The sequence below is a fragment of the Pempheris klunzingeri genome, chromosome 9, assembly GCF_042242105.1.
Source record: "Pempheris klunzingeri isolate RE-2024b chromosome 9, fPemKlu1.hap1, whole genome shotgun sequence".
Taxonomy (NCBI): Eukaryota; Metazoa; Chordata; class Actinopteri; order Acropomatiformes; family Pempheridae; genus Pempheris; species Pempheris klunzingeri.
In genome coordinates this window covers 3,733,299-3,877,477 of record NC_092020.1, presented here as the reverse complement: position 1 = coordinate 3,877,477, position 144,179 = coordinate 3,733,299, and the positions used below count along the sequence as shown (strand labels likewise).

The 144,179-nt window shown below is 43.1% G+C and overlaps 7 protein-coding genes across 7 annotated transcripts; 5 read left to right on the top strand and 2 right to left on the bottom strand.

Annotated features, from left to right (window-relative positions):
- Positions 1-33,628: 33,628 nt before the first annotated feature.
- Positions 33,629-35,580, top strand: LOC139207093 (protein Wnt-8a-like). The gene is made up of 6 exons (XM_070836727.1): positions 33,629-33,699; positions 33,822-33,855; positions 33,978-34,116; positions 34,483-34,608; positions 34,713-34,855; positions 35,014-35,580. Exons 1-6 carry the CDS (start codon positions 33,629-33,631, stop codon positions 35,578-35,580), a joined length of 1,080 nt encoding a protein of 359 aa, XP_070692828.1.
- Positions 35,581-36,192: 612 nt separating this feature from the next.
- Positions 36,193-38,027, top strand: LOC139207137 (protein Wnt-8a-like). Its single transcript, XM_070836772.1, has 6 exons — positions 36,193-36,254; positions 36,341-36,374; positions 36,478-36,607; positions 36,990-37,115; positions 37,240-37,382; positions 37,470-38,027. Exons 1-6 carry the CDS (start codon positions 36,193-36,195, stop codon positions 38,025-38,027), a joined length of 1,053 nt encoding a protein of 350 aa, XP_070692873.1.
- Positions 38,028-40,395: 2,368 nt separating this feature from the next.
- Positions 40,396-43,718, top strand: lcp2b (lymphocyte cytosolic protein 2b). Its single transcript, XM_070837325.1, has 13 exons — positions 40,396-40,518; positions 40,785-40,847; positions 40,967-41,013; positions 41,262-41,321; positions 41,413-41,441; positions 41,535-41,575; positions 41,730-41,886; positions 42,220-42,306; positions 42,415-42,499; positions 42,588-42,666; positions 42,874-42,948; positions 43,074-43,223; positions 43,411-43,718. The coding sequence occupies exons 1-13, from the start codon at positions 40,441-40,443 to the stop codon at positions 43,534-43,536; spliced, it is 1,077 nt and encodes a 358-aa protein (XP_070693426.1). The 5' UTR covers positions 40,396-40,440; the 3' UTR covers positions 43,537-43,718.
- A 3,461-nt stretch (positions 43,719-47,179) lies between these two features.
- On the top strand, positions 47,180-49,048 carry foxi3b (forkhead box I3b). The gene is made up of 2 exons (XM_070837198.1): positions 47,180-47,780; positions 47,996-49,048. The coding sequence occupies exons 1-2, from the start codon at positions 47,180-47,182 to the stop codon at positions 48,571-48,573; spliced, it is 1,179 nt and encodes a 392-aa protein (XP_070693299.1). The 3' UTR covers positions 48,574-49,048.
- A 19,509-nt stretch (positions 49,049-68,557) lies between these two features.
- gabrp (gamma-aminobutyric acid type A receptor subunit pi) lies at positions 68,558-72,147 on the top strand. Its single transcript, XM_070837324.1, has 9 exons — positions 68,558-68,610; positions 68,730-68,878; positions 69,039-69,106; positions 69,195-69,412; positions 70,181-70,263; positions 70,472-70,609; positions 70,693-70,845; positions 71,545-71,738; positions 71,815-72,147. The coding sequence occupies exons 1-9, from the start codon at positions 68,558-68,560 to the stop codon at positions 72,145-72,147; spliced, it is 1,389 nt and encodes a 462-aa protein (XP_070693425.1).
- A 528-nt stretch (positions 72,148-72,675) lies between these two features.
- Positions 72,676-86,303, bottom strand: afap1l1a (actin filament associated protein 1-like 1a). The gene is made up of 19 exons (XM_070836634.1): positions 86,270-86,303; positions 82,623-82,748; positions 82,261-82,344; positions 82,032-82,111; positions 81,497-81,635; positions 81,228-81,323; positions 80,906-81,120; positions 80,622-80,801; positions 80,379-80,462; positions 79,728-79,803; positions 79,452-79,568; positions 79,160-79,371; positions 78,427-78,572; positions 78,232-78,304; positions 77,605-77,713; positions 75,396-75,563; positions 74,258-74,433; positions 74,056-74,178; positions 72,676-73,619 (listed from the first exon to the last, which is right to left on the bottom strand). The coding sequence occupies exons 1-19, from the start codon at positions 86,298-86,300 to the stop codon at positions 73,593-73,595; spliced, it is 2,262 nt and encodes a 753-aa protein (XP_070692735.1). The 5' UTR covers positions 86,301-86,303; the 3' UTR covers positions 72,676-73,592.
- Positions 86,304-100,484: 14,181 nt separating this feature from the next.
- Positions 100,485-140,140, bottom strand: ablim3 (actin binding LIM protein family, member 3). Its single transcript, XM_070836582.1, has 24 exons — positions 140,065-140,140; positions 132,568-132,705; positions 121,973-122,156; positions 118,096-118,211; positions 115,703-115,829; positions 115,408-115,501; positions 112,420-112,507; positions 112,234-112,292; positions 112,054-112,125; positions 109,977-110,138; positions 108,992-109,021; positions 108,713-108,839; positions 107,891-107,908; positions 107,348-107,443; positions 106,942-106,992; positions 104,427-104,543; positions 104,138-104,208; positions 103,733-103,901; positions 102,506-102,535; positions 102,166-102,221; positions 101,862-101,928; positions 101,750-101,760; positions 101,538-101,618; positions 100,485-101,119 (listed from the first exon to the last, which is right to left on the bottom strand). Exons 1-24 carry the CDS (start codon positions 140,075-140,077, stop codon positions 101,006-101,008), a joined length of 2,091 nt encoding a protein of 696 aa, XP_070692683.1. The 5' UTR covers positions 140,078-140,140; the 3' UTR covers positions 100,485-101,005.
- Positions 140,141-144,179: the final 4,039 nt, after the last annotated feature.

Here is a 144,179-nt window from a genome sequence, read left to right as displayed (position 1 = left end):
CAATGAAATCACTATCTGAGCTGGCGCTAGTGTCCATGAATCAATTATCATCATTGCTACTCCATAGGTTGTTAAATAACACATTTAGGCTGCTTTTAGAGTCTCTGGATCAGTATGATGGTTCCTTGGAGACACACTGGGGAAAGGGACCAGTAATTAGTCCACGTTCCTTTGGACATACTATCACAGCCAGCTTTAGACTTTCATCTGTCTTGCCAAATCGTACTGTTGTTTAAAAAGCATATACACAGTGGCATGCAAGGGGTCAAATGTTGTGTTATTAAATTACATCCAATGCAAGAATAGAAGAAAAATATTTTGTTTTTGAGATTAGTGACGGAACTGTTGTTTTTTCAAACTGGAATTAATAGTGTGTCTAATTTCCATGATGTCTAATTTGATAGTGTCTCCTGTTTTCATTCCATTATTCGGACTAAAAAAGATGCATGGCCATTCACCGTTTTTAGCACATAATCAGTAATGTGTAATTAGTGTAATCAATATTAGAGAAATAAATCCTCCCCATGTGGTGCCTGTGGGCTCCCTGAGCACTAACAAGGTTAGAAAAACAACATAATGCTTAACTATTTCCACACTGCATGCATGGAAAATAACATTCTCAGATGCACTGAAGTTGAAAAGACTCCAGTGTTAATCCTCTTTATTTTTCATCAAGTCAACTGTCTGTGTCTTAATCATTTGTGCACAATTTGCACTCCGCTATCGTGCGCGCTTTCATCTTATCCTAAATAGGACAAAAGCTTGTTATATTTAAAAGCGGTTGTCATTACTCTGTGCTTCCTGTCACCGCTGATGCCACAGTGGGAGTGATCTGAGTTGAGCATTGTCTGATCTGGCGTAGGCTGGCTTCCATCTGTCAGTAATAGCGAGTGATCAGAGAAAGAATTTCAAGTCTCTTCCTCGCCTCTCACATCTAGTGCAAAGTCACTGGCAATTTGATTCTAAACATCTCAGCACAAATTGTTTGTTCGGTCGTGGTTATACCGTCTGCATTCCTGCTTTTAAGACGCCGCACTAATTTGGTTGGTATTAAAGAAGATGTTTCCTCTCTGCGTGTTCGACTTGTCTTGTACCTTGTTTGCCTCTGTTGTTGCTATTTAAGAGGACTTATAAGAGGCTGTGCTGAGTGAAGTGCTGAGGCCGTGTGGAGGAATGCCCTTTGGGGTAGCACCTATGGTAAACATCAGGAATCTCTTGTTACTTCCCTCATAATTTAATGTTAGTGGTTTCTAAGAAACAATTAACTGATACCTTAAATCCAAAGTGAAAACAAAATCACAAATTGCATGCAAAAGAAGACAGAAGAACGGTGTTAACTGGAGTGCGGCAAATGAGAATTGGACAGATACCATAGCTCAGCAGGCTTCATTAAAGTGTGGAATGTGCTTAGCGGATACATACCCCCAAAATCTCACCTCCAATCAGTCATACGCTGACTGACAACTGCAGATGTAAGCGTCTCCCGCTCGTGTTCCTTATGTAACCAGAAGTGTTGCCTTTACCGGTGCTCTGGCAGCTAAGAGCTGCTGAGGCAATCTGAGCAAGGGCACGTTATGGCCTTATCTGACAGCACGGGCCAGAGACACCTTCCAAACATGAAACCAACTGATTGCAACAACTCTTTATCTCCCACAGCCCCACACTCGCAGAGATGCACCCCCCCCACCCCTCCCAAGGGGCAGAGAACAAACCAATGCCTGACAACAAATGTTCACAGAGTTAGATTCTGATACATTTGATGCTCTGGCCTCTGGAGAAAGTAAAAGCATTTCTTCTCGACATAAATTTCAGATATGTCTATATGGGAGGTTGACACTTAATTGTAAGATGAAAGTGAGTGCAGTGGGTAACGATATAAAATGTGCACACAGACAAATGAACACTGGAGGGCAAACCGAAATCACTGCAGTCATCGCAGCCCTGTGTAGCTCTACAAATGCTCATACTAGGGATGTCCTGAAAGAGTTCACAGTCCTTGAACATAACTCCTATTTACCTAAATGTTGATTAAATATGTATCTGACACATTGAAGTAGCTTACGCAACGTGTTGCAATCCACTAGAAAGACGACGCATTGCTCTGTTGGTGTTGTTGGAACTACAACAAACCCTTAGGCTGTGTCCCAAATACACAATACACACTGATCCTATACAGTATGTATGACAAACTAATTGCCACAGTATACTGTTTTTGCAGTTTGTATAGAAAAATATCAACATGCTCAGCAGGACTTATGTGGACAGCAGTAGAATAAACTAAGGATCACATTTTGTTTGGACGTCTGGACCATCATGCTGCTAGTTCGTCTTTCACTCAGCCGGATGGATAGCCAGGCTAACTCGCTTCCATTCAGACAGCATGAACTAGTTAGTCTGGCTTGCTAGCATTATCCAGCACTGATTCGCAGCAGATGTTTCTTTTTCGTGGTATTTCAGCACCTCATAAGTCATCCGCAGCCACGGCACTCTGTCATGAGCTCGTCCTGCATTAAAGAAGTGAGAGGGGGGTCTAGTTAGCATTAGCATTTCTCTTAAATAGGTCCAGTTGTGATGATGTTAAGTGCCCTGATACCCACAGTGCTTGCTTGCTACCCTGTGATTCCAGTTATTGCAGTAGTATGAAGTCACGTAGTAATGCAGACTCAAATCACAGATGGGAAAAAACATTGTCCAACAACGTTAGAGCCCCAGCTGGTCAGCTGCTTGTGTGGAAGTTGGAATTTAAGTGATATTACACAAATGTTTATTGTCCACCTACACAGATATGACAACAACTGCCAGTTCTGAAGAAAAATTCCAGTATAGGGAGTGCGATCACTGCAGTAGAATAAATAAAACCTTTTCTTTTTGGCAATTAGAATTTTGACCAATAAGTATACACATAAGTCAACACAAGCACCAAGGATATATATGATTTGTTGGCAAAAATTAATTTTAGCTAACTCTCCCTCACACAGCAGCTCAAACAACTCAGCTCATTCCCACACATGGAGCACCTACCACACCTCACACCTTGTTGATGAAATTTACACTCGCCTAGGAGAGAAATGAGAAGGAGGTGGATATTTGCGCAGGTACGTGTGCCTTAAAACTGACTAGCTTTCACTTTGTGTTTATTTTCAAATGCGCATGTATTCAGTACAAACTCTACCCACACTTGCAGACCCATTCACACCCTAAACATAAATGGACTGCACACACAACACATAGTAAAAGCATAAAAATAAAGCCAATTTTAAAACTATACGACAGTGTTGTGACAGAGCTAAAACTGGGCTTCGGGTGAATGTGATGACATGAGAGCAGCATGCAAAGGCGTCTGGACAAAAAACCCAAATTGTGATATCGATCATTATATTTCATCAGTGGCTGGCTGTGTTTGTGTAACCCCAGAGGCAAATGCAAGCAAGGAGGCAGCAGTGGAAAAAAAAAAAAAAACTTTCACAAATGGCCGAGAATGAAGGAAGAAAAAATAGCTTCCAGGATGTTGCTGACAGAGCAGACATAATTCATTAATACGTATTGTATCCTCTCTCTACTCTCAGTTTCTTTTTCCTGTCGTGTGTGTGTGTTACTCAGACCACTGTGAAGCATGGAGGAGGGGGTATGTGCAAAGAAACAAACAAACAAAAAAAAGATGGAGGCCAGGCTGCTTTATTTGGGTTTCTGTCTGTGTAATAGCTAAAAATGCTCTTTGGCTGCCTAATGGAAGAAAAAAAATAATAATTCTGAGAACTCTTTGTTCAGTTTGGTTTCATGATCAAGGCTGAAACTTTGTGCAGCCGCTTTTAAAATGCTCTTTTGAAGCAGCCATGGAATAAGGACCTAATTCCATGTCTACTTTACACTTCTATGTAAGTGTGCAGAAGAAAGCTAATAAAGTGTGGATTGTGAATGAAAAAAAACTTTTTAAGCTTTTATTGTTAAAAAGCAGTGACTCCCAGTCTGAGGTACCTGTACCTTGGGGAGTGCAGGTATACTTATCTAATTTGAAAAAATAAATTATGATTGGATTTAAAAAACATATATCCACATATTGAGTATTGTAACTCTGAAAACCACATTTCAGAAGTGGAGCGCTTTGGTTTAAATGTGTTGCTTGTATGTATTATATGTATTATATGTATTTATCTTGTATGTATTATACTATGTTGTGTTGGTGTCTCCAGACAGCGAGTTAAAGTGAGGGTCAAAGTGTTCTCTGAGAGAGAGTGAAATAGAGAGAGATAGTAAAAGCACAAGTTATGAATAAATGGTGAAAAGCCATTTAACATAGCTATTGTTAAAATGTTTGGTGTAACGAAAAGTAATAGCTAAATGCTTGAATTTAAGGTGTACTTCAGTTTGGGGGACAGTGCTGGGGGGGTACTTCAGACAGTGAACCTACTGTTATGATATAGGCATATATTTGTAAGCAACCTTGACATAAAAACTCAGTGTGATGCCGTGCTTCTAATGTAATGTCAAAAACTACTGCGTCGACTGCTTTGCTGTCTTTCAACGTCTTGAAAAAGATGACTTTCTACGTCAGAGAGGGGGCCTCATTTGCATACAGCCTATCACAGCACATTACTTTTAAGATTGACATGCCAGTCAAAAACTCTGACCGACATGACGCTCCAAAGTGACAGATGTGGCACCGTGTCAGCACTGCCGCGCTGCCAAGGATGCGGAGACAGAATTGCTGCACGAAGGACCAAATGACAATCTATCCAAAAAGCTTTGGTTATTATTTTTGTGGAGAGGGCTTGTGTCCACCACATACAGTAGGTGTGTTGTTGTCAAAAAATGCAGCAGTTTCGGTTTTATCGACTCAGTCATACACCCTCCATTTCTTTTTATTCCCCATTCATTGATTTGGGATGCACAAAAACTTTATTAGCCACAGACGCTCAAGCTTGCACTTTCTCTACTCTCTGCTCCACCACCAATCTCTGTGTTGGTTCCTCCACTGCTCTATAGCTCTCTTTCACTTTTCCATCACTCCATCTCACTCCCCGCTTCCCCTCCCTCTATCTGTATGAAGCTGTTCCAGTGTGTGATCAAAGCACAGTGCGCTGGAGTTCTTTCCTCCTGTCAGAAGCAAAGAGACGGGGGAAACAAAGGCCCCACAGTAGTCTGCCACAAATAACCTCCTCACAGCACAACACGCGCGCACACACACAAACACGAACATACACACTCAGCCTATGGCAGTGGTAAAAATGAGTGAGTGAGGCAGATCTGTTTTAGAGCAGCAAGTGTATGCTGCCACTTGTTGGGTCTCTATAGTGATCCCCAGCATAAAAGGATGCAGCTTCTAATTATCTCCTATTCACACCAAGCCGACACAACACATAGAGAATGACTTGACTGATAAGGGAGTCGGCTGCCTGCTTTGTGGTGCAGAACGAGAATTCAAAATGTGTCACAGCCTAAATAATAGCACGAGCTGCAAAAAGCCAAAATCAGAATGCAAGGATGCGCGTCTGTGCTCAGGCTGGAAAGCGTGAAGTCAGCGGAGGGAAAAAACAAACAATTATCATTGTCCTTGGCTATTTTTCACAAGGGGCACTGTCATTGACCATTTTTTTTTCTGTGTTGTGCGGTTTTCTAGATGGCCATTCAATGAATTCAGGGAGAGTGAATTATATTCCACTTTTCACTGGAGGCTGGTCCCATAGGGTCTGGTGATGAGGTCTTTGAAGCAGCCACAGTGCAAATCTATTGTGGACTTAATGCAAATATTCCAGGAATTTCTTTGGCACTTTGTTGTTCTGAACCCATTTTCGGTCCCTCACTCGCATCCATCTGCACTCTAGTTGCCCTCCATGAAACGCTCGAAACTCCCCTTCACACTTCAAACTGCCTGTAACCTGCATTATGCAATGTTTTTACATTATTCTGCTGCCAAATTCAGTCTTTCAGATGAGATGGCTCCAAATCCAAATGAAACCAGCAGGTCCAAAACCCTCTGACTGATGTTAGATCTGAACAGAGATGAGGGAATGGGCCACACTTTGGTATTACTTGTTCCAATATGGCCTCCAGCAGCAACAGGGCTTGATGAGGCCTGTCTGTTATTCTGTGTGGATGGTTATAGATGTGGGGGCCAGAAATGAGGGTTGGTTTATCACTGCTGCAATTCTTCGCTAGGGTTGTGCAGGCATTCAACTATAAGATGTAACTACAGTTCACAGGGGTGTGAGCCAAGCACACAGAAGCAAAGACATCCTGAACTAGAAATGTACTAATACTTTTTTCTCGCCCATAGTGGTACGTTGTCAGGGATTGCGGCACTGTGACTCCGTGGTTACCACGAAGTCCCTGCCCGATGTCTGGTAGGCAGCGGGGAAACTGTGTGGCTCATTATCCTCCATTAGGGTTTTTGGCTGAATCAGTGTGGAGGCAGCTCGGGGCCGTATAATGAGTGTGGCTGAAATCACAGAGGACAGGCTGAAGCTAACAGCCTCACAGAGCAGGTGCCGCTCGAACACAAACCACACCATTCTCTGCATCTCTGCCAGGACTGCACCATCACACGCAAAAATGTATGCTGCACAGTTACGTGGGAATACACATATGCATATATATGGACATTCATGCGTATCTCTGCACCCACAAACCCCTGCACAGACAAAGAAATGTAGTATTATGTCTGCAAATAAATCAATGTAGTCGTTGGAGGAAGAAGAAAAGCAAACAGAACTCCATCTGACAGTAATGACCAGGGCCAGACTCGATGTTATAATGAGGCTGATGCTACCTGACATATCCTGTGAGGACTGTCTTTTTGTGCTTTTCTCTTTTCCTTGAGAAAAACAGGCACCACAGAGATCCCACTTACCCCCACTAAACACTTGTGTCACAAAATGAACTTATCACAAAGCTCTCTCTGCTATACGAAGGACACCAGTTCATCCGTCTTGATTTTTTGTCTCTTACTCTTTTCTTTCTGCTACACAGGCAGAGGCTGCACTGAAGAACGGGGCACTCTGGTATTGTCCGTGCCAATTAGGTGATATTGATGTGCTTTTCGTGCCTCCAGTTTATTTTTATGCTGCTCAGAATTGAATGCAAAAGCAGTTTTTTCTCTCTGTCCCTCTCATTATGTTTATCTCATTCTGCTCACACAAATGGGCTTTTGTCTTGGCACCAAATGTACATTTTGCCAGAATGACAGCGGCTTAGAGTTCTATCACACATTATCACACCTTCAGCACTGGAGATTTAGCTCCATTAACCTTCTCAGATTTTTAAATGTTATCAGTAAATTGTTTCCATGCTGTGGATTAATCTCTGGTTTTGTTCATAATTGGTTTTTATCTCGCCCATATCTGTTTGAACAGCCATTTGGAAGCATCTATGGATATGGTTTGTACAATGGTTGCTTATTTGAATGAAACACTGCAGTTGCAGTGTTTGGATTGTAAAAATAATTAACTGCAGAGCATGAAATTGACCGTCCACTAAACTTCTTCCCAAATGATGATGAAGCTGTATGCATGTCGCTGTATTAAGTGTTTGAGTGTCTTCTCCTTCCTTTTCTCTCCAAAAACTAAAGATAGGAGCAAAAGCGTGTTTCCCTGCTGTCACCTAAGCTGCACAGTGCAAAAACTTGTCTGGCTATCAAGCTTACCACCTATAGTAGTAACCCAACCCAGCACTGGGGTTGCATTTCATATTGCATTGTTCTCTGGGGTTACAGGTTACATTGGCACATCCATAGTATAGTATTTCTCCACTGGGTACCTGGGTGCTAATGTATTAGAGTAAAATTCATTATCCAAGATAGCAAAACATCCACAAAACACATCCTACACTCAAACACTTGCTGGGTTAAAAATAACTGACTTTAGCCCCACAGTTGGGTAACAATGAAACAGAACATGTGCTGACATTGTTTGGCCCAAGTGCTGGGTTTCACCATTTAACCCAACATAGAGAGTGAAATTAAGTAATTTATTTCTCTGCCATTGCTGCTGTCTCTCTTCTCTGAGCTCCACTGTGCTGGGAGGCCTTGGGGATGGGCCCATTAAAGGAGAGGTGAAGTTCAATTAAAGGGGATTGTCAAACCATGTCTGCAACCTAGGTTACAGTAGGTATATTAACCTACCATAAAATCCTGCCCACTGTGTGATGTGTGAACCTCTGGCCACCAGATGGATCCAGAAAGTTCAGGATAATGAATGAAACAGCAGCTGTGTGAAAGTAACCCCACCAGCTGTTAAGCTGCAAATGAACCCCATAAAACCTCTTTGACCCAGCTTGAGCAAACCCACAGTGTGCTTAAACAGAGAACTCAGCATTTTTTTTTTTAGTGTAAAAGCCTTTTCTCCTGTAGTATTAAAAGTGAGACATTATGTTTGAAAACGTGAACAAGTATGTAAGCTAAACAGGGTTATGTTACAATGAACAAGCAGTCTGATCTTGCATTTATCCCCATCATTCTTAAAACAGGATTAACTAGATCTACACTACCATACAAGAACAATACTGTTCCCTTAATTCCTTGTGTTCTTCGCAGATCATCAAGTGATTGTTTGGGACATGTAGCTTTATCGTCAGTATTTTAGCATAATTTATTGTACTACATGTAGCCATCATGCGCATATTTAAAACCCCAGAGGAAGAATTTGAAAAACTGAAACAAGTCAGTTGGAAACATGAAAATGTTGGCCAGAGACTGACTCGGGAGGCTAGCGTCAGCTTATTTCACCAGCTAGCTGTAGCTGCCGGCGACCACATGGCCAAAAATAAGGAGCCTGCTTTTGCCTCCCACTGCCTGAAATCAAAGCCCAATTGTTGTAAAAGTGACTAATTTCAGTTGGTGAATCTGTCACCATTATCATTGTAAATCAGTGATTCTCAAAGTGCAGCCCAGCGGCCACAAACATTTTGTGCAGCCACTGAGTGCGACAGTAAATGCATCCATTGCATTGAATCATCTTCAGTCCATTTCAGTGCTTTCACTTTCAACAGCCTGCTTTATGACACTACTTGTCTACTGTAGTAACAATTTCATAATCATTGTGACTCATCACTACTAATAATATTTGCAATAATTGTGTGTTATTGTGATATATGGTGAGCTCGTATAGCTGCCAAAAGTGAAAAACTCTCTCTCTGCTGCTGGGGCAGCTTTCCGGCATCTTAATGTTTAATGAATAAATGGCTGGTTTTGGAATTATTTTGTTTTATGTGTGCATTTTTTTCTCTGTGGCCCTCAATCATACACTGGCTCCCTAAATTAGCTCTCAGTCATTAAAATGTAAATGTACAGAGTGGGAACGGAAAAGCTTAATGTTGTAACAGTAATTAAGGGGCGTGGGGCTAAGCAAACAGTCAACTGTTTATTTTCTTGCCATAACATAATTGATTTTCTTTTAGTCGTAACATTTTCTATTAAGGTTTCAGGACTGAGCGCCTCACTGCCGTGAGCACCTGCCGTAAGGCAAATATGTACAGTTCACATGATACACAGAAAATTTCATGACAGTGGACACTACAACCCCTTGGCGACTGCAGCCACCACAGCTCCTTCACTGTAGCAGAAAACCGATCATCCATTGCGATACCTCCCTCTTTGTGTTGGCTGCAGGCTTACAGACTGAGGCAGAGAATGAGGCGCTCGGTGGAGGAGCTTAGGCTGAGATCTGTTCACTAGCTCAGCCATCTAAGTGCTACAGATGACCCACAATATGCTAGAGTGCCCACAGGGGAAATAAAGCTTCCAGACATGAGACTCCATCACCATTGCGCTCAAGTGAGGGAAATGGAGGGGCAGAGAGCGTTTAACCATGCTTGCTTCACTGGCCTCCCGTGTCTTGTTAAAAGCCAATGGCCACTTATGACAGAAGGGATAGCCGGGATGATGAAATGTAATGGGCCAAGAGGAAAGGGGCTCGGCTGAAGAGGTCGGAGAAGTGAGGGGGTAGAAGATACGAGAGCAGATGGGATATTTGAATTGTCTTAATAGAAAGACGGGGAAATTTATGCTGTGCCCACACGTAGCTTGTGTGTGTGTGAAAAGTGCTGCCTCAAGGGCTTTGCTGTGAGAATGAAAAAAAGGAGACATCCTGCTTGTTTCAGTCGTAACAATAACACTCCGTGTGAGACTGCTGTACAATATTTGATGCACGGCTTAGATTGCTGCACACACTAGATTTCTTTCAAAGACATTTACTCTCTACAAAAAACTATTTCTGCACCGACACCTTCTTCATGTTTGCTCTGTGAGTCGCTCTGCCGACAACATGAAACTCTAGGAGGCAAGACAAAGAAAATGTTCTTGTGGTCAGATTCAAATCACAGTCATTTGGATAGACAATAATATCTGTATTTAATATTAACTTTGCCTTAAGTGTTATTGCAAATATATTGTTGATAAATCTTTAGACTGGAAAGAGCAAGGCTAGCTGTTTTCCCCTGGTTCCTGTCTTTATGCTAAGCTAAGCTAGTTTTGCTCCCATCTACAGTTCAATACGCAGAAATGACACTTTCAATTCTGTCATCTCACTCTTGGAAAATAACTATTTCCTAAAATGCTGACTGAATTTTATATCACTGGGCACTAATTTGTAAGAAATTATGGTAACAAAATAAACATTAGGGTTTTCATGGTTTGGTGACGCTTTGCAACTTATATCTATATGATTGCACCTAATCCTTCACCTGTTAAGTGTTGGACAAACATTGGTGACTATGTGCATTTTGTTGTGTGTGCTCACTGTAGGCAGAACTGGTTCCCATTGAGTTCCAAATAGGCTCCATTCAGTCATATTGTCAGAATACACATGTTAGCAGGGTGCTGTTGGTCTTCACCCTGCAGTGAGAAGGTCAGCGCCTCGCTGTTTAAGCTCCTCTGGAACCAGCCCTGCCCTCATCAACATGTTTGATAGCCACTAGTTGTGACAGGAGGATTTGCCAATTCTGTCATGCTGGCCAATGAAATTCAAATTACAGTGTGCTCTCTAACGGAATCCAGAAAAAAATACAAAAAAATACACTCCAGTCTCAACTAGGTAGGAAATAAGCAAATACCAATTTGTACGTGCTGTGGAAGGAGAAATAAAGAGAAACAAAAATCAAGCATGAACCAAATTATATATGATTTAACATGATAACTATGTGTCCTCATTCATCCCCCACTCTGACCACTGTTCCGGCATCAAGAAGAAAATTACATTTGTGAAATGGGAGATGTCTTCCGGCGAATACATTTTGCAGCCAGTCTTTGGCCTTAGCTGTGTTAGCCTTCCAGGGAGAGATGAGACAGCCTTATCACTGCATTTATTCAGTGTAATGCTTGCAGGATATGTCCAGGATTAGGACTAAAAAAAAAGCCTCCATCTCCCCTGTGACTTATTTCAGAGACAGAATTCTGTAAGTAGAGCTAAATTTAAGATATGAGTCTTGAAGTTAATGCGCGTCTGATGAGATGTTCATTATTGTGAGAACAACAACAATCAGGCAAAGGACTTCTTTGTCACAGTCGATTAATTCTTGCAGTCTGCTGTAAATTATCATAGAAATCTAAGCTCTGTTCACTAAGTACATTTGAATTCAACACCAAAATATATTCAGGGTGGCTGTTCCATAGGAGCTGCACTATCAAATGTAACACTAGATGTTCACATTGTTCAGGAGAAGTACAGGAGAAAGTAATTTTTCAATAAAAAAAGTTGCAAATTATAACAGAACATATACCAATAAATAAGGTTAGAAATGTATAACAAGTATTTGTTTTCAATAAACCTAAGTTACATGTCCATCATCAACAACCAGAGTGGAATTAAATCAAAAATAAAGTATATTCAGTGTCTGATTCAGTGTCACACAAATATCAAATGTGCTTTTCAACTAAATTAAATGTGTTTAGATGTGAACTGTCTCTGTGCACATCTGTTTAGGACTATGAATATGATTATGCTGCACCCTGAACTGGTCACCAGTCAATCACAGGGCCAACATAGAGACAGACAATCAGTCACTCTCACTCCTACGGGCAATTTAGAGTCACCAATTAACATACATGTCTTTGCACTGTGGGAGGAAGCCGGCGTATCTGGAGAAAATGCAACATGCAAAGACCTAAGGTTCAAACCTGGATTTGAACCTGGAACCTTCTTGCTGTGGGGCAACAGTGCTAACCACCGCACCACTATGGTGCCCCTCATCATAGTCAGTAACGATAAATCTAATGAAAGATCATTTTACAGTAGACATCAGCTGTTGTGTCTCTGCTGTATCGTGCAGAGCATTAACATTCCTTTATGATATCACATATATTTGCGAATGCCTCTAGTACTGCCATCTCCTACAGTACTGTTACTCCTCATGGGAATTTCTGTCATCTTCCGTTTGATGAGACAGCTGAGGGACTCATAATCTGTGTTCAGCTGTCAAAATGATTTATCCAACCAGCTGAAAACAGATGGACTGTGTGTGTCTGTCATGTGTGATTTCCAGGTACGTGTGTGCGAAATGGAGCCTGTAAGTGTATGTCAGTGCCAAAAGAGCAGCACAGGAAGAAAAAAAAAAACAGAGAGAGAGAGAGAGACTGGAGCTGGTGAGCGTGCTCATCCAAAATATTTTCACTTCACATGAGCATGATTGTAATTTCAAGCCTCTCAGGGAGTCATCATGTGGCGCATTGACTGGGAGAAGATAACCGTCCGAGGCGAACATACGTATCCCTGTTCTATTCTATCTACCCTTCCAGCCCACTGCTCCTACAGTGTTTATGCATGCGTGTGTGTGTGTGTGTGTGTGTTGTGTATGCATGTTCGGCATGAACAAAACAGAGGCAAACATGAAAAGAAGAGCTTATTGCTGTGAAAGTTTTATGCATTGCACATAATGGCGCGGTGTCATATCTCTCCCCCCTAGTGGATACCTGCTGTCACATCTTCAGCGAGTGTACGCGGTAGATATCTGCCGTCCCTACAGCAGAGCCAGCTAAGCCAGGTGCCCTTGCTCCCAAAGATAAACCCCTAAAGCTTGAATGGCAGGTTGAGCACTTTGAGACTACACACACACACACACACACACACACACATACATAGTCTCTTTGTAACTCTTTGACATTCTTCTCTCACATTATCTATTTATCAATCTCTGACTTCCTTTTGATAATCAAACAAAGATGTATGCCAACAGGAACGTCAAAGTTTTCTCCAAACTATCAAACTTTTTTTTTCTTTTTTTTTTTTTTTTTTAGCAGGACAGCAACGATGTGAGATTGTCCCTTGGTCTCTGCGGGGCACAGTGAAATGGATGAAGCAGTGCTTAGAGCTAAGAAAACACACAGCAGATAGAGTGCTGTGGGAGATAGCTGAGTAATAGCAAAGAAGAGATAGCCAGGTCTCCTGTGCGTTATCAGGGGAGAGTTTAAATTGGGTTAAAAGGACGTGAGACTCTGGATGAATTTTAAATCATCATTAATCAGGATTATGTGTTGCTATTCTTTCTGCTATTTTACATGGGTGCAAATTAATGTTAACATTTTACAAAATGGGTCATATGCTGCATAGTATATTGCACATCCACCTTACATTATGCTCTGTACGGGGTAAGAGAGAGCAAAGAAGGTGTGGCATCGCAAATACCAACAAGGCTACAGATATTTTGTTGAATTATACCCCGTGATGCACTTTGGTGGTGTCAACACCAAATGTTTGCTTTAACACCAATAGTAGCCTGAGTTAGAAAATAAACATTTGGCTCCCAGATGTAGAAAACAGAAGCAAACAGCAGTTGGTTGATGAGATCAGGACAGAGCCCCATAGGAGTCAAAGCAAACTCCCAACAACTCTTACGTCACGCAGGAGTGACAGAACTACTGAACAAAGTGGCACATGATCTGTATGGATCGTCACATGATCACAGTACGCCTTGCTGCACTGTTGCCAGCAGTATCCAGAGGGGAGTAAATAAATAAAAAATCACATGATAATACTCCGCTGACATCTGTACCCTAGTGGTTTCACAACAATTCACACATCCATTCATGTGAATTTGATGACTCTGTTACAGGAGTCCCATGTGATAGCAACGACTCATGTATAATCAACGGGCAAATCACCCACATAGTTTAAATGATCATCCACCAGTCAGACGTTAGTTCTTGATTGACACATCTTGTTGAGGCCTTATTGAGTGACATTCATATTGATCGATTCTGCACCTCGCGATTTATGCCCCCTTAGTGCCCATGAGGAGTGTGCCCCCTATAGCAGAGGTGTATGGGCATATAATGTCTGACTTTCATGAAGGAGACTGGAGTTTGCATCCAGTAACAGAAAAACAGCTTCACATTGAATGTAAATTAATCAGGTGGTTTCTCAAAACGGTCTGATATCATTATTCTTGCCGGCTGATAACACTGTGTGATTAGTTAAGTTATACATTTAAATGTAAAAACTCAAGCAGTCCTTCGTTGGCCCTTGAGCAACTCCATTTGGGCAGTATACACCTTTTTACTGAGAAGCTACACTCATTACCATGTCACCTTGGGCCAGTTAGGGGGCGTTCAGGCAGAAAAATGGTGCTAAAAAAATACAATGGGCTGCATTAGTGTTGATGTGTTGCTGAAGCCACTGGTAGGAACATAATATACAGTCCAGGAAGTCCAGTTTGAGTAACAAATCAATGACTTTTACAGCTGATCAGATGCCGGGACACTGCACAGCAGTTTATAGTGACATGAGCTTCGCCTTAACTCAGGGTACAGCTCCAACACCAGTGTCCTGTTTTTCACAAATTTGAAGTCTTAAAGCACTGAATTTTATTATGATATTGACAAAGAAACTGTATCTAATACGTTTTAATCTTATAGTCTCAAAGTAACTCTCCATTCACATTGTTTAATAATCTACCAGCAGTGCATGTTTGTATGGTCATCACAGTGGCCATTTGTTGCAGGCTTATGGTTGTTTGCACTGCCAAAGTTAAGCCAAGTGTGTTGTCTTTGCATAACAACCCTGCGTAGCTATTGTCAGGCTGACCATGGTCTTAGTGTGAATAATGATTAAGGTCTCTCTTGTCCCATTATTAACCTGTCAAACATCATGCGAATCCATTCACAACCTTTTGAGATGCTGACACAAACTGGTAGGATGGGATGAGATTAGCATTATCATGGTGCTCAATGCTGAAGGACTGCTAAGAAAAGAAAACATCCTAAAATTTGGTTCTGATACCTTAAGATCCTGTCAGCGAGCCAGCGTGGCAGAGGAGACAAGAGGGTGTACGAGACCTGCGGGGAAGGAGAGGTGACCCATGCTGTGGGTCAAGCATGGACTCACACCCCGTAGCACTGGCTAGAGAAAACACAACTAATCTGATCAGAGTAGGTCAGGTCAAATATATGCGTGCACTCACATTCACAGGCAAGTACACTCCAACAGTCACACACACACACACACACACACACACACACACACAAACACAAGCCCACACAGAGCTTACTCATAGCTTTGGCAAAGGTGCACAGGCTGCTCACAGCATTGGCAAAATGACATATTCAAAGGCGTGAAAGAGAGGGAGAGTACGGGGGGGGGGTTGTCAACGGATCATTTGGAAACATCTGGGTCCACACTCACTATCTCCCTCCCTCTAATTAACTTCCCCTGCATTCTCACTTTTCCTCTCCATCCTGTCCTTTCCTCTCACAGTTGTCCACCAACAAATCTCTCCTCTGCTCTCCATCACTTCACCATCCTCCTCCACTCTTCTTCTTCTCTTTCAATGTACCAAGGGGCCCATATTTCTCCGGGTTTGGGACTGATGGAACCGGCGCAAGTGCAGAAGCATAAACATGAAAAAAAAAAAGGGGGGGGGGGCAACAGGAAGACACAAATATACACACATGGTTTGATGTAAGGTTGGTTTCTAATGCCATCGTCATGGTAACGCTCCCTCGTTCCTTTGCTCGCACAAACGAACAGAGCGCCTATCCCAGGAATCTGTGTGGATTCTTATGTAACTGCACAACCCCACGCACGTACACAGAGACAGACTGAAAGACAGACAGATAGATGTGAGTGAGTCAGTGCTAGACCACATAGTGAGAGCATCTGTCATTAACGTTATACCTTTCACTGTGACAAGAACAGTATGTACCGTTGTGTTACTTCAGCCTCATTATAAGACACACTCACAGCAAACACCCACACACACAAACACACGCGCACATCAGAGGCTTCTTTGGAGCTTTGCTACAGAGCGAGAGGTGGAAATAGCTGTTTAACTAGTTATGGCAACACCACTGGCTCATGTATCAGCATACTAATTACTCGTTTTCCTCCCTGGGGGCGCTGTACATGGAAATGGTGTTGGGTAAGTGGAGAGAGAAGGGCTGGAGAAACGAGAATGGGGTCAGTAGAGGCATCACTATAGATATAATGAAGTGACTGGTAATTTCTCATGGCAGAGCAACATGAGAGGGGAATATGGAGGAACAAAAGGGGAGATAACGACGTGCGCTGGCCTATTTATATGCAGTGTATGGGTTTCAGTGTGAAGGAATGAGCAAAGTGCAAGTGTGAAGGCGCATGAGTACGTGGCATCCTGTATCAGACTGGCGGGGAAGGGGAAGGCGGTGGAGCATTCCAGGATGCTGCTCTCCACCTCCTTGGCCACTTGTTTACCTTATGGATGGAGTATTTGCCGTTTTTTTTTTGTTTTTTTTATCAGCCTTGGTGCTGCAATGATGCGCTTGTATGTGTGGCTGGGTGATACACTGCTCTCACTGGTGCTTAATATAGCAGGTGTGGTGTATGAATTCAAAGAGAATGCCACATGGGTGAAAAGGCTCAGAGGGGTTTGATTAAAGCCGCATGTTAATGGGGTAGGTGAGTTTCCAGCAGGTTGATCCACAGGGTCAAAGTCGGTTGCTCTTTATCAGCCTTTACTTTAAAAGTTAATAAGTCTGCTTGCTTCTTTTTACACCTAATGGAAATGGGTGGTAACTCGCTTTCACGTTCGGATTTAGCAGCCCGCGGATTCTCCACAAAGGGGAGCTGTTCGGTCATTGTTAGACAACTTCTGCTCACCTGCGGAAAAGGACAGTAACAGCAGCAGTTATAGTTGTTCATTAAGGGTTAAAGGCAAGGTTCCTCCTCAGAAATGTAATGAAGTGAATGAAAGAATGCAAACACACTTCCTGTGGGGAATACAATTAAAGCACAACATGGGTGGATCACACACGCCACATCTGTTTAGCAGTAGTGACATCAACAAGAGAAACTGAAAAATCAATCAAAGGCTACACCGACTCTCATTATCCGTTTGCATCTAATAAATCCAGCAGTATACAGTATAGACGTCAATGTCATTCGACTACGGGCATGTAGTGCAACACCTGCTGATTTCTTTCTGTGAAACTGAAACAATTCAATATGTGGCTGTCAAACCTAAACTATTAGGTTTTGAAGAATTTATAAGAAATTATAGTCAGTTTCCCTTTCTAATGCCTGCAGATGATCAAAACTATAGCTCCTGGTACTTTCCTTGCTTATAGATCATCAACATGAAAATCCATCTGCAGTTCCAAACTCCTGCTGTTACCTTTTCTGCCTCTATGTAGCGTTGAATATTTCTGGTATTTCAGCTCTGTGATGTTATTGGCCGGACCTTGTCTGCTCTGTATCAATGAAACTGTGTCCCTGTCACTGTCAACACTCCTCCCTCCATTTGCCTCTTTTCTCTTCTTGTTTGTGTGACAGCCAGCCTCAATTAAATTATCTGAAACTCGTACAACATGAAGAGCAGAATATGTACACAGCATAAGACAGGCTAACACAGATAAGCACATTTTAATACACAGGCTACCGAGCATGCATGCACACATCCACAGCTCTTGCTTAGGGAGACTTACACTGTTAAATACACTTACAGCTGAAATAACAGCAAACATAAGAAAGTAAAGCAATGTTTTATTGCATATTTAAACCTGGGGCTTTTAGGGCTGTCACTTTGTATTCAAAACTTGAAACACAACCGAGGGAAATACATAATTGTAGTTTTATCTAGACATTGTGTAAATGGTGAAAACATTAATTTGAGCAGCAGCTCCATTTATGATACTTGGTGAGGCTGTCTCATCCTGCTAACAGGATCTGACCTGACAAGCAGTGCAGCAGTGCAGCTTTCTTTCAAGTTGCCACAAGGCGCTAAGGTGAGGTGAGGAGGTACGGTAATCAGTGGCCAGTGGCTCACTCACAACTGGCTCCTCGAAATTGTCACGTTTGTGAAAGCTTCCTGGAGGAGGAGCAGAGCGCCAATCACCTCGTCTACTCCAAGACAGAGTATGTCTGTTTGTGGCACAGCCTGTGGTGCATGAAATCTGACTGTCAGGGTCTGCTGACGCACCTGCCTGCAGACACGCATTGACGCATTCACACACACACACACACACACACTCTTAGACAAACATGCACTGAAGCTGGTAATTGGGCTCATGAAGCCAAAGGACAAGAACAGCAAAATCTCACCTCCTGTCTTTGTGCTGTGTGTAAGTGTGTGAGTGGTTTTCTGCGTCGCAGTTCAAATGCCCTGGCATACTCTCGCCCTCCTAAAACCAGGCAATTTCCTGTGAGGCCAGCCGAGTGTGACAGCAGCAGGTGCCTAATGGGCAAGGCTTAGGAAACAGGGCATTACCAAAATCCAGCAAACTCAATTGTATTAATCCGTGGGATTAGAAGCTTTAATTCTCAACAGTTTAAAAAGTCTTATTTGTTTCCTGAAAACGGGTGCAGCACATGTGGTGAATATTTAACTACTTAAAGTGCGGCAGACTTGTTTTAGTTGGAAAAAGGTTCTTTAAACTTCAGTCTTTGGCCATGATGGCACATTTGGACTTAAGATATCTAAAAGAGGAGTTGTGCTGGAGAAAAACTGCAACCTTGAGCCCCGGGATCAGCTCAGAGAATCTCTTCTGTGTGATTTCCACATGTGCCTTCAAATCTCTGGTTTACCTGTCAGTTTCATGATGGGTTCTCGCTAATTAACCCCACAATCAATCTCTTGCTAATACTAAAGGTCCATTATCTTAACCCCACTCTGCACATTGCCCCTAAGACCACAGAAAACTGTCAGCTTTAATCTCCTCCCTGCCGCCATCCTCCTGTCTCTCTTACACACACACACATATGCGCACACATAGCTTTCAAATAAGGGATTTAGATTACAGTGAACAGTGCTAGCTTCGTGATGATGAAGTGTGTGTACTCGGAGGGTGAGCCTTATTGGAATTCATATGATGTTTGTTGACTCCCTTCATATAAACAGGTGGCTGTGTGGAGATAACGTACAGCATATTGTGGCGACGATGCTGCACCCGCACATGCACACACACACACACACTCACACACTTCTGGTGCCGCGTCAGTGTGTGTGTTTTATAAATCCTAAAGCAGTCAGAGGGACATTTATTAATCTCTCTATTTCAGAAGAGCAGCGCCGAAGCCTTTCAGGTGCATGAGCAGGGATTCCTGAACAGATGTCACCTCGTATCCACCCAGTGTGAAGCTTCAACAACAAAACAAAACCTGCTTTGCTTTGTTGCCATTGCCGCACAATGGTTCTTAATAAAACGGCCCACCTTTTTGTTGTATGGCTGTATGGCTCAGGTTCCCCAATTTAGGTGACTCCTGTGGTCACATGACTAGTTTGGATGTGCCTGACAGAGGGGATGAATACTTTTCTGAAAGATGAATACATTTTTTTGAAATGCGGGGCAAAAGATGAGCGGTGGAACTGTGTGTATGCGGTGTGTGTTTTTGGATTTGTGAGGTTTCAAATCTGAGGCACATGCAAGCACAGGCGCACACCTTTCTTCAACTCTTTATTGTCAAGGCAACAGGAACCCTCTCATCATGAACTGAGCATCGGAACAAAAATGGAAGCACAGAGTTTATCTGTGGTTCCTCTTGCTAAGAGTGTGTGTGTGTGTGTGTGTGTGTGTGTGTGTGTGTGTGTCCCTGCGTCTTTCTGTGAGAGCGCTTCTTTGTTTGATCCTAACAAAAGATGATTTTTTTTTTTTTTTGCTTTCTTCTTATAACACTACATCCACGTGCTGACCTTGCCACTTCACATCCAGTGTCGAGACAACCTCTGTATTGATCTCTCATTTCAGAGGCTCGGAGACTCAGGCTGACAGAGCTGACAACGCCATTACAGTTCATCATGGCTAAATCAAATAGACTTCAGGCTGTGCCAGAATGACTTAGGGCGCTTGTTAAGGGTGCTTTAAATAACACTATTTTTTCTGTCCCATGTGCTATGATTTAGTGCTGCAGTGTATGTACGACTGTTGCAACATTTCATTTCCTCTATAGTAGATGGGCTGTTGCTACCTTGTTGTATTTATCTAAGTCCACTATAAGCTGTGCCAGAGACTGAGGCGAGCAGTTTCTTGGTCACCATTAGATGTATTGATGGTAAGTTAACAAATAGTCCTCATTCGAATGCCGCTATGACTCACTCAGGCAGACAGCTTTTATTTGAATGTTTCAGTGAACCATTAATAGCCCTCCTACTGTATGAGCTCACAAATGGCTACATCACTGAATATTGGCAGAGGAGATCAAAATACATCTTCTGTTTGATTCTGGAGAAAAAATAAATGAAACACGTTGTGTGATGCTTCAGTTTCTTTAAGAATAACTTTGCTAAATAATGTACACTTCGCTCTCTGTTGTGTACCATTACTTTTTACGAGTTCCCCCATTAGCTTCAAACATTTTTAGCTGAGCAACTGACTTCAGAGCGCAGGCTGAGTCCGCGTCATCAAAACTGTCGGTCTAAAAAAAATAACGAGGAATCTGACAGAGTTGGAAGAACAATCCATACTGGTTGCATTTATCTTTTGGGGGGGGGATTTGTGAGACTTGTGCTCAGAGACTTGAGAAGAGACCCTTTTAAGACGAAGTTGTTGTGAGACTGTGATCAGCTCTATCAAGATGATAACATTTTCCTTAAGAGAAACATGGTAATGATGGTAGCAGTTGGTGATTTACTTGTGCACTGATTGTTTTTCAGTGAGTGCTACAAAACGCTCAAATAAAATCCTAACAAACCAGTCCTACTTTAGCATTTATAAGCATGAGCTGTGGTACCACCCTGGCAGAATAGTACAAATATTAATAAAACATTATTAAAGGACTGCAAATGCACTCACATTCATTCCAACAGCAGGCCTGTGTCACTTTCATTTAAAAACACTTTGCTGAGCATTTGGGTACATTTTTTTTCAAAAGTCTGATGCAGCCTTTAGCCAAAAGTAAGTTTTTAAACAATCATATACATGGCATTAAACATGTGATGAAGGACTTATGAGGTGAGTATAATATAACCTTTCAGTTGTTCAACCAAATATTCCAGTGTATTTGAGCAGAAACTGCAGACAGTATTATTAAAGGTGAGTTGCAGAATTAAAAGGGAGTGATGGTGGCCACTTTCCTCCTGGCTAGCTCTGCCAAGAACACCATCAAAGTCACAACAGTGTTGCCACATGCTAAAAACAGAATCTTTTTGTTATGTATTGTCATATACTATCAATTATTTGAAAAGAAGGCAGTGGACTCCTGCACATGCAACAAGTGCACGTGTCTGAACAACTGTGGCTACAAACACACCACCAAACCTCTATCCTTACCCAAAGACGGGAGACAGGGAGGCAAATTTGAGATATTAAAAAAAGAGAGTTCTTTCTGTGGACTAGTTGGCTGACAGCTGGAGAGCTGCCACTCAGCCCGACTTCTTCTCTGCCTTCCTCCTCCATTAACGTGCTTATTACTAAACAATGCAGATGTTCACAGCTCATATGTCAGCCCTTTTGATTGCCTGTGTTTTTGTGTTATTAGCAGACGTTCAATTGGTGTAATTTCAGCTCCCTCTTCTGTTCATTTGCATGTCTTAGTACTCTGGTGTTTATTATGCATTTGGCAGACCTGCAGACGGCATGAAAACTGGATAGACACCATCATTTCTGCCAACATGACTACACCAGATGGGATCCTATAGCATTATATAGAGGGCCTGCATAGAGAGTTCTGTAGGAATGCATTAATACATAAATAAAGAATGGCAAATAAACCCAAGACACAGCCCCCCTAAAATCTTCTCCTGTCGGCTAGGCATGAGATTTAAAATAAAAATCTAGTATCTGCTTCCAGAGCAACACTCTGCACACTCCCTCACAAACAGGATGCTTATCTGGAAAACTAGAAAAATCAAAAACAGATTCAACACAAACTGAACTGTTATCTGAATCCAGAATTGTGAGTAGAAACTGACAGAGCAGGATCAATAGCAGAGATAGATCTTGAACAAATACAGAGAGAAGCAGTGATTGTGCAACAGGAGAGGTTGAAACTGAGATGCAATATGTGTCCAACACAGAGCCGAAACTAGGGCGGAAAGGATTAGTCGATTAATCAATTAGCTGATCAACAGAAAAGTAATCTACGACTATGTTGATAAGCTATCAATCATTCATGTATTTTTTTATTTTTTTTTACGCTGAAATGCAAAATATTCCTTGTTCCAATTGTGAGGATTTGCTGCTTTTCTCTGAATATCCTCAGGTCCCCATGTTCAGTGAACAAAAACAAGACGTTTGAAGACGTCTGCTTGTTACTTAGGAACATGTGAACAATTAAATGATTAAATCGAGAAAATAATTGGCAGATTATTTAATAATGAGCATAATCACTTGTTGCAGCCCTAGAAGACATTTAACAACAACTTACAATTAATAGTCTTGATTTACCGGTGTGCATCTGTAATGAGGGCTGGTACTGTGTACAAAATGGCGATGCCAGTAGCAACACCAATAGAGAACTTCATTAGATACCTTCTCTCCATGCTTGATAAGGTGCTTATCCTGTTGCTCCCACTTTTTCCTGAGATAATCCTTCGGCATTTCATGCACTTACTTCATACTTTTGAACATTCTGGTGGCATCTAAACTGCCAATTCTGACACATGCACTGCAATCGACTTCATCACCACAGACTGTATGGGTTGTAGCTGCCGCAGTAGTGGGCCAATCACACGTCCCATTAAGTCAAACAACCCTTGCGCCGATTGGCTGTCAGCAAAACTTCTAGAAATAGTAATTTTTCTCTAGATCTGTGTACCAAAAAGCTCGAATGCAGGTATCGTTTGACTGGAGAAACAGTGCTACTGCCTGGTTCTGGGTAATTTCGGTCGATACATTTAAAAAAGGTATTGAGCACCAATATTACCAAGAATAATGTTGTTTTAATTTAGTGTGTTATATTCCTTTAATGCCATTTCTTTTAATATACAGTTTTATTTAATAATGTATTCAGTATTCCCTCTGTAATGAACACAATAGACAATCTGTTTTGTGTTAACTCCTCTTACTGTCTGAACTGAATATTAATTGACTTGGACCACAACGTTCTTTAGAACTATTCGCACTGGGAGGTGAACTAAGAAGCACTGTACACTCTTAGTTTAAGGAAGATCTGTTGTTTGCAACTGAGACCGATTTTGCAAATGCATCCATCTATTCTCACGACTCTGCTTTGTTAATGTGTGGGCAAGAAATCTATACAGGGGTTATGAAGCTGCGTTTCTGCCACATTATTTTGAAAGTAATTGTTATTTCAATTGCCAGTGATGAACAATTTTGCAACACGCTCAACTTTGTATTCCTCGAGGTAAGAGATCATTCCGTCTAAACACGTCCAGCTTTACGTTTTAACAAACAATTACATTTGCTTGGGTTTTCATTTATTTCTTAATGTAATTTACAGATGCGTGGATTTAAAGGATAGATGATTTGCTAAATCCATTCAAGCTTTCATTTGAGTGTGTTGCATTTATCCCTGAGAGAAAGCAGAGGAAACACAAGGGGGGGGGGGGGGGGGGGGGGGGTGTTGAAAGCGAGAAGATGCATGGAGGATTTTTACTTTGATGTGTTAAGCTTTGAAAACAAAGCTTAAGCTCATCCTAAACATATACATATATATTTCAGGAAGAATGATGTCTCACACACACACACAAACAGCCCCAAACACCATGAACACACACAGACAATGATGGGCGTCAAATTCAGAGATTGCCATTACCCCCTGATACCTGATAAGGTGCATCACAAACGTGTTTTGTGTTTATAGCAGCGCTCTAATCTTCCATCCATCTCTTCCTCTCTCTAGGTTCCTCACCCCTCATCTCTGTCTCCATCTCCTCCCTTTCTGCTGTATTCCTCCTTCTCTTTTCATCTCTGTCACTGTCCTCCAGCTGGCTAGGTTAGATAACTCCTCCACACCGAGATACTCTCAGCTCATTGGCCGGGTGATTGAACACATGGCACCAATCAAACGCAGCATCATTAGTCGTGGAGATCATGAGCTCCGACAACGAGTTTATCTGGTCTTACAAAACTGCACTGTCCCAACCCTTTCCTACGCGTCCCACAACTCTCCCGAAACACACTCCATTCTGGCGCATCTGTACAATAGCTCCATTTTGTCGAACACCTAATTCCTCTTTGAACGTGGAGTAATCAGATTTGTTTGAGAGATAACTCAGCACTCTTACAACGACTGGCGCAGCAACAAGATTATTTCTGTAACACCTCTGCATACCCGAGTTCCTTCATTCCGCTGGTTTAAGGCTGATAAAAGTGCCTTGGCAGGATCTAATTTGTGTGAATGTGGTTGGTAATTACATTTCATTTCATTCGTTTCAAACACTTAAACTCACCTTCTATCAACTGGGATGATAAAAAAAAAAACAACTTAACCTGTGTGCGAGTGTGCGTGCAAGCATCTGTGCCAATTCCTGTTCACATTTAAAGCTTCTTATGAGTACAGCCACCACTGTGTATGGGGGCAGGGGGGGGGGGGGTCATTGTAATCTATCCAATAGTTGCTGGGACACTGCACAAAAATAACACAAATCGTGCCATATAGATGAAAAGTCAGGGGATCACCACAGTCATCAGGCCTCTGGGTAAATATTGGTACATACTTTTATTGCAATCCAAACGGAAAGGTGTTCAGCCTGGACCAGAGTGGTAGTCTAACCACCAAGACTCTAGCATGGCTAAAAATATAATGCAGAGTGTGAGGAGTGCAACAGTAAAACAATGAGAATAGGATGTTCACTGTATAATAAAACCTAAGTGACCCGTCTCTATGCCAGACTGCCTCCGTACAGTAAATATTGATGACACACGGTGTCGACTCTCATTGCATAACCCTTATGTTAACTTACTTGCTCCCTTTTTTGCATTGAGGAATTCAGTCCGTCTCCCCTGAAGTGTTACCATAACTCATTCCAACTACTCAACCACAGAGCTGCATTACATGATGCACCCTGACTTCCTGTTTATTCATGATGGTCAGTTTTACTTTAACTTTCACTGTTATTGAATTGACAATGTCTTGTACCTCCTTTTCTGCTTGTTTGAGACATAACCTATTGTCTCTCAGTGTAACCACTGAGCTAACTGGCTTAAAACTTTTCTCGCTATTAACTCACAAGTGTGGAATACGTTTGTTTTTTCTCCTACAAGCTGTTATGTTGTTGTGCTGAGGGACGAGAGCACCCTGGTGGTACCTCATAGGCTGTTCATCTCAGGCCCTGACAAAAATTAAAATAGCCCTGTGCTGCCATCCTGTGCCCACCTTATGTGGGTGTGATTGTTTACTGTGCACTAACAAAGTCTTATATATAAAGAATATTGTTATCATAAAGTAATATTTTATAATAAATATGTAATAACTAGAATAATTATCTACTTATCTATCTATACAGTACTGCCATCTTCTGGCTGCCATCATGCACAACCTCAAAGTGTGTTCATGGCTTCCACCATCACTCATCCAGACGTTGACACACAGCACAGAGACAGACTTGATCCCGGAAAAGGTTTACTGCTCTATTACCGTCTACAAACAGGCAGCGTCAGACTCCTCTGACTGCTCTGACAGGCCATTTGGCTTCTAAGTCTGACCTTTGTCCGCTTGCATCTCGTCTCCATGCTTCAAATATGATAACATTTCAAACAGAAAGGTTAATAGGGGGGCTCGGGCAAATTCAGAGAAGGTCAAAGACTCAACACCATATAGAAACAAACAACTCAATAGAAACATTAGTCTGAAAGGCTGAATCAGTGAGTGATTTGAAGAGCACTGAAATATAATTAGCTCACATAGTTAAGTCTGAATTATCAGGTGATGTTTAGCAATCAGCAAGCTTTGTGTCAGGTTACAACAAGGCTGAATGTTACCATTCATTTTGCTGGGTCCAGACAATGGCTCTTAATGAGAAATGAAGCAGTTCCACTCTTCAGCCAGCAGGAGGTGCTGCAGCCTGCTCACAGAGTGCTCAGAGGCATTCATGACCTCACTGTAATCCAGTAAAGCCCAAAGTCATCCAGTAATATGATGTCACACATTAACACAGTGCTAACCACAGCCTAGCGTGCACCGGATTGCTTGGCTCACTGCATCATTTCAAGGGTTGAGGTCATTGGCACTCCACTGTTGGGAGGTGAGCTGCCCGCTCTGAGATAAGCGTCCTCACCGGCAGCGTCAGGAGACTCCAGCTGTACTGCTGGGAAAGATTAAAGAGGACAGACCAGCAGGTTTCATGATGTCAGCAAAGGGCCATGAGCTCTACACAGTGTGGCTTTATTAGAGCCTGATGTAATCAAGGGCTGCTAGATCAGCCGCAAAATAAGGGATGTTGCAAATAATGTTCAAACCATGAACACGGCCGTGTAAAGAAGAGCTCTGATGTAGAGACCATAAGTGGCAAAAAAAAGTTTGAAAATAAGTTGTAACTTGGTAGTGAGAGAAACATAATGAACATGTATATAAGATATAATATAATGTATGAATATCTAGTCAGCTGATTAGTTTCTTGATTCATTAATCATTTAGTCCATAAAATGTAATTGAATCTCAATGTCCTCACAACATTTTAAAAATATACAGATTATACTACCATAAGAATGAGATAACCAGAAAAGGAAGGCATTTGAGAGGTCACTTTTACACCCTACATACATAATTCATAGATTATCAAAATAGTTGCTAATCTTCTGCTGATCGAGTGTGTGGGTTCAGTCATATATAGTCTGCTGCTTTATGTTTTTTTTCTGTTTTGTGCTGTTGCGAATGTATTTTCATGTTGAGCTGGGTGCATGTCCACTGCAGACTAGCTTGGGCTATAAATGCTTTGAATGTGGCACTGGTCCATGCTATGTGCTTGTCCCTTTAAAATAAACATTACACATATAAATAGGGTTTTCTACAGTGCTTTGACGTGGTGCACTGAATGGGTATGAGCTCTCATGCTCACTTGATTTCTATTAATAGCCTCATCATAACTTTGACACAGTTTCCACATGTAATGACTATTATAGAAGTATAGAACAACGGTCACAGGATATGTAAATTCTCATTCACCGTTGTGATTAGCCACAAGTGTTTGGTTTTTTGTTGTTTTGGGTGCATGTTCTTGTTGAGTGTTGTGTATTTGTGTAAAGGCCCATCTGGGGACGAGCACTGCTTAGGCTAAAAATGCCGCATATCACATTCATATGGCAAGTGCCCACACCATATACTTGCCCCTATACAAATAAAGATCTGCGAATGAAAATATCTCCCTATGATCAGTCATTTGAATGACTGTGCAATTTTATAAATATCCACAGCTTCCACATATTCTAAGTATGCATATGAACTGGCACCAAAGTGAAGTATAGTCGCAGTACATATAAATCCTCATATAGACCACAGTGAGTATATCCTTCACTTTCCGCCATCTCATGCAGGTTGTCCCTGAGCTACTCAGCAAAAACACTGTATAATACAATCTATAATACACACAAGGTAATACCTAAATAATTCATAATCATAGTAAATCTCACACGAGCTTAACAGCACAGCTGTTCCTTATCAGTGGATGGTTTCCTCCAGTCTTTTCCCCTGAGAGCATTAATATTGATGACAGAGAGGAAGGCTGACCAAGCTCTATGTCATTCTCTCTCTCCCCTCTCTCTCTGCCTCTCTCTCTCTCCCCCACCCTCCCTCTTATACCCACACCCTGGATGTAGGCAGGCGTGCACACACAGGCAGAGTCACTCAGCTTCCGCATCACTCTCCCCTCTCCATCTCTGCGTCTCTATCCCTGCCTGCTCTCTCCGCTGGTGGATTTTAGCCCACTGCCGCGTGGAACACCGGTAAGAATCCAATAGCCTGTCCCTCAGCGTGTGCTTCATGTCTCTGTGCCTGTGTGTCTCTCTCTGCTTCTGTTTTACCAGTGTCAAACAAAGGATTGGGGTGTGGCTGGATGAGCGCAGGCTGGCTGCTGATGGCTGCTCTGAAATGATGTAAAAGAGGGATGTTGAGGATGATGGTGGCCGTGGTGGTGATAAGGAGACAATGGAGGAAATGTTTCATTAATTAAGCTGATGAATTGAAAAAGGTGACATTATGACAGCTGCTGTTTATATCAGGACTTGGCAGGGCTGGATATAGACACCATTTGTAACTGAGGGTAAATCAAGAAATGGCTCAGTGTGCCTCGTTTCAAGCAACTGGGATATATCAAATTCTGGCCGTGTGCCCAGCATGTCTATTTCTACGTCAAACTGATTCTATTAGGCCCCATTCAAATTCAGACAAGTGAGGATAATTTTACAGTAGCTTGGTTTGCAAATGACTGGCTGCAGGCTAGCAGGCTTGTCAGATTTCCACAGCGGTCTCTAACAGAGGAGTGGTTCAAACAGGCGTGACTGGGCCAGACTGGGTAAGACAGATTAGTCAGACCTGAGGCTAGGTCGGGAATTCGACTGCAGTGGAGCCTGTGGAGCATTGCTGAGATCCATGAGGCTGCAGGGGTGGATGCAGAGAGAAAGAGAGAGAGAGAGAGAGAGAGAGCGCGAGGGAGAGGATCTGGAGGGAGAGAACAAAGACTTCAGCCTCAGAGAGGGAAAAGAAGAGACAAAGGAATAGACAGCTGTGTGAATATAGACACATGTTAGCTACATAGGCATTTTGAGAGGAAGAATACCAAGTCAGAGCATGTGTGGGAGGCAGCCACCACTCACAGGCATGCATGTGGACGTGTCTGGGCTGCACATGTCGTAGCCACTCCCTTTATGTGCAGTCACTTAGGAGGATTATTTCAAATGTCAGACAAAGACATCAAGATTTTTGACAGCTCTTGTGATGATTTGTCAAACACTGCTCTCTCGCTATAGGATCTGTGTTACACATTATATATTCATATGGTGCATTATGTTGTGCTGCATTTTCAATATGATGGCTGACAGGAAAGGTCAGGCCTCCTTGTGATCAGGTGTTCTCCTCATCTTTCACAGCCAAAATGTCTGACAAACCCGACATGACTGAGATTGCCCGTTTCGACAAGACAAAGCTGAAGAAGACGGAGACAAAAGAGAAAAACCCTCTGCCCACCAAAGAGAGTGAGTGTCCCTTGTGTCTGCTATGTGTTTCTGAGCAGCGCCGAAGCCTTCATCATCATGCTACAATTTTCCTGTCGGTCGCTATTCATCACATCCAGCTCTGTCAAAAGGCTACATGCTCAGTGGGCAAAGCGGCAAAAGCACAAACTGCTGCAGCATCAGCACATCATTGATATACAGCGAATCAAAAAAAAAAAAGCAGCACCCGCCTCACGTCTTCTCTGAACGCAGGCCTGCTGACCTAAACTGTCATCTTCTCTTCTTTTCCAGCCATCGAGCAAGAGAGGAAAGGCGATGCCACGCCTTGACTTCAGAGCACACGAAGAAACCAAGCTGAGATGCCACAGCAAAAAGCACTTTCGTTTGATTATCACAGTATTTCAATCCCTTGCTTTGTCTTCAGAAAAGGGTGCTCTTGAGCTCCCAGGGGTGCCATAGGGTTATATGGCATCCTCACATGGGAGCTCTCTTACCACTCGGGTGGAAAAACTTTAGCCTGGGTGCCTGTCTTGCGCTGTTAGCCTATAGCTAACATGTCTCCAATATTGCCAAACTGGGGAGTGGTGTAGTGATGTAGCACAGAGAGATAGGCAGGCATCCAGGCTAGGGGGATGTGGGGGAGGGGAGGGGGTGTCTACAGACATGGGAGCAATCGGAGTCTAATCATGTGGGATGTTTTCTTAATAAACTTTTTACTTTTCTTTATGAAATAAATATGAAGACATGGGAACCCGTGTATATTGCTGTCTCCTTTATGGCTAATACACATACTCATGAGGCATGGACTGATCATGTGTGGCCATGGAATAAAACACACAGTAAAACACTGTTTCTTCCAGTTTGCTTGTATCTGGCCTGTACAGATTATTAAGTACTACCTTATACAACTATTTAATTCAGGCCGCATATATGACCGCAGACTCAAAGCCAGAGATTTGATGTAAATGACCATCATCACATTTGAAAAACGCTTCTGGTTTTACCAGATGTTCAGTGCTAAAACAGGAGCCATATTTTAGTGCTGTTTACTGAAGGAGTCATTTAGGAACATGGGATGGCGACATACAATGTTAACAACAACAACACTTATAATAACAAGAACGAAGTACTTCAAGTGGCTAATATGAAACACATAATTATATCCATATTTTGCAAAAAACTAAACCACATTAATAAATTAACAGCAAAACTGGGAAATGGATGAATAAATTATTCAATCCTAACTCGTTTTTATGAGCAGTTGTTTCCTCTGTTTTTAATTGACTAACATGGCAGGAAATCTGCTAAGGTTTCCTGCTAGCTTGGTTTTTCAGTTTTTACTTGACAGCAGAGCTTAAACGCCAATTGATTAATGGAGAAAATGAACTGGAAACAATTCTGATAAAAGAGTGTGAGTGTTTGCTATTTGTCATTGGCCTCTGACAGTAAATTGAAAAGCTTTAGGGTTCAGACTTTTATTTGGTCCTCTGGGAAACTGTGATGGGTCTTTTTTTTCCAACATTTAAAATCACCAACCAATTAACTGTCAAATTAATAATGTAAAAAATAATTGGCAGATTAACGAATAAAAGAGATCATTCGTTGTTATCATTCAGTGGCTGCTCACTATTCTATGGAGCAGGACACAGAGACAGGGCTGTGGGCTTCTCTGTTGCTGCTGCAGCTAACAGGAGCTAGCATGCTAGCTGGCAGCAGCTAAGCCTGCCAGAAGATGGAGGAATGTGATTGGCCGAGAGGCCGAGGGGGGGCGGGGATTGGCCACAACAGCACTGTCATGAAAAGCAATTACTTATTAAGCAAATATTACACAAAAGCAACACTGCAAAAATACCACAATGAAGTAAAAAGGATGATAAAAGTTGCCTACATTGAACACAACTAAGAATAAAATCCAAGGAGAAATGCTGGAATGACACTTCAAACAATTACATTTCAAAATAATTATTTGACTTTTAATTTAGTGGATTATTTCACAGTTTTTATTGAACTTTTCTACGCTAATGATAAGATAACTTCTTTATGTAGCCTATTATTTATTTCTTACAGGTTTATGTTGAGTCCCATAACAGCAGCTAACCACCCTGGTCATTCACTGATGCGCCTGGCTGGCGTCACCAGTCCTGCCACCCTTCCTCGGCCTGTCAAGCCTGTCACCTCCTGAGCCTTTATTGCTCCGTTTCTCTCACCTTGCACCGCCATAAATCAGCCGCCAGCGCTCCGTGGACGGCCTAATGTGTCTGAAATGTCTGTTAGAACTGTTTAATCAACGCGCATTTTTCCCCTGGTGTTATTTTAGGCCGAGTGTAATTCAAAAGGTCCGGACCCTGCCGCCTCCTCTGCTGCAAACTGCTCGGGTTGAGCTGGAATACACATTATCCAAACTGAAAAATAAAATCCATAATGAAGTGAGGAGCACTTGAATTATTAATACTATTTGTCAGTCTGTGTTTGAATTATTTAATAACAAATATGTATAAAATTATATATTTGACAGGTGGGAACAGTTGTGATTAATTAATAATAATAATAATAATTATAGTAATCATATCACTTTAAATAACACTTAACGCATGTGATTTGTCCTCGATAGAGTTTCGATGTTCATGAGTCTTAGAGCAGTGATGCTGAAACACGCCCAGCCTGATCTACTGCCACTGTTTGCAGGTTATTAACCCATTAAAATCGCTAAAGGAGCATTTCTGAAACATCCCAGATTGATTTGAATCGCTCTGTATTATTAGCCGGCCGGGTGTTGAGGGGCTGTATAGGTTTCAGTCATATTGCAGAATGAATGTGGGAGATATCTAATTAGTGGGGATTATCCTCACCTACACCTCTGCACTATTGTGTGGAGGGCCCCGCCCGGCCGCCCGCCCATTGTCCTCCGAGCTGAGTGAATTGTTGTTTTAAGGGATTCTGAGTGGCTTAAAGGGGATTTGACAAGTGTAAGCGATTTAATTTTAGAAAACTGTAATGTTAATCGCTAACTTGGTAACTTCTCTCGCATCAGATCACCGTGAGAGTATGAACGGACAGAAACTGCCAGGATGACTGCTGATGATCATGATCATGATCATGGTGGATAAATCAATGAAGACGATCAGCAGAAGTGAATGTGATGGGACCGAGTGCTGGATAATCCCAGATTTCTACGCTGAATGATCAATACGATTTTTTAGACCACGGAACAAAACTGTTGACCATACATACAACATTAGAACTTACAGTGTAATAAAACATTAAAGCTCTTATTTGTTTACACTCTTGTAAATTCCAGACTGTTTTCACACCAAGATGTTTCCCAGGGAAACATCTATTATCCCATTATCACTACGATGCCAATGTCGCCGATGTGTGAGGCAGTATTTACATGACTATATACCATCAGCCCTGAAAGGCTTTATGGCTTTGTAGTCACTGTCTTTCCCACTGGGACGCTGGTGCCATTTCCCAAATGTTTCCAGCTTACACATGAAGCTGACGGCGGCATTCAGCCTACTGTATTTCTGTCGTGCAGTCCCCCACTTTCAGAATTAGAAACCCTATTTATGGTGAAACCAAGCTGTGCTGTGTTGTTAATGTTACGTTTGTGGCCTACATCACTAGAATATTCCTATATTGATATAACAGGGGCCAATAAATGTCAAGCCGTGACCTTACAGAGCATACTGATGTTCACTAACTTATTTCTGTGCATCATTTCAATATTCCCAACTTTACTTATATCTTTAAAAGTCTGGTGAAATATGATTAATACTTGCTTTGTCCTATTTGTAATATTCATACGGGATCATGTATTGATTAAATTCGCTGGATATGCGTTAATTCGTGGGATGAGTGTCCATGGATAAAGCCTGGGAACGACAGGTGAATGGGTGAATGAAGGGCTGTTTAACAGCATCAGGTCTTTGAAGTGCACTTATGCACCGACGGCTCCTATTTGTCTGTAGGACGCGGCAATCGATGTCGTCGTTGGCGCATTTTCACAGTGAAACGTTACCTGCAGGACAAATCTGTCAATCAAAGGGCCACGGGCGCATAAATATCATGAGCGTGGAGTCGGCCCACAGCTTCACTCGCCTTCCTCCCTCTTGGTGCTCACATCTGGGATTGAACAAACAGGCCCGAGTTGGGAATACGACCACTATGGGACCACTGAATCTTTTCGCAGCCATGGTTCTGTCCATGTGCTGTCATGTTCACTTAGCTTTTGCTTGGTATGTCGTTTAGTTTTGGAGGAATTCGTTTAAATTTAACGGATGTAATGTGTAATGTGTGTTTGCTTGTGGTATAGTGACATGTGATTAACGTGGCTGTCTTTTTTTTTTTCTCTCTATAGGACGGTGAATAATTTCCTCATGACTGGACCTAAGGTAAATACATTTTTTATCCTTTATTATTATTTTATTAAAGTCAAATATGTTTGCAGATTGTGTAATGATTGAATACATTTAATTGCAATAGCGACTAACATTGCACTTTTTTCCCTCCCAAGGCTTTTCTGACCTATGCCAGCAGTGTGCAACTGGGCGCACAGAGTGGCATCCAGGAGTGCAAACACCAGTTTGCTTGGGAGAGGTGGAACTGCCCAGAGAACACGCTCCAACTATCCACACACAACGGCCTTCGAAGTGGTAAGACATTTGCATCCATATATTTGTATATATTGTGTTGTATTTCTGCCTTGCATGCAGCACTGGAGAGGTGTGGTCCAAGCAGCTGTCAACTTTGCTGAAGCGCAAAGCCCATCGCAGACAGGGTGATTATGCGCTCTAGCCTACATTTAGAAGGGGCACGAACATTAACTTCAATTCCTTGCTGGAGCCGCATTGATAAACACTCAATATATCCAGCATCGTTGTCGCATTAATTTCCAAAGTGCCTTTACGCGCAGTTTACGCGCCTTTTACGCACGGTGTTCGGGAGTTTTTGTGGTGCCAAATTGATTCGCGAAGCATAACAGTGCGTTTAACATTTACTTTATTTGTCGTTTATTGTAGCTACAAGGGAAACATCTTTTGTCCACGCCATCAGCGCAGCCGGAGTGATGTACACGCTCACCAAGAACTGCAGCATGGGAGACTTTGACAACTGCGGCTGCGATGACTCCAGAATTGGACAGACAGGTAAATTTCTATTCAATGAGTGGTTTCTTTACTATCAGGCTAACTTAGGTGGGACGGACCCTGTTTTTATAACTGAATAACAACGTATATTTTTGAATGTCCAGGTGGCAGAGGATGGATTTGGGGAGGCTGCAGCGATAATGTGGCGTTTGGAGAGAAGATCTCCAAACAGTTTGTGGACGCGCTCGAAGGTGGACATGACTCGCGGGCTGCGGTCAACCTGCACAACAACGAGGCGGGCAGACTGGTGAGATATGATTTTACTAGTACTGGAGTTAGCTACCACTTTTTATGGGCTATGTCATCAATATTCAGACATGTATTTCAGTGGCATTTCCGCATCCAAGTAGCACGAAGTTGTGCATGTTTGACTGCTACCAACTAACACTCTCACTCTGTTGGCAGGCAATCAAAGCCACCATGCGGAGAGCCTGTAAGTGCCATGGAGTGTCTGGGAGCTGCAGCATCCAAACCTGCTGGATGCAGCTGGCTGACTTCAGAGAGGTGGGCAACTACCTAAAGATTAAGCACGAAAATGCGAAGAAGCTGGAGATGGACAAGAAGCCCGTGAGGGCTGGGAACAGCGCAGACAACAGAGGAGCCATCGCGCACACTTTTCGGGGCATCGCCCGGACGGAGCTCATTTACCTGGAGGACTCCCCGGATTACTGCGTCAAGAACCAGAGCCTGGACTATCAGGGCACAGAGGGGCGGGAGTGTCTGAAGGGCGGCAAGAACTTGTCCCAGTGGGAGAGGAAGAGCTGCCGCAGGCTGTGCTATGAATGCGGCCTCAGAGTGGTGGAGAAGCGCATCGAGGTCGTGAGCAGCTGCAACTGCAAATTCCACTGGTGCTGCACGGTGAAGTGTGACAAATGCACGCAGGTAGTTACTAAATATTACTGTGCGCGTAAAGACGGTGGGAGAAAACCACATAATAAAACGAAGCGCAGGCACCGTGCGCGCCGGCACTGATCGCCATTTGTTGCCTTCAGTTAGTATCCTCATCACTTTTCATTAGATCCATCATTAAGGACATCAATAAGCATCAGTCTGTGTTACAAGAACTTTATTTTTTATTCCTAACCATCACATCGCTTGAAGCCTTTTAATGCACTTTATCTTATTGATTTGATTCTGTATATAAATCAGTGTTTTGGGGGACCAAACTCTCCACGCATCCTTACTAGTGTGAAGGGGGTGATTGGTGTTCTATGTTGGTTTGTCTGAGAATTTGTCTAATATTTTATATGTATTTTTAATTGAAAATGTTACCTAATAAATATTTTTCTACAATATGCATGACTCAGTCTGATTTGTCAGTGGAGAAATTCTGATTATGTTATTTGTATATTGGTGCCCTGGTGTCAAACAGCCTTGGGGAAGAAAATAAACTGTCGCCTAATGCCATCCTTTGAAGTGCGCATATAGGCGTTTCCTGAAGCCGTCAACCAATCAGCTCTGTCGGACCCTGGAGACAAAGGACAAGAGTTCCATTTGTTCCTCATTCAAATAAAAGAGAAAGTTGCAGCGCACAGGGACAAAATAAGTAGATCTCCACTTTGAGGGCTGACGGTAGAGATGAAAATGGTGCATGTATTGTTTTGTCTCCTGCCTCTTTTATGCAAAATGAGTCCGGGACACGCCTGGTAAGAGACTATTTGCCTGTATATTTTATATCTGTGTTGACTCCACTTATCTTGACCTTATTAATTATCCTCTATCTTCTTCCCAGGGTGGCCAGTAACTTTCTCATGACGGGACCCAAGGTAAATAGAAAACAGTTGTCTTACTGGGATCACCCTCACAAGTTACTTGATAACGTTACAAAATGTGAATAAGGCCAAAACATTGACATCGCCTCTCCTGCAGGCCTATCTCACCTACGCACGAAGCGTGCAGGTGGGCGCACAGAGTGGCACTGAGGAGTGCAAACACCAGTTTGCGTGGGACAGATGGAACTGCCCCGACAGCGCAACCCAGCTCAAGGGACTAAGACGGGGTAGGTGGAGACGTTTGTGCATAAAACGAGCAAAGAATATAATCCTGTTTCTGCACAAATATAAAAAAGGCATCATGCACAGGAATTACAATTCTAAAATTGCGCACAGCATATGGATGTAGGCCCATCAGTTACATGTGTTGCATTAGTTTTCTTCATGCCTGCACAGAACCCCATTAGATTTTTGTGTAATTACAAAATGGCACAGCTGCATAAATATCTTCACTCACGAGTATTTAAAAAAAAAAAAAAAAAGTTTCTCCAGACGACGAGCTCGTTAATATTCACGGATTACTTTCAGTCATGAATATTTAATGAATGTTTGAAACATCTTTGCCCGGTATGACATAAATCGTGATTGCCAATTTCTTCTCATTGGCAGCCACCAGAGAGACGTCTTTCGTGCACGCCATCAGTGCAGCGGGCGTCATGTACACTCTGACCAGGAACTGTAGTCTGGGAGACCTGGACAACTGCGGCTGTGATGTCTCCAAGAACGGGAAAATTGGTGAGCATTCCACCAACAAAGACATATTACTCAGAATATCGTCTTATATTTAACTTATATTTGATCGATAAGCATTTAAAAGTTATGGTATTTGATCTGATTTTAAGTGATACTTTGTGTGCAGGCGGTCGCGGCTGGTTGTGGGGTGGCTGTAGTGACAACGTGGATTTCGGGGAGAGGATTTCCAAACAGTATGTGGACGCGCAGGAGACGGGCCAGGACTCCAGGGCTGCTGTCAACCTGCACAACAACGCGGCCGGCCGGCTGGTGAGTTAAACCCCCTCACACCGCCAGCGTTTAGCTCACATGAACAGTTTTAAGTGGCAGTGATTAACTTTCCTCGGTTTCCAACAGGCTGTGAAGGCAACAATGAAGCGCATCTGTAGATGCCACGGCATGTCTGAGAGCTGCAGTGTCCAGACCTGCTGGACACAGCTGTCAGAGTTCAGAGAAATCGGAAACTACTTGAAGATCAAGCACAGCCAAGCCCAAAAACTGGACATCGATAAAAAGCGCATGCGGGCTGGCAACAGCGCGGACAACCGAGGTGCCATCGTGGACGCGTTCGGCAGCGTCGCCCAGACGGAGCTCATCTACCTGGAGGACTCCCCGGACTACTGCAAGAGGAACACCAGCTTGGGGCTGTACGGCACCGAGGGCAGGGAGTGCGTGCAGCACGGGGAGGGTTTAACCCAGTGGGAGAGGCGCAGCTGCCGCAGGTTGTGTCATGAATGCGGCCTGAAGGTGGAGGAGAGGCGCACGGAGGTGGTGAGCAGCTGCAACTGCAAATTCCACTGGTGCTGCACGGTGAACTGCGACGACTGCTCCCAGGTTATAGTAAAACACGTGTGCGCCAGGAGGGAAGGTGCTGATGGGCACGGCTTTAGGCGCAGACACCGTGGACCCAAATGAGGAGAACAGACCTCATGTGGATCTGTGACCAATAGGTGACAGTTGGGTCTGTTTAAAAGGGGGCCGGTATGAGGATTTAAATGTCCATTTGCACTTTTCATGTCTCCTTGTACAAATATTTGAGTGTATATTTATGAATATTATGTTTTGCTTAAATAAAATAAGTTTAAAAAATAAATAAAGACTTCTGAGTGCCACGTTTCAGCTCTGCCAATAACTAGTAAACACTTGATCATTTTCCTTAATAAATCCCAGGCTCGTTGGGTTTTATGACAGGGCACACAAGCGTCTATTAGAATAAGAATGGAGTGAATACACTTAACAGCGGATTACATGGATAACACGGTGCACTTCGCACCTAACCAAGGTGTTGATCCAGCGCTGATCCACCATCACTTTGATGTCAAAGTGTATTGATTTCATTCAAAGAGCAGCGAGGCTTTGAAAGACAAATTAGGGAAGTATTTCCACCGCTAGCAGTGAGATATTTTGGCCTGATAATCCGGGCCACCACTGCGCATCCTCGCCTTTGTCACATCCCACCGCAATGCAAATGCGCCACAATACATCAAAGCGTGACGCGCTGGCAGAGACATTTTTTCCCAAACTTGGAGTTGCTCTCGCTCAGCCACGCGGGATCCAGATCTCACACAGCAAATCCAAAGACAGTCACAGATACGCGTGACTCACATTCCTCCTCGGATGCAAGTTAATTTCTAAACTTGTAATTTGCAAGTAATTAGGTCTGTGTGGAGCAGCGTCTCCGCCCACTGGCCTATCTGTGTCTTAGGAGCCATTCATTTGCCTCCCTCTTGCCTCTACCCCCTGTATCTCCAGAAATCTTCCTCGCAGCAGGAGGTGTCATAAATCTGCCACCGTCTCGGCTAAATGACTGATGGCATGGGTATCACCTTCATAAGGGGGTCCACGCCTGGGGGAGAGTGGGTGGCAGTCTAACTGAAAGGGGGCTGATTACAAGGCTGCTTCGCTGTCTTTACAGAGCAGTTGCTATGGAAGCAGTGAATAACAGGATAAGTGAGAAATTACAGCATGGATTATCATCACATTATGCAGCAGAGATCAGCCGGCGTCATCTTACATCCCCAAGAACTCTGAAAAACCGCTTTAGAAATACTTCAACGCTCTGTCACACAACACACAGCTCTGTTCAAATGAATGGCACAAAGGTAAATGTGCTTCTCTGGTGCAGGACAAGACAGTCAGAAAAAGCACCACCACTAAACACAGAGCACCAGTATTCTCTCAAACCAAAACGCTCCCTTACATCCTTCCCATTTGTCTGTTTGCTTCTGGGGATGTCCTGCATTTCCCATGCCGCCCTGCTGTGTGTTAATGAAGGCTTTGCCCCACTGGAGGCCCTCACCGATCTGCCCCTTATCTCTGCTCTCCACTGAGGACAGTATTGCTTCCATATGATGCTTCTGCTTGGTCGTGCTCTTTTAATTCCTTCCTTTCCCATCTGCTGAGAAACCCTCTTTTTGTGGAATTTCTAGGGAGAGTTTCAGTTATTTATCCTGCAACCCCCCCCCTCACCTCCTGAAATTTAACATTTAGGATTTCATAAAAACAACCAGAAATTTCTAAACATTACCATACATCGATTGTCACATCTCCTACTTTATAATTACACTGAATTGCATGCCTCCTCCTCTGTGGCAGCGTCAAGTCTTTCGTGGGGGGTATGTTTCCCAATCAGGACAGAGGAGGGAAACAAAGGAGGGGGGAATCTCCCACGAGGACCCCCCAGGGGGGCTCATGTATTCACTCAGACATGCCTGGGGGTCTTAGGGGGGATCTGAGCCTGATTGATCACCTCTTCCCTCTGATGCCCTCCTCTCTCACCTGGGTGTGAGACACGGGACGGGCTACGGCTTCAACAATGTCAGGAATTAGAATGAAAAGCATGTTTGAGCTCAAACTGCAACGCGAGTCCGTGCGTGTAAATTGAAAAGATGTTTTAAGTGTACTGTATATCCACGATGGTACAACCTTACATTCAAAATTGAAAAAGAAATCTGCATTGCACATTCATTGCTGTTCAGCCAAAAATCAGACACACAAGTTCAGAACAAACTGAAATGATAGCTATCGTACGCAGCTACATGACTGTGGTAGCATAGTGCAGGGGTGTGTGACAGGAAACGGCCTCTATGTTTAGAGATCGATGTACTCTGCAGCGCAAGCATGTGCTAATATTATATGTCTCACTGAAACTTTCCATTTCAGTCTTTTACACAATACAAAATGGCACACCACAAAGTATTTAAAGGGCACAGAGGTCATTATGGACTTTCACTTTATAAGGCGCAAGGACAAGAGCAACAGTTGTGCGAGCCCGCTGCACAACCGTTGGGTCATGCTTCAGTGGATGCGACACTGAGACGAGACGAGCATGAGTTTAAACAATGTTCCTTCTAAAGCGGAGGTGACGGGATGGAGTCCCCAAAGTCTGGCCGACTACATGAGCAGGGTGAGTATCAAAAGAGCGGCTCGAGGTCGATGTAAGACGAGAATGTATCTTCTGTAGCAGTCAAGTAGTGTAGTTTCTTTTTTGTGGCACGTTAAAAAGCATTATCTGTACTTCAACTAATAAAAAATATACAATATAATACATATTGGTCAATTGTGAATTAAAGGTTTACTCAGTTAGAATATATATAGAATACAGAATTAGATGCAGTATACTTCACAACAAAAAAAAACTCTACGAGCCTTCAATTGCCTTCATCTTCTCAGCTTAAGTTATCAGGCTGCGACAAAGTAGTGATGAAGGGCAACATAACCGGAGCAGGATTCATAGTAAGTATGTTTACACCTCCAGAAGCCTTTACACTTGATTACTGCTCTGAAATACTATAAATATTGCAATTGATTCTCTATCATTTTTTTTATTAACCTTTAAAATCAACATTATCCAGCAAATGACTGAGCGTGACCTTCAGCTGTTCCCCTGCCTTTATGTCCCGTGAGTACGACTGAAAATATATTCATTCCACTGACATTAAACAGTTTTCCAACCAAAAATATTGATGAACAATCCATCAGTCGATGTCTGTTACAGCATAAATGGTTCATTGTGGTCATGTATGATAAGTCACAAGGTTATATCTAATTCTCTAACATCATATAATCACACAAAAGTTGTGCCGTATAGTCCTACAATACTGAAAATATGGATGATATTTTGCTTATGTCTTGGTCTTGTATCTTTAGAATAATAACTAAGATCCAAAGTGACATCAACAAGAGTGGGCAGAAGCAGGTTTTTGATAAGTAAGAAAAGTTTTCTTTTGCTTTCGTTTTGCAGCTCTTACTTTGTGTAACTGTAAGTGAACAACAACGCGTATGTTTAATTTTTTGGCAGATTTAAGGCACAAAAGTATCCAAAACAAGGTAAAGAACACTTCAGTTCAACTATGTCACTGATATCATAAAGATATCATATCATAAAAATAATGTTGTATTTTACCCTGTATTTCTCTACAGTAATTGTACAGGAGGAGGAACACTGGGATTCAGATGAGTATGTAAGTTAGTTTGTTTTTGTAAATTTGGTAGCTTATAATGATACAAACTTCAAGCCCAAAGAAAATGGTTGAACTAAGTAAGGTGCAATGTAAACTGAAAACTACATTATGATCATCGTTGTTGTCGTCGTCATATGGGTGGCTGTGTGGTCAGGACAATAACAGCGATGAGAACTGTGAAGGTCCATACCAGGAAGAAACAGAAGACGGCTACATCTCTGCTCTGACTGAGCCACAAACGGCTGAGCAGCAAGACACTGGCGAGCCCTGCAAGGAGATCTACAGGAAGCCACCTCGACACCAGCATAGAGGTAACAAAGCAACCCAGACAGCAGTGCTGTGAGCAGAGAAGTGCAATCACACGTGAAAATGTGTCTCCGGCTTTTCATTTTATCTGCCTTGAACGTAGAACTAATGCTCATGTTTTCTTTTGGGCCTAACTTCAAATAAATGATGTATTAATGTGAGTAGATCCTGTTCAATATCCAGCCCCTCATCCACCAAAAGTGAACCACAACCCCAAGAGACCTTTCAAAGCACCAGGTGACTGCACATATAGTGGCTCCACAACCACCTGACTGATTGATGATGATGATGATGCTGATGATCTAAACCTTCTGTAAAACGTGTTTCCCCCTTCTCAGCACCAGCTAGCCAACCCACTCTGCATATCGACAGGAGCAACAAGCCTGGACAACCTGTTCCAACGCAGAGAGACATAACAAAATCAAGTAGGCCTACCTGCTGATTATTATGTAGCATTTGTGAGAGCTCAGTGGCAAAATGTTGTAATCGTGTCACCAACACGTCTATTTCATACTATCCATCATGTCCACAAGAGGGCGGTGCTGTCAAAGCTCCCGGCTCATCCGCTTGTAAGATCCCTACAGTAAGAACCCACAAGCCCACTGATGTGTCCAACAGGTAGGCGGTTAATGAGTCTAGTAAGCCCCTCAACTCTGGATAATGCAATAAAAAAATTATTTATTCCATTTCATCTCTCCCCTCCCAGAGGAGAGAAACGAAGTCCAGCTCCTCCAGTGGCCACACAGCTTACTAAGGTCAACAATTCAACATCAGGAACAAGAAAGGTGAAAGTCAAAAGTGTAATGGCGAGTAATGACTGCCACACACAGTTTATGCCTGTTCTGTGCAATTAGACACTTCTGAGTACCTTCAAAAGGTAAACAGCAGATGGCGATGTTGTAAAAAAAAAAAAAAAAAACATTTCTGTCTTTGCAAAAGAGAAATGAGATAGAGTCCTTACAATGACTGTTTTATTATTATGGTGCGCCCAGGATTTGGATCCCAGCTGGTATGGAGGAAACATTACCAGACATCAAGCTGAAGTTGTTCTCAGAGAGGTGAATGAGGTCAGGCACTGCTATTCACAGAGTATCTCATCTTCCTGGAGGCACAGACACGCGCAGCTGAAATTTCACAGGATTATATTTGCAGTATCATGTTAAACTGACTGTGTGTGTGTGTGTGTATTAAGGATGGGGCATTTGTGGTGAGGGACAGCACAAAAGGCTCAGATGAACACCCCTACACCCTGATGCTGCTGAAAGAAGGCAAGGTTTACAACATTAAGATCTGTAACCAAGGCAACTCCTACTTCCTCGGCACTGGCTTCAACACCACCAAGGTAAACTGAAAATGCTGATACCATTATCGACGATGTTAAAGTGAGAGTAAAAAGTCCATTTGTTCACTCAAAGTAAACTGAAACGTTCACATCTTGTGGCACGCCTCGGGCGGTGTCTGACGCTGACTGGTGCTGCGCTGCATCATTAGGTCCCTGTCATCTTTTCTTGTGTGCTGCTGTGCTGCAGAGTTTCCCTGGGGTGAAGGAGATGATTACCCATCACGCGCACACCCCGCTGCTGCTCATTGATGCCACAGACCACAGCTCTAAAGCGCAGAGCCAGTGCTGCCTGCTGTACCCTGTGGGACTCTGACCAGCACCGACACCAAGCTTAATGTGGGTGTTTGCCTCCATCTATGTGTTTCTTAATGCTAATTTGCACATACATGCATGAATGTGGCTAGCTGAGATGCCTTTTAGGAACAGCCAAACACGTCATAATTGTCACAATCACAAAGGTCATTGTTATGTAGTTCCTCTAACTGGTGGCGTCACTTGCATTTTTAAACGCATAATGAGAGGAAAAAATTGACATTTACATGGCTCATGGTTTGTATATTGTATTAAACTATGTTTTCCAGACACACAAAATTACCTCTGTTCTTCACGGCTCAGTCTCAGCCTGAGTGGAGGGCTGCGGTTTCGGTGCCTCGCGGACTTTCAGAAGCGCCAACTTGTCAGGGTGGCCAACACAAACGATCAGATCGCATTGCCTCAGCTGGCTTCGCACTGCAGGCAGAAAACAAATCCTTTGTTTCGCAACTGCCTCAGGTCAACACAGTCGTAACATGTCCAAAAGTCACACTGCAGAATAAATAAGGTTCCACACCAAAGAGTATAGTGCTTACCAGGAAAAACTCTATAGTCTTGTTTTGTTATTATTAAGCAGTGCTTGTAGTTACTGTTTAACAGACTCAAATATACATTACTCATACAGAACTTCATTGTCAGTAAATTAGCTCATTTTCACCAGATTTTGAAAGTTCATTCACAGCTTTCACACACCAGAGTCATCACACATACTAAATAGATTTTTGAATGTGGTGTGGTGTATGGACATTATTGTGCCACAGTGCAATGTGCAACAAAAACAGAGAAGCTACTCAGAGCTGGAAAAATTAGACCAATTGTAGGACAGGGGAACTTTAAGACCAATCCTTTTATTGCAAGTCTCATCTCTGTGAGTTCAGTGTACATTAGGTGGAGCAACATCATACTCTTCTGCACTGAAAGTATTGTTTTGTTCCTTTTTGAGAGGTTAATTTCTTGTATATTACATTCCAAAACAATACACTACAAAAAGGGACACAGGATCAAGTGACCTTAATGATAAACTTAACATTGAGTATCACAAATCATTCTACTTGCAATGTTTAATATAAAATGAACCACAGATGTTTTCTTTTCTAGACGTTGAATTATTGAAGTAAGCAGTTATAACCGAGTAAGACAACACAGTAAGGAGTTCACTTTGACTGCCTCTTTGACCACAGCTGTCCCCCCTAGCAGAAAAAGGAGTTGCAACATCGTACCTCACATCAAACGGCCCAATGGACAACCGTGTGTGTGTGTGTGTGTGAAATCCTTCAGTTACTCCTATCTGCCCATCGGCAGAGTGCAATCTGACAGACCTCATGTAGCATCATGTAACTCAGCACCACTGGCATCTACAAGCAACGCTACGGTGCGCAGCAGTTGGTGTACAATAATCCACTTCTGGAGGTGGAAAGGGATAAACAGTGATACATACGTGCCAGGTGATTCATGCAGTTAGACAAAGAGTCCAGCCCTTTCAGTATGCTTCCCAGATCAATGCAGGCAGTTGATGTAGCTTGTCCTGTGCTCTTGTTTGCGTTTTCCATCTGGAAAAGAAAAAAAGTCTACCTCAAATATATACCATACAAAAGAATCTTACAAACTTGAAATGCTATTCTCACTGCTGGTGTAACTTTACAACTATAAGTTAAACATACAATGACTTGATGTCTGTACAAAAAAACAACAGAAGACATTCTCATTTTAATCCTTTTATTATTCTGTTAAACTAAGAGACACAATTGACAGATCAGAACCCTACAGCACAATCACGTCATGCTAAAACAATCCTTTAAATTACTGGCCAAAAAACCCTGCTTTAATGCAGCAAGAGCAGACCTGCTACAACATATCAAACACAGTAAGAATTTGAACACAGTGCAATTATAGTACATTTCAATCCTGCATTAACAACCACTCCTCCTTCTTCCCAGTGCAGTACTCTTCTGAACTCAAAACTCTGATAACTACATCACATGTGAGCAGGTGTTGTGGAAGCGACATCAGGACATCTGGCCGTCTCTGGCTCCTTATCTCGATCTCCACACACAGCAGCAGCTCTGCATCTCTGATAAGCTTCTTGCAGTTTCTGCATAGAGGCCCCCATCTTCGGGCTGGTCTGCAGTGCAACCATGTCGTAAACCATCCAAGTCAGCTGCACTACAGGTGCGCAGAGGACAGGAGGAGGAAACTGCAGCTAGTTATAAGACATCTATGTTAGTTAGCTAAGACACACTGTAACATTAAATGAAGCGAGTCTAAAACAAGAGGAACAGGTTCAAGTTACACACCTGATATGTTTTCAACGTTTTCAATCATTCTCTCCAAATCTTTGATCAGCTCCAAAAAGTCGTCGTTTTTGCTCTGAACCTCTGGGAGCGAACAGGAATCGGCCATCTGAATTACAAACCGGCATATGGCTTTATCAGCTTTTATCAGCTGTCTGATTAAGAGACTTATCTGCAGAAACACGGACTAACGCCAGACGGCTCCTGCCCCGACAAGTTAATGCTATGCTAGTTGGTTAGCTTAACATGCTAACGCTAGCAAGTTCACCCTAGAAAAGTTAGCATGGCAACGTTAGCTAGATTCCTCTAAAATTAAGATTAGTTACGTTTGCCAAGAGGAAGAACGGTATCTACAAATACTAGCTGGGATTTTAGTCCGCAGTTTATGTGGTTATGAGGTAATATTTAACTTAAAATGAGGAAAACTTACGGTAGAAAGCTTTTCTTTTTTTTGACAGCGGCTCAGTTTGACGCAGTTCTCGCGCTAATTTTGAAAAGCGACGTGCTGGGCGTTCTCGCTTTAAAAAGAGATGACGTAACTTCCGACGATCTCAGGAATAATTCATTTTTATTAATAAATTAATTTTAATACATAATTTTATGGTAATAACCTGCTGCTCTCCCCAAGAGAAAGAATTTAGAAATAATTTAAAACATTGCTACAAATATATACTTTGCGGTATTGGTTGAAGCTTGCTACATATGCAAGCAAAAAGGCTAAATATTACCAAAATGCTATATATATGGTGTCACTAAATTGCCTCTATTGTTGCTGAATAGGAGAAGGTGGTTTACCTCTAAGCTGTCTATATGAAAGCAGGTGTAGCAAAAGTTCTAATCTAAATAGGCCAAACAGTATTATTTCAGTCTGTTTAAATTTGCAATATAATCATCAAAAATTACAGATGGCTGAACTCAGTTAATGTTGGAGTAACAGCCAGGGTGGAAAAATATTTAATTGAGAGTGAACAAACCCCCTGGAGGAACTGAACTCGCTGACAGCAGGAAAAAAACAGAGAAAGCAGGAACCGACTACTCACCTGAGAAAACAACCAATGAAAGCAGACAGGGGGCGTTTCCAGGGAAACAGATAAAGCAGGCATGACAGGTGACATTTTGACATAAACCAAGGGCAAACAGGCAAGAAAAGGGTGTAGAAGAGTAGCCTACAACTTGGAAGCACAGAGACCATCATTTGAATCTGTTCACATTCAAATTTCTGCTAAAGCCTTAACAAGGGAAGGACTTTTGTGGTCTTCAACATCGCTGCAAAGAGATTTTTACTGAGAAAAGAAGGACAAACAAAGGCAAAGGGTTAAGAAGAGACAGTGAGAGGTGAGAAGAAATTTGGCAATGTCTTCTTTTGAGGCCCAGGGCCAGTCTCCTCCTCGGTGTGGCCCTCAGTTCCCCAGCCTCGGCCAGGAGCCCCCAGAGCTCAGCATGTACAGTGACTGTTACTACCCTCCTCCTTCGCTGCCGAGCCCTCAACGCACCACGCCGACCTCCTACGACCTGAGCGACTACACCACATCCTCTCCAAACCCCTACCTCTGGTTCAACGGCTCCAGCATCAACACACCGCCATACCTGCCTACCACCGGCCCGCCTGGCAACCCTGGCCCCCCCTTTGTTCCTCAGCACTACGGCATGCAGAGGCCTTACCTGGGCCCTGCTGGAGCCGGGGGCCCAGGAGGGGAGCTGAGCTGGTTCTCTCTCCCCTCACAAGAAGACCTGATGAAGCTGGTCAGGCCTCCGTACTCCTACTCGGCTCTCATCGCCATGGCTATCCATGGAGCGCCGGACAGGAGGCTGACCTTGAGTCAGATTTACCAGTACGTCGCTGACAATTTCCCTTTCTACAATAAGAGCAAAGCAGGCTGGCAAAATTCAATCAGACACAACCTGTCGCTCAACGACTGCTTCAAAAAAGTACCAAGAGATGAGGATGATCCAGGTAATATTTTAAAATCAAAATGTCTTTTTTTGTGTGCTTTTTGGTTCAGTTTCGAGTATTTGTGTCCAACAATGAAAGATTTATATGCTAAATTCACTTCATTTCCTTTGACAGTTTGCTTTTATTGCTTTTAAGTGTGTAGCATGTTGTAAAAGCTATTTTCCCATTTTCATATCTGAATTGAACCTCACCAACTCTACATTCTTTCATCACAGGCAAGGGCAACTACTGGACACTTGACCCAAACTGTGAAAAGATGTTTGACAACGGGAACTTCCGCCGCAAAAGGAAGAGGAAGTCCGATTCCCTCTCCAGTGGTGATGGCGGCTCAGGGGCACCAGAGTCAGGTGACAGTGAGAGGGGCAGCCCCAAACACTCTGGCAACCCTGGCCTTAACATCTCTCCCACGCCGGACAGGATCCCTTCCCCTTCGTCGTCAGGCCCCGCGCCTTGTCTCAGCAGCTTCTTATCTGAGATGTCTGGAGTGAGCGCTGTAGCAGCTAATGAGGTGGGAGGTGATGGGTTGAGCAGGCCGCTGCAGATCAACCTTCCATTAGATGGGCCTCATAGATCCACGCAACCTGGAAGCTTTGGCAGCTACTCCCCCAACTCGAGTGGTGCAGAGTGGGTTCCACAAGTCCCAGCTCCCCCTGTGCTCTCCTCCTCACCCACCCACTCCTCCCTAGGCTACACCAGCCCCATCCTCAGCCAGTACAGTGGGTCCGGTGGGCATTTCTACCCCACTCTGGGCTCGACGGGAATCATTTACCAACGTGAGGGCACAGAGGTTTAATGAGACACGAAGGGGGAAAAGTTTGGTTTCAAAAAAAGACTCTCGACGGGATATTTTACCTGTCTGGTCACTTTTGCTTTAGAGAGGTTCTGTTGTGAAAGACACAGAAAGACACACAGCATGTTTGCGCTGACTGAGACACTTGAGATCACTAGCGTGTGACGGCAGAGTAAAAAGGCTTTGATTCCCATAGGAACAGCTGAGTCAGCTGCAAAGGGCTACGAGTGTCACTCCCTGAAACCGCAGCCGGCCTCGCTATCAGATCCTCAGTCAGCTTTTATTCCGTCTAAAGCTAGTCTCTATCAGATCTGACTCATTATTAGCAGATCCTAGATCTGATCTGCTGACATCAGGTCATTCCACACTGCTGTCTGTGGTACTTTGATGGTTTCACCCCCACAACGCTCAGACAGCACATTTAGCAGAGTAGTTAAATTACACCACTGACCATATAGTGTGTGCAGTCACTGCTCTAAAACAATCATGTCATGTTTTTTTGGTAGTAATAAAACTAAGCAATCTGATGAACTTACAGTCTTGAGTTGAACTTTGTAAATATGTCAATGTGTTATGTAATGTCATACATTTATGTTGCCGGTTTGTTGCTACAAGTGTTATCGTACAAAATTTATTTTCAGTGTATGATATATGCTGTTGTATGTTGTGTTTTTGATATAATAAAAGGTTTCAGAGTTCTAAATTTGCATTTTCCACTTTATTTTTGTGAATAATAATCAATGATCATTACTGGGGAGCAGTTGGTTGTATGATTTCTCTCAACCACCTCACCCCCTTCCTAAAAAAAGCAATAAAGCAAGACAATAAGCACTTACTGACAGAAAACAGTCCTGTCAGAAAAGCGATGACCAGCAGTGTAGAACCTGCATGTCGGCGTAACCTGATCTTTGTGTGATGGATAGTTAACTGTTTCTTCTAACAGGTGAAAATCCACATTCCCATGCTGTCCCTCTTTGCTACACTAAACACTGAAATCCAGCTCTGTCACACCATTTATGAACATATACTGCTGACTGGATGCGAGCAGCTTTAATTGTGCAGAGGGACCAACTGTCAAATGCTGTAAAGATGCTGAAGTGTGAGTTAAGTGCTGAATAAACAGAGTCACTCAGCACAGTTCATGACACGTTGACTCAATTTTGGCCCTCCGAGTAGAACGGCAGGATGGATTTCAATACTATTATCACAAGCTGTTCAACGTCGTAGGCAGCTGAGAGTCTTCAACAGCTAAACAACAATATTCTATCCCAGCGGTGGATGTGTGTTTATTCACAGTTAGAGGCTTTATTGTCAGATGCACAAAGAAAGTTAAAGGGGAGAAAATACATACAGAAATATGTAATAAACATAGAGGAGGCAATTATAATGTCCTATAAAAATAAAGGTAATATAAATATAAAGATTATAAAACTGCACAGTACGAGTGGAACAATAATGTCAAAATAAAGCAGATGCATCATAGTAACAAGCATCTGAACAGTAGTTTCTAATGACATTGGTGATATGTTGCTGTCTGTTCTATCTTTAAAAGGGCTTCATAGCACCCTTGTCAACCACACACTTTCACAAACTAAGCTAAGCTGAGGAACCTGTTGAAGAACCATATAAGGGTTTAACAGATTTTGTATGCAGTGGTGCTATAAAGCACCTCAACCATTCCAAAGAACTGCTTACTAACCGCTGAAGAGCCAATATCTTGATACAGCAGTTGTAATTCATACAGTAATATAATATTATAGATTATACCTCATATTTAAATACTTGGAACACATTATTATGAGTCCATGAGTCCTTTGTCAAATGTGGACTTTAGTTAATTATAAACTCCAGTTATTAAATAGGGATTTTCAACATTGGTTTATCGAATAAACAAAGTTGGTTAACTGTGGTTAATCTAATTTCAATTGGTATAATTCTGTTCTTCACTCATCCTGCACATATGTTATTTACATAAATATAAACTGTTTGATCGGGGTCACCCTAAGGCCTTTATTTACCCTGAAACACAGGCAGCATGACAGTCATTTACACTAAACACAAGGAGACAGAAAGAAAGAAAGAAAGACAGAAAGACAGAACGAACATAGGCTTCAAACCCAGATCCAGGGGAATTTAACATCTTGGCACAATCGCCAAAATGTGTTAGTGGTTGGAGGTTAACCTGTCAAAATTTGCATAACTGATTCCAAAACAAGTGATGAGGATGCGTTTGGATCATAAAGTCCTGCTTTATTAGTTGTGTCAGACTTGCAAGCATATCTGATTTAACTGTGTGAAATGTCCTGCCTCACACTGTGCCATAAAGAACACGTTCATTTTTCCAGACTGTGCCAAATTCATATGCAAATGAATAATCTTCTCCTGCAGATATTACAGAGAAGATCAGGAGCTTTTGTTTAAAAAAAAAAACGGCTGAGGAGGAAGAAGCAGGGGATAAGCAGAGGAGAGGTGAGACAAAGGAGAAGTACAGTAAATATGAGGAGTATCGTCGTCCCAACATGTTGCACTTCCATCCTATATCGCCTTGGTACTTTGAACAGTTTGTGCAACCAGTTAGTCTGTTTTTTTCCCCCCATATCTTGTTCAGGCTTTGCGCTGACAGGTAATAGATGTGGCATCAAGAACAGGGGTGGCCTTGTGGCTTGTCGATCCACCGTGAGCCCTTTGTGAGTGGATCTGCCAACAGAAACAATATAGGGCTTTACTCTTGGAGACTTCATTAACAGCAGACATCACCTTCAGCTGTCTTATGTCGACAGTTTCAAAACCGATGCAAATGTGCAGCTGTTAATCACGCAGTGGATGGGGATGACAGGGTCAGAGGAGCTTTCCAGATAAGAAACGGTGAAACCTGAGGGATTTACAATACCGACTCCCTGACACAGAAGTCAGGTTCCTTTTATTGAAACACTGCACTCATTTTGGAACTTCCCTTCACTGTCTGTTTCTTGTATTTGTGCTCAATATATCTTTATTTGGACGTTTACCACACCCACAGATCACACACTTGTCTAACTTGGTGTAACATCCAACTATTATGCTTTTTTCCTCCTGGCAGTTCCTCTCATCTGCTTTTATCTTTTCCTCAGTAGAGAACAACACTCGAAACCTCTACAAAAACTCAGTCATCTCCTTTCTCATCTGTTATATATTGGAGCTCATGCTGTTATACGTGTATTTTGGAACACACTAGTTTCGCTATGGTTCAGGGATACCTAGCACTGCATCCATCAATCACGTGTCGCTGTAGCTATAGACCTTCCTTGCCTTAGGCAGTAGAATTATTGCTCAACAGAGTGATACGATTAAAATCTATAAATCCTCATCCACCTGCTGCCTGGCTCGTGGCACACACACCTGTCGAACTAACGGAACGCACCTACACACTCATGTTGTTTCTGTGTGTGAGCGTGTGTGAGCGTGTGTGTGCGAGTTTGTGCAGTGCAGGGCCTCAAAGTGTGAGGTGTTTATAATATAAACTCAGACAGAGAACGATTATACCAGAGCTGCTATGCTTTGTGTTTGTGAGGACTGTCCTGATTATGGGGGTGTAAAAACACACACACACACACACCTCACTGCGTAGTGGATAAAGAGTCAGCCAGTAAATCTGATTTATTCCTTCTTAAGTCAGGACATACATGACTTCACTTTGGATAACTGCTACCTGAACGGAAAGCCACTGTCCTGGTGTTGTATCTTCTCTGATGCTGATGATGTGCATAAATAACACTCCTTAGATGCACCCACCAGATACCACACTGGTACCAGATCAACCCAAAACAGGTACACACACATACACACACACACACACACACACACACACACCGTCTGTATTTACTAAAACAGTCATGTCCTATCAAGGCTGTTTAGTAAACGGTAACAGCGAACGTCAAGCCTGGAGACATGTCGTCATGCCCAGTGCTCCAGCTCTGCATTACCAGCTTGCTGTTATGTGTAAACATCCACACACACTCCAGACACACGCATACAGGTGATGAAAGGAATGAAATACCTTGCCCTTCGTCTGGAAGTCATTGAACAACCTATTCTTTTTTGTTCTCTTTAGAGGTCAATGAAAAACATTACAATTAATTCCATTTTTTATACCTCGGCTCGTATCCGAGTGCTGTTGGTGGAAGTCTGACACACACAAAATGCTCTTACTTTGAAAATTTTTACATTTTCGACTTAATGGTTGTGCTATTGAATGCCACAAATCCCAATAAAATTGCTTAACAGTATAACCCTTGATAATGCCTAAATACGCAAACTGCTCAAGTTGCCTTCACCAACACCCAGAAATCTTAGTCCATACAAAGAGTCCCAGATTGACCAAATCCCATTCAGGTTCTCCATGAAAAGTTTAAAAAAAGAAGCAGCTCCTTCTTTAAAATAGTGCATCCCAGAGTGAGAATAAGCCGGTGAGTGATCTCCCCTTCCTAAACATGGCTTATATACACGATTTGAGGAAAAGTGAAGTTTAAAGACAAACACTGAGCGCAGTGAGAGTGTGTGTATATATGAATCATTGCTATTTCACCCTAAAATATTTTCCATGTCAACATGCAGTAAACATGGCGATATGAACAGGGCTTTGCAGTGAGGGAGGGAGAAGAAGGAAGAAGTGCATACGTCTCACTAGACATCTGCTGTCCTTTTTTTCTATTTTCCCATTTTTTCACCGGTGGCACACTGAGAGTTGGAGCCACATTGTTTGAGTTTCCCTCACAGGACCGGACACTTTTCACGGGTTTATCCATTCAGTCCTTTTCAGCCTTGCGAGCGACCTTGGTGATCCCCTGATTTTACCTGTAGTGGAACCAACATTTTGATATGTTTTGGCTTTTAGTGAAATATCTTGACAAAAATTATGAGATGAATTGCAATGAAATGTTGTTCAGGTGTCCATGGTACATGCAGGATGAGACCAAATGACTTTTCCTCTAGCTCCATCACAAGGTTAGATGCACTTTGGTGATCTCCCAACGCTTCATCCACCACCATAATCAGATCAAAATTCCATATTGTCCTGCAAAACTAGTGACATTGTTATCAGCCTTAGCAATACCGTGTTTAGTGCAAATTGTTAGCGCGCTCAGATGCTCAACTAAGAAGGTGAACATGGAAAACATGTTTTTTGCTTAGCAGAGCATGTTAGCCTGCTGACTGCTAGCCTGCAGCGCTGCGGGGGAACATAACTTTGGCTGTAAATGAAACCATCTTTCTGACTCATACACCAGAAAAGGGGTTTTGCCATCAGGTAAGTGACTCAAATCCACTACAACATTCCTGCAGAGGATAAAGGAGGATTGAAGGCAAATGCTCTGAAAATGGTGCAGTAAGACCTAAAGTAAAAGTAAGGAGGTGTTCCTACTTGCCTCTGATGACACAGTGAGCCTCCCCAGTAATACCTGGTTAGCCTAAAGGTGAAAGGGAAAGCTGGTAGAAAAAGTGATAGAAAAATTATTATTATTCTCATGAAGCTTTATCTAATATTATTCCTTCCGCATGAATCAGAGAATAAAATTGGGAACATTCAGGTCTTGTAGACTTTATTGAGGCTGTATTTTGACATGCAGGCAGAGGACTTGCCTCTCAGTTTAGCACTTTTTGTAGAGCGCACTAATGCACTCTGTGTGAGAAAAAGAAACTCAAATTTATTACCATTAACCAGCCCTGAAACGGGACCAGAAAGCTCGAGTGAGACCTAAACTGTGTCCATTTAGAAGATGAATTGCTCAACAGAAAACCAAACCAAAAAATGGAAAGAAAAACAAACATGGCTCACTTTCCAGCCTGCAAATGTGGTCGTTAACCTTCAAACGTGGACTCTCCTCCAGCAATTTGGCCCCAGGCAGATGCAGCATAATTCTAATCGTAGCCGCTTTGGAACAGAGCTGAAAAAGAGTCGTTTTTCTTAGAAATGTCACGTTGCATCACTGCAGGATGCTAATGCGCCCCAAAAAACTCACTGCTTATAATATCCTGAGAGAAGGCTGTGGTTTCTATTACTTGTTTGTTTTTGTTTTTGGGTAATGATCATGATTGTAGTGCCCATAAAAATGGAGTAGAGTGACAGCTTTCTTCTTCCTGCTCCTCTCATTTGTACGAGCATTCAGACGCAGGACAAATTATTCAGTGATGCTCATAATTTAAAGCTAACCAGCTCATATTAATATTTACGACAATCGCGCCTTTTAGTCAATACATGAATGACGGTTTGCAAAGACTTCTAACAGAGTTATTACAGTTTATCCAAGTTGTAAGATGTTTTTAACGTTATCTGGCTTTACATTTTGCCACTTATATCTAATCCGGTTGTAAATGCTGCACACACACACGCTGAACATTAATTGACACAGGCTGGGGCTGCAGAATTGAAGAACACACACTGAGAAATTGAACTACTTAATATAGTGTGAAGGGTCAATAGCTCTTCTTGAAACCACTGACACTCCATTATGTTGTAAACAAGCAGAGAAGCTGAGGCTGCAGCAAAGCGAAGGGAAAATCATTTTGTATGTACAGCAGAACAACAGTGGTGCTACTTTTTTTTTGTTTGTTTGTTTTTTTTCATGTGACATGGGCTTCATGTAAATAGCACAACATGGAGGACTCATATTCAGATTTAACAAGCAAAATGCACAAATGTCAGTAGGTGACAAGAGGCAATAAATCTCACCACAGAGGTCATCACTTACAGTCATAAAGCCTTCAGTCTGAAGACGTTCTGTTATTGCCAGTGCTCGAGGGTTACCTCTGCTGGATTAGAAGTCACACCTACTGTGTGAATAACAGTAAATATCCTAACAATACTGTTGGTCCTGCATGCTCACAAACATCCGACAGACACGTCTTTCAAACCCTCATAACCTGTGTGTTATGATACACTGCTCTGACATCGATGGCTCCTGGCCCCACTGGTTAGATAGGTACTGTTGGGGATTTTCCAGTAGCTATTTAGTGTCTTACACGAACAAAAAAAACAGGTAAAGGTAATAAAAAGTCTTTGATGCTTTAAAACCCAGTAACAAGATAAGTTATTTTAATATGTACACCTGCACGAACTAGACACAAGCAAGATGAAGAGATAAAGGGGAAATGATTTGGGCTGCATGTGCTGCTGCTTCTCTTGCTTAAAGTTGAAATGTTTAACATCTGCAAGCAGTTTGGCTCAGTTGGCAAAAGAACAGCTTGTTTTTTTTTAACAAGGGTTTGATACAGCAGCTATGGATCAACGGTATTTTATTTGGCCAAACAGAGTGAGAAATGATTTTGTCCCACGTGCCATGAAACTCATGCTCAGGATGACACGTATTTCCCCTTGGGGACAATACAGTTGAAGTTGACAGGATAGTTAGTGTAGAGTCATTGGTCTCAAACAAGCCTTTCAATGACTACCACAGCTCTTGGATTATTGAGTAACACCTAGCATTAAAATTGTCTGGCTGCAGGAAACTACAGTAAAAAGCTATATTTTTTTACTTTACTTCCAGTCTCAGTGTTTTTTCATCCTCCAAAGGATCCATGGAGGGACAAACATTTCCAGAAATTGCTCTTTACAACAGCTATTTGTCGAGCAGAGTCCTTGAGAAGCATTTTAACTAACAGAAAGTTTGTCAGAAGGAAGTGGTGCCCAGGAGAATTAGTTAAATCCGTGAAAAACGTCTTCTTGTAATCCTGTTTTTTTAAGAATATATAGTGCGCTTTGAAAAAGTGAGTGTCGGTGTTTGCAGGATCCTTTTCCTCATAGGGAGTACAACCCTTCAACAAAGAGCTGTAATTAAACCTTATCTGAGGACACTAATCCGTACTAGATCTACCCTCAAATACACATAGATGGACAATAGATGACTGACGCTTCCAGTGGTTAGTTAGTTAAAAGTAAAGAATCCACATAGTGGTCATTGAAAGAACTGTTTAAGTTGACACATGCAGTATTTAAAGTTCTCTTAGCAGATTAATGTGTGTACATGTGCAGTGGTGCATTTGGGTGTGTGTCTCCATGCATGTCAACCTCTGGCATTATTAACTCAATGAGATGTTGCACTGCGTCAATAGCATACCATGCTAATCCATTCGCTTTTTCATTACTTTGCAGATATCTTGGGGTCAAAGTGAGAATCAATGGCACATTAATTGTCTGCATTGTCCTGGTGAGGGTGTCACACATGGCTGATCTGGATAGACGATCAATCCAGTGGAAGGCTCCTGACATGGTGGGTCTATAAACACACCATAATAATAGCAAACAAATGTGAGCGCAGTGTATATTGTAGTGAGTATGTCAATGATGCTCTGTGTGTGATGAAGACTATATGATCCATATGGTGACATTTGTAGAGACTTATTGTAGAGACATTTGTAGAGATTCACTAGTGCATTTTTCTGCTCTTATTCTGTGCTACAGTGCAATTCCTTGATGCATAATTGAATAACTGATTGAAGCTTTGGTGACAGGACTAACTGGCTGTTAGTTGTTTCATCATTTAGAGCATGTGGCTGGATAAGGGACACACACACACACACACACACACACACCTAAATACCTACAATACATATATGGTACCATGTATTACTATTATCATCCTGACACTTTCATTCTGACTCAGTAATTTCCATTTTCATAAAGCACAATATAACATGCAGAGATGGAAAGAAGCCATTGAAGTGTAACCACACTCAGAAAACACCAGGGAGCATAAACAGGATGCTCCCAGAGCAGGAATGAATTAATTTACTTTCCACCCAGCAGCCATTAAAATAGAATATACAATATTTCCCCCAGACGTAAGTCCACCGTGGACTGCAGTTCACACTTAAGTAGAGTGCCAGCTAATATACAGTCCAGACAGCACGCTGGCATCCAAAAGCAGTACTTTCAGAGCCTAACACAAATCCCCCATATCAGTTAAAAAATATGCAGCACAGAAAGTGGCTGCACAAATTCACCCATGTTGTTTATTTACTTGGGATTAGTCAAATCTAAGAAAATCTGTACAAAATCCTCTCTTCTATCTTTTTGCTTTTTGGCAAAAAAAAACAACCTACCAATATTTTAAAATACTTTTTCTTTCTCATGTAATATTTAGAAACACTTTCTCCTTGATACAGAGCAACAAGTCTAACATGCTGTATGAAATATTGGGCTTTTTTTTCCTACCCCAAAACCGTGCCCTCGCACTGCTTCTGCTCAGACAGTATGTTTGCACTCACATATATTGTTGCGCTCCAGCTTCAGTCCTTCACCTCCCACTCAGGCTGCTTCTATGAGATTTTTGTGTGTGTAATAACCCTGTCAAAATCCCCCCATTACTAGAATGCAAAGTGTGCTGTTGACCAATGACGTGATCCCTGCCTCGCTGCAGGCGCGTTCACTTTAGTTCTTACAGCGTCCTTTACAGGCGGTTACTCTTTAACAACATCCTTGTACAAAGTATGGCTTTAACCAGCGTCATCCACTCTCATCCTGCAAGGTTTTATTATCTGTTCTTCCCTTCCCACTTAATATATATATACCATCACCCGTACCTTTTGTTTTACTACAATAGCTACACCGGCCTGCTGTTAGTGTGCTAGAGGGGAAAACAGCTTTATCTTCATGATAAGGAGCAAGAGTCAACATGGACCTCATCAGTTTTTTACTTAAAAGCTGCCGTTACTTGAACAAACTTTTTTGTGATATCGTTTTATTTTTACCGTACTTTGTACAAGGATGTCATTAAAGAGTAATGGCCTGTAAGAGAGAAGCAAAGAAGCAAAGTGAAGACGCCCGCAGCGAGGCAGGTATCATTTCATTGGTCAGCACCACACCTGACATTCTATTGGTTTTCTTAATTTTGACAGGGCTATTGCACAAATATCCGAGAGCAGAGGAGAAAGGAGAAAGAGCCGACATTTCACATGAGTGCAGAAGCAGCCTGCGGCCCGGTTCAGACCTGGCATTACCATGTGTCTTCTGTGATCCGATCACAAGTGGACGGCTCGAACTACAGATGTGAATGCACCCGAGATGCACTGAGGATTGAGATCTGATTCGTCAGACCACATTCGGAGGTTGTCTTGGCAGCATATGACCACATTTGTTTAGCAGTGTGTGTGTGCGAAGGTGTCCCGGGCCACAAGTATGGCCGCCTTGTCGACTGGTGTCCTCTGCCCAAGCGGAGAGGACATTGATATTAAGGCAAAATTTAGAATACTATCAGAACTAAAAGATGTTCTCTAAAAAAAAAAAAAGTAGAATAATCTGCCTTCTGTGTGCTGTTTCTTGTGGAGCAGCATGTCCGACCGATGAGCCCCATTAATCAGCACGAGTGACAGGTGAATTTTTAGACACTTCCATTTATCTGGCACCACGCATCTCTGCTCTCCATATGCCTGCTTGCCAAAACTCTGCTCTGCACTCTATAGGCAGTTGAAATTATGGATATGATTTAGATGGTGATATTAGCGATAAGCTAAAAATGTTAAGAGAAACATGATGCTTGTCGCACCAGAGACGGACACACATACTTTTAAAAGGGAGCTGCTTTTTGAATAGAGGAGACAGTAAACAGATTTTTTTTCTTTTATAAATGTTTGTGCAAATCATGTATGTGTTAATTTGCACACAGAGCAGGAAGGGAGATCCAATCAGAAGCGGTGAGTTGAGAAGCATTGCCAGGGTGTAACCCAACATACTTAGAGCTGTCCACTAGTGAAGATGCATGTTAGTTCCAGTTATGGGAGTTTAACAGGGAGTGAGTGAAAGGAGAAGGGCTGAAGCTGGTGTGCACGAAATCTGTGCAAGCAACAATATATCTGGGTGCAAGTACACAGTTTTTGCAGAATTCAGGCACAAGCAGGGGCTATTTTAGAGAAAATCTGCACTTAAATTGAAAAACCATACCCTTGAATACAGATAGGAAAAAGGCCCCTAATGAAATTACTAAAATATAACAGTGTGGAATTCAGGCTTCTCATTTGCAAATAGATTTTTTTTCCTAATGGAAAAATCTTGTGGGAATAAATTGAAAATCTAAAGCAGAGTTGTGTTTGCTGAATAACTACATAGATCTTTGAAAGCCCAATCAAGTCATTTATGTATAAAGCTGTCACTGAGAAAATAAGGCTGTCTAGGTTCATTCCTGAGAAGCTAGAATTTTGTTCACACCGCGGGGAAGGGCATCACCCGTATGACACGGAATCTACTTATTCAGCGCACTGATGCAAGAGAACCAGCAAGAGTGAATTCATTTGTTCACGTTTGTACGTCTGCATCCATTCATCACCATAGAAGAAGGATTATGGCCACAAAAGTGCCATTAAGGCGACAATGAGAATTTGAATGGTCATTACCCAGTAATTGGCTGTTTAGCTGAAATTTCCACAGAAGTCATCACACATCCAAGAAACAACTATGTGCCTAATTATTCTCACTGCAGTGCAACTCTAATGTTTGCCCAGGCCAGGCACACAGCCTGGGCCTTCTGAACCTTCATCTTCCCCTTGGGCTTTCCTCCAATTCCTGGGTAAATCAACTGGTGCATACTAATTGGTGTGTCTTTGTCCCTGTGGCAAAACAAGGACCAGTATGTGTGTGCATGCATGCATGTGTGCATGTGTGCATGTGTGTAAGTGTGTGCGTGTGTGTGTGGGTGGAGAAGTGTCTACTGGACCATGCAGATGAGTTTGGTCCTGCAATTTCTGCAGAGAAAATCCCTAATCCCTTCCTCTGACAGGTCACATCAGTACAATAGATCTATTTAGACAGTGTCGCCCTCTCACACACACACATACACACACACACACACACACACAGAGTACTATGGTATGGACTGGTATCGCTCCTAGTAAATAAATTAAAAAAGGTCAAAGCTGCCAGAACTGACTCATAACCAAGAAATTCAGTTTAGTGACAACCTTTGTCCTTGCAATGAAATGATCTTCTGATTCTGAACAACAAACTGTTTACAATTCATAAAGCCTAATAGTTAGTTAGTTTAGAAACAGATCAGCTTAAATTCAAGAAAAGATCTAAAATCACAACAGACTCTCCACAGATACACTACACAAAGACACAGAATACACTGGTCGGTATTGTTCCCTTCTTGTCAGTTACCTCAGAGCCCATCAGAGCTGTCAGGATGAAGGTGACAGGGGAACGTACTCCCGTTTCACCTCTCCTCCCTCCCGTGGAATTAAATGAGATGCCACACAGGTCTGGACGATAACCACTCCTGACATTCCACTCATCTGAATTTCAAGTAGAAAGGCGAAAGGGACAGCACTTGCTCCGGGGAGAGGGGGTAATTCTGGGTGGAGAGACCATGGGTCAGTAGGCTTATTTGATCAAGGTAAGAAGTGCCAGGATAAACAGAATGCAACTAAGAAATTACATATGAGAGAGGTCTGTGTGAATGTTAATGCAGTGTACAGAGATGCAGGTCTGATGAAAAGGGAAGGGATGGAGAGAAAATTAGTCATAATGGAATTAATCTGGTTGATCAACAAGGAAATACAAGGCATAGCTACGGTAAACACCATCGCCGCAGCAGCTCTTTATAGCACAAACTGGGACTGTTTTCATGTACTTACACCCTTGACCTGTCCTTTTCTGTGGCTGTTGCCAAGGTTATGGCTGATTAGATGATCTGAACCAGCCTGGGATCCCGTGGGATCCACCGGCCTGGTTGATGGATTCACACTTCAGTTACTCGATAAAAACTGACCGGAGCACTCAGAGTCGGGGTCAAAACATCTCACTTGATCGGCAAAATGGATAGAGAGGTGAAAAGACTGACAAGAGGAGAGCCTGAGTGAAAAAAGGGGCGGTTTAAATGAGGTTCACAGCAAACATGGAGCTGAAGTGCAACTGCCATGCTGTTTTCGTTAGACATTTCAGGGAAATGTATGGTAAATATGAAGCTGCCACTAGCAGTGGTTTAGTGTGGTGATGGAAAGACTGGACTGGAAAAGAGGAAAGAAACATCTCGCCCAAAGATCTAAAAATAACAAGATATCAATTATCAGACTATTCCTTTAACCTTTGAAAAGAGTTGTCTCATTAGATGCAATGTCGGATAAATATGGAAGAGAAAAACACATGTGATCAGGCCTCAACAAAGCGGAGTAGAAAGGATAGAGAGGATGAGAGCAAACTGAGGTGTTGGTAATGGCCATGATACCCCAGCATGGCTAATAAGGATAGGAATATTTTTCCTGGAACACCAGTCTCTCTCCAGGAAGCCCTCCTACCTTGATGCCCCTTTCCTGGGAGCTTATCTTAACGCTATTTCAGCTCTTACCCTAATACGCTACATCCACCTGCAGTTAACTAGTCCCGCTGTGGTTTGATGTTAACAGGTGCATTTAAAAGCATTTCCCTACAAACGTTAAAACCCTGCATCGACATTTTTCGCCATGTTCTCCTCCATTCGCTCGTGGAACCATCCCATGACAGATGCAGACTGATTGATTGAATGCGAATTGCGAAATTATTGCGAGCTCTAATAGGCGCCAAAGTGCCTCAGATTCCCAAGTGGCTGGCTAGTGTGATGGCTTAGGGTAATGTTTAATCCCCACAGCAATTCTAGAGGAAGGTCAGTATTGGATTTCTGATATGATATGAAGACTTATCTTCCTTCCTTGATACACCCTGTCCATCAGTGGTGGAAGAAGTACACAGATCACAGAAAATGGAAACATAAAATATACATAAAGTCTGAAAAGTAGAAGTACTCTATTTGCAGAATACCCCATTTCAGAATCATATATTATATAACTGGATTATGATCCTAATACTAAATTATTTTATATATTTTTTTTCTCTTCATTACTTTATATACTGCAACAATGCTGCATTATATACTGCAAGGTAGCTTGTGAATTTCCACATGTATCAATAAGACATTTATTATATATTGTATTGTATAATTGTTTATTTCTAATCATATCATGATTTATTTGTTGAGGTTGAGAGTGTGGCTCATACTGTTTTTCCTTCTCCGATCATGCAGATGTGAATTAAAGTAAATCCATAGTATTATTGTATCAACACAAAATTTGCCTATCAGAGAATGCGCGAGTTTATCCCTGAGGATAAAGGGATCAATGTTAGTTTGATGAAGATGGGATTGTAAGCAGATGGGTGATTATTGAGTGTTATTGTCTGGAGAAGATTAACTGTCTGTTAAAATCATGCAAATTTTCCTCTGCCCTACCAACTATATTTCAGATCAAAGAGTCAATGTCTTTCTTACTCAGGTGGATGCTTGATGACTTTATAGTGAGTCATGATGTCAGTTTTCTGAAGGTAATTATCTCACATCAGTGTCTACAGAGCCAAAAAACGAAAAAAAAAAAAATATATATATATATAGCTGCTGTGTCAGAAAGCACTCCAGCCATGACGTTGTCCAATTTGGGGGTTTGAAGCTTAAATAACCTCCCAGCCATTTCAAGTGGGAGCCGGCTAAAGAAGGAAAACAAGATGTTAACATCGAGGGAGTAAGCAGCTTACTCTTCACTGGATTATTCTATTTTTCACTCCCCCTGGGCTGCCTTCCAAAATCCCAAAGTCCTCATGGGAAAACGACAAAGCAGCTGCTCTAATAAATCCAAAATGATTGTGGCGTGGCTCTGGCCACTGAAAATATGATGTTAAAAAAGGGCATTTTTAAAAAAATCATCTTTACAACTTCCTCTCTGTTTTAGAGACGAGGTCACTCCTCAGCGAACATACAGTACGTTGTGTACACAAAGCGCTAGAGGTGACCTTTTATTAATCAATTCAGAATTTTCCTCAAGTCTGTTATTTGTTATTTTTGGGCCAAAAAGAGGATTTTAATATTCAAAATACAACTCCATCCATCCATCCATTATCTATACCACTTATCCGTCAGGGGTCAAAATACAACTCAAACTAAATATTCATTGTTAAATCTTCTCCATTCTTATGACGAAGTTTGATTTTCAGAGGAATAAACTGCTTGAGTCGCTGCTTCGGCTGCTATGTGCAACTACCATTGAGATTTTGTAAGTTTTGTATGGTAACATCTTTTCTATAAATAAGTTATACCTACCAAAAAAAAAATCGTACACAACTGTTATTTAATTCTTAATCCAAAAACCAGTCGCTGTTTTTATATTGCATATAGTCTCAAGAGAAAAGAAAAATGAGAAAGTCTGCTAAACAGGAAAGAGCAAAACTGAGGTTTGCTTTCCCTGAATGTTTATCTATTAGCTTTGAGTTTATCTAGTTTCAGAGGCTCCCTTGGTTTCTAATCCTCTGATGGTCTGTACTTTTAATAAGATATTTTACTGATGCACCAAATGCAGTTGTGGTTAATAGTCCTGTAGGCTGGTTTCTGCTCCCAGTCCCACACAGCCTGCTGTGCCATGCTCCACGAGCATTATCTTCAAAATAATTAGGCTTTTGTGTATATACTCTTCTTGGGGAACCAGGTGCTCCGGGCCTGTGCTATGATTATGTGCCAGAAAGGGATAAAAACACATTTAACCAAAACTTTGAAAGAGATGAAAGGAGGAATGATGATAGGGGATCATTATGAGACAGGAGTTTTTAGATTTCTGTGGCTGGCAGGAACTTCTTTCCTTAAGCCAACTCTGTGAGGTTCAGTTGATACATCAACAAGTGCAAAAGGCAAGAGCATACAAAGAGACTGAGGAAGGCATAGGAGTGAATGAGCTTGAGTGAGTAGACATAAATAGAATAGAAGAATGTTGAATTTTGATTTCATCCCTATTTCATTTGAAGAAAGTCAACAGCAAACACTTTATCCAGCTCACATAGGGGAGACATGACAGCTGGCTCAGAGCGGAGGCCAGTGTGCAGGGCTCAGAGTCTATGCCACATTAATTCATACGTGTTCCTCCTGGACATGGCAGCCGTCACAGTCATTTAGGAGAGATTTATCTCCCAACCTCTCATGGGCACTCCTGTGACATTTCCATTTGTCACATGACAGCAAATCACCAGGCCAATGTGTCTGCGGTGACGCTTCTATTTTGTGGTGCCTGAAACATTACCGGAAACACGGTGTCATCAGAATGCTTCATATTCATACTGATAAGGAGCCAGAGAGAGACACAGACAGAAAAAATGGAAATATGGCGGAAGTTTAAGGCAGAGACGCAAAGAGATTGTAAGAAAGACGGTTATGCAACAGGGGATTGATGGGAAAGGAACCAAAGTGCACTCACAATACTCCCCATGTCCTAAACACAAGTTTCATTCGAAGGCAGAATAATATTCCATGGACAGGTGGTATCAATCTCTTCATGAAACTCTTCACCAGAGAGTGAACAGACATATTTACTAAAATGTTAAACAATTTGCCAATCAACTTTAAATGGATAAATGTCTCCATGCATACACTCCTTGTTTCAGATTTAGCACTAGGTTTCATGCACGTGAGGAAAGGTTGGAAATATCTAAATAGATTCTGCTAACAAACCTGACTGAAAATATTTTTGTCTTGCAGAAATTGCTGGCATTGTATTTTGTAAATTGAGGTCTAGTATGTTATGTTCTAGTTATGAGAGTTCCTCTTTTACTCCGTACTAAAGTGCTAATATTTAATAACAACTGCTCTCCATGTAAGAACTTTGTGGTGTCATATGCTTTCATTTAATGATGCATAAATCTGTACTTAGTAAACACTTTGCTCAGTTTGAACAGCTGGCGCAACCGGATCCTGGACCAGAAGGCCATTTGTTCGGCTTTGAGGAACAAAGTGGTGCCAATTGTGTCTTGGCCAGGCTCAGGCCTCATCAGCGTTTGGCTCAGTCCTGAAGCCTGGACATTTGGACTTTTAACTGCAGCCATAACCTTGCTAGTATATGAAGCATCTGTGATTTTTACATTCCATTAGATTGAAGTTGGAAAGCAGCCGTAAAGGGAGATGAAACTGGCAACTGACAACTAGTCAGAGGATGTGAGGTAGGTCATGAAGAGGCAGAGACAGAGCAACAAGCAAGGAAATATGAGAAGTGAGTTCATTAACAGAGACAGATATGGATAAACAAGCATTTGGTGGGGGTTAAAGTGAAGGGAAACAAAAAGGAAAAGATATTCAATCACAGGCAGATCACAGACAAAGAGAAATTAAGATGCAGGCAGGTAGGCAGAGTCAGCCATGTGGATGCTGACTAACACTGACTTGCCTGCCACTCAGGTACCACCGCTCTGACTCTAATTATTCATTAGTCCCCTAACTCACAGATCAAACATTTACATCCTCCCCCTCAGGTGCTTCACAGACGTCTCCATTTGTCTCTTTCACTGTCAGGGGCTGTGCGTGTATGTGTGTGTACTCTGGGTCATATGATTCTCGATCTGTATGCAAATCAGAATATCCAATGTTCATTTCACAGCACTCCTCACCGTTATCGTTTAGTGTAAAAAGACTGTTCAAGAATTCAGACATCGGAGCATGGTATTAAGACTAGGAGAGCTTTATGAGCACTGCCAGTTGTTGATGCACCAAATAACCTGGGCTACCTACATGTGAGCTTGTTAGAGAACATCCGTAGTCAGTACAGGGGAATGCGGGATGGGAAAACAATAGGCTGCAGCAGGTCTAGCGCCTGCACTGAAATCTCATAAGGCGTTATTAGGCTGTATACCCTCAAGGCTCTCTCACACATACTGGAACTCCTACCGGTGGGATCTCAGGGGTCAGGTTTTCTAATTAGAGCTCTGCGACAGAGCCGCAAAAGAACGAAGAGCTAATAAAAGTTACACACAATACCAGAGGTGGAGCTGAAGCATTGACTGTTTTCACAAAGCGCTCTGGTCTTTGGTCACCATCAACATCATGATCGATATCACCAATACCAGCGCTCTGCTCGTGGTGATTATTTCCAGTGCTCACCGGCAGCAACATAATAGCTTCAACATGTTTTCACTTACTAGAATGTGGGCAGCAGCAGATGCTTTAGCTCGGGTTAGGAGAAAAGAATCTTCTATAAACTCCAGGGGGGGGGGGGGGGGGGGGGGGGGAGAGAGAATACCACTTCCTGTGAGGTTTTATTAGACAAATAGAGAAAAGATATTAAAAATGGTGCTTTAATCTCATATGGGTGTTTTACAGAAGTGAGGATGGAGATGGGCGATAGAGTTGAGGGGAAATGAATTCAGATGATGACATTGATGCAAGGGAACGGAGTTCAGGGTGAAAAGGGGGGAAGGCATGAGGGAATGAGACAGGGGAGAGCCTCGAAGCCCAGAAGGAGGTGCGGTGTCAGTGTAAATTCAAGGAAAGGGTGGTAGAAAGAGATTAAGGGCCCAAAGAATGAGAATGTGTGGGAGGAAAAGAATGGAGGGGGTGAGGGAGGGGGGGATGAAACATTATGTTAATTTGTGTGTGTACAGTATGTTGGTGTACTTGTATGCGCACGGAGGTGGGGGGCAGTGAGAAAAGAGGGGAGAGATGCTGCGTAAATCAGAGGGTGAGTGGCATAAACAGAGAGGGAGAGAGAGAGAGAGGGAGAGAGAGAGAAAGGGAGGGGGGGGGGTGCACAGAGGCTCTGTGGGGAGATGAATACAGCTGTGCAGAGAGACAGAGGGAGATGCACAAACAGTAAAACAACCAACAGTATCCCACACACACCAGGAGCAAATAATAGAGGTGGTTTATTGGTGGATGGAAGACACACTGGGATATAAAAAATAACTGAGGAAGGAGACCAGTCTCAGCCCCTCACCCAACATCTGGGAGAGGCGCAAGAGTGGGGGAGGAAACAAAGGAAGGAGTGGAAGGAGAAGAGGAGTGACCTGAGGTGGAAAAAGAAAACCAGAAGACTGAAACAGGTAGGAAAAACTGAGAGAAGTGATGAGACCAAACTGTGTGTATGCAGAAAAATTAAAAGGTACAGACATTTTTTTTAAAGTATAAAAAGATGAAACGTAAAGCTAAATATTTCTGAAAAAAAAAAAAAAATCAGAGTAAAGATGAAGAAATGAAAACAAAGGATGTGGATCAGTAGACATTCTGTAGTCTGGCTGAAGGGAAGGAGGTGATGGCTGAAGTGTGGACTAAAAGAGGCATGAGAGCATGAAGGGAGCACAAATAATCAAATGAGACTTTAGCCTAAGCTTCAAAGCGCTTAACAAGAAAATAAATGCAAATGGGGGAAATATGCTGCCAGCTGAATTATCACCAACTGACACATGTAGTGAGTAAAAACAGTGTTTAACTTTCACTGGGGTCATCATTTCTAATAGCAGTCCAGTGTAAACAATACACTGAATATTTAATGGAAGGTTCTGTCCACTTGTCAATGTAACGTCTGCAAACGTGGCTTTGAGAATAGCCGGAAACACAAGAGCATGCACGACGGGTTCAGATTATTTAGATGAAAGTGACAGAGAAGCAGTCTATTACTGACAGTGAGATTTATCTGCGTGAGGAGAAGGGAGGAAAGTGAGGGTGATTAACAACTGGAGAAGCAGGGGAATCCTTGATGAGTTAGAGAGCGTTTAAGTCAGAGGACTTTTTGAATAAACCATGAGGTAGTGGCCACATAAATCAGCAGGTGACAGAGTGTAGGTGCAAGAAAAACACAAAGAACATGTAGGCGCACTCACGCAGCTTTATCTGACGCTGTTTTTATCTCTTTCTGCGCTCTTAGGAGTGTGAGAGGCAAATGGAGCAGCTGCTAATGTATTCATGGAAGAGGGAGGCGGGGATCAATACACATTTCCGCAGCATTTTGCAAGTTTGAGGGCAAAGAGAAAGGCACAGTGTTGTAACATCAGAGGGTGAGAATGGCTTTTCCCCTTAGGTTTGGGATCAGGCTCGTTAGGTTAGGTGCTGCCACCCCATGGCGGAAACGGGGTCACCCCATAAGATGTGACTGTGCAGAGGAATGATTTGCAGATGGTGGTCTGTGTATTCTTTTTTTTTAGTGTGTCACCTCTCCCTGAGCACAGCCGCTGACCTCTGCCTGCTGATCCACCATGTCTGTCTGGCTGCACACGCTACTGACCCTCGGCCTGATCTTCACACAGGGGTGAGAGCTGCCCCAAGGTCCAAAACACACACATGCACAGGGTTCAGGACACATACTGATACCGAGTCCTCAGCTTATGCTCTGCACTGACTTCTATGGCCCATTTCCCCACCTCCTGTCTCACTTCTTTCCCCGTCTCTCTTTATGGTCACCAGTGGCTGTGTGTATCCCAACCACCACTGGGGAGAATGGAACGGCTCTCAGCTTCAGCCAACGATTCAGAAGCTGATGAAAGGATACAACCGCTACCTCAGACCTAATTTCAATGGTAGGAATGAACTGGATGAGTGATTGTTGGAGCCAAAATGTCATTTGGAGCAGAAGAGGCTTCTCTACAGAAGTCATTTGTGTGCTTGTGTATCAACCCCCCCCCCACCCCTCTCCCCTTAATTGAAAACTGACTCATGTCCATATCTCCTCCCTAATAGAGGGTCCAGTGGAAATTGGAATGAGCCTTGATATCGCCAGCATTGATGCCATCTCTGAAATCAATATGGTATACCTTCCTGCTCTTCCTGCTCTTCTTCCTGCTTTCAGCCTGAGCGCGTGATAAGAGCTGTGTCTCCTTTACATCAACTTTTCAGGACTACACCGCCACCATCTTCCTCCGTCAGCGGTGGCGTGATTCCAGGCTGGTGTTCCCGGGGAATGAGAGCGTCAGCGTGGACGGGCGCCTGGTGTCACTGCTCTGGATCCCAGACACCTTCATCCCAGACTCCAAGCGCTCCTTCCTGCATGACGTCACAGTGGAGAACCGCCTCATACGCATCTTCAGCAACGGAACTGTTCTCTACGCCCTTCGGTAGGGTATCAGTTTGACTCCTCCATGTGTCACAGAATTAGATTTATAGATTCTGCAGAGCTTGTGTGGGCTTGGAAGAAGTGACAACGAAACAGGGGGCCACTCAGAAGGAAAAGGAAGGGAAAAAAAGGCACTCCAGTTTTAATTTCATGTTGTTTTCATGATTGTCGTGGCAATCAAGCGTGAATTGGCCTTGGGTTCTGCTAAATAAGGAAAGAACAAGTCATATATCTTAGGGGAATGCCACTAAATTTCTGTGTCCTTCAAATAGTTCACTTTGTGTCAGTGAAGATTGGCAGAGTCCCCCGTGGCCACAACAACACTTTGTCCTGACGTCTTAAGTGTCTTGTCACATTGATGCGCAACTTTATTGTGACAGAAAGGGCAATATTGTGCAGGGCCATTCATGGAGCTGATTGAACACTGTAGGATGAGTTAGATTGTACAGTATGCCATGCTCCTTGTATTTTTTATTTATTTATTATATTTCAATTGAGCTATATACAGATATTATTTGATAGTGTTATTAGTGATATTTCATTATTATTCTAAGTAATGTTTCTGGTCTGCCCGGAGACTGACATTAAATTCCAAGAAGTCAGACTCTCAGACATAATGAATGCATCAGCTACGAGTCTTTGTTCTTTTGATTGATTCTCAGGTGGGAGCGTTCTTTGTACTCATTAATTATGAATTAGCCTGTCCCACATCAAAGGAGCAGCGCTGCCTCTGAAGGTTTCTAATGATCTCATTATGAATACACTACAGCATCACAGCTACGATTGCCTGTAACATGGACCTGACCAAGTACCCCATGGACAGACAGGTGTGCACCCTGCAGCTGGAGAGCTGTGAGTACCTGTGAGCCCCGACATCCTCATCAACCCTCCATCCAGTGTGTGTAGATGGACATAAATCACCGTCATTTCACCATCATCATTTTCCTCACCGGTGTAGTGAGTATTGACCTGTGGAGACTGTGTTATCCTTGGCCGGTCAGATTCATCAAACCTAAATGGTCAAGCCTGTGTGTATCTGTGTTTGTGTTTGTGTGACCAGGGGGCTACAACCTGCAGGATGTGGTGTTCTACTGGACCAGAGGGAATGACTCAGTGAAGGGTCTGAACACACTGCGGCTGGCTCAGTACAGCATAGAGAGCTACTACACATCAGTGTCAGAAGCGGTGTATGAGACAGGTAGGACACTTCAACTCCCAGCATTCCCTTTGCACGTGGAGTTCTATAAAGGAAGCATTATATAAGCAATCTGTGCCTCACAGGACAGTACCCCAAGCTGGTGCTGCATTTTGCGCTGCGCAGAAACGTGTTCTTCTTCATCTTGGAGACGTACGTTCCCTCCATTCTGCTGGTGGTTCTCTCCTGGGTCTCTTTCTGGATCAGCCAGTCCTCCGTCCCAGCTAGGACCTGCATAGGTCAGTGCCAGATCTCTTACTGCATTTCACCATGAGCATTGTACAAGTAAAGAAATTCCTCATTATGCAACGGCTCACTGTTTGGGCTTATTTATGACATTATACACTATAACATACTATCTCACACACTATGTATGGTCACACAGATCTGCCCAAAGCAGAGAAAATGTATTTGAATGCTATTTATTTAAACATGATCATGTATTTTGTGGCACAAAACTTAAAAAAATAAATTCTCATTAAGGTCCTACTTGCTGACTCAACCATAACCATACCCTAAACACTCCAAATAATTAGTCCAAAGAAAAAACACTGTGTAATTGAAATTTTATAGTGGTTAAAGTTCATGTAAAACACATTTTGTGTTTATGCTGTGTTTGAAGTGCAACAGGAAGTCCCTCACTAAATAACTACTAATTATCACCGAGAGTGGACCAAGTTCATTATAACTCTCCTGCATTTTGTTAAAAATACAAACATCAGTACATCCTCATCACTTCAGCACACATTTTCACCCTCACATGGTTCACTGAAACCAGCACCCAATGCGATCAAAAAGCAAAGAACAACCAGATGACAAGGGGCTCGAAACAAAACACCATTTTCCACATTAGAATCGGTTGATTACCAAAATGTGGATTAAAGATTCAACCACTATCTGACATGCTGAAAACAACCTCACTGTGATATCTTCACCAGGCGTGACAACAGTCCTGACAATGACCACTCTGATGATGGGCGCCCGCACCTCCCTGCCCAATGCCAACTGCTTCATCAAGGCCATAGATGTTTACCTGGGAATCTGCTTCACCTTCATCTTCGGTGCACTGCTGGAGTACGCCTGCGCCCACTTCTACACCATGCAGCACCAGACCTTAGAGGAATTACAAAGGGTGAGGAAAACATTCACATTTAAATATGAGGTGACGTGTTGGATAATGTAAACACTGAAATCTGTCCGTCGGTCAGGATCTCCTGAGGGATCTCAGTGAATCCAACGGAAACGGCTCCATCCCCATCGTCAGCTCCACCCAGCCGAAACGGTCTGTGGAGATGGGCCCCACCGCAGAGGAGCCCGCTGAGCAGTCAGCGACCAGCGACATTAAGAACAATGCTGAACCAAAAGAGAGGATGCCCGGACAGGGCTGCGGCCTGTCCTCGGTGATAGATGCATCCCGTAGGGCTGCGTCCTTCTTCATTGTGGAAAACCCACACAACATCGATCGCCACGCTCGCACCGCTTTCCCCACGGCATTCCTCTTTGTAAATATCCTCTACTGGCTTTACTATCTCTTTCTCTGAGTGCTGCTTCCAAGCTGCTGCACTGTTAATGTCACCACCCTGAAGCTGCTCTACCTCCTCATTTGAGACCTGATACCAGATGCCACTGCCTGGACCTAAGCTGATCATACAGCCACTTTGTATCATGTACATAAAACCCTTTGGTCCCACTGACAGGGCTACAAAGTAATGGAACGCAGCTGAATTTCTTCTTAATATCACTCTGTATTGCTTATTGATTATGTATGAATGAACTGCGACCAACATATTAACATGTAAAAGATGATGATTCCATAGAAAAAATGAGGATGAAGTAACAAGGTCACACAATAGGCTGCCTGAACAGTGCTGCGTTGAATTGCCTTGATTTAGCGAGTGATGTAGACGTGTTTCGGTTTGGCTTTTCTACATTGTTTGGATGAGAGCATATTTACTTCACAGCGTACCATGTGAAATTAAAAGAGTAAATCAGTGACTGAGATGTGTTTTTTTAATGAGGGTCTGTTTTTTTTAAGGAATGCTTGAAGCCCAAATGTTTGAGACACACATTTATTATTCCCTTGTCCACGTCGCAGAACAGTAAAGTGCAAAAGTCAACCACAGATTCAGCAGAAAAGTTGTTAACATGACAACAGAAAGATCGGCTTGTGTCACTGAGTAGTGTGTCACCACTTTGTTAGTCACTCAATGATCTCTAGCAGGAGTGTTTAACGGTTTTTAATGAGGGTCAAGTTCCAACTAAATCACTGAGCAGATGGTGTCGCTGTAGGGCGCCGCTTTAGCCTCAGAGGAGAAGCTAGAGTGGGAGTCAAAAACACACTCCCGGCCCCCCATGGCTCAAAGCTGAATACCTCTGATAGGCACATCTGGTCATGACGATGAGAAATGAAATCTTAACCTGTATAAAAGTATAAAATATACAAAAACAGTAGTTGTGGCTCACTCTGTACAGACAGGAAAAAAACAGTATATTATATAAAAGGCTCATAATGGCTTAAACTGCCTCCATCCTTCTTGTCACATTGCTCCCACAGCACCTCGACAGTTTCACTGTGTGCAACACTGGATGAGAACACAATCCGGTGTTGCCTTTCCATCACAACGCTGCATTCTACACTCACTGTGCTTCTCGATACACTTTTCTTGTGCCTTTCTTTCTTTCTTTCATAAACTCCACTTTCTCTCTCTTCTGTTTGCCACATTTAAATCTGGCGTCACCAAAGACAACAAAAATACTTGGATACAGAGGGTGAGCAGACGCTGGGAGTCCTTTTAGGAAGACAGACGAGTAAATATTCAGAGAGATGTACCTCCACCTAGTGGCTAATTTCTTTCATTACAGTTTATTTCCTCGGTTCCTGCTTTGGGATGTCGATGGGAGGTTATCCTTCGAAGGACTGAGTGTCACAATAGTCAGATCCTGACATCCGTTCATTCTTTCTCCAGTCCTTTTCATGATAATACTCTTAGGTTCCTTTCTTTGACTCCCATTCCTGTAGAGATAGAAAACATGCAGGTGATTTAGTGACACCGTGAAAAGGTCATTACTCCAGGAAACTAATTTCAAGGAACTGCAGATGAAACACACACGTGATAAGAAATACGCAACGCAAAATACTAAATATAAAGAGCAGCAAATTTCAGCTATGCTAAAACTGTAATAAAGAAATATGCATACAAACAAGCAACATTTACAGTAATACAAACTGGTAGAGCGACGCTAAATTGTAAGGAGTAGCAGAAAACAAGTGATACCAAACATCCATGTGTAATGACAGAATCCCATCGCAGACTCTGTGTGTGTGTGTGTGTGTGTGTGTGAACTGTGAGACTCCATTAGATGATGAGACATGCTGCTGTGATTCCATTAACCCCCTGTGAAGAAGTCAGTCCATGATGACAGGCTGAGGAACTGTTAAGATCAGTTACCTTTGCCTTTTGCATGACAGTTCCTGCAGAAGCATAAACAGATGGAGGTCTCCTTCTCATCTCCATGGCACAGTTCACTGGTAAAGAGTCACTGTAGATATTCTGAGTCTTCTTGCTGGAGGCCTACGCAATAAGACAAAATAAGAAGTGAATAAAAACTGTGCATGCAGGCAGATGTCTTTCCACATAAAGTCACAAATACCTTAAGAGGGGGTTTAGCCTCGGTGGGTGCACCCAGCGCTCCGCCCGCCATGCTCTTCTTGAGGTTTTCTTGGACCTGAGTCAGCCGGAGCTCCAGGTCCACCCTCTCTGCCTCTTTGGCTCGACAGGTGTCCTCCAGCTGGGACAGAAGCTTGTTCAGGAAATGCTTCTTCCTCTCTGCTCCGCAGGAACACATGGACACACACAACACAATGAGACCGACAAGGCTTAGAAAAGTAGACTTTGAGCCTTCATGGCCTCCTCTAGATGTGAAGAGTTCCAAAAGTCAGCATGGCTCTCAAACCAAGTACATTTACTCAAGTACTGGACTTACTGTACATATATAACTGTTAGCACAGTTTGGAGTACTTCTACTTGACTTGACTGCTTCCATATCGTGCTTGTGTTCCACAGCAGCTATTGTACTTTTTACTCTACTACAGCTATATACACTTCTTAGATACATTTTCTTCATAGAAAACTGAAAATGAGTTAGATTTAACAATCCAAAAGTAGTCAAAATAACAATATAATACATAATAATGTATTATACAATGACAGCAGCCGTTTTGCTGCCTGATGAATACTTTTACTTGACTCATTTTGTTGCTAATGCTTTTCTCCTTGAAATGGAGTGTGTTTATAATGTGGTGTGCTACTTTTACTTGAGAGAAAACTGAATATTTCTTCCACCACCGCAGGCAGCACACTATGTGAACCTACAGGAAATTAATTACATTTGAAGGAATTTTCACAGCCATGTTTTTTGATTTAATAATAAAAGCAATTTCTTTATCCCTGTAGGGAAATCTCCTCTCACATGGCCCTCTAATAATGGAGGTCAGAGTGCAGGGTCAGATACAGAGCGGAGATGCAAAATGTGCACCTGTTATTCAATCTTTATGGTTAATGACATATAAAAATATGAATGATTAACCTGAGCTTTTGCTCAGGATGAGCTGGGGCCCTTATTTGTCTCCCCTTCCTCCTAATCTGCAGTAATCAAGCTACATACAGTAGATGAATGTTCGTGCCATGCGGTTACCAGTTTCAGTTATTTAAGATTTAAGTTGGAGCTGAGCTTTGCAATACTGAGAAGAATCTGTGTCTGCTCTCTGTTAAGTTTTGTATCTCCTCACCAGGGGCCATCTTCAGCTCCTCCTTCAGCTCTCTCTTCTCCTGCCGAATGGTCACGAGAGCATTTCGTATCCCATCCTTCTCTCTCTCCAGCTCCTCTTTCTCTTTCAGGTATCGCTTGGCGTCCTCCTCCGCTCTTGTTTTCCCATACTTTCCATACTGGTTGGCATCTGGAGGAAGGTGTCAGAGCAGAGCAAAGGTGATGGGTCAAATGAGATGGGGTTATGGGAAGGAGACAAAACTTCTCACGGTGATATTTCTGCCTGTCTTTATTAATGCCGTGCTCCTCGTGGGAGGAGCATCACACCACCTAATTTCAGTCACACACAAATCATCTTTTGTCATAATTCAAAGAAAGTTTGAGAGTGAACGACGCATGGATAACACACACAAACACACACACACACTCCTGAAGAGGGTGAGGTCAGGAGGCAAGACAGCGAATCTAATGTGAATGTCCAATAAATCTCAGGTTACATCCTGAAGCTCTCAGCCCTGGAGAGAGCTGGGTCTTTGATGTGTCAGACTGTCACAGTGAAGGCCTGTGAAACAGCACCGAGACAGCCGACTACACCGATATCACTTTCCCTCACTCAGGACGCTCATCTCCTTTATTTGTACGGCAGTGGCCAACTGACACAATGGAGCAAATGGGAGAGGCGAGTGAAGAGGGAAGAGATTCTGGATGGAAAGTGAGCAGATGAGACGAGAGAAGAAAAAAGGGAATACTGAGCCAGATAAAACTCAAATTCTATGACCACTAAAGTGATGTATGAAGTGATAGCTGCAAGAAAACTAGAGCTTTGCAATCTTATTATTCTCGTTTCCCTTGAAGGACGGCAGGCTGCTATCCATATTTTTTTTTAGAAAAACAGATGAGAACAGAGAGGGGTCTAAAACTGAAAAGACACGGGAAGGAAGCTTCTGAAAATATTAATGTACATATACCTGTACGATCTTTTGAATAGTTTAGACAAAAATTAACATTGTGCAGCTGCTTATTAATCTGTCATAAAGATTTTGAGATGGTATGGATCATAATATGTTATTGAAATACTTTATTATATCTGCTCAGTAAGGAAAAAGTCCTACTCTAGATCTCTCAGCATTAACAAATGGGGTCCACGAGGATCAGTTTTACTTCAAGTCATCTTCTCCTTACAAACTATATTACTAAGCTAAGCTTGAATGTCGATAACTGTTCCGTCTGTATGCAGATGACACTATTTTGTAGCCAAACAAGTATGGCATATACAAGTATGGCATACACTATAGGCATACAAGTGAACATGCACATTTACACTGCAGCAGACTTCTGCTTCTATACAACAAGCCCTAAACAACTTGAAATTGGTTTTAAATGAACAAAAAACGTTCTCTCACTTTTCTATATCTTGCATTGCTCATGAAGAATGGCCTAATATCAACACACGCAGTGGTTTGAAAAGGGCTTGGCATGTGGTTATTTTGTATGTTACTCTATTTTCAAGTTTCACATTGACTAAATGAAAAAGAAGCTAAACTAAAACTTTAGTTATTCTACTGTAAAAGGGAGTGTTACTTTAAGAAAACAAATGGTCCTGTCTTCATTTCTTCCACTGAACTCCTGTAACAGCGGAGCCACAAAAAGCTTAATAAAACGTTGCAGTAGTACTCCCCAACACCTGTAAACACACTGGTGACGCCAACATATCAGCTGACCTAAACCCAATATCACAGTGCCATTCATTTCATTACTGGTGATGGCCATACTACCCATGACTGCACACTGTACAAAAATATAAACTGGACATCTCCATCCCATAGAAACACTGCCTCATTTTTTATTTATAGAGTATTGATTCAAAAGCTGCCTGCATATCCCGGTAACCCTCTAAAGTACGCAGATTCTGTAACGCCCACATGTGCACAGAGCTGTCTGCTTTCAGAAATCCCTAGAAGACCATCGTAGGGAAATCAGCTTTTAGTTTCTCTGCACTTTTCAAATGGATCAGAATACTCCTGGTGCACTGATATGTTTCTTACAGTTTGTCTCTGTTATTGAAACACCAGTTAAATGTGAATGTTTTCATTGAAAACTTTGCCCTCATCACTCATTTGTCTCTCTTTCAAAAAGAGCTCTGTTTCAATCAATCCACTGTATCGGTATAGTTCGTGAGAGCAGATTCGGCATCACAATTTTACTTTGGAAAACCAACTGAACACACTTACTTGAGCCTGTTCGTTTGAGGGAGGCTAAAGGCTTAGTTCTGTCAGAGTCGCTGCTGCTTGAGCGGCGCTTCCCTTGATTCCCAGACTGCTGCCTGCGGTTCTCCCCTGACTGGGAGGAGAGGGGGCGGGGGACATGACGGATGTAGGAAGATGCAAAAAGGATGGAAAAAAAGGCAAAGTTTGTATATTAGGCTAAGCAATCATCAGATTTATTGGTTTGAAACCACTGAGGTGTGTGTGTTTGTTTGGCTGTAGGCGGTGAGAGGTATGTGTTTTTAAGTGCATGTCAGTGGGGTTAAGAAAGGGGTTTACTGGCTGTAAAACTGCCATGACCTCTTGCTTTCCTGTCACCAGTTTGATCTCTTTTTCTTTTTTTTGGGGGGTCATTATTTCTTTCCCATGCCCACACACTGCTTTTTCTCTGGCTTACAAAAGGCCATCATTGATAGGCATGTAACAGAGCGCTGTCTGTCTGGTCGGGTGACTGATATGGGGCGTCATATTCATTCAGTGACAGTCCCAAACAGCTGCGCACACACAGACATTCAGCGTCTAATCTTGTCACATCAAAGTAAAGGATTTACATGTAAGGTTTAACCGAGCTTGGAAAAATGTGTTGCGTCCCACCTGCATGTCCTCATTAGGGACCTCATCATATGTTCTGGAGTCTGTGGAGGTACTGCTGGAGGATGTGGCCCACCTAGGATCAGATGAAAAGTAGAAATGAAGTGTGCATGACATCTGAACATCACTGCTTTGATCAGTGGCCTCGCTTTGACCTCGTCCAAATATTCTAACCCCCCCCCTCTCTGTCTCACTCACAGGAAGGAATGCCGCGCAGCGTCGCAGATGTTAGCAATAGTTTCCACGTCAACGTAGTCATAGTGCAGTGACTCTGGATCTGTCGCAGAGCCCGTCTCTGCCAAGAGGACGCCGAGCCACCTTCCAAGTTCCTCAGAGCTGCTAGCCTGAGAAGACGCAGCACAAATCAGCTTTGAAATCTGAACGATTAGATTGTTAAATTTGTTTTCTGGCAAACTGTGGGCAGCAGAACAAGCTGTAAACATATTATCATTTAATAAAACTGTTATGACTAAAGTGTTTGCAAAGACATGCCTATTTAAACATCCAGTAGATGTGGATGGATGTTAGCATTCATTTATTGTTGCGTTTTTGTCCACCAAACAAATGTAAGTAAAATTCATTTTTATTTTTTCTCTGTTTTGGTCTCCACCATCCCTCGAGCAAAATACGAGACTCTTTAGCTATAATATGCTTTACTATCTCGCTAGCTGCTAATTTTGTCTGAGTGCTGTTTGGAAGCTATCGCACAGTGGGTTTACTGGAGCTTTTTCAGCTGCTAGATGCTGCTTGAGACAAGGTTGATGAAGTTTTTGAAACCAAAATGATACGCTGAAAGACAATAAAAAGAACTGCGCTGTCGGGTGATAATTCTCTGTGGGTTTATCCCTTGGAGTGACCCCTTTGAAATCACAGAATTTAACATTAAAATTTTTATTAATATAAAAACAGGTACACGTGCTCAGTATTTTACCTCCAGAGCAGCCACCTCTGTGCTATTCCGTAGGATCCGGAAGGCAAAGGGATGTTTGGGTCCCAGCCCCGGGACCACTTCGCAGCCATTAAGAGGAACTGAAGGCAGGGAGGTCCGAGGGTCTCCTTTGTCATGGTAAAAGTGAAGGGAGCCTCTGCACACGCAGCACCACTGCTCCCGCCACACCTGATTCACCAGCACTGACAGGCAGCCTGCATGGTGAGGAGGGAAATACAAATGATGTGTCTGCAAACTCAGAGACCGAAAGAGTGACGGGGGAGTCGGGTGTGACCTTGTCGAGGGTTGCTGTAGGATATCCGGGGATCTCCTGGCCGAGGTGGCTTCTTCTTGAAGCTGATGATGCGTGTGATTTTACGGCCTGCAGCGAAAGCCCCACGTTTGACCTTCCCTACATCAGAAAACAAGCGATTAAACAGCTGCTTTTTGTCCAAATTTATCTGACAAGGCCGTGAGATAGATGCAGTTGAAAATAAAACCTAGTAAGTGGACCTTGAGTTAAATTTTTTGTCAAACAGCTGGTGTATTGATTTGAGGCTGTGTCTCTCACCATTCTCTCTGCAGTTCTCTCCAGTTGAGACACCCACACTGTCTGAATCTGATGTGTTCCTCTCTGCAGACAACCTCTGAGGAAGAAGCACACAAACACAGGTTTAGACTTTCAACAGCAGAGTCCAAGTCCTACACAGGATCTGTCTGCCCATCAAGATCAAACTAGAGTGAGGCCTTCTACATATCTTTGACAAATTAACAGCCAAATAACTATACTTTAGTTTACATATGTGCTTATTTCACTCTCTCACAAGCTGTTATAACCAGGATGATATAACACGAAATGTCTTCTCTCCTACCAACTCTCCTCTCTTTGCTTTCAGTCATGACGGGGCTTTGTGCAGTTTTTGTTCTGACAAGTTGGTAGGGTATTAAGAGATGCCTGTTCCAACTCTGACTCACTACCACCCCTATTACTGCTGTCTTAAAACCCAAGTACGCTACATATCTCCTCTTTGTTCTGTGAGCTGTATACAGGTGTCACCGTGTACTGTGTCGAGCCAAACAATTGTTTAGAAAAATTGTTGGTGACAAGGCAATTGCTACCTGCCACCAACTTTTCCTCACCTCCGCTGGGAAGATAATACCTTGAGGATAAAAATGACAGGGACGAGCTGACATGAACATCCTCTCTTTGCTGCTCACTTACCTTATCAAGTTCTGTTTTTCTTGGAATGATGGGAGACGCAGACTCCTCGGGCCCTGCGCTCTGACCGCTCACCTCTCTAACAACCTGTGGGGATATTTGACGCGTGTCACTTCCGACTGTACATTTCCTTTTGAGGTTTATTTTTCCTCAATGTCAAACTCGCTTCCAGTGATTGATGACAAGGCTGATGGCTGTTAACAGTCTGTACACCTGCATGCATACATGTAATTAAGTGTAGCTTACCCTAAGCCATCTGTGGGCCTGCTCTTTGCTTTGCACCGCCAGCACCAGTGAATCTCCATTGGGTAAGGTGAACCGGAGTTCATGGTGCTTCCTTTTGCTGTCTTTGGGCGAATAGACCACAGTGCACTGGGGCAACAGCAGGTCCACATAGGGGCATGTATCCTTAGAACTCTTGTAGCACTGCAGAAAGGAGGATACACAGGATAGATGAACAAGAACTGCAGAGGCTGTGTACGTGTCCTGAAGGATTATATGCTTTCCTGAAGACTTGAGCAACTCCTCACCTGCAGCCTGTTCTCCCGTATGACAGTGAGCTGTTTCGCCCATTGGCCGAAGCGTTTCTTGCGCAGCAGGAAGGCACAGATGCGACAATCCCTTGCGGGAGGCATGGAGCTTTCATCCGAGGGCCACTGGTGAGTGAGCCGGACGCCGGGGCTCCTCTCTTCCTCATCCTCCTCATAGGACTCGTAGGAACTGCTCAGAGCATCTGAGTCATTGTCTGAGACGGCAACAACAGAGAAGACAAAGTGGTTTTTTAATGTAAAAAAAGGCAGTTTTTGTTTGGTAATCTTGTTAATGTGGGGGTTAACTTCATTCTCAACTCACATGAGTTTTTGCGGTGCGAGCTGATGCAGGTTGTGGGGTAGTTGTTTTCAGCATCTTCATACCCATCCCCTATAGAGTTGGGAGGGCTAGGCCTGACTGAATATGGAGGACATGAAAAAAAAAACCTAATTAATCCTTCTATCATCATCATGCACTTATGTTTGAAAAACTGCTCTGACTATGTTTGTATAATTTAAGCGCCGAGTGCTGACTTAGAGGTTTTAACGGCAGAATGGGCAAGAGTTCAGCAGCGGCGGGAAGATGCTGACCTCGTGCGATGATGTACTCTGGCATCTTGCCAGGACTGAGGGGCACGGCCTCCTCATAGTACTCCTCAGGAGGAGGGGTTGTGGGCAGAGGGGGAGGAGAGTCAGCTGAGTGTTGGGCTGGGGAGTCTGCACAGCTCTGCTAAGGGAGACACACAAACACAGCTCTCAGATTTCCTTTCCTATAACCATGAAAGATTTTTCGCAGGCTACGAACTACATCATCTAAGAGGTGCAGAGTGTAACCCTAAAAATTATATCCATAAATTAGACACATGAGCTCTGGGCGGGTCCCTAAACCTGAACTCTTCCACCAGCTTTCAGACTGATATGCATGTGTGCATGGGAAATCCCCTCAATATGGAATACAACTTCCTTTTGTTTTTTCTTTGCATTTTCTCCACTAGTCATTCAAAGCTGTGATAGTCCTCTGCAAAGTTGGATTTGGATAGCAAGTGTAGAAATACCATACATACAACAACATACATCCATCATCCTACATTCCAAGTTATGGATTTACAATATATTGACCACTTGCCTGTTTTAAAGTGTCTGTTTGTGCGTTCTTGTCTTCTGTCAGATCATCTGTAACATCCTTTAGGTCTCCAAGCTCACAGTCTATAAAAGACAACAACATAAATTTAAACTCACACTTTGGATGTGTGTGTGTGTGTGTGTGTATATATATATATATATATATATACACACACACACACACACACACACATATGTTCAATTAACAGCACCATGTGGGATATCAAACTCACCAAATGTGTCAAAGAGGGACTCTACAAAGCTGGTGCCATTTCTGTACACTGATGAGTTCATGTAGATGTAGTCTGTTCCTGAAACTGGAGCAAAGAAAAGAGCAAACATACACACTTACTGCATGGAAAGAAACATCAGTTTGAATATCTGACTGCGATCTAGAGCGGCGGTTGCCTAACCTCTATCCCATAACATCCAGTGCATCTAAAATGACTGCATTCTACATTTTTATTATATGTAAAAACTCTTGTGGGAGTCTAATATAGATCACAGACAAAATATAAGATAAGATAAGATATTTCTTTATTAGTCCCACGACAGGGAAATTCTTCAAAACTTCGTCGATCTTTCTTCCTCTCACCTGATGGCTGTATCTGCTGCAGGAGGTTCCACACGGAGGTCTTTTTCTCCTGCGTGGAGGAGCTGAGGTTCTCCTGGTCCAGCATCTTTAATAGTACGCCCAGCTCACTCACCAACACCTCCATTGCTGCACATGGGTGGGACAGCAAAGGTCAGGGGGGCATGGGTTCAGTGTATCAGCAGAAAGGGCAAAGGTCAGACTGGCAAGTCTAAACAAATCCCACGGTGTGTGTGAAAAAAGCCTCTTTCTGCTTTGCTTTCCCTCTTTCTTTCATTTTTGGTCACTTTGCTTCACAGTTTGTAAATATCATTCCGCCATCTTATTACACAGCCTCTCACAGCCACAGCCTCTCCTCCTCGCTCTGTTACTAGCCAGACTAAACAACGACATGGCGCTGGAGTGACAGGAAGCATGCTTGCTAATTGCTCATTAACCCAGGAAAAAAGCTGGGAAGAACATGAACAGAACATCCTTCACACGGAGCAAAGAAAACCAGTTCTTGCAGCAGCTCTGAAATGTTGTTCGCTGACAGACTGATGGGCACAAATCCAGATTTCAGTCAACTGTCACTCTCAGAACTAATACGGTAAATTAAATGCACTGCATAGACTGAAAAGATGTTGGCAGGAATATGAGATTCTGACAAGAAGGACTCAAGGCCCACTTTACAGAGCCCAGGGCAGGCCAAATGTACCAGCAAGCAGAGTTTCATTCACAGGGACCTGATCTTTATCTAACAGTCCAGATTTAGGAGATTTGGGTCACACACACTCAGAAAACCACGAGCTGGCTCAGACGTGCAGGTCTGTAACACACACCCTTCACAGGGCTCTCCAGATTCACTTTGAGGACTTACAGGAATATATACCTCACATCCTGTGTTGATCTGAGAGGTGGGACTTTTCCACTCTATGTTTTCACAACAGAACTTAAATAAAGTGTCTCACTACCCCAGCATTTGGCCATCCCGAGAACAGGTCTGCAACCTGCTGCTAATGTGTGCGTTTAGATTCCTCCTTTATCTTATTTTCTCCCAAAAAACAAAGAAGGGTCACCAATCAGCCGCCTTGACTCTTCCATCTTTTTGCTGTCTGCTTTTGTATTCATTCCCTCTGTGCTGTTGCATCCTAATATGCATTTCTCTACATCAATAATCCTAAAATCCTCAGTGAAACCCGACAACTGGCTGTGTCACCGCTGGCACACTTGTCTGCAACTGTCAGACTTGTGCGTCCCCCCCCTCCCCGCACCCCCCCATCTCCTTCTCTCCCTTACTCCCCCCTCTCCCATTTTCACAGTCCAGGCACATTAGACCTGCTCAACCGTGCATGTTGCTGGGGTCAGCCACAGGACAGCCGCTGAGCCAGAAAAGTCTTTGTTCGGTGGGCGGTCATATGGCAACAAGACCTGTTGCACTAAACAAACACAAAATACACACACAAAAATGTAAAACACACAGGAATGCTTCTATGATGTGTGTTTAGTGGGCCGTGTCAAAAGTGTGTGTACGTGCGCCAGTTTGAGGAGCATATTAATGAGTTTAGACAGAATGTTGGACTCCGTCAAGTGTTATTCTGACACAGCAGTCTTGTATATAATCACCACTGACAGGTAGAAGGTCTTGATAAGCTGGAAGACGTGTTTGGTGTTTGTCAGTGATGTGTGTTCTACATTTCAGACTGCTCCCACTCCTTAAAGACAGACATACTTTCCTGAGGTGGGTCTTCCTATGGGCTTAACAATGCCCTGCCAAGGGTACGATCAAGAGCAACAAGAGCTACAGTAGGTGTGTGTTTGCCTGTGTCTGTTTAACCACTTTGTCTTCTTTGCCAGTGCGGTTTCCTTCTATTGTAATAAAAGCATGCTCGCACTCTGAGAAGTGGGCATGAGAAATTAATTCGTGCAGGGACCTGGAATGTGTCCTCATTAAGATCTTATTCACTCTGGGGAAATAAGGAAGGGAAGGTCGGGTAACGAGAGGAAACTCATGAGAGTGGGATGTCTTGTTGGCCCGGTGATTGCTGTCCCTCTGCCAGAGGTTCCAGCTGTTTAGATTCTGGCTCGAGTGCACCACTGGGCTTCCCCTCACCAAGTGGAAGACAGAACCTTATCCGCAGCATGACTCATTCACGGCAGAGAGAAACTGAAATTTACACCAGTCAGCATTAAATCAAATATAACACAGAAATCAAGGCGTTGCTTTCAAGGAGCGGGCGTGAAGTCGGCCAAAGCGGTCATAAAACTCTCTCACTCTTTCACTTGGACCAGCGCTCTAAAGGGCTGATTATCCAATTTGAAGATTACAGTGTTATTCCGCTTGTGCCAAAATGAGCCGAGAGGAATTACTACGTAGTATTTGGCATGTGGGGCACATAAGACCACCCTTAAGTCCCCAGCCGTGCCTTTATAATGAACACCACACTACATACACATCTAGAACGGCACATGATCCTTTAAATCCGTTACCCCGTGTGTGTTTGTGTGAGTGCTGCGACGTCTGTCTTTGATGTCTTCAAAAGCCAGATAAAACTGAGTTTGAGCCGAGCACCTGAGGGTAACTACACACAAGCTTGCATAAGATAATAACGCTACAAGAAAACAGGTTGGATATGGTTTAACTGATGCCAGACCAGGGTGGAAATGGAACATTTGCAGCTACAAGGACAAACAATATTTTTAATCGACATACTGATTACTTATTAATTCAGGAGAGAAAACATCATGAGCACAACAATTTTAACATTTTAGAGCACAGAGGGTGGTTGCAGGCAGCGCACTGTGCCCACAGGAATGTGTAAAGCCATTCAAAGCTTTGGACACACTCAAACATTTACCTCCTCACACTAGTCTGACGATTGCTGTTAAACACTAGACACATTCCTCACTTTGTTAATAGTGCCAGTTTAGCTCTGCCCAGTGCTTTTGCGTGAGTGTGCATGTGTAGTGAAACAGAGAGGGTAGTTTGTTTAACAGTGCGGACACAGATCTTTATAGACGCTTGCATTAGCAGACTTTCTGTACAAACCCTTTGAGGGAGAGAGAGGGAGGGAGGGAGGGAGGGGGTGAGGACGCGTGGGGGTGAATGTCAGCAAGTTGAGCACCTGCGCTAACACGTCCAACAAACGCTGATGTGAAAAATAATGTGACCTCAATCGGGTGCAGATTTTTTTCTTTGTGCCTTTTCATGCCAAAGGCTTTCTCCATGCTGAGTTCACGTACCTTGACACGCACACGCACAAAATGACAAAAAAAATGACAAAACACAGTCATTCGGCAGCAACTTTGTTTCACAATATTGTTGTAGACAGAAATTCCAACTAATCACACAAGAATTTGTATCCCACAAAGAGTCACTAGAGGCTAAGAAATTACAACATTTCCCTGTTGAATCTGGCTGGCAATCTGTTGCTTTCTCAACAATTCAACATTACTGCCTTTCTTTGTATTTCAACAAGCTGGCACGACGGTTAAGGCATGAAGTAAACATCACCTGATGTCTCGCATTCAGTGTCATGTTAACAACACCTTTACAGCGTGTGTGACTCCACATTGTCCTGTATATTTACATATCTTTACAAATCTTTGCACCTTCTTCAGCCTTAGATACCTGCTGTGTTAATATACTAAGACTTCCCTTCGGCACTTACCCTCGACAGCGGTGGATGAGAATCCCACCATTTTCCAAGGTTAAGAAGGAGACAAACCAGTTCATTCATACACAATCAGATACAGTAGGAGATATTCCGGAGTGAAAAAGCCTCCCTGTGTGCTCCGTCCTGTGAAGTCTTTGTAGTGAAGGTGAGCTATAGACTGCCTACCGCTGAATTCACACTTCCTTTACCTCTCCCTTCCTCCCTCTGATCTGTTATCTCCCTATACCTCCCTCCCACCAGTCTCCCCCTATTCTCTTTTCTTTTGAAGAGGGGGGGGATTGTGGTGCTGGTGCTCTGTGTGTGTGTGTATGTGCAGCCCTATTGGACCCCCTCTCCTGTAATCCCAGGGATCGTATAGCACCTGGGAAAGGCTTGCTGTGTAAACATACACATGTCGACTAATAGCTAACTCACATTCTTTATTCTTTCACATTCTTTCCTTCAATTCATCATTAACCTTTAACTAGACGTCCACTATGGCTGCCATGCAGAAGATGCCAGTGAACCCATCGACATATCAGATACAGTTAGGCATTATACTACTACTTTACATTACAGCATCCTCAACATGCTTACTTGCTGATAAAAGATACCAGCGAAATGTTGCCGGTGAGGCTGAAAGTGATATTTGGAATCTCTATATTCTAAATGTTTTGAAATAAATGGATTTGAAACCATCAAGTGAGAGACGCAGGAGAGATTGAGCAAAGGTGGTGGAGAGGAGATTGAGGCAAGTTGAGACACTTCAGAGTAACGCGTGGATGACTTGTTGCCTTGAGGCAGACTCATGTGCCCCAACAAGATGCGACACGCTGCCTTCAATCACAAGAGAACCAACGCTGCAGAAACAAACCCACAACCACATGCATAACAGTGCAGAAACTCACACTCACAGACAAAACACACTGCCTCTCCTAAGTGTAGGCTTTCACTGTGTGTCAATTGCTGAAAGAAAACAGTGTAAGCTGGCTGGTGCACAGGACTGCAATTGCTGCTTGGATGTATACAGAGCATGTAAAATATCACCTGTTGTTTTGCATCCCGCTATGACCCCTTTGACCCCTAATCACATCTTTTCTTTTCTTTTTTGTCCTGTTGCTGTCGGTGTCTGGCGAGCCAAAGACAAATTTCCCTGGTGGACAATAAAGACATTCTGTTCTATTCTATTCTTTAGTTTAAGGAATAGAGAAGTCCGTTGAGAAGATCAAAACCACTCATGTGTATACGGTAAATAGGAAGATAGCTAGCTTAGCTTAGCACAAAGACTGGAAGCAGGAGGAAACAGCTGGCAGCCAGTCTGGCTCTGTCCAATAGCCACAAAATCTGCCTACCAGCACCTCTAATGCTCACTTACAGGTTATATCTCTGTTTTTATTCCATGGTTTTAATTAACAGTCTTGCAGGGGCATCTGGACGACTTTTAGCCTTGCTTAAATCAGACTAGAGAAAAAGTAAACGACTATGGGTCCAACTTGTGGACCAACAGTAATGATGATACTTAGAGTTAAAGTTAATCCCAGTGAAGAGGACTGCAGATAATTGACAGACAAAAAAGTCATTCTGTGCATGTATACAGAGGATCTCAATGATGTCTTGTAAAAAATACAAAATAAACAACGACAAATGCCACTGACACACCCTGTCCGGCTTGGTTATGCTCTTGTAACCCACTCCTCACTGTGAGTAAATGTGACCTCTGACCTCCTCAGTAAAGCTGTGAACTCACACACGGCCGTGGTGGATGCCAGAGGAGGGACGGGAAAGCACACCGTGTTGTTCCTCACATTACAACTGGGTACAATAGCTCTCATGTGTTGGAGTAAAACAAACGCATTTAGGTAACTGTTAAAACATGACGGATTATCGATCAAGAAAATAGATACATTTTCCACATTAGCAGTGAGTACCACTAATGAAGTCCACAATAGAAACCCTAGTTTTACCCATAAAGAAGTAAGTCCTACTGGACGGAGCTGCTGTGAGAAACTCAAACGACTGTACCATCTGTGACTCCGCAAGAGATCAGCATCTAATGAAAACTGCTGCGTTTTTCTTGGAAGTCTCCCCTTCCTTGTTGTCTTTGGACATGTTGGATATACAGCCAACAGTCCAACCTGATCTGACATGAAAGAGCGCTGCAGGTTGAAGACTTTGAGGTGTCCAGAAACACAGTGTGGGAGTCTTTCTTTGGCTCATCACTAAAGCCAGCTAAACAATATGAACCAGCAACTTCTGAAAGCCAAAGAGAGGCGTTTGTTTTGTGAAAAAGCACAATCTTATCTCATATTAAGTGAGTCACAGGAGAGGTTTTTCAGTTAAGAGAATGTTATCGTCAATGTGAGGGTTGTCTAAATACCACCATCCAGCTCAGTCATCAAAGCTGGGACACGCATGTTTAAAGGAAATAGCTGAATCATAACACAGATGAAAAAAGTGGATGTCACATCTGTAGTAAAAAAAACCCACCAAACTATCATTCTACATAAATCACTAAGGTGCGTGTAGCCAACACACGCTAACAAAGCTGAGGTAAGCCAGAAGGCCAGATGTACTTGAGGTTTTTAATTGCATTATGAGCTGTGCCAACAACGTCGTCTCTCACCAGCCTGCGCCCTATCATGATGAAATCTCCTCCCACTCTACTCCTCAGATTCCAGGCATTTCCAGAGTCTGACGGCTCTCCTCTCCTCAGCGCTAAACATGTCTGGGCATTCACAGACCGATATCTGTGCAGCCCATGATTGGTAAACAGAGACAGTATTGGTTTATCGGGGAGATGACACACATCAGTATGATGACTGTAACTGTGAGCTGTCCTTTTGCTGCCTTGGCCTGTGTATTAGTCATTTAGGGTAGGTTGTGGATGTACACAACCTGATAAAAAAAATGTTATTCTAATTAATATTGATGACTGCGGCAGGTTTTTAAAGCTGTTATAATTAGTATTTTAATATTAACAATGGATCAAATAACCTACATGTGAAAGGGCTCACTCAAATGAACTCACAGAGAATCACCACCTGACTTTAAGCATTTTAGCATCTTTCAGGTTATTGTTTTGGTTTCGCACGTAACTCTTCTGTTTTGGTTCACTCTCAAAGCTCTCACTGTTGTTTCCAGATGCAGCAAGCACCTGTTTTCAGCAAACACCATAGACTATGTAAAAGAAGTGGACGTAGCTTCCGGGCCTGAAAAGTGAAGCAAACGCAGAAGTGCCTTAAACTTGCATTCTTTCTCTTGGCCAGCAGGGGGCGACTCTGCTGGTTGCAAAAATAATTCCGAATTAATTTCAGTCTATGAGACAATGACCCTACTTGTCACTTGATATTACCTCAGTAAAGACCTTCTTAGTGGGCGTATGGTCTCAGTCGCTAGTTTCAAGTTGTTAGGAAATAGAAAATGTGCAGACACGCTTATGCTAATACATTTTTATGTTAGTACATTTATGCTTTATTATCATGAAGCTTTAGCCTGATGCAGGACTGTGTGATAGTTGCTGTGACCTTTCCACAGACCAAAGAGATGTGTGTTGCTGTAGGATGTATCAGACTGTGCTTGCATTCTTGAGATAAAGAAGAGTTCGAAAAGACCTTGAACGGTGAGAAGTCAGCGTACCTGCAAGGAGGAGAGGGAGCAGGGTGCAGCGGAGGACTGCTGAGAGGAGGAACTTTACTTATACATGTTACATATATGCTTGAAAGACACTGAGACCGCTCAGTGCAGATGTAGATCTTTGCCTGTACTCTTTGCTTGTTGCAAGTAAAACTTTGAACTGAGATCTCTGTCTCTGAGAGTTTATCTTGTGTGTTGGGAAATGAATGGTACGAACTAACAGCGAAAATACAGTTCTTGTTTTACAGAGATAATTTCCTGACACAAGTCTTCTTCAATACAGCATGATGTTACATGATGTTAAATCTAGAGGGAAACAGACGATAAAACAGGGTAACACTTTAGGTGGGATCTGGCTCCAAAAAACCAAGATGGCAACAACTATGAAACCAAGATGGTGACGGCCATAAAGCCAAACTCAAGGCTTCAAAACGGCGGTCCACAAACCAATTAGTGACGTCACGGTGGCTATGTCCACTTCTTTCATACAGCCTGTGGCGAGCATCCCCTGTATGCACCCTCCTCAGCACCAAACAAGCGGTTGATAAAGTTATCAACTAGCTAGTGAACATAGTGGTGCATTTAGCAGTGACAGAGACATTTTACTAAGCAACTGTTCACAATATCAACTTAAGAGGTATGTCAGTGTTGGGTTTACAGTTTGTTTCCACTTTCCTTTATTCATTTGGGTCAGGTTAACTATTAAATTCCTAAGAGAAACCGACACCCTGACAGACACCCAGATAGCACCAGGTAGCAAAGGCGTGTCATACTATGTCAAACACACAGAGAGGAAGCTGAAAATCATGAAAGGAGACACTTAAAGGTCATGCTGGTTCCGATAAACTACCTACTGAAGACCCTTAGAGACTCATTTCAATGTTATGTTGCAAGCTGCCAACAGAACACTTTTCCTGTCCTACATTAGTTAATAGGCTGACCAACTGTATGGGGATGCCCCATATGCCCCTTATAGAGATGGACTTCCTCTCTCTACTTATGACATCACTTATCACCTCCGGCCTTCTGTTTCCTCTTCCTGTCAGCTGACCCATTCCTGCTTTTACACTACTGTCTCCGGTGACCCCATTCTCAATGCACTGTCTAGATCCGACGCTAGATAGAATTGAATGTGACTGCTTCTGTGACTGTATTTCAAAGGGACGACAACATAATGGAACTCTTAAATATGCCATTATTGCAAACCTTTATTTAGCTGCTGCAGGTAGTCCCATTGTGGGTGAGAATTCCTTTCTCATGGCTTTGACGTGTACATTAATTATGTGGTGGGCATTTTAAACAAACACATATAATAAATAACACACAACATATGTCAGATACTACAAAACATACTTAAGTTGACCAGCAGGTGAGGGGAGCATGTGGAAAAGCTTATTTGGTTTGGAGGAGTTGTAAAGGTGTACAAATTACGGGCAGAGGGGGAAAAACACGCTCTCCCCACTGTTTTTATTGTACCCAGGAAGATGCTCCAGGTCATCATAAAACACAGCATGGATCCCACACCCTATGATAGTCACAAGTGTATGCACAAATATAGTAAATACACTAGAGATGGAGATAGTCCAGGGTAGACGACGCTTTGAATGTCTTTGTTGATACAATAGGTATTAATTAGGCTTAGTTGTCGACCAAAATAATTAGTTGGTACTTTGACTTACAGACCGATACTTCAGTTAACTGCTTACTTGAAAATACCGTTTCATGATCTTAAATTAGGCAAAACCTCAAGTATTTGGAGCACGCATTCCACAGCACAATTAGTTTCCAGCCTATCTCTGCAAATATTTGTAGGCATAACTTAAACAGGGTGAGTGTGTATCCTGCAGTCAATGTCTATAACAAATTATTAGCTTTAACATGCATTCTTACTCCTTCTAATTAGGCCGCTCTAATGAGCTTGTCGCAGAGAGAGAAATCCACCCAAAGTCATTAGGCCTCTTAAGCGGTCAGGGCGTTTCCATAGTGATAGAGTGGGAGAATTATGGGTTTGTGCACTCCTGCTCACCTGTTTAAGCATTAACTGGCTTTTGAGGGGCACCAGTGGAGCATTGAGGCTTTTGATGTTCATGCACACATGCACATTATACACCCACAGCTACCCGTGGCTTCTCTGCAGTTGAGTAATCTGGGAGGCCGTGGTGAATGCAGGGGGCTGCTATCTCAGCAGTGAGAGAGACTCCACAGCCCCGGTTACAGGTCAGGTTAGTAAAGCAATGCTGCTCATTTTCCCATCTGACATCCATGTTTATTCACTTTGCTTTTGCATTGCTTTAGGAAGCTTCACCCTGGACTCAGATTACTTGTTATCAGCCCAATAATGGCCAAATCTGACAGATGTGGGGCATCGTGAACAAAGATGTGCGCCACAGAAATAATTTCATTATGTAGTATGTGACATGGAGGACAACAAGCATTGAGCTCATGATATCCTTACACAAAGGACACTTTTCCCATTGTTTTTCTTAGTGTGACAGTGTTTCCTCCTAAAATAAAGTCACATTCATCCTTTGTGTAATCCTATACGTCCTCTGTGTCATGTCAAATCCATTGTATCTGATAGCCAACACAGATCAATAGCTGATCATCAAATGTGCCTGTTTAACACTGTAAAACACTTGCAAACTCTCAAGGGGATTTTCCCGTTTTTCCCCAATGCATTATGGGACACGCAGATCCTCCCGGTGACACTGAATGAAAAACGCAGGTATAGAAAACGGAGAGATGGTTAGATGATCATGGAATAGTTAAACTGGCCAGGTGGCAACAGTTGCATCACGGTATTTCTCAAGATGGAGTCAGGTCAAAGGTCACAGGTGACGGAGCCGACCAAGATGCAGGGGGTGTCTGTCTGCTAAACGTCCTTCCCCTCTCTCTCATTTTTCATCTTCAGCTCTCTGATTTATTCAGGTCTGAGATGGCACAGAGGGCTTGACTCAGCCTGCTGCCAGACAAAGGGCCTACAGTGCAGTCAGTATTATTCAGATCCCCTATCTGCCCTGAGTCCTATGAGATCACCACAATGCTATGTCTCCCTCACAGAAAAGTATTCACACACTGAGAAAGATGCTATTCTGCAAGTGGAAGCACTGCTTCACTGATGTTGCACAGACAAGGGTAATATACACAGAACACACATACATGCCTGCAAACACATACACGCGCAAGCATGCATCACACACACACACACACACACACACACACACACAGAACCACAGTCTTTCACACACACACACACACACACACACACACACACACACACACACAGAACCACAGTCTTTCACACACACACACACACACACACACACACACACACACACACACACACACACACACACACACACACACACACACACACACACACAAAAGAGGAAAAGGAGCTGCTTTGTCTCCATTTGGGATTTTTCGTGTTAATGGGATTTTGACCGGAGCAGAGTGCTGTCTTCATTTGTTCACCAGAAAACTAGGACACATTCTCACTGTCTTCTAGCTGAATTTAACCATCATGTAGAGCAAAACTTCTTCTAGAGGATGGTCTGCGCTGCCCATGGCACTCTCCTAGTATTACGATGAATAGTTTAACATTCTAGTTTTTGTAAATACAACATTAGTTTCATATGTCATTACTGTTTATTAAGCATAACACTGATGAGCAGAGTATATCCTGAGAGCAAACAGCCTTTACGGTCATTACTAATTCATTAATACATGATCATTGTTAATGGGGTTTCTATAAGATAAATGCAGTATGAATTAGGCCACACAGAAAAGCATTTAGTGTCTTTTTTTTTTTTTCTGGATTAACAAGGGAATCCTAGTTTGATGCAAGTTTCCTGTTTCCAGAATCAATCATCACTTAAACCGTCTTTTTTCAAGGCAACATGAGGCAACATAAGATTGACAAAGAGGCAAAAGGGCATGCAGTAATGATGCATCAATAATAGGATGAGTAAAAATGGGTGGCCAGTCTGTAGTTTCACAAGTTACAACATAAGGCAAATAGAATGAAAGGGCAAGTTTTATTTTATTAATTCCAAAAGATGAATGTTACACTAGACCATCAATAAACACTAAATAAATCACTACACATCACATCACTACATAACAACCTGAAAAATGAAAGCTGGAGGCAGACCTGTAATGGTAGACATTTTAGAGGGTTGTTATATGCAGTGATGGTCATTAGAGGAATATGAAGGCATTTCACCACACTACATAACCAACCAACTTAAAAAAAATAAAGTTTCAATATGCAATGCTAAGGAAGTGAGAGCTGAAGCACCTTCTGCAAAACTGAGTGATGGCAGTGCCAACTCACCAGAACAGTTCGAAATATATAATTCATATCAAAAGCCTAAATCAGATGCTGTTTAAAGAGTCTATTTTTCACATTATACACTGTACAAACTTTTTAACTAGCTGGTGACACATTGCACACTGTGGATATTATGGGCTTCCAAGAACAAGAAACTTTTCTGGATGCATACCAGAACCACGTTTTATCAGTAACATCTGCACACATTCAACTGCTAACCTGAATTTATCCCTGAGGTAAAAATATTATAATTACAATACCTGTATATATTAACATAAATTATATTTCAGTGCTGAATCATGCTCTTGTCAAACAACTTAGAAAAACCGATAACAGGTTAGACAAGTCTTATTCTGCCAAAGACTCTTAAAGTTTGCCAATTGGCTCCAATAAATCTGAAATTTCCCTGTGAGGATAATGTTGTTACCTGTATGCATGAACACCCCAGGCAGACTCACTCGTCACCCTCTGCAACAGAAGAAAGCACCGTATTTCTAAGTGTCCATACACACATGTATAGACACTCTATGGTCCCTTGCAGTAATGTTGTGCAGTATATCTCCACGGAAACCCTATATAAACAGCTGTGCGGAGAGTGACCATTGCCTATACACAATGCACATGTGCACGCCCACAAGAGCGCACACACGGATACCCTGCACATATCTCAGACGTATGAATCATAGTGATCTCCTCATCTCACAGGGGTTAAAGGGGGGAATTCCACTTTTTAGAGGGTTGGTCTATAATCATCCATGATTTAAAGCCCATGCATGATGGGGCATATACTGTACATGTCATACTTTAAGTAATATAATGTACCTTATGTATGAGCGTCAGCATGTCTGCACACTAATCTTTTTTATAGAAACTCCTCATAAAGTCTGATAGAGCAAACAAAATAAGTGCACTTATGAACTTTATATGTATAAATAAAAATTATATGCGAGGGAGATCCCCTCTCCTTATATCTCTTATTATCACAGCTGGTCTCCCAATTGGTTAGAATAACACTGGATTTAGCAAGCACTGAAGAGACAATAGACAGGAGTAGTCCACTGGAAACAGCTTTACGACAGAGTCTAGTGAGGCCAAGAAATCCACAGACAGCTAGTTAACAGTTCAACCATAGTCCAATCAAAAGATGCTATTTGAATGTTTAAATAAAGGTGAGTATTGATGTTTGTTGCTTAAACTATATATAATAAGTGTAAAAGTAGTGTTGACAACAAACCTTCCTTGGCTCCACCGGACTCTTCCAACTGAGCATTAGCATCTAAAATCTGAACTAGGGCAGCATTACATTACAGTTAGATTGCTAAAACTATGACAGAGAGACCCAGGCTGTAAAACACTGGAATAGTCCTTTAAGAATTTTATCATTTTTGAGACAAATTACCTCCACACACTCTGCTTTTGCTATGGGAAAATGTAGATTACAGCGTACATAATAGGAAATGTGGCAGGTCACAGACCACTGGCTAGATGACGACAGCAAACCGCATTTTAATTGTGCTCTTTTGCCCTGCTAACCCATACCCACCGAAACCATGTTTTAATTCAATTTGTAACAATTCAAATCCTTGTTTACTCTTAAAGACACCCTCCACAAGTCTGAAGACTTAGATTTGTGTCATGAAAAGCTAAATTGTTACTCAGAGCCGTTGGTGACTTTTGTATATGAATAGCAAATTCGATGAGGCAGATGCAGACACAAGGGAAGGCGCACTCATGCCTCCGAACACACAGGTTCTCTTTACATACGTCTCTCAGTGGAATGTGGATATGCAGAGCACTCCAACCATCTTGTTAGAGGAAAAACACAGATTAGAGAAGGGATGTCCTGCACATGCAGCAGATTTCAGTGTGTTACATACAGTTCTACCTAAAATGATTCAACCCTCATTGCAAATCAGGTGTTTTGGCAAAATTCACAAACCTTCAGCTGTGAGAATAATGCAGCAATCAGAACAATGGAAACAGTTCAACACCACTAATATTACAGGTCGTTTCTCTAAAATTCAACACAATATGCCACTTTTAATGACTAATGCAGTCTCAAAATGATTCGACCCAATTATTCAGTCCAATGACACCCAAGCTTCAACTTCCTCACAGACGGCATGATGTTTTCTCCTAGGATTTCCTGATACTTGAATGAATCCATCTTGCAGCAGGTTCTCAGTGCCAGGAGAAGCAAAGCAGCCCCAGCACATCACCAAGCTACCACCATGCTTCACTGTAGGCAGGGTGTTCTTCTCATTCTTCCTCCTCCAGACATACCGCTGATCCATAGACCTGAAAAGTTCCAGTTTTGTTTCCTTGCTCCACAGAACCGAATCCCAAAACCTCTGTGGTTTATTTATATGATTTTGAGCATTTTGGAAAAGACTATTTCAATTGTTCTTGTCTGAGTTCATTGAACACAGCTGAAAGTTTGTTCATTTTTACACCTAATTTGCAATGGGGGTTGAATGATTTTAGGTGCAACTGTAGGAGTCCATAGCAGATCAGTGTTTTGTCCACAACATCTTCCATATGCTCCAAAACATACTGACAATAGCTATGATTCATCATATCTGCTGGGCTGAAAAGGAGACAATCCCACCACAGCAATGCATCTCTGTGGGGACAGCCTCTCCCCTCTCACACCCACCTGACGCTCTGCTTCTCACAGCGCACTGAGCCGACTGTGGAAACAGAACCTTTATTAAAGTGCTGCTCCATCTGGCTGAGAAGCTCCTACCATTCAAGCTCATACCAGCCTCTCATTAATCTTACCAAGCTTGATTTCTGAACTGACGTAACTCCACGCAGCAAGCTCTGACAGTCAAAAAGTGAGCAAAAACAACCTTTTGAGACCAATAATTGATCAACTGATGAACAGAAAACTAACCAGCAACAATTTTAAAGCTGGACTAATCAATATTTTTCTATTAGTAGACTTGTAAAGTGAAGAGTGTCATTCATAATGAATAATGTTTAGAGAGTTTTGATTTCATGACCTGCAACTTCACCGTTTTGGTTTTTGGTTCCCTCTCATCAATTGATCTAGCAGCTTGTGAAGGGCGTTTGTCACTTTTCTCTGACATTTATAGACTAAAAAGTGAATTGAAAGATTATTGTTACTTGTAGCCTTTCGTAAGACAAATCAAGGCAAAGTAAAGTAGCAGCAGCCAATCACAGGATTCAAAGACTACATAAACAGCAGGGTGCTCTCATGGGATCACAAGCTGTCACAGTGTGTTTGCTCCTGTGGTGTTTACACAAACACAGAGCTCAGACAGAAAGTCAGTCCAGCAAAATTCCTGTGTTTGTATCTGTGTGTTTGTGTGTGTCGAGAGAGATGTGAGTGACAGACGAGGATTTCTCCCAACCTAAAAACACTTCCTCCTTTAGGTACTTTGTGTACACAACAAACACACCGGTAACATCCACATAATCCGCATACGAGGAAGCAAGGTGAGGAAGGATGGAAAAGGAGTAATTCATGGACGGCAAAGGTAAAAGTGGCATATGGGACTAGAGAAGTATATTTTTCTTGAAAGCAAAGAGGCGGTTACAAGGTGCTGGAAACAAGATAAAGCACCTTGTACACCATTTGTCTCATTTCCTCTCACCTCTAGTCAGTTGAGTAGAAAATGTCCATTAATGTGGAGGTTATAATCACCATCGTATGTTTACCTGGCTGTGAAGAACACTCCACAGCTCTAAAAGCAGTGACATGATACAGCGACATCAGCTGAAGTGTAAAAACAGATCAAACAAACTAAAATAAACTATAAACTGAAAGCACAACTTCATATTTGAAAAGCTGAGCTGGGGCACACCTTTCTCTGTCAACGCCGTTGCTTCTAACCTCACGCCAAAGCCCACGAGGGGGGCAAGTGTATTTGTTTTCAGTTACAATGTGGAAAAATGTTGTTCTGTGCAGGGGGGCAACTGCACCCCTCCCAGAAAAAACACATGGGGCGGAAACACATTTTGGATTTCTAGCTATTTCAACACAAAAGCAGTGCAGCACTCCAGGGCTGAGGAACTCTCTGCTGGTGGTGTCCAATATCAAACTATACTAATCTCCAAATATCTCATCTCCACATCCAGATATTTGACTTGACTCAGGATGAGTGAGATTCACTTTCTGAAACAACAATCAGACTTTAGATGAGCTCTTGGTATTCTGCCTCTCCAAGCAAGCTGGGGGGGGTCATAGTACCATTATTTATATTTTTAAAGTGCACTACCATTGTGTCTTTTAGATGTACATCAGGAGGGAGAATTACAGGGGGAGATGGATGTGTCCACAGCACATCTTCTTGGGTGTTCTCTGACCACTGATTGTGGTTGTAGGACAGAATATAAATTTAGGAAACAATATCAGTGCAACAATTTAGAAAATGCTCACCTTTAAGTATACACACACCCAGCAATGACCCCTTACGTCCCCAGTAAAATGAGTTAAGCGTAGGGGGCCTCAGTGAGGGTGCTGAGAGGTGTGGGAGGAAGGAAATAAACAGTGTGTGTGTTTTTTGGGGGGGGTCCCACCGCTTTGACAGCCGCACAAAACAAACATGCACAATGTAAATCCACCTTAGCAAACTGCACACAGAGACACACAGAGCTCACCATACCAGTCTGTCACTTTTGCAGCAGTGTTTGAAACTGGAGAGAAAAACTTACATTTGGTGCCGTTTGTGTCCATTCTGCTGGGGATGCTGTCCATGGAAGAGTTGATGAAGTTTAATGCAGGCCCATGGGTGAGTGAGTGAGTGAGTGAGTGAAGCAGTGTGGAGCCGAGGCTGACAGATACAGTCGCTTCATTACAGGTCCGCTGCTCGGGAACTTGCAGCAGGCTGCTTCTCCACTGGGTCCTAGAGTCTGCTGCTGCTCCGCACCCCTCACACAGCCCAGACCCCGAAAGGCATGAGCGGCCAATGCATGCCGGGAAGCGCTGGGTCTGTTCCATACCGGAAATGTGCAACTAGCGGTTAAACTAGCTAGCTGTAGCCAGTAGCCGATTAGCTTAGCTTATAATAAGTAGTGGAGACAATGGGAAACAGGTAGCTAGGCTGTGTCCAAAGTTAACAACATAGGCATATAAAGCAGTTTCCTTGAAGCTCACAAATTCCACTTTCTATCCAGCTAGTTTAATTCACACACAAACTACAATGCAAAAATGTCTAATCGCTGTATCACGAGCCGAACACTGTATCAAGGCCGGGATCAACAGTCCCTGGTCCGCTGGTTGGCTAGCAACAGCTTCAAACCAGGAAATGGCGACGTCTTGTTAATTAAAAAAAAGTTTTAAATAATTTTTACCCATTTTTTTAATTAAATAAACGCATTTAAACGTGTGAATGAATCGTCTTTAGGGATGCTGGTTAAATAAATATTGTTACCTTTGGACAGAGCTAGGATAACGTTAGCTGTTTCCGCGTCTCCAGGCTTCAGTGTCTTTAAGCTAACATGACTGCTAGCACCAAACTGCTATATTATTTTTCAACAAGAGAAAGAATACTTCAAGCGATTCTTTTAAGAAAATATCTTGAAATTGGATGGTTCCCAACTGCAATTCAAATAAAAAAAGAGGAGACTGGATTTGTTTCAAGTTTATTTTTTTTGTGACAAAATCAAAAATAACAGTATTCAAAGGAAGTAAAGTCTTCAACAACCCTGAATCTTTGTCAGTGTGTTAAGTACCTTGCAGAGCATTTAATTGTGAGTGAATATAATCTCTGTAGCTACAAAACGATTGGTTTATCATTCTAAAAGAATATAAATAATAGTGGGTGTAAATGTATAGATGATCATTCTATTGCAGTGAGCTGGAAAACATGGAGCTGAAGGACTGAAGTGGTGTTTCCTTTTTTTTTTTTTTTTTTTTTATCTATTTCATCTACTGAATTGCACATTCTTTTAGGTTACCGTACAGCTGCACTGTGTCTATTGGTGACCTTTAACTATTTAGCCAGAACATTACATGGAAGTGATCTGCTAATCTGTATATTTGCATTCTCACTTTGGTTTTCATTTGCACACAAATCAATGCAGGTCACGCATACAGTTGAAAAAGTTGTGTCCACCTCAGACTGTTTCTTGTTTCAATCTGTATCAATCAGTGTAAACCAGAGGGTCACGGTATTTCATGTGAAAGAGCAAAAAGAGGGAAACTGGTTAACAAAATGCATCCTTATAAATCAAAGCAAACTGATGCTATATGCTCACCCATTCATTCCTCTCATCTACTCATTCACCCTGATAAAGTGTCATAAATTATAGACTGAATCTACATTCTACTCATTCAGATTGCTGGTGCTGCACACTCATAACTAAGAGAGCATAACAAATAAGGCAAAGCCAAAATTCTCCTCTTTATGTTTTAGTCCCCGCGGCTCCAGTCACAGACATCCCCACATGTGGCCTTATAGGGGCACAGTCACGCCTCCCTACATCCTTCAGGCTTAAGAAAAGCACAACACTACTGCACTACAGTCTCTATTGCTTACACACCAGTCCAGCACACAGCCACAGTAGCACTGTCAAGCATGTTACAGTTTATAAATCCATCTGTGCATAATGTCTCTGTGGCCTTCCCTCGCAGTCTCAGAGGGTCCACGCTGGTGTGACCAGAATTTGGTTCATCATATGAGGAGATCTAGAACAGGTTCTCAGCCATGGCAGTGAAACTGAGTAGACATCTTCCTATCTCTCTCTGTCCCCTCCCCTGCAGTCAGTCAAGTCCCTCGCTCTGCTTTTGGCAGCGTTCAACTGACGTCCATATGTTATTAAAACAGTCGCGCCTGTTTCTTCAGCTCATTTCTCTTCCACAGAGCAAGCCGGTCAAAATCCTCCATGGTCATGCCAAACACTTGGGCAAACTCCTCTGGGGAAAGGTGACGCTGAGTAGACAAGGATAAAGAAACGGCAAACAGTTATCACAATGCACCTGCCTTTTTGTTTTTACAGTACCCGTGTGAATCTCACATTCCTCTAACATATTATTCTTTTTAAACTTAACCTTAGTTGCCATTTAGGATGCCATGGTTATAGTGACAAACACGTTTAAATTCTGCAGTTATACACGTAGTACACATGTTGGGTTTTCTAAGGCTAAATTTTAGATTTAAGGCGTTAAATAAAAATCTTACATCAGACTTAAATACCAGGCACCAGATCACAATGGAAGGAGATACAATTTACAGAAAATATGACTGAAGAGTTCGTACTTCTGAAATCTATGGGTGTGGCTCTAGTTTTTAACTGGACCAGGAACAACTTCCCAGCACAAGTTAGCCTACCGGCCCATTCAAGACTCACCTCTAGCCTGGCTCTGTCTACATCTTTGGGCAGCCTGTTGCGACCTCTAGTGGTGACAATGAGTGCTTCGTAGGGGTAAATCTGCAGGGCGGGAGAGGTGGACATGCTTCATCAAACTTCAGACACTTGGGTACAATCACGCTGGGATTAGTCAACATATAGGCTAACCCACGTGGAATGAATTATTCAAGAGATTATCTTAAAACTCTCACCTTGTATTCTGCTGGGAGGAGCAAGAAAGAGAATTAAGTCAGTACAATAGAAAAAGCCTTGAATTAATTGCTTTTAATAAGAGGTAGATGTTTTAAATTCATATCAAATTACCTTTGCTTCCCCAGTTCACCTCGCTGCTGCTGTCATACTGGTACTGGTAGCAATCTGCACTCTGAGGCTGCAGGTGTAGAAAGGGACGGCAATTTAAGCATAAACCGGATTACTGGCCTGAGATATGTAAATTTGTAACATTTGGGAATAAATACAGCCCTAATGGTACTCAATTGTAGAGCCATAATGTCAATTTCATGTAACAGATGCGATTTTAAAGATGTGACAGTCAAAAATAAGCCTCAAGCCTCTATGATAAAGCGGCTACTCATGCTGTGTTGTGTCTTGTTCACTGTGCTCTCACCCTCTGGATGCCGTTGCGTCCATATCCTGGTAGCGAGGCAGACTTGCAACCAAAATCTAAAACACAGAAAAATATGACCTTAGTCATTCAACAGTTGCTTAAAATTTCAATAACTTTCATGTACTTTGGCCCATTGATATAATCTAAACAGTCCCAGAAGATGGCGCTCACGACTAACCAAAAAATCCCCAAACTTCCAAACGTGTAAACATGACACTGGAGCTTTGTTGATGTCTGGTAATTGAATCCAGCAATAAACACACAATTTGTGACCCAATGCCAACTTCCATTCAAAAACTAAAAATAACTCATTTTAGAATATTCATAAAACATAACTCACCAATATCAGCGCTGTACTGAGATCTGGGGGCTGTGAAATAAAGAGATCATATAGTTAAATGACATCGTCCTTATTGCAAAAGGCACAAATGATGCAGCATATATAATCCGCCCTGCTCTAAAATATTCGGGGAAGAATTGCTGTGGAGATTTGACAGCCATCTGTCTAGTTAGAGGCGTAACAAAGAAACAGAATAGGAGCAAGTTGGGTACCCATCAAGCCCTTGGAGGAACACAAAACATCAAAGGAGCAATAAGGCAGAAAGAGGCCAGACAGGACTGATTCAGGGAAGAAAGGGAGAAATAAAAAATATAAAAACAACATCCAGCGTCTAATCGCACGCCACAGCTTGTATGGTTACAAGCCTTTGTTGCCTTTCAACCGTAGCCAACGGAGTCCCGTTCAGTTTGGTCCCCTCCCATCAGAGGAACAGCTTTAATGAGAGATCTTACTGCTCATAAATAAACCAGGATATGGGACACCAGCTGTGAGTGCAAAAGAGGGAGATACATACACAGATAGATGGATGGTTGGATAGAGAGATCGAGAGTTAACAGAGTAGACTATAGAGAGCGAGATCGGGAGAGAATGGAGGAGAGAAAAGCCAGAATAAGCGTGCAAATTGAAGAAGGAGGCGGTGAAAGAGATGGAGCAAGGAAGTGACAAGAAGAGAAAACCAGCCAGTGTCTGAATGTCAGGGGCTAAATAACAGTCCCAATGGGCTGCAGGAGCAGTGAAGCTCGGCCCTCACAAACAGAAACAATGCTGGTAGTTTCAGGTCTGACTTTATCACAACTGGCACAACTGCACACATGCTTGCACTCACACTCTGCTTTCGGTAGCTTGAGATGAGCACAATCAGTGTGATCAGACTCCCCCCACGACAATGACAGGCCGCATCTGCTGCCGCCACTGGCCTTACCACAGGTTCGGCAGCAGCTGTTCAGCTATCTCAGCATCTTTCCATCTCAATAAAGCGCCCCGCCTGCGGCAGCCATGACCCTCTCTGACCCACATCCACAGCAGGGCTGCCCTCACCCCGAGCCCCAGTGACGGCAGATACCGAGGCTCATAAAAAGCCCTCGTGGCAACACATATGATCACACTGGGAGGGACACAGACGTGGCCTCACAGGGGTACAGCCAGTGCAGGCGTTGGTGAACTTGCAGAAGCAAAAATAACAAGAGACAAAGGGGGAGATGCGTAGGGGGCAGGGTGGATCCTTACATCCGTTGACAGTGTTGTTGTACGCCGTGGTGCCGTAGCCTGTAGTGTTGAGAGTCTCCTTGCTCCCACTACGAGAATTCCTCGCACTGCCCCAGGGGTCGTTGTCATAGGAACCAGATCTGGCTTTCATCTCCTCCTTTAGGATCATCCTCCCAATGCCACTCCCAATCTGAGAGAGGGAGAAGGGGTAGAAAAAAAAAAAAAGAATGAGAGATGAGAGAAGGGAAAACTGCTAATTTCATGCACAGCAAATGCAAGATGGAGAGAGATGCAAAAAAAAAAAAAGGAGGATAGTTTAGGCACCATACCATAAGAAGTGCATTATTTATGGGTGTTTCTGAGGGGGGGGGGCTTTCTTCAACCAGATGTTGAAGAAAGAGGGAGAGAAGATAATGAAGCTCTTACTCTTTGAAGACTGTGACTCCAACTCTCTTCATCTCCTCCTGTCGAGAAGCGTCTTCTCGGCATCCGATAGGCTGAGAGAGAAAACAGATAAAAGAGATTCCCTGGTATGAATACAGAGCTCAGAGTGGAGTGCAGTAACAGAGTGGGTGGGGGAATAAATACGACAACACAGTTACAAAAGGAACTGTACTTCAGTGTCTGTGTTTGGTCCAGCGGAAAATGAAAACAAAAAGGCGGTTTACTGTGCAGCTTCCCATTCTAAAGTCTGTGAAATGACACGGTTGCTTACCCTTAGGGGAGCTGGTGTATGGGTAGTAGTCAGACTCTGACTGGGCGTACGGTTCAGGAGAGTAGGTGGACAGTCTGGAGGATCTGAGGATGTCCTCGCTAGTCCTGCTTTTGGTAGCTGCATCCATATGATTGTCTGTGAAGAAGTGGAGAAAGTGAGGGGAGAAAAGAAAAACAGACAGAAGCAAAGTAATTGGTAATTCTGTCACAGAAATAGTTTTTGGGGGAATTTTGAGATATACGCTTATCCACTTTTTCGCCGAGAGTGGTATCGATCTTCCCCATCTAACTCTCCAGGAGGAAGCAAATGAGCGTATTTCCCAAAATATCAGACTATCCCTACAGGACAGTGCACTGCAGTGTGCTACGGAGGAAAGTGTGTTAATGAATTAAACAAAGATGTACAGTGAGAGAGTGCATTTACGCTACACATCCACAGTCATATCCACCGTTCCTGCCTAGAGGAGATCAATATTTCAGCCGACAGCATGAAAATAACCAGCATCAAAGTGAGTTCAGTTACTGTTCAGCCTGAGGCACGCAGTCGTTTCATGAGTGGTGTGAGGAGATGATATCGATGCCACTCTGCACTAAAGCTCAGTCAATGGAAGTCAATGGGGGAGACATGCAATGTAATGTCAGTGAGATCGCTCTTTACTCTGTTAGCCATTAGCCATGCCGGCCCCGATCCATGATCCATTGAATTCCTATATACATGATGCATGACACCAATGGCAGACATTCTCATCTTTGGGACACACTCTTTCAGCTCGGCGACAGGGCGAGCCGCCACACACACACACACACACATACAAACACACACACGCACTCAGAGCAAAGTTTGACAGTAGATTAAAAACTCCGTCAGAGGCAGTATGGATACACACTACTGACATCACATGACAAACACAGGAAGAGACTCGTATAGTGTACGCACACATAGGCAGACATATGCAATATCTATCTACCGAGTGAGTGAAACAGCGAGAGGAGGGAGATACTTACAGCGGCAAGGTCACCGGGTAAAGTGGAGCAGAAGGTGGAGGGAAGTGAATAAAAGTGATTGGATGCAATAAAAAGAGGTGAAAAGAAAAGGGAAACATTATTGAAGCGTCCCCTGAGGGAGATGTGACAATGTGAGAGCTTTGCTACCCATACGGAGAACAAGGACCAGGAATCTGACACAGCCTGTTTCTATACAGGTAGCAAACTGGTTAACTGAATAGTACATAACGGGCCTTTGATGTACACAGCACAGCCTAACTACACATGTGTCTGCTGTGGCTCTGGGTTTACATCAATCCTGTTTAGTGCTGAAACATGAGAAAATGATAATCAATATCTGTTTAGGAAGTAAGAGATGGATCAATATGAGTGATGCCCAAGTGTGTGCTGAATGTCAGTATTCTAACAGCTTTAAGGTTTTGGAACTGAAATGCAGATTACTTTATTCTTCATAGGCAAATATGTGGAAACTTTGCGGCCAGTGATGTACTAATTAAACTAGAGAAACACAGAAGGGTGAATGTCTATACACACTTTACCGACTACCCCACAAATACACACAGAAACACATTCAGTACAGAGGAACATGCAGGACAACAACAAAAACACTATCCTCCATCAAGATGTCTTGTGACTCTCAGCTGAAAAGCCTCTTTCAGTGTAATGTGACGGGAGAACAGTGGATCTTTTTCTTATGAGTGCTTTTACTGGAGTGTGCTATCCATCTGGGTGGAGTGCAACTAAGTTTAAGGGCTTCAAAATAAACAACAATAGCATCTTGTGTTAACTGCACTGCTGTGCGATTTGACAGAACAATAACATAAATCCACACAATTAAGAAATCAGACTTCCATGTCACATACTCCCTCTGTTTTCTACGAAAACAAGCAGCTGTCTCCAGGTTCTGCCGATTCCTTGAAAACTATTACAGTAACATCTCCTTAAATCACACACTGACCACTGGTTAGCCAGGCAAGGCTGGGAAATACAAGAAATCTCCACAGCAAACATGAATTCTAGTTTTCCACTGTGCTTTGTTCCATTGGCCTGTTCTATTCTGGTGAATTGTGTGTCCTCAGAGTCCCACGTACTCAACACTCGTCATGCCTGAGCAACCTTCACTTCATTCACGGTCTGTTCCAGTCCTTTGTCGACAAAAACCTGCTGTGAACCACACGCAGAAGCAGGCATGCACATGTGCTCGTGGCATGCACACTAAACATTGCTCTTTTGCATTCAGCCTCTTGCTAATGCATCTTCAATTTTGAAAAAGTCGCTGCACAAATTGAACTCTATTTCCTGTTTGCATCTCCGAGCACAGAGTCAATCCCTTCAATTCATCTGGTTTTGTTATTGATGGCTTCAATTTCGATTGTAACTAGAACATCAATACTAATAAATGCTAAATGACAAGGGGCTGCTCAATACACATCTACATCGAGTATTCAAACACAGCATGACTAAACTGACACGAGGACAGGCAGGCTAAGGCGGGGCTAACTGCACTGTACCCGCTCTCTTATAGATGGGAGGCTTCCTGTAGATGTTGGGGTCCCCTGTGGCTGAGGAGAGAAAGAGGAGATGGAGAGGTGAAACGTGGAGGAGTGAAGGAGGAGAGGATGTGAGCTTCTGTGTTGATGATCGGAAGGAAGGAGGTGCAGGGAGGAGGGATGGTTGTAAAGGGAGGTAAAACAGGTAAAGATGCAGTATGAGGGGGAAGAATATGCCGAAGCAATTATGTGTGGTATAAAAATACGACATAGTCACATTTTCACACACCCCCCCCCATTCCCAAGGAACTGAAAATGACCTTTCTGAATGATTTGCATTAGTGAATAATGGCTGATGAAAATGTCCCCATGGAGTAAGACATCTATGGGATTATGAGAAGTGCAATGAGGAGATGAGGGGTCCTACCTGGTACATGAAAATGTTTAGGGGGCTGGTTTGTGGTGGGTGTGCTTGACCGCCCCTCTTGGCCGTAATAAGGTGAACTCCTGCCACTCTCAGAGCCTGCAGCCAGCCACAGCCAATCCCAGCAAAGAAAACATGAGCATGAAGGAAGGCCTCAACACAAGTCTCATCCATGCAGATGAAAACAAAACAGCCTAAACATTCACTCAAATTACAAAGTGACATTGCATAACTTTTCCACTTGTGTGATGACAGGTTATCGACTTGTCTTCTTATGACAGTTATTACAGTGTCAGTGCACGTGTGTAAGAGTTAAATGAAATGACAGCCAGGGAGCAACTGCAGCATATGAGACAGCCAATCAACTGAAGTGACAAACACTTTTGTCACCACTGATATTCTATGGCGGCATATTTGTTAAAATATAAGAGTGGTGATGACATACAAATGGAAATGACAAGCAATTTGATCGCTCTTAAAGGAACAGCTCTGTGGGAAATACTCGTATTTGTTTTCTTGCAGAGATTTAGATGAGAAGATTAATACCACTCTCATGTCTGTACACTAAATATGAAGCTACAATCAGAAGTAGGATAGCTCTGCTTAGCATGAAGAATGGAAACGGGGGGAAAAGCTAGCTTGGCTATGTGCAAACATGACAAAATCCACCTACCAGCACCTGTAAATGTTACTAATTAATCTGTTATATCATTTTTTTTAAAATACACTGTTGCCCATAAAGTTGGAATAAAATGTTTTTTACCTCTTCTCATGAAATGATTGTGACAATGTGATTTATTCTTGATAAATAAAGTGTATATCTTCTCAACTATATTGATCAAACTCTTCCAAACATATCACAGTGAAACTTAAACCACAATTAACCTGTGCAAACTGTGTATTCAGGCTTTAACAAAATTGGGGGTCCACTGGTTGCCTGGCAACCTCATGGTGAAGATAAGACTTCAGAGGTACAGGTGCGTGTGTGTATTTTGTTTGTTACCTTCAGATGGAGCCATGCTAGCTGTTTCCACTCTTTATGCTAAGCTAAGCTAAACTTAGCAGCTGCTGGAGGTATCGGTACACTGAACAGACACATGTGAGACTGGTATCGATCTCCTCATTTCAATATCAGCAAGAAAGCAAACGTGCATAATCCCGAAAATGTTGAACTATTCCTTTAAACAAGTTAACCACAATAGACTCATTCCAAAAATACGCAGCTCAGAAACTTCATAAATGCTTCAACTTAAGTGCATTTTACATTAAATACAGCATGATTGACTTATTTCATATGCTTTTCAATGGAGTGAGATCAGACACTGAGGATCTAAGCGGACAACTAGGAGTGAATACCACCTGACTCACCAGGGTAGCCATAGTGCTGCGGAGAGCGAGGCATGACGGGCGACATGCCTTGACGACTATACGTCGGCGAGTCTATATAACCTGGACTGGAACACCGCCTCTGCTTCATATCCAGGCAGTCATAGTCCTGAAAGGACAGAGGTGATAATACAGAGGAGAGAGAGGAGCAGAGGACAACAGGGGGGCATATAGCTTAGTGACAGGCCAAAATGAAAACAGTTCACTTGTTTAAACTCTAAGTACTCTGCTGTGGGAGGAGGTGGGAGGAGGAATGCTTACCTGAGAGTAGGGAGAGAGTGTCCCAAGTGACTGAAGAATCAGTGGAGAAAGAAGAGTTATTATTTATACTGCAGCACTGTGGTGAAACAAAAACAATATGCATATGTCTTAGCTGTGGTTTTGAGTGTTACATGCTTGAACTATTTCTTGGCTGGGTTCAGTCGATGAGTTTTACAGGCGCTGATGTGCAGATTTTTTTTAAGCCTCTGAACAGAGGCGGGCTGGCTGTTAACCCGAATTTCCAGTCTTTATGCTAAGCTAAACTCATCTCCTGCTGGCTCTATCTTTGCATTCAGTGAACTGATATGATATATCGTTCTTCTCATCTAACTCTCAGCAAGGAACAAATAAGTGTATTTCTCAAAATGTTGACACCATTCCTTTAAGTATGGTGGATTTGTAATAAGACTATCATGAATTGTCTGTATGTCGGCAGTAAAATCCACCAAAAAAAAACAATCCAAGGCTCATTGTCTCACCAAATTTCACTGAAAAGTCCCAAGATTTTAAAATCAAGTATGGATCATCTTGATCTTTATGTCCCCATGCATCCAAAAATTATGTGTATAGTAAACAAGGTCCTCAGCTCAGTAAATGCTTCAAGCAATAGACAATGAGGAGAAAAAAAGGCAAGAGCACCCGATTATGCACCAGAGTCCATTGTTGTAGGCAAACACAACCCAATTAACTTGTTTAACTAAAAAGTTTTTGCTCTGAAAATATTATTTTTTGATCCACCTTGTCCATCCAATCCATTCAAGTTTCTTAATCACACTTTAGAAAAAGCAAAATGAATCTATTCAATCAATTTCTGAAGACAAAAAAATGAAAATAATGAGACCTACAAATATTCTATGACAAAGTTATATTGAAGACACACTTTTTATCGACACAGTTCCATCTAAAAGCTTAAAATATCTCTCTTGAAGACAGACCAATGATGAGACTGTCGCTAAGTTCGTCCTGGAGTGTGTAGCAGAAGTACCTCCCCATAGCTGTAAGTGTCTAGCCTGTCATCAGACGTGTATCTGTGGTAGGGCTGGTATGAGGAGGATATGAGGTCTGGCTGTTGGACCTCGTATATGGCCTTGACCTTTGGCAGGGCAGCTAGGTCCTTATAATTTAGGATCTCATTCTTCACTCTGGCCTGGGGAGAGGACACACACATACACCCACCACAGAAACAGACGACAGCAACAAGACCCGACATCAACCACATGGACAAAGCACAGTAACAAAGTACAATGGAAGAGTCCACCTGTGACGGCGAGCAGATCATGCAGCAGCGAGAGGAGTGAGAAAAAGCTGATGATGCACGCACAAGCCTGCACATATGTGTGTGTGTGTGTGCGCGCTCGTCAAAAGTACACATGTACGCTGCAGAACCTGACAGCAGTGGAAGTTGTTGACCTTCAGGAGCTCAGCATGTGCGAGATAGAGAGCAGAGGAAGCAAAGACAGCTAGAGAGAGAGAGAGAAAGAGGGAGAGGAGACAGTATGGACGACAAGCGTGCTTACACTGCATTTCTCCCTCATCCATCACCTTAAACAGAAAGGTCATTGATTATGAGGCGAGAGCAGAGCGGGGCAGGGCTGAGCAGAGAGCGGTGACTCCAGCTTGCATGCAGACAACCCCTGACATGCTAATACTGCCGACATGCAGCAACACTCAGCAGACTGCCAAGCAGCACAGTTGGACGCTGTTCCATATCTGGCTGAAGCCTCGTTTTGAAATGGAACCGGTCCAACTCTGCAATGCACAGAGTGATAACCTTCACATAAACCTGCTATGTTCCCCAGCTAGCCTCCATATTCTTTCATCTATATATTTCTGGTTTGAAGCGGCCGACCTGGAAGCACTGATTTGATGATTTGCACCTCAAAGCATAGCACAGGTGTCTCGGTTGAACCTGGGATTAATTTGGTTGACATATGAGTTTAGCTTTCTGGGTCACATTTAACCATTTTGTTTTCAAATTTTCAAATCATGGCACCTTTTTTTTTTTTTTTACTAAAATACTAAAATAAAAAAAAGCCATGTTAAAATAAAAGGAGCCAAAACCCTGAGGAGGATCATCCTGCAGTGAATGTGTGTTGGTCTCGGTACAACAACAAAGTTAAATAATAAATGAAGTTTTTTTTTTTTGTTTTTGCACTTGAAGCACTTTCATGTGCCTTGACTTCTTGGGATTTCATTCGCTTTCTTGCCAACCCTCCAGTGGTGCCACATGAAGTCAGGGGATCATCAAAGACATTAGGATACATCATCTTAGAGTGCAGTGACCAGGCTGGGACTGCTGTCAAGCTGGGTGTCTCAGAAAATTCTCAGAAAAGTCTCAAATTTTCAACGCTCACTGCCAAAATGTCCAGGTTTTCACCACAATTAAAATAATAACAACAATATTGTACTCATCCTCAGTGCTTCCCTGGACTCATTATTACCTAACATAAATATAAACTAGGCACCGTGTGTCTGAATCAAACACTGATTGGTCTGTTTGTGTGTCAATCAATCCACGTGTCGTAGTCAAGGCTAATTGGAAACTCAAGGGATCACCAAAATCATTAGCGTTCGTCCTCTGGGGAACCTTGGATGTCTGTACAACATTTTATGGCCCACCTTGAGAATTTTAGTCTGGACCAATGTGGTGCACTGACTGACTTAACGCTCCCTGGAGCCACCACGCTAACGTTGCTGACAATGTTTCGCCCACAATTTGACTTAAATGTCAGCGACTTGCAAATCACCACATCGGTACTTTGGCTGAAGATGCTCTTCACAGATATAGCACATAAATATTGTGTTTGCTGTAATAATTCTGACAAGAAGATACTTCATGATGCCCTCACTTCTTTCTTCTTCACATCACGAAGGACAGCGGAGGTTAGGACACAGACAAGTGCACAGGCCAAGGGAGTGAGCAGCCTCTCAGGTTGGTGCTTAACCATTCAAGCCTATGGGCAGTGTCTCTGTTTGTGGTGCAGCAGTTGTGCTTTTAGGGTTAGCTAGGTGGCAGTGGCAGCTAAAAGTGACTAAAAGCTGCAAACTTATGGGCTACTTACACATATAACCCTGCTGGGAGAGCCTATGGAGGAGCCCGGTGGAGAGATGGAGGTCTCTGACAGGCGTCTGTGCTGTGAGGTACAAACAGAGAAAAAAGCGAAGAGAGGAGAGAACGCACACAGTGAGGAAATTATAGTTTTCATTTTATTTCAACGTTTTGATTTCAAACTCTGTCTCACCCTGAGTCTCCTCTCTGCCCTCGCTGCCTGCTTGCATAATGGGTGCCACACATCACATCCTGAGGAGGAGGGGAAGAAGGGTGTTTGTCTATACAGGCAAGCGTACTCTACAGCATGTGTGTGTGTGTGTGTGTGTGTGTGTGTGTGCGCATGTCAGTGTGTGGATATACTGGCATCAAGTTTCACCTGTCAGGTACATTTCCTCTCCCTCTTTGAACATCATGTTACAGCGGGCGCATCGAGCGCAGGTCGGATGGTAGTGTTTCCCTCCCGCCTGTGAGGAGGAGAGAAGAGATGAAGAGGCGTGACTAAACATAAATTATCATCACAAACAGTTTCACAGAGTGAGGGCTAATCTGCAAATTGGAGCTGCACCTTGAGCAGGTAGCTATCCCTCATATGTTTTCCATCACCTGACCACCAATGGCCGCATAATGTTTAAAGACATTATTACATAGCTTGCAGTCGTTTCATCAGCATACAGCGATCCCGTGACAGCCACCACCCATTCTCCTCCATGCCATAATTAGAGCAAAAGATCCCTGTAGGTCAGTCACATGAAGAAAAGTGTGTGTGCACATGTGTGTACGCCACAGAGAGAAAGAGGGAAGTAGGTGGCCATGTAAGTGAAGGACACAAGAGTGCGATACACGTCCTTGGACATTCAGAGCGCCCCGAGGGAACACGTCCAAACACACGTGGCTCAGGTGAAATGAACACATGAAATGATGCAGTATGATGTCACTGTGCCATTAATCCAGCCCAGTTCACGGCCCTGATGTCTCTCACATGTGTCTCCGCGTGGCCCCGTCCCGTCACCTCTGCCTCCCTGACACACCATTAGAGAATTTCTATTTATAGAAGCACTGCTGACATGTGGCCTGTGTCAAGGAGACTTAACTGTTTCATCTGAACACACCCTGCATGCGTGTTTGAGTGTGTGTCTGTGTGTGGGGACTTGATGCTGCACTGACTTTCCCTGCTTTTCATAAAACGGATATTTCTGTGTAACCTGCAGGAAATCAGGCCTCTTGTTCAAATGTGCAATGAACATTCGAACATTCATGATTCTTAATCACATCAAAGCTGCATTTTAACCAGTCCCTGCTCTACCTGTCTGTCTCAGGTTACCCTGAAAGGAATGCCAGGGGAGGATACAGCATCTCCATCTTGTGCTTTCTGATCAGTGGGGTGCCTGTGGTCGTACGGTATCAGTTCAACAACTACTGTCACCATTTCTAGTGCGGGCCAAATTTCTTCCGCTACCTGTCTTTATTTCTCATCTTCTCCTACTATTCCAAAGTGCTCATTAAACTAACAACCTTTGGCTGTAGAAAGCCGGACCGGAGAGAGGCTCTGTGGAACAAGGCCAATCATCAACACCAGCCTGGATTTTCACAGCAGGAGGGCAGAGAAATCAGTGCAGCAAAGCAACTCCAGCAACATTACTGTGAAATGATACTTCAAAACACATAAGTAGGTGACTTGTTGGCATCTGTGCGCCAACTGACTTTTTTCAGAACAAAAACAAGACTAAAAACCTAATAAACTGTCATTGAACACAAGAATTATGATGAAATGCACAACATTTTTTGTCAACAGCTCAAAACTAAAGGATAAGATGAAAGAATGGACAAACTAATTATTTTCTTAATGTAAAGTCTTGTTCAACGCTGGAATCACTGTGGAATCACAGCTTTTTGAGTTTCCTTAAAAGACGGTGAAAGTCAGCCTCACACATGCAAACAAACCAGCATACACGGATGAGTATTCATGGTGTTTCGGTCTGCTGGCAAGTGTAGATAGCCAGCCTGGCTATTCCAGGCGGCTACTGGCTCAGAGATAAGATGATTCATGTTATTTGGAAAGTTGTAGGAAGCTTGCACAGCTTGGTCCTTATTTCCCCATAGAGTCACAATGGCCACATTTTTGGGAAACATGTGAGATTTAAAATTTTTGTTGACTTAAACTAGAATGAAACAAAAATCTAAAATTTCACAAAAAACAATAATTTTTTGTTGAAAGATTCAAACTACTGCCATTAACACAGCATCTGTGAAAGCGGGCCCATAGAATATACATGTTATTTTTATATGTTCGTGTTCCTGGATACGATTTCGTGGGAGTCAAATCAGTTGCGCGCTGCATCTTAAAGGAGTAAATCATTATGACATCAAAATTTGATGGGCGAAAAGACTGACTGTCAAGCACACGGATGTTGAGGGAGTGAGAGAAAGAGACATAGATGCAAAAAAAGAGAGAGGACGAGAGTCACAGATAAAGGCTGACATGTCCCCATGTCTATAAATAGCCCAGAGAGGCTGATAGTCAGGAACAAAGCACTTTACACCAGCCATTCTGACAAGGAAGGGAGCACAGGGACAACAAGGCCCCGTGTGTGTGAATGTGTCTGTGCGTGTGTCTGACAAAGTTTTACTACGTCTGCTCCCTTTTCTCAGGTCCCAGCGGACAAGAGGCGCCCTCCAGAGACTCTTCCAAAACATTTAATTAGCATCTGCACTTCATCACTTTCATTATTTTTAACCGTGCTCCCCTCAATATTCTCCCTTCACTTCTTGCTTCAGCCCATCTTCCCCCGTCTGCCTCGGCTCCCTCTCCTCTGTTCACTTCTTCTTCTGTCTCCATTTAAAATTGAATCAGCGTTAAGAGCGCACAAAGCACAAACGTGCATTTCTATCACTGCAGAATTTACTTTCAGTGTCTCTCCTCCTTCCATCTTTTCCCTTCGCTCTTTACCCTCTGATCTTTTTATAACTCCCTCTTCCTCTCAACTCCTCACACGTTGTTATGATTCAATCTATCTTTCTGCCTCCTGTCAGTGTTCCGCCTGACTGTGCTTCTGGGGGAAACCGTGAAAAAAGTGGATATGCGCCATTGTTTGACCAGGCTAACACACTGCATCTGAATTTGTTTTGGTTTACTAAAGCAGGACAAAATCTCTATCACCCCCAATCTTAAGTCGCTCACTCCCTAAAGCACAGCAGGGCTTAGACTGAGCCGAGGATAAAATGCAACTGCTCAATTCTGATAATGCTGATTACACTCAGTTACACACAGTCAACTCCCAATTTGGATTTCTGTATTACTACAGACTTCTGTGCAGCTGAATCTCCATTAACACCACCGCATATCGCAATCTGGTCCGGTTCTCACCTCCAGAACCCTGCCACTGATGTATCTGCTGCAGGTCTCACATTTCACCCCATACTGGGCGTGGTAATCTGCCTCACAGTACGGCACGCCATCCCTGCAACATAGAGGATAAAAAAGATCTGCTGTAGTGTGTCAAACGCACAGTTTAGCGTATCTGGAGAGAAACCGGACATGAAAAATCCAGCATGTCTATTTGTCTTTTCAGAGGGAGACATGAGAATCAAACACTTTGATTCAATGTTTGGTTTGAAAATTGGTTTCTTTTCTTTTTTTTTTTCTCTCTTTACACACTCACTTGCTGATGTACTCTCCGGTGAGGACCATGTTGCAGGTCCGACATCTGAAGCAGCTGACGTGCCACTGTTTCTCCAGCGCCAGGAGAGACTGACCCTGCTTGATCTCGGCTCCACAGCCAGCGCAGTCTGGAAAAGAGCAATGTGTGAAAGAGAAAGAAAGAAGGAGGACAGGAGGAGGGAAGGATACAGAGAGAGAAAGAATGAAATGTAGTGGAGAAGTGAAGGAGGGAGAGCAAGACAAAGTGAGCCAAGGTGTAATTGTACATCTTTAAAGACCTACTGTGCTCCTAAAGTGCAGTTTTCTACCCCAGAGCCGCAGCCACCTCCTTAATCAATACAGCCGTACTAATGCGGGATATTGCTGTGAGGCTTGCTCTCTCAACTGTAAGCACTGTTAAACATGATTGAATGCAGGCAGGAAGCAAGTATCACTGAAATAGCCTCAGGGCCAAAAACAGTTGAATGAAATCCTCCTCACATGAGACACACATGAATCTCTCTTTGTCTTTTTCTCTCTCACACCCACCGAAGCACACACTGTACACAAGCATACTGTACATTCCATTTCCCTCGGAAAGACGCCCCGACAGGCGTTATTGACCACCACTAACAGGGCAAGACGCAAGCAGGACAGCACAGAGGCTGCAAGTGATCCATGGCTGCAGAGTGTCAAATGCTGAAAAAAAGGTCAGCGCTCCATTTGTTTCCATTTGGGAGAGGTTTGGCCTGGTTTAACCTTTTCTGACCCGGTCTACTGCCCCTGAGAGGAGCCTGGAGTCACAAGGGACCACTCCCCTCTGCCCTGCCAGCCAAGACAAACTGTGTTTTGCAGTAAAAAAAAAAGTATTGAGCCAGGTTTCTGCAGTCTATATAAATCTTAAGTGTCATTTGGTGGTGATAGTGCTGAGTCTATAGAGCCAGGATCTCAGCCGCAGACCATTGCTGTGCACAGATGATATTCGCCTGAGTCATGATACGGTTCCCATTTTAGCCACTGAATGAAATCAGTATTAGATCATCTGAAAATGACGTAACAGAGCTTGTGACAAGAAATCGTTACATATGGTAACATAAAAAAATCACAGTGAAGGAGGGAGGAAAGGAAGCTGTCTCTGCACTGTTGTTGCATTTCTTGCTGTGTAATGTCACAGCAGCTGTTTTCATCAGCTGTCAAAAACACGTCACGTCATCACATCACTAACTGGGGCATAGCTAGATGTTTAACAGACATCGGTGCAGCAGGAGGAGCTTCCTGCTCTCTGTGACTTTGTGTTGATTAATCCTTTAAAGGAATAGTTCACCATTCTGGGAAACACGCTGAGAGATAGATGGATTCCACTCTCACATCTGTCTGCTCAATGTGAAGCTACAGTCAGCAGGTGGCTAGCTTAGCTTAGCATAAAGACTTAAAACAGTGAGGAGCAGCTAGCATTGCTCAGTCCAAAGGTAATAAAATGTCCCTACCAGCACCTGTAAAACTTTCTAATTAACATGTTATGTTTCATTTGTTTAGTGCAGATTTGTGCTATGCCATGCTAGCAGCCTGTAGGTCTCATTTACCAAAGAGACATGAGAGCGGCATCAATCTTCTCATCTAACTAAGCAAAGAAAGTGAATAAGTGAAGATTTGCTCACTGATGCAGGTATAACATTCACTGACAATATTTTCCACCACGGCAATCCCTGTTCCTGACCTTGTCCCCTAAAATCATCACTTTGTACTGACTATGGTACTGGCCATACATGCATTCTTAAATATGAAAATTACATAGGAGCAGTGTGTAAAAGCCAGTGCATTACATTTAGTGTCTGCGCTCCGTCTCACAGGCTGCCTCCTGAAAAGACAGAGTGATGAACACGTACCTGGGGAGCCGTTTGGATTTTATTCTCCTGAATGGAGCGATCTGGGGAGGACAGTTATTCACTGCCTCTCCACCATCTGTTATTACTGCACAGCCAGTGAGCAGCAGCCTGCTGTCTGTATGCCACACCATACAAATGACTCACTATCAATCACTATTGCTCTGTTGTGGGGTCATAATTCATCATTTCCCTGGGTTATACTGTAAAGGAAAGGGCTGTACACCGTTCCCACACATACTGGTCATAGTATACACATAGTATATGTGTGAAGCAGGAATATGTGACCAAATGTGAATTTGAATATATAAAATCCCCTCTTCTCTGCGTGTTGACAGTAATTAATGAATGATGTGTCTGTTTGTGTTGCATAATTCTCAGCTGGCAAATCAGCACGACAGGTCGGACCACCGATTTGACAGACACTTGATTAGCTAAATGAGCTAAATAGGCCTCACGGACACATCGCATTAGACTCATCGCCTGGTGGCCCTAAGCAGAACGGACAGAGCGAGGCCGACGCTGGACTTACGGCTGGGCCCGTGGATCTTGATCGGTTCATTTGGCTTGACGAGTGTGTGAGAGCACTGTTGGCACACGCAGTCCTTTCCACTGAACGTCACTCTGTCTCCGATGGGGAAGGGTTTACTGAGGAAGGGGGGACAGAGAGAGAGAGAACATTAGACAACAAGCAAACAGTAGGAGATAGAATGCCTACAGTGATTCTGCGTGTTTACATTACATCCAAGAGTACACATGGAAATAACAAATGGATGCTGGCAGGAACATGATTGGGTGACAGACAGGCCATAATCCCGCTGACACAAGCTAAATACAGTGTGACATCTTTTATGGACCTGAAAATACATTCCCAAACAGTTGCGGTGGCGGGTTAATAGGACGTTGATTGTTGCAGGAGCACCTGGCTGCACTGTGATTAAAGAGGAGATAATGTGACGCTGCCACTGGCTTTTAAAGGGAAAACTGGCTCTCTCAGTGAGAATGAAAACTTATTAGGGAGACTGTGTGGAGCGCATACTGATCCTAACTGCCTCTTTCTCTCTCAGCCTGTCCGCCCAGCTTGCTCTACCCAAGCTCATTCCCTGCACAGCTAGTGGCACCAGGTCACCGCCTTTAAAGCCAAACTGCGATTCAGAGGAGTAAACAGATGCAAGACAAGCATACATGACAGCAAAACATCGCCTGTGATATTAAATAAACATCATATCATAATGCACCGTTTTGCCTCTCTTTCCTGTTCTATAGGATTTTTTCATAGAGACGGATTGATTTCTTTATGACTGCGGAGGACGCAAGAATGAATGGGGAACTAAAAGGCTTAGGGAAGGCTGTTTAAAAGACATAGACGGCAGTAATCCTTTTACTCCCCCGCCGAGGCCTGGAGCCGGAGCCAAGACCCAGAGGGAGGCTAGAGTCTCCAGCAGAGCTCACAGTCAGCACACAAGAGCACAGTGCAGCCATGTACGCACTTAAAGATGTGCAGAGAAGCAGGAATAAAGGCTTGTGCAATATACACAAGGTGGCTGTGGAGGCTGCGAGCCCTAGAAAGTGTGTTTCTAGGGAGCTAGGAGCATTTTACAAGTGTTTCTGTCAGGGAACGGGCACATACGGTATTCCGGGTTCGCTCCTTTGTGCTTTTATATTATTAAAGGAAGATACGTAAAACAGAAAGGACAGGAAGTTAAGCAGAACAGATGAGCCAGCGGAGACATTTCACCACACACATTGTTCAACGAAGGCTCTGGTAAATACCGAAAGGGACACGAAAGTCGAGGAAAACTGATAAAGCGCATTTATTCATTTAGGTTTTGTTTTAATTTCACCCTTCAGTCATTTCCGTGGTTGACCATCTGTTCGTAAAGTCAAACAGTTTTTTATTTTTAATTTCACTGACGAGCCACGCTGAGAATATAGAAGCATGGAAAACTAGAGAACTCTGTATTTGACGCACAAGGCCTGTTTTTGAGGTTTGTATTCACGTCCATGCACGACAGGCAACATTTTTTTACATGTATAAGTGCCTGACCATAGCCATCCCAGTGTATAGTCCAGAAATGCTGTGGTGGTGCACAAGAGTGCGTTAGTCTGTGTTTGACCTTGTCTTTACCTGTGTGTTGCTCTCACTCCCTCAAGACACTCTTGCCTTCTCAGCGCTTTAAAAATTTACACTGTTTACATATTTAATGCATGTTTTTTTAACTTAAAAAAGGCCACAGAAGTAAAGCTATTTCTGGCTTAGGCAATACGCCCTCTAGCTTTGATCATCGTCACTCTTTTTTTTTTTTTTTTTTTTAGCATGGAATAGTGAAACTTGCAATCCGCCTTCATTAGAGCTGAGGCCAGGATGACAAAGAGAAAGAGGGCCGGCGATGAAGACATAAAGGAGGATGATGTGATGCGGGTGATGATTAAGAGCAGGAGGATGATGACGGTAATGATGAGAAGACAGAGATGGGGGGAGAGGTGGGGTGGTGGTGATGGAGGAGGCAGAAAAAACAGAGGAGTTATAAGAAAGAGACGACCGTGAGCGATGTGACAGAGGGCAGACGGAGCACGAAAGAAGAGATTCACCCTTCGGCTTCTCGCTGTCTCTTCCAGTTGACTCCACATGCGCTCACACACACACACACACACACACACACACACACACACAAACACACACACACCCCTGTCACTGCCAGGACTGCTCCACTGGCTGGCTCCGGCCAGTTGGTGTCAGGTTTTTTTTTTGTTTTTTTTGCCAATGGCTGCTGGGCATGGCCGCGCGTTTATCAGCCAATGTCATGCAGATACACGACAAACAGGCACACACTACCCTCCTGGAGGGAGGTGAGGAAAGATCACTCTTATGTAAACCTTATAACACATCAAAACAGACAGGGAGGGGAGCAGGGCAAGAAAAAAAATAGAGAAGGGTGTCCCCACATATATATGCGTCTGTATGTGAATCAAAGACAGAGAAGGGACTTTTTAAGAATGGAACATGAAAGAGAGGAGAGGCGAGAGAGCGACAAGGAGAGAAATGGTGAAATAAAGAGAGGAAAGGAGCCAACAGGGATGCTGAGTTCGTTCAAGAGGAGCTTAACATGAACACTGATGGAGGTCAGAGGAGAGATGGCCTACTTTTCCTAAATCTAAACAGCATGAAACACCGGGTCAGCTCTCTTTTCGGAATTCTGTCTCTACCAAGCAAAACCGCAGCCTGCTGGAGCTCTCCAATACGACATTTATTGGCATTTATCAGGAGCTGAGATAAGACTCAGCTCAATCACTGGCATTATCGACACGCTGTAAAGAAATGAGTCACTGTTTCGCAGTTTGAAGGATGTGACTTGTGCAGAATCGTCGGACAAAGGATTGCATGGTCATGGGGCAAAAAACAGCGTCTCGTCGGCAGAGACGGAGAAAGCCCACATCTCTTATTCAGTAGCTTCACAATTCATCTCCTGTACTCTGCCCTCTCCCTGTCATCCTATTCACTAAATGCTACTTTCACCAGTGAATCATACGTTTTGTGCTTCGTCACAGTACAGATTACAGACACAGATGCAGAACAGTACAGATAAAGAAGTGATGAAGTCATATGTACAGGACACACACGCAGTTAACCGTACAATATGTGGACTGATGTGCTTAAGTGGCATGATTATATACAGCATTAAGCCTTTCTCATATATTGCAACATCAATACATTTTGGTTTTTAGTTATTTTACTGGAAAACATGAGCAGGGAAAGTGAAACTAGCAATCTGTTTGTGGCTAATTGTGCATTTTAAAGCCGTACCAATCAATATTTCTATGTTAATAATGGATGAAATAACAAACTCAGAGAGAAGTATCACCCTACTGAAGCTTTTCTCAGCTCTGTTTTTTCAGCTCATTGTTCCGTTCACTCTCACCGCTCTCATCTGTTTCTAGCCACAGCTGTTGTAGCTGACAAGCTCTGACAAACCCACAAAGTTAGTGACTAGTTGTGAACATTTAGCTGCTAAAGATCTAGATAGTTTCATCACGTCTTGGTGGAGATCAAAACAAAGCAAAACACTTATTATTTCTTTGTGGTCAAAAACCAGAACTCCACGTAAATGCTAATGATGTCTTGATACTGATACTTTTTTGCACTACCACCCAATGGCCAAAAAGAATCAGCTCATGTTGGTTTAAATACCTGACCAATCAGGATACCTTATAACATTGACACAAAAATCACCTTCTCATTGATTTGTGTAAAATAAATAGTATATTTTATGGAGATACTGTATTAAAGAATGAACCACTACACTACACACTACAAACAGTATGATGGAACAGATATTTGTTTGTTGTTAACAGTGTATGCACAGCAGGAGACGGTGTGTCTTCTGTGTGTCTTCTGTGTGTGTGTTTACCTGCAGATGCTGCAGACAAAGCACTTGGGGTGGTACGTGCGTCCCAGAGCGGAGACCACCTCTCCTGTGATGAAGGTGTCACAGCGGTCGCAGCGTGTACCGTACAGACGCTGATAGTCTGCCGTACAGATGTACTCGCCCTTCTTCTGGAAGAAGCCAGATCGCGCCAGATCACAGTTACACACTGTGGAGAGAGCCGGCAAGAGAAAACGACAGCACTCAAAACTCTAAAGCATACGGATTAACCTGTGGATGTAACAGATGTTAACAATATTAAAGGATATTTTTGGCTTCCCATTCAAGAAAAAACACATTAGGATTTCCATTTTCTGTCATATTCTCTTAAAGTCAAATTAAATAACAAACACTCAGCAGCATTAAGAGCTTTACAAGCCTTGCTTTTCTGTTTCTATTACACTTGTGTGCTGCATTTTTTTGCAGTCTGAGCACACTCCTTTCTACCTGTTTGTGTGTGCTTGTTTGTGCTGTGTGTGTATGTTTGTCTTCACACATGGCTGCTAGGGAAGTTACTCAGCTGCAGACAGTGGTGAGCCAATTTGCTCTGATGGGAATATAATGATATAATCAGTGGAAAAGTCATTCTGTGCTAAACAATGTGAAGAAGAAGACAAAACAACAAACCACAAGTTCCCAGCATCTTCAGAAAAATCAACTACGCACTCATTAAATACTGACGGAGAGGACGGCGGGATCATTTGCCGCGTGTGCACAGCGTGAGCGCTCCGTTTGTGTGTCTGCTACAGCACTTTGCCATGTAACTGACGGTGAATTCCAGCTGGGTGTAACAATATAGCTTAGACGTGTTTTCACAGATCAGTGGCCAGTGTGGCTCCTGGTCTCTGGTTTCTCTCAGGATGTGCGGTTAACCAACAAGAAGAGTTGACAGTTACTGTAACCTCCACCTGGAAAAAATGCTGCGACCTGACACACATGGTACTGATGAAGGTCACATGCTGTGTAACACAAATCCAGATTTTTGCATGAATACATACAGTACCTTCAAAAATTTTATTCAGCAAATGTGACCCTCAGATCCTCCTAATAGGCCTGCAGCTCAGGTGAAACAGGAGGTCATGGATTGGAAACAAGATCAGAGGCTTTAAACACCAGCTGCTGGTAGATCGGTGGACTTAAACAGACATTCAAGACATTAGAGCGAGACAGCAGAGCCTCAGTACAGTATGTACTGCTAGGAAAGAGTAAAACTCAAACTTGTCCATGCTGTGGTAACACAGAAAACACAGACAACCTGAAGGGTGTATTTATATCTGACTAAAGCTGAGTCTGTATGCATTTTCTAAACTGCTTTCCTCAAATTCTTTCCTGAAATTTGTAATTGATCTGACTGTGAGGAAAAATCACATCCAGCAACATTTACCCCCGAGTATATACATATACTGTTTCTCCACCGACGCCAAACCACCGACTGCTATCACAGCATGAAAAAATGGAAATATAATCTATGTGGAAAGACCGCCAATCATGAGGTTAATGTAATATATAACAATACCAGAAGATGCCTGCAACACACTGGCAGTAAATAGAGGTGGATTGTACCACGGTAAATAAAGCAGTAAACATTTTATACTTAACAAAGCATCATTCTGCCTGTGGTGGAATGAAGCACCTCGAATGCAAACTACTTGCTGCGAAGAAATGGCCTCATCCTGGCCATGCTAGACAGACTTGAGTTGCTGCTAGAGCCTAAACTTGGCTCCCTATAGCCACCAGTTTTCAGCGTATGCTGGCAAGCTAAAGGGTTCACAGACACAGACAGACGCACACACACGCACATAAACCCTTCAAAGGGGCTCATTTAATCTCAAGCTGTTTATGAGTGGAGCGTATTGACTTAATGGTGTAATAAAAGATCAATGGGCCCTCACTTAAAAACAAAACAATCTCGGCTCCCACAGGAGGATGGAAACACATAAATCCATCCCAGATGAGATGGCACTGTGCGTATGCAGAGATGGGATGATGGAATGGGACAGTGTGAATGGTGAGATATGATGATGGATCTTTATCATTGCGACAGGTCATTGGCATCAAGTCAAGGCGGCTGCAGAAGTGAAGAAGAAGGGAAGAAAGGGGATGCATGAGGAAGACCAGAGCTAAGGTTTAAAATAGCCTGTTTATAAAAATATGTGTGTGTGTGTGTGTGTGTGTATGTGTGCATGTGCAAACCACATTTCCAGAACCACTGAACAATGGCACAGAGCTTCAAAAAGTGTCCCTGCTGCATTTTAAACCAGACTAACGAAGGCTCTTACCAGAAACCCAAATCACAGGCTATCTGATGCCTTCGTGGAAAAAGGGAATGGGAGAGTAAATATTTCCACTCTCTGTAATGGAAAAAACATCATTGTGCCCTGAAATGGTCTGCTGCGTTAATTCAATAAAAACATTTTTAATCTTCTAAAACTATAGGAGAATTTGCCAGTGTAATATTTTCAGGTTCTCTTTTCCTCTCTCTCTTTCAAAATGACTTGCTTTTCAATCTGCGCCCAGACTGATTTTCAAATTACTGGAATCTGCTCAATTAGCCTAATGCACTTCATTAGCATACGGACGCCTGACCAAATTAGAGCCGGCCGACTGGCTCTGCTCACACTGGATTGGACGGCCTGGCTCGATGGTTCACCTGTTCTGGCTAATCACATTGTTTTCCTCTGACCGGACGATTGGCTGGATGCGTTGCATAGGACGGCCCCCTTCCTCAGTTGCCATAGGAGACGTAAACCTTCCACAGTTGCCCTAGAGACAGCTAGGTCCCCAGTCTGGGTGATGCGGTGCTGCTGGTGGTGGCACATTTGGTTTTGTTGTGGTTGAACTGGTGGCTGTAAAATCCAGTTGATATCAGTGATGACACTGAGGTTGAGCTGATTAAAGTCACCAGCAGTAAATAATAAGACCATGTAAACTCTGAGTGAATGGGACTAAACATAAATAAAATAAAAATAAATTAAATTACATGTATCAAAAAAAAACAAAAATGTAGAATGAAATAAACAATAAAATAAAAGTCAAGAATCTACTTTGGCACCCGTTAAAGGGCACCTTGATAGACCCAGGTAAAGGTAAACACATCGTTTCGATCTTTGAAAAGGGATCATTCTTTAAACCTCCCTAAAAGAGCCTCAGTTTCCTGGAGCTTACTTGCAAGCAGGCCCTCTGCTTTTCAAGTTCCCTCAGATTAGCCGTAACCATTAGGCAGAAGTTTCAAACGCAGCCCTCCACATGTTCTAGTTGCCGACACAGTGGGTGGGGTTGGGTCAGAGTTTGGTGTCTCTGCCACCACAGAGACGTGGCTTAGCTTGGCTCCGAGAAGAAAGGCTTCGGTTGCAGCCGCACAACCAGCACCACATGGTGTGTGACACCCACCCGTAAAAACAACAGCCCAATACAACCTCCGTAGAGTCACTCGGCTCTGTTTTACTGTCCTGTGAATGAGGATTTATATTGCAGCTAGTCGTGGGAAGCGCACACAGTTGCAGTTGAAAGTAGTGATGTAGAAGTTCATGAAATGTGCAGCTTTATGAGACCTGTGTATTATTGCGTGGAGATACTGTCAGATTTATCATCAATTAGCTTCCTAAACCAAACATAATCAGCTCCGCAAGAATAAACTACATCAAAGACTTCATTTCATCTATTTGCTCAATTTATGACATTTCCCTAAATGGCGCTCTAATGAGGGAGGCTAAAAGATGCTGCCTCTCTCCTTCATATTGCTCTTTTTTGGCAACGCAGGAGGTTAGCATCTAGAGATCATAAGTCTGGTGATTAGAGGTTAGCATGTAGGCTGGTGTCTGCAGCTGTGGTCATTAGAACTGCACTGATTAGGCACCCACAGGGGGTCCGCATGATTGGGTATTTATCTCCAGCCAACAGACGCAATTAAAATTCCCTTCTCAAAGTCGGCCCGGGCCGGAACCCCAAAATAGTGCTCACAGCCCCGCCCCCCCCTTTTTTTCTTTTCTCTGTCTTTCTGTTTCAAGACTGCTTCCAAATCTTTGTGGCTCTGAGCACAAGGTCTCCACTTTATCTCAATTTGCACCTTCTTTTCTCACTACAGGACTGCACCTCCATGCAGCCTTCCCTTTCTTTCAGAGTCCCTCTTCCCTCCACATGCCCCCCTGCAGTCTCTCTCACTGTGACTCTTCCCTGAGCTCATTATCGTGCCGTTAGGTCTTCATAATGTGCTATTAAATACATGGACATGCTTTGTACAGTGCATCAAAGTAGCCCTACTGCACGTTCTAATTGTTTTAGTGCTGCTGTCAACATTATGCTGATTTTAGAGGTTTTTTATTTCAAGGCACCAAGGGGCAGCCACAGTTTAGCAGAGAGGCATGTATGTAGTGAGGCAGTGACAAGTTCCAGCAGGGGAGGTGCTCACCTATTCACCCCCACATCTGTGCTACTGACATGGGGCCCAGGCTCCTCTGCCCTCCCCCTGTCCCCTGGATCTGAGCCCCTCCGACAGGAAGAAACACTTCAAGAGTAAATAATGTGTTTTTTCAAGTTGTGCCAAATCACTGGGTGGGAGAAGAGGCAGTCAGACAGAGAGGAAGAGGAGTGAAACAAAAGTGTACAACCACACTAGCAGCTTTGTGAGGCTGTACTCAGAGACATGGTGCTTTAAGCTGAAGAAGCTACAGCATGCCCACGGTGGCACTGCTGAAATTCTGATGTTTGGCAGGTTCTAGTGTTCATCAATGCAATATTTTAGTTTAATGTGTTAGCATGCCGACACTTGGTAATTAGCACTAAACACAAAGAGCATCTAACACTAATGGGAGTGTCATTAATTTTGGTCATAAACCAAAGTATAGACACATTTTGACCTGATGATGGCACAAGATGAAAAGTTAGAGGGTCACCAAATGTATTAATATTCAGCTTCTGCAGAACATTAATGTCTGCACTAGGTGTAAGGACATTTAACAGCTGTTGAGACATTTCATCAATACAAAAATGTCAACTTATTGGTGACACTAGAGGAAAAGTCAGGGCATCATTAAAGACATTAGGATTAATCCTCTGGGAACAATGAATGCCTGTACAAAACTGTGTAAATCCATCAGGTAGGTATTTTAATGACTCAGCTAAAACGTTGGGCTGCTGGTGGCGCTTGAAGAAAGGATCATCACAGTCATTATAATTCATCCTCTGGGGATCTTGAATATCCGTGCCAAAACTGATTGATCATCCTACCTCATAGATATTTGATTCTGTACAGAAAATGTAAAAGAGTCTGATGGTGGCGCTGGAGGAAAAGTCAAGCTATCACCGACGTCAGCAGGATTCATCCTGTGTCTGTATAAAATGTCATGACAATCCATTTAATAGTTATTGAGATATTTCAGTCTGGGCCAAAGTGGCGAACTGACCAGCTGCCATCCCTAGAGCCACGCTAGCATCGGTGCTCTAGGGATGGTAAAGAAAAAAAACAGTTACAGAAAACAGAAGGGGCCGTGGAAGTAGAAAAGGGCAAGAGGAGAGACAGAGAGGCAGCTAAAGGCTAAAGCAGAAAGAGAAATCGTGCATGAATGACAGGGTTCCCCTCGCATTTGGCTGCGGTAGATGATGGAGACAGATGGCTGCCCAGTGGAGTCCCTTCATACCAGCAGACCAGCCCCGCTGCTGAGGTCTTCAGCTTTTAACCCTCTGAGGGCTGATAAGACACTCAGATGAGGGGAAAATCACAGATGACAGACATGCTGGGATAACCAAACTGCTCGAGGTGGGGCCTTGTACTCTAATAAGAGACAAAAATGCTCTAGAGCTGCGGCTCTATGTACAGATGCACTGGTGTTGGGTGTGTATGTGTGTGTTTGTACGACACAGCAGGGTTCGTCACTTAATGATCCTCTTTATCATTCAGAAATCACTCCTTCACTGAGCCAGACACTTGCACACTTAAGCACCTCCACCTCACCGTGACATGCACACACACATTTAACACACACAAACACATACTCTAAGACAACAGACAGGGCGTCATCGGGTGAAAATCCCTCCGGACGGTGACGCTTGAGAGAGACAAGCGGAGGAATAATCCCTGTCATCTATCCCGGATCCTGGAGAGTCGTCGGGGAAAAGCGCCGCTGCCTGCCGCGCTCCCCTTTCTCTCCGCCGGAATCTCTCCCTAGCAACCAGGCATTGGCGTGGTGATTGGACCAGCGTACCAGCGGTTGCTATAGCTACAGGAAGCTCCCCTTCCCTGTAACCCTCCCACTTCTTTTTTTTTTTTTCCTGTGCTGTGTGTCTCTTTTTCTGTTTCTCCTCATAACCTCTCTTTGTTTTTCCTCTTTAACCCTCTTGCTATTTCTCTTTTCTTTTTCTTCTTTCCCCTCCTCTATCCCTCCATCTCTATCTCAGTTTTTGCCTGCACAATACTGTAGGTTGATGTCATTCACACAGAGGTTGAGTGATGGGGGCTAATGGCATCCAAAGGAAGGCTGGACTGACTGAAATAGGTCTGCAGAGAGAAAAAAAAAAGATGCTGCAATTTTACAAGAGCCCTGGTGAGAATAGCAGCTAGAGATGGAGCATTAGCAGAGCAGTCAAGTATTTATCTTAGCTGTCTGTGTAAATCTGCTGTTCCCTTTAGCAGTGTTTTATGAGAAAAATCTGTTTTGTCTCTGACAATAAATAACTACTGGGAGCAGTCTGGCAGTTTATGTGCGAATGTGCCTGTGTTTGCATCTGTCTCTGTCTGCGCTTGTATATTTGTTGTTGTGTTTTTTTTTTTGTGTGTGTGTGTGTGAACAACCCATGAGCTGCATCGGGACGGGAAAAACGTGCACCCATTTTGCCTTTGCGTGTGATTTATGTGCGTGTTAGCTTTGCGCTCGTGCCGCTGACAGGCCGCGCTATTTCTGCTGGAGTGCCAATTATGCTTCAGAGGCCGGGTAAATGTGGTCACTATGTCATTAGGCCAGTATGCACGAGTCAGCCCGACTGCTGGTAATACAACACCACATCATCCATACAGTACAGCCCGCTGCTCCACTGGGAAGTGCTATTGGATCCACATAATCCACACACACACATACACCCCCACTGCCTTCTCTATGTCTGGACTTGATGCATCAGTCTGTGAGCTGGCTTCTGTCTTCAGCATTTTCCACAGACTTCTTTCTTGAGCTGATTGCATAGCGGCTTCTTCATGCTATAATCAGCCGCCGTATAATGGGTTCAAATGAGAGGTTAAACGCACATGATTAGTGATCTGCTCCTCTTCTGACTAATGCATGAGAGAGGAATTATGATAATGTGGCATTCGGAAGGTAACGCGGCTTGATAAAAAAGTGGCCAAAGACGAAGGAAGGATAAAATGATGGGTGGGATGGATGGATGTATTTTTATGTGCTGAGTGAGTGTGTTTGCTGTTTAAGACTGTATGATCATGATCTAGTCAGTGGGGCATAGTCAGCCCTTTTGGGGGAAAATGAGACAGAAATAATGAAAGGAAAAAGGAGAAAGAGGAAAAAAGGGGGGTAATAGTGAAGATTTTAGGTCATGGTGTTTTTAGTGGAATTGAAGGGACCGTGGCAGACACAATATCATTGGTCAAGGTCAATAACCTGGGTGCACACGCTGTTTCCCTGAAATAAAATGGCCAGCAAAGAATAAAATCAAATGTTGAAACACGTCCCGGTCAGAGTGTTCATAAACACATCCGACAGATAAAGCAATTGGCTGCTGACAGCGGATTGTCACTCTGGTGCAATGGTATAATACAGTTTAGCCATTAGCCTCCAAATCGCACACCCCGCATGCCAATGTCATCCTGTCCCAAGATGAGAAATTGATTTCATGCTTGGGTGGCTGTCATCAGGAAAGAAAGGGAGAAAGAAGAGCAGGGAGAAAAAACTGAGAGAGGGAGCAACAGAGAGATGGAAGAAAATATAGAAATTCGATCTTAAATCCTGCGTCTGCATTCGCAACCACTCAGCCACGGAAAATATACAGGGGAGCTAATGGAAAGTGGAGAATAGAAACACAGACAATGGAGAATAGATGGAGTTTATGAAGTTCAAAAGAACATGCAACATGTTTGTGTGTGAGGGGGGTCGGACACTGAACAATAAAAGCTTTAGAAAACTGCTGGCTGTGCAGAGGCCCACACAGGAGAGCATACTATGGGCAGGGATGTGGCAGAGTCTGGCCACACAATAGTGCCCCAGTGCCTCATGGGATGTGGAGAGCTCTCTGGAACATGAGAGGGGAGTGCTGGCCGATAGGTGTATTTAACATGATGCTGGTCGATGACAGTTTTCCATTACTGCGCCTCCGCTTTGGGTGAGAGGGAAATGAAAAGGAAGGAAGAGCAAGTCAGAATCAGATTGGTGTTACACCCAAGTGATGATGTAATGTTTAGGCGACATAAACAGCACCCCCATCCCCCCGCTTCTTCTCTTTTCTGCTCTCTTCCTGTCTTCACCCCCCTTTTTCTCTGGGGCACAGAATAGCGCCTTCCGATTGGTTAATAGCACCATAGAGATGCTGAGAATATCCACCAACCAGGGCCCGGGTGCCCCTTCACACCGTTACCACAGCAACCCCTCACAACCACAGTGAGCGTGCACACATGTATGGATGTTCAGGCTCGTATGTCTGCGCACGTGTGTGTATGTGCGCACTGCATACATGCGTTTTCATGTGCGTGACGGCTACACAGTGGGAGCATGCAACAACAAGCCTCCGATGAATAGCCTTCAGTGAGTTTATCTACTGTAGAACAGCTTTGTGCAGCACAACAGGGTAGTGCAGCTCATACACACACAAACACAACTTACTCAGCTTCTTCCTCTCCTCGACAACAGCTGCCGAGGACCTGGCTCATATAACAGCTTTGGAAGATTTCCCAATAAAGTTTCTACTGTAAAACATCCATCTTACTGTGTCCTTTTAAGCGCTGACTATGAAAAGTGTTTCTTAAAACAAATGAGAAATGTGTATATAAGGCTGAGTGATATGTCAAGATGGGCAATGAATATGAGTAAAAACACAACATTCTTACAAAAATCAAATGGAAGACTATTAACTAGGAATAAAAAAATATAGATAATTCATAAACCAATTTGTGGAAATATGGAATAAGTCAAGATACATAATAATTTATGCTTGATTGGGGAAATATAAAATTTGTAGTGAACTGTTAAATTATTGCAATAATTTTTCATTGGCAATGACACTTTGATGCAAAATAGATCATTCAAGCCTGTCTGCAAGTCGGCTTGCTTTTTGAAATTGTCACGAGAGTAAATAAACCAATTAAAGTTTAAACAGTGTCTGTTTTCTGTAATGCAAGTGGCCCTGAAGTATCCTGGTGAATTTTTCTCACTACCTCACACTTTACGTTGTGTCTAAATGTATAGCGTACTAAAATCAGAGCACCACAATGCTTTGGCCTCCAACTACATACATCAGTCTGAGAGACATGATGTTAGCAAAACTCAGTTGAGCCTGTGAGAAAAGACGATTGCTGGGAGACCTTTGTCAGAAAATTATGTTAGATAAGTGCATAATGTAAAAATGGGTGTGATTAGTTGACCATTGAGTGCAAATTTTCTCTTAACCTATCGAGTTGCTTTTTCAAAGTCATCTGCAAATGATTGAAAATAAGGCCATGACTCACTGCCTTTGCTTCAGAAATGGTATTATTAACATAAAACTGAGTACACTTGCTCCAGGCTGTACAGCAGCATGACAAATAACATTACTTGGCTCTTTGATTTCTAATTTGCCAACACACAGATGCTTGACTGTCATAAGCCCCTTTAAGAACTGCACTTATTGCAATTTTACATGTCAGCGTCATGTTTGAAAAGGACCTGAGTCATGTTTCTGGAGAAGTCAGTCTGGCTGAGCCAAAGACGCAAAAGCATGCCAATCATCAGGTCATCAACTTCCTAACTTTTACACTATATATCTATATTTGGCTTATATCATTAAAGCAATCATTTGAATATTCTTGACTGGGTGTGTATTTCCGAAAATGTTACACTAATCCTTTAAAATTGATAAAGCAACATAAAAGATAATACATCTTAAAAAAGGCTGTAAAGACCAAGTAAATGCCTTCTAAACATGAAGAACACATGTTGCATTATTGCTGTGAGTGGATGTGAGATTATGTTACCTGTGAACCTTTTATAGGTCACCAGTGCTCACCTGTAGCACTGCAAAGCTAGTGGGGATAGTCTCGTTAGGCCACAGCGTACAACCAAGGGAAAATCCTCTCCTCGTTGGCAGGGCAATAACCGGCTACATTAGCAGGAGCCTAAGCCCCCTGCGAGGCACCTCTGATCCGCTCCAATCCCCACCGTGAGCTTATAGTAACTCTCAGCATGTACACTAGGAGATGGATGAACGTGGGGATACAGTGTCAATCTGAGTGTGTGTGTGTGTGTGTGTGTGGCAGGTAAGAATGTGAAAAAGATATATAGACACCCCACGCCTGGAGACTCTGTAAGACAACACCTGTTTGTGTGTTCATTACAGCTGTCTCTAACACTTGCTCTGTTGTGTTGTTATGGATCGGGTTCCAAAGTTCTTACCGGTGCAGGTGAAACACTTGACGTGAAAGTGGGTGTCTTGGACTCGTACCACCTCTCCTTTGCATACTTCCCGGCATCGCTGGCACCGGATTGGTCCCGAACTTCGATCACCACCCAGAGAGCCCTTCTGATGAGCTGCTGAAAACAAAAAAATGCACGTTTAATTGTATTTTTGCGTTTGGCTAAATAATAAGGTGAGCTGACTGTTTGCTAAGCCCTCCTTAGTTACTGTTGCTATGCCTGTCAAGCTTTCCATTCTTGCACAGCACTTGTGCAGTTTACAGTGATAACGCAGGCAGGTTCTCACATCTAGCGGTGAAGACAATGCTGTCTCCAGATTACTATTTAATGTTTTAAACTGACTTTTCTTTAAAACTAAACTAAGTGTGTACTTTCCACTGTGGAAAAATACTACATGCAGTCGATGGACTAGACATTAATGGGGATAATCCTTACTTGTAGCCCTGTAAAATAATGTTGTATGACATGTACCTGCCTTTAGAAGTAATGTTGTGACTCCAAGCAGTGAACTAGTTAGCAGGGCACGATAAGATTTGCAGTGTACAAACACTGTTTAATCCATTCCTTACACGTTTGCTCTTTTATTATGTTTGTATTAAAGAAGAAACAACTATACTCATCTTACATGGAGTATTGCTTTCACTAGAGCCCCATGTACACCGTGTGAACACACAGAGGAGGCGGACAGGTCTGCTTGTCCAGTTCATAGTAACCGATATACACTAAACAATACAAATGTAATTGGCCAATCATTTAGCCTGAAGCCAAGACAGCCTATTTCCTACTAGTAAAGTCAGATAGTGGCATTGTCAAACACATACAGTAGATACACTCCTAATGAACCATAATTAACATTTCTAAGAGCTCAGCGTGTCTCCATGTACCATAGCAAACATACCATTGACCTTAATGGACACAATGACTTGTATTAGTTCAAAATTGTTCAGCATTAAGCTCAACAATACTGCTTTTCATATTCAAATGTTTCTTCAGTGTATGCAGCAGTCCATCACCAGAGCTGGAGCTCCGACTCCACTGCAGACTGTACTGTGTGCAGTTCACACAATAAGATCAGTGTGTAGCTCTGTCAACACTTGTTCCGAAGCTGTGAGGTCTGACACCTATGTAAGCTGGGTAAGCTCCAGGCTCTCTCTCCCACTGTCTCTATTTTTCACACACTCTCACACGCTCACACCCACACACACACACACACACTGCTGCGTCAGGTTAGAAAGTGGATGGATCCCCTTACCTCATTATGCGTAAGCTTACATGTCAGACTCATGCAAGCCCAATAGCTATTTCACACGGTCAGGGAAGCAAGTTCTCACATACAGACTTAACAGGCCTGGAATAAATGCTGTCACAAGCAAAAATTACACAATTTTATTTGATTTTAAGTGAGTTCGGAACATGAATTTATCGAAGACCTCTTAGGCTATCAGAGGCTCTTTAAAGGTCCATCTTCTCCTCCAGGCTGTAAACCGATTCACTTGCATCCACAAGCAGAGACAACCAGCCTCTCGATACTAAGACTGTGCCAGAGCTGCTCGGTTCACGGTCTCTTATTTTGCTCCCTCTTCCTTAAGGAGCATCTAAGTGGTCCTACACTTCGTGGGAAGGGGTATAATGGCAGGGTAACCGGCTGGTCTGACTGCCTACCTGAATAGCTGACTGAAGGACTGTGCTGCTTCAGTCAGAGCAGCACCAGCATATGGGCTGGCGTGACAGAGCCACTGATTCCATTTCACTGGATGAATCCCGAAGGACTCGCAGCACTTAAAAAGTCTAACACCGTTGCACGCTTCACAGCCCGAGCACCCTTTGCACGCTCCGAGTTTGACGACGGTATCTGCATAGTGTAGGCTACGGCGAATGTGAGGGCGGGCATACTTCCATGGGTGCAAGAGATAATGTATGCATGACTGTAGTTGATTTTCATGTTCGAAACAGGAGTGCGGGCGCCAGAAATACGCAAGCATGATTAATTCCCACGCCCAATCTCCCACACTCAAGTCTCTGTTAGTTCATTGTTTCCCTCACAATGCTGGCAGCACCAGTGGGACCCACAACCCTGCCCGATAAGGTCCCAGCCAGTGGTTCAAATAATGACACTCCCTTGGAAGCGGGTTTTTGTATGCATGTGTGTGTGTGTGTGTGTAACTGACTGGGCAAAGGAAGGCAATCTTATTTTGTCGTAAAACCAAATGAGCAACACTGATCCCATCAGGTGTGAGTGAGAGATAATTGGAACTGATGGCAGTACATGCAAGCCTGTGCCAGCGCCTACTGGAAACACACAGGACACTTATTTACAATGCTGACCTTCTGAAATTAGGCCAAAAACAAACCTCTGGCACAAAATTACATACTCTGCTTCCCCTGCTCAACAAGGCGAAGCTGTATAAAGGAAACACCATACATCAAACGCCGAATGAAGCTTTTCAACGCATACCTAGATTTTACAGACGTGCCGTGTTCGAGGCAGAGGTGGGCTAAATAGCACAGATTCCTGCTAATTTTCAGGTATGTTTTATATGTTTTAATGAATGAGACGTTTATTTAGCTTGTTTGCATGCCAAGAGGCTGCACCTCAGCAGAGAATCTAGGTGCACAATCGGCTCAGGAGCTGAACTATTACATAACTCTACCAAATTGTGTCAGTGCGTTCATTCTCATTGAAGAGCAGCCGAGCTCTCCCCGTCTAAACCCATTTAAGAGCTCTCGAACAACCCTCCATCCTCTCCCACGCTGAGGTGTTGAGTCATTCGTCTAATGATAGCCACCAGACTACAGGTGTAATCCACTGACTCCAAATCAGTGGCGATGGCCCCGGGAGAATACAGAGCCTCTGGCGGACAGGTGATAAGAACAGGGCCGGGGTTAGAGAGGCCGACAGCATCCCCAGGGACTGAGAGGCTGCTGCTATTTCTGCCCCTGACCTGACAGCCCTGGGGAAGAACATGCTGGAGGCTCAGTCACAGGGGATGCTGGGAGATCAGTAGTGACGAGTGAGCGGAGTGAAGAGAAGTGTGAAGAATCAAAGGGAGGCAATATAAAGACTCATCATTAAAGGAAAACATCCTACGCAGATAGATGGTTGGTAGTCATACTCCGGTAGAAGTGTTCAGACACAGTGCCAGTGGGTTTTCAAATTCAAGTTTTGGACATTTTTTGAGCTGAAACTCTTGTTTTTTAGTGGTGGCTATTCCTTAGACATACATCTTCATTTGTCACCAAATCCAAAATGAATAGCAAGAAGACATCGCTGTTTTGAAGTGAATGGGAAAACCACCAACTTCTCTCTTGAAATATATCAGATGTTTTCCACAGGAAATCGGGTCTCAGTGGCTAATATCATGTATGCATCTTGGTGGCAAGTTTAAAATGTATTATTTCATTAAGAATCACATTTCTACCTCGGATCCTTCCATAGTCATTTCATAGATATGAAAGATAACTGGTTAAAGGTGTATCTAGCTAAGGTGACAACATGTTCTTTGTACTTCAGGGGAACATGCCGTACTCTAAAATCAGCACGGTAGACTATGTAGTGTCACACAAAGCAGCGCCATGTCTCGCCGTGTCTCAGGCGTCTCGCTGCCTCCCTCCACCCCCTCTCTTTATCTCCCTTCGTCACTGTCAGGACCTTGGCCAGGAGCATTCATCAGAGCAATGATAGTGTCCAGCGATATCACAAACACACCGTCACTCTACGGCAAGAGAGAAAGGTCAGACTGCTACTGACAGTCTGAATGATCACTCAATCCTACCAGAAGCCAAGGTCATGGAGATGGAAACACAACATAGAATATAGCCACCTTTCAACTGAACTAGCCTTCTTTTAATTCTTTTCATTCAAATTAAATTGAAAAAATCTTAATGCCTACAGATTTAAAGGAGGAGAATGTTATTTCGGGTGAAGTCTCTCTAATTTCCATTCCACAGGGGCTTTAATTGGTGTACAAAAATCAATGAATAACCGAGGAATAACCACAAGAACTGCAAAAACAAGACAAACATGCGCCTTATCCTATGCTGGTCTGTAAATACATACCAGTTGTGCAGTATGAATATTCATGTGTGCATCCCGGCATCTGTGTTTGCATCTGTGCATCTTTGTCTCCCACCTTTGTTCTCTGTGTTATTGAACTAAGGCGTCTGGCAGCAGGAGTGATAAATGGTGTTTGGCTCTGGTTTAGACTGCTCACCAGATGAGGCAGAGGAGCAGAAATCATATATGATGCAGCTCCCCTGCCTGTCTACCCTTGTTCTGACTCATCCCTCCCATAAAATACAACCGACATTGAAACAGGACAGAAAATATCAATCATTTAATTTGGTACTGTCCTATGTATTTATACATTTATTTATTTATTCCCCTCTAGCAGCGGGGCCTAAGGAAGAATCAGTCTGTCCATACATACAGCACACTTTGGTTCAAATGGATATGTGTCTCCGTAACCACTTTATGAAATTTAACATAATTATTCATGGTTCCCAGATGACCATTTCTTATTATCTTGTGGGTGAATATGTGCGCTATTAGAAACTCATAAATTTTTCTGCTATTGCCATTTTCAGGTCAAAGCAATCTTTTAAAGAATTATGAAATTATCATCTTTCACAGGCACAGTGGTGCTTCAAGGTAAATTCTACAGTCAGCACACTCACAATGAGAGTGTTAACATGCTGGGACTTAGCAGGTAATGTTTTCCACGTTCATCATCCTCACTTGGCACATTAGAATGCTAGCATTTGCTAATTAGCACTAAGCACATAGTGCAGCTGAGGCTGACGGGCTAATTCCATTAGTTTCACAGGTCATTTACCAGCGCTGGACAGTCATGGTGGTGTAAATAAAAAATCAGGGGTTCACTAAAGTCACTAGGATTTAACATCAAGTAAACATGAATGTTTCTACAAAATGTTGTGCCAACCCTTCAAGTAGATGTTGATACATTTGACAAGAAGTGTGAAAACTTTGATCAGCTGGTGATGAAGCATCAGAAGATCACCAAAATCATTAGGATCCATCCTTTGGGGGTAAGGAATCTGTATAGGAAGTTTCATGGCAATAAATCCAACTGTTGTTGAGATAATTTAGTCTGATGGATTTCTGTGCTGCTGTCCATGGAGCGACACTGCTAGTGTGCCTAAAAAGTCTATACATGAGAATAAATAGCTCAGCAATATGACGTTGAATTCTATACCTATCATGCATTCAAACCATTTGTCTCAGGTAGTAGCTTGCATGAAGCACGGCAGCATGTCTTCTTAGAGTTAAGACAGCCAAATGGGAATGCCTCTCAGATGTCTAACACTTGAGAACTCTCTGCTATACAGAGAGGAGGAGAGAGAAAGGGAGAGGTATCAGGGCTGTCTGTGATGTACGGCTCTGCAGATCCCCTCAGGTCCCTGAGCTCAATGATCAGTATATTGATCAACATGTGTTTTATCACTCCCCTGGAACACAGACAGTTTGTACACTGTATCGGAGAAATGTTGCAAAACTGCATCTTTACTCTGAGGGAATTACCAAATATCAGCTTTTCGCAGTGTAAATGTAGAATACATATGTTAAACCAAGGTCCAAGGTTCCACCAGAAACTAACCTGCTACACCCACAATTCTGCCATCCAGGCAGAAAATAGGAGTCTGACCAGACGCACACACACACACACACACACACACACACACAATACCCAGTGACCATGAGAGATAGAAGGCCCAGAAGATGAAGACTGACAGTCAGAGCTGTGTGTAATTACTCTGTGTGTGTCGATGGCCTCTGGGCTATCACGCCCAATGCAGTGGAAAACAGTGCACGCAGCGCAGCCTAACAGGCCCATTCATGTCCAAACCTGAAGAGTGTTCAGAGTGGAGGGGAACATATGTTTGACCGACTGGAGGAGAGGAGAGGAGAGGAGAGGAGAGGAGAGGAGAGGAGAGGAGAGGAGAGGAGAGGAGAGGAGAGGAGAGGAGATGTTCTTTCCTCAGCTCTGGTGCCTGCTGTGTTTTTCTACCTAAAGCTGGAGTACAGACACGTGTCACACCACCATCTGCCTGCTGTGACAATGCTGACACACACGGGGAAATGCAGACACGCTCACACACGCTCAACGCTGCACCACAGGTTGACATGTTGGTGTGTTTGTGACCATTCCTGTTTGAGCACATGCTTTTTAGAGCTTGTGACAGCTCCTCACATGCCAGCTGCACGCGCTTCTCCTCCTTTTGTGTCAGCTGAGAAATGCATTTTGAAGCCAAACAAAAAAGAATTCTACACATTTTCCCTGCAAGTGACGGGGCTGCGATGCCACTCCCCGCACGCACGGCTCTGGGACTGGCAGTCAGGCAAGCCTCGGTACCACGGGGGTAAAAGCACTGGATGAATAATGTAGTTCCACACAATGACAGGCTAGATTATGAATGATGCAGGGATTCCTGGTCCCTGCTGTAGACACAGGACAAGAGAGGGAGGACAGGAAGCACATGACACCATCAGTTGACAAAGCACCTGGTGCACATCAACGCAAACTGGCCTCACTGATTTGAAAAGTCTTCTCTTGCGGATTCAAGCGACTTGGAATAACTTGGAAGCACAACAAAGTGGAGGCATGCACACGGGCGCACACACAGCTGACCAGCCGGCCCTACAGGGAAAGCCCTGATTCAGCTGACAGAGGATCAGGGTCACAGTCAGCTGATACAAGGTCAGCTTAGCATCATGGCAGCCCCCGGGCCGGTCTAGAGTAAGTATGACAGAAGCCCTCGGGCTGTCAGGCTTATTTGTCATGTGCTGCATCACAGTGGACTAAACTCCATGAGACCAGCAGCGGTCAGGTCAGAAACCTCCAGCTCCGGGGTCTCCGGCGAACGCGTCGGAAGACAGGTGGACTTTTATGAAGAGCCAACAGCTGACGGCCTGGGAGGTCTCCCCAGAGAGGTCAAAGGCACTGGTGGTGGTGGTGGTGGTGGTGGAGAGGATGAGGAAGGAGAGAAGAAGATGAAGGAGGGGTGACAGGAGAGGGAAGCAGACATTGGGAGGGCTGAAGGAACAGCTGTAATGTGGATGAAGAATCCCAAAAACGCTCCTCTGTGGATGAACTCTGGGCAGATGCCACTTTGACCTCCAGATATACTTAGCTCTGCTCTCCCCCCTGAACATGTCTCATTCAGCGGGAACAGTACACATCATTTTCAGAGGCATGTTTCACAACATTTCTATCTTTTTCTGTCCTGGGTGTGCATGAAAATCACAATTTATTACAGGCCTAGCTCTAAATTGAATATTATGGTATCCTGAAGTGAAATTACAGGTATTTACACCTAATTTAAGTTGGCACTGTGTGTAATCTCTTCCATCACGTACTGACTACTATTGTTCAGCGGTAGTTCTCCTCTCTGCTCTCACCTACACGTATTGTCCTTGCGCTTCAAGTGGAGAGATAAGGCGCGCAAGGATGGACTTACCAGTGGAACTCATGATGCCCAACGTGGTCTTATCTAAAACAAAGCGCCTCCGTGGAGAATAATCCCATAAAGCGAGAGGAGGTGTTCGCGGAGCACTTCACTCCCTCCAAATTGTGTCATTAAAGATGAATATTATCCAGGGAACGTAAATGACGCTCCTCAATCCCCGCAACACCGCTTCCAGTCAATTTCTGAGAAGGTGGACAGAGCCAGAAAGAGAGCAGCAAAAAAAAAAAAAAAAAAAAAAAAATGTATAAGAGGAAAGAAAAATAAAGCGAGGGTATTTCCAGTGGTTGTAATTTCCAAATAAAGCTCCTGCTGTTGCTGAGTTAGAATGTCGGCTGTGTTTCTGTCTCAGGGAAACAGGTTACAACACAACGCTGCTCCGTCCGGTTCCACCTTCACATTGTCGCTCCTCGCTGCCTCCAGCTCCGCCGGTGGACGGCTGCTGGCACCGCGCGCCTCTTACGCGCTGTCAGCACGGCCACAGCACGCCTGTTCCGGTCTGCACTTTCAAAATAAAAACCAATAAACTATTCTCACGGCTTTTGCTCTTTCTGTAGCTGAGCGTTCAAGTCACCACTAAAGTAATCAGATCAAATGTATTTGATATTTATCCGTCATTCAGATGACGCCTTGTCCCTTAATCTGAAATAGAAAAAAACATAAAATGAAACACGCTAGTACTACTACTACTACTCTTAATATTAATAATGATAATAATAACGACAGTAATTTTAGAAGCTTGTAATTAACCCTTTAAATATATTTTAATTGCCACAGAAGTTTTTCCTTGCTGTAAACATGCATCCATTTTAAAAATCTATTCAAATGTTAGATTTAAGCCCATTTAATTCTAAAAGCCCCTGAGGTTAAAATCAAGTCCATATTAAGGGGCCTAGATATTATTCACTAAATGTACATGTTCATTTGAAATGTTTAGCCATTTATAAGCATTATCGTCTTTTTCATTTACAAATCATCATCTTTGCTGCTATATTAACACAAGCCAAGCAGGCTGTGGTGTAGCTGTCATGAGCTGTGTCCATGTGTAAAAAAAAAACAAGTCACTCAGCAGCCTCCTCGTTCTGGAGCCCTTGTTGCTATTCCCACACTTTCCTGATTTTATTATGAAAGTAAAGTTTAAGTATTTCCGGTATGGCTCTGCCTCTCTGCGGCTGACTTGACGTCTCTCTCTATTTATCCTGGCTAAGCGACGTCACTGTGGGCTGCCGTGGACGCTTTGGGGACGCTGTACCCTACATCACACTGCTGGAAGTGCTAAGTGTTCAAAACTCATCAGTCTCAGCCTTAATTCACTGTTTCACTCGGGCTGAGAGCTGAGATAGAGATCATCCACGGTTTAGGCGTTTTAAACTAATTAGGGAATAAGTCAAGTGATATGAAATGATGCAGAACAATACGGATCAGTGCCCTTTGGAGGGAACTGGGAGGAACAGTCAAAACAACCCGGTTTAAAGACTGGAGAGCCTCTGTGAGATGACTTGTTGGTGTTGTTGTGCAGCACTAGGCTGGGCTTGCTGCTACAACTGTTAGGACACCGCCCTCTTCTGGAAAATCGACGTAAGCAAATGAGTTAATTGGATTATTTGCGGTGGAGCTGTTGCAGAGGAGGAGAGCTTTAATTGTGGACCTGTTGATATAGATAGACTGCAGAGTCACAGTCTTTGACAGGCTGTTTACTGGCCTGTAAAGTGACCCCTCTCATGGCAGCTGACACTGAGTTGGTCCCTGTGCTTTGACTTTGTATGATTACCAGCAGACTCAGTGTTGTGTCAGAGGGATCAGTGGGATCAATGTGGTGAGATCTCCATCTAATGGTGAAACACTCATCTGCTGTTTCCCAAGCAGCTTCAGCCATCAGTCAAGTCGGATCACCTTTTAAAGCAACTAGCCTAGACAGGTTTTCTTTATGCTAAGAATATATGATATGGGCAGTTTTAAATGTAATAACATATCTTGTGGTGGCCTTTTATAGAAAGAGTGAGCACTCTTGATAATATGTGGTAATGGTTATCGTCTACTGGTTGTACTATGTGTGTGTGTATGTGTGTGTGTGTGTGTGCTGTTTTTATTAAAAGTAACAAAACCACCATGTCCCATGTCCCGAGGAAGCCCTGGTCCTGAAGCCTGGAGGAAGCTGGACAATGGCGGGATGTGAGAGGCGCCTCTCCTTCTCTCTCTCTCTCTCTCTCTCTCTCTGTCTTTCTCTCCCTCTCTGCCGCCGTGCTCCATCTTACCTTTTTGGTTCTGAAGCTCAGGGGTTGTACAAGATGTTCTCTCTTTGTCCTTTAATCTGCTTTTCTCCCTCGCACAGTTTTGGTTCTCAGGCTCAACTGGAAGCTTTGGAAAACTTCAGTGTGGATTTCACTCACGGAGAAATGGATTACATATGATTAAATGAAAAAAGGCAACTTAAAAAGTACTTCATCCTGGAGTTTGTACAGTGTCACCTCAGTGTCCTCAATCTGTTCTTCCATATTTTCTCTGCCCAGCTACCTTAAAGCACAATCTAAGGCTTTATATAGTAAAGTGTACATTATGAGTGTCCTACCCTGCAGTGCTTTTACATGTCTAGTGTTGTGTTTACAGACCTCGGAGCTGACTATTATCAGTATCAGAGTTATGAAGGGTAATGATTTACTTAAATCCTCACTGAGGTGTGTGTAGGTGTGTGTGACATTATCTAGGTGGGTGCCCCGTAGGCCCGTCATGTGCCGGGTGCTCCTGTGTCAATCCCACTCGGTGCTTTTGTTCCTCCAAAACGATGGGGCAGAAAAACAGGAAGCCGGCCTTCCTGTGCACTGAAGGCAGCGGGGCAGGAGGCCGTCGGGTCAGCGCACTGTTGTCACTGTCTGCAAAGGCGCCAGTGCCCTCTAATCGGCAATAAAGGCAAACATCCCCTGATGTGTGTTATAACTGGAACAAACCTGCACGCTGCTGACATCACTGTGCACCTTCTGATGGAAACTGACCCCTTAGAGCTCGCCAAGCAGCATAAAGCAGCAATACTGAGCACACATTTCGCTGTTTGGAGCTCGACTGAGGCACGATCACGTTTTTGTTGCAGTCCTAATGTGTTGCAGCATTGTATGTCCTAATCATCCACTTAGTGTTTCTCTATTAAAGGTAATGCATCTTTTGTTTGTCAATCACACTCAGGCCATGTATCCGCTATCAGTAGCACTGATCAGCAGTATGCTGCATTCTTCACTAACCCTCACAATCCTTGCCCTTTGTGCAGCCACATGGCCTGGGGAAACACACACACACACACACACACACACACACACACACACATTAACATCCACCCTGTAACGCTACGCTGCTATCTCCACCCATTCCTGTCTATTTCTAATTTGTTGCTATTCAATACATCCACATTCCCTCTCTCTCTCTCTCTCTCTCTCTCTCTCTGCCCCACACACACACAAACACACACACACACACACACACACACACTTTTGCAAACAGAGCAGAATAAATGGTCTGTGTCTTGCAGCCTTGCATAGCCAATTTCATGATCACATGTGCAGTGCAGGGCTGATATTCTGTGTTCAGGGTGACTTTGTCATGGTGCACTGGGGGCTGGGGATACACAATCACTTCTAGAGTTTATATTTAACTAAGCAGACAAAAAAACCCCACAAGAAACCAAAGCGACGCTGGTCTGTGGACTGTTATCTCCCCCCACACAGATAGGGATGGACACGACCCAGAAAGTGAAAAGGTGTCGATGATAAGGAGAGGTCACTTTCTTTTTGCCTTGTCATGCAGCACATGAGGGTAAATTCGTCACATTACAGTGAACTGTGTGAGCGGAATGTCGGCTGTGTGTGTGAGCTGATGGGCAGGACTGTGAAGGCTCTGCACCTTTGGAATGAAGACAAGTGATTTCTCAGGTATGGACTCAACATTTGTAGACTGTTTGTGCCTCTAAACCTCTCAAACTGGTGCAACTGGTGCTGTAGAATGAGGAAATAGACTGCGCTCGTTGTACTTTAGCCACTCTAAGTGGGAAAAGGTGTCAGAATAATTGGCAATGTTTGATAGCTTTTAAAAGGGAGAATAAAATGTCATTATAACCTGACTTC

Excerpts from the sequence above, each read along its gene's own strand:
- foxi3b (XM_070837198.1), top strand. The coding sequence starts at position 47,180 with ATGTCTTCTTTTGAGGCCCAGGGCCAGTCTCCTCCTCGGTGTGGCCCT. Across the intron at positions 47,781-47,995 it reads AAGAGATGAGGATGATCCAG|GCAAGGGCAACTACTGGACA; the intron begins GTAATATTTTAA and ends CTTTCATCACAG.
- LOC139207137 (XM_070836772.1), top strand. The coding sequence starts at position 36,193 with ATGGTGCATGTATTGTTTTGTCTCCTGCCTCTTTTATGCAAAATGAGT. Across the intron at positions 36,375-36,477 it reads TTCTCATGACGGGACCCAAG|GCCTATCTCACCTACGCACG; the intron begins GTAAATAGAAAA and ends CCTCTCCTGCAG. Across the intron at positions 36,608-36,989 it reads GCTCAAGGGACTAAGACGGG|CCACCAGAGAGACGTCTTTC; the intron begins GTAGGTGGAGAC and ends TCTCATTGGCAG.
- LOC139207093 (XM_070836727.1), top strand. The coding sequence starts at position 33,629 with ATGGGACCACTGAATCTTTTCGCAGCCATGGTTCTGTCCATGTGCTGT. Across the intron at positions 33,856-33,977 it reads TCCTCATGACTGGACCTAAG|GCTTTTCTGACCTATGCCAG; the intron begins GTAAATACATTT and ends TTCCCTCCCAAG. Across the intron at positions 34,117-34,482 it reads ACACAACGGCCTTCGAAGTG|CTACAAGGGAAACATCTTTT; the intron begins GTAAGACATTTG and ends CGTTTATTGTAG.
- ablim3 (XM_070836582.1), bottom strand. Across the intron at positions 115,502-115,702 it reads ACCGGAGAGTACATCAGCAA|GGATGGCGTGCCGTACTGTG; the intron begins GTGAGTGTGTAA and ends TCTATGTTGCAG. Across the intron at positions 112,508-115,407 it reads TCAGTGGCAGGGTTCTGGAG|GCGGGAGGGAAACACTACCA; the intron begins GTGAGAACCGGA and ends TCCTCCTCACAG.
- lcp2b (XM_070837325.1), top strand. The coding sequence starts at position 40,441 with ATGAGTTTAAACAATGTTCCTTCTAAAGCGGAGGTGACGGGATGGAGT. Across the intron at positions 41,887-42,219 it reads ACCTCGACACCAGCATAGAG|CACCAGCTAGCCAACCCACT; the intron begins GTAACAAAGCAA and ends CCCCCTTCTCAG. Across the intron at positions 42,500-42,587 it reads CCCACTGATGTGTCCAACAG|AGGAGAGAAACGAAGTCCAG; the intron begins GTAGGCGGTTAA and ends CTCCCCTCCCAG.
- gabrp (XM_070837324.1), top strand. The coding sequence starts at position 68,558 with ATGTCTGTCTGGCTGCACACGCTACTGACCCTCGGCCTGATCTTCACA. Across the intron at positions 68,879-69,038 it reads CCTCAGACCTAATTTCAATG|AGGGTCCAGTGGAAATTGGA; the intron begins GTAGGAATGAAC and ends CCTCCCTAATAG. Across the intron at positions 69,107-69,194 it reads CCATCTCTGAAATCAATATG|GACTACACCGCCACCATCTT; the intron begins GTATACCTTCCT and ends TCAACTTTTCAG.
- afap1l1a (XM_070836634.1), bottom strand. The coding sequence starts at position 86,300 with ATGGTGGGATTCTCATCCACCGCTGTCGAGG. Across the intron at positions 81,636-82,031 it reads AAACAGACACTTTAAAACAG|CAGAGCTGTGCAGACTCCCC; the intron begins GCAAGTGGTCAA and ends TGTCTCCCTTAG. Across the intron at positions 80,463-80,621 it reads AGGCCCACAGATGGCTTAGG|GTTGTTAGAGAGGTGAGCGG; the intron begins GTAAGCTACACT and ends ATATCCCCACAG.